General features: G+C 33.7%; 2 pseudogenes; both read left to right on the top strand.

Annotated features, from left to right (window-relative positions):
• Nucleotides 1-37691: 37691 nt before the first annotated feature.
• On the top strand, nucleotides 37692-53383 carry LOC149548182 (reticulon-like protein B8; annotated as a pseudogene).
• Nucleotides 53384-64139: 10756 nt separating this feature from the next.
• Nucleotides 64140-131457, top strand: LOC149548181 (universal stress protein PHOS32 pseudogene; annotated as a pseudogene).
• The last annotated feature ends 12722 nt before the right edge of the window (nucleotides 131458-144179 follow it).

Here is a 144179-nt window from a genome sequence, read left to right as displayed (position 1 = left end):
GTAGAACTTAGTAGCAACTAAAATGCTTGGTTAACATAGTCAACTATACAATATGCTCGGTATAAACTTACAATCTAAATAAGTGTATGTTACTAATAAAAAACATGACTGGAATGTCAACAATCTCCCCCTTTGGCATTAGTGACAAAAACACTTATCAGTCAAAATTGAATTCAAGAATGTTCAAAAACATCTTTATCATTCACCTTATGTCTCCAACTTAGTAGAGTATACTATTTTAAGATTTTTCAAAATTGGTTTTGTAAAAGATATATTTCTGTACATGGTAATGCTCCCCCATACATAATTTATAGTATACTATACATACAATATACATTTTCTTTCATTTTTCTCCCCCTTTCTCCTTTTTACATCTTATCCAATCTTCTCCCCCTTTTTATATCTTCTTATAGTTTCTCCCCATTTTTGACATTAATGCCAAAGATTTATGCTATATGTATTTATACAATAATGCCAAAATGTAACAAGAAGTTTGAATGTACCTTCAAAATAAGTGCCAAAGTAATTCTCCAATAAGACCTTGCATGTGTGCAATTCCACCTACACTTCTACTAAAAATTCAATCATGTGGTCTATGATGGAGAAGTTATTGTCATGGATGAGCATTTTTTAATGTGCAATATGCTTTTGTAGTGTATCCATGTTAGGGAGAATCATTCCAAATATCTATCAAAGTAGATTTGATTCTTGTTTCTTCTCTAAGAAATTTTTCTTGCATATCTATAAGAAATCTAATCTTATTGAAGTGAGTAGAGCTAGAACTTGGGTCAAGCTACAATTTTTGTGCAGTTGCCTTATGATCTTCATCAATTTTTTATAGTTGATCTCTTATCTCTTTTGTAAAAATTGATGTATCACATATTTTACCAAAAAGTAAAGATACATTAATGCAAGAAGTATCTAGGGAGCCTAAAATAGTAGATAATTCTACTTGATGAATGGTAATTTGTTGAGCAATAAGTTCTAAAACTTTATTCCCAACTTTATGCAATAATTTGTCCTATCCATCTAGATCTTCATTATATTTTTGGACTGCCTTTGCCAACTGATACAAAATTGGTTGAGAAGTATCAACCTCTATGCCTAGAGCCTTTGCTAAAATATTCTTAACATCCTCAATGATCTTAAACTCCTTATTTCTTTCCTCTCTTAGCCTTTGTTGCTTGACTTTCTTTTGAAGTAGTTCAAAAAAAAAATTGCATCTAATTATGATTTAGATTTGAGATGTCTTATTTAGGAACAAAAATCTCCTCATCAAGATCCATATTCTCTTCCTTTTCTTTGCCTTTACCCAAAAATTTTGTGCTCGGTTGAGGCTTGGTATCAACTGACCTTGCACTTATTGCTTGCGTACAACGAATGGAAACAATTGTGAAAATGGTAGGACTTGCTGCAAAAATGGATACTACACTCATTGAAATAATAGTAGTAGGAATACCTGATGTACCTAAAACTAATTTAGAGGGAAGAGTTTGCAGCTTAGTAGATGAAGTGCTTGGCACTACTATTAGTGAAGTACTAAGTTGGACTAGTGCAGAGATTGATTGAGTGCTTGTGCTTGCAATGCTAGCTACAATCAATCATATTGAAGCTATCATCGGGCTTGATGTTATCAATGTTTTTCTTGGAGAATGAGGAAGTGAGGCTATGACCACTATAGCAATATTAACTAGGTTGGTCTCCTCAACATCTTGTGTATCTTCCCTGGTAGCTTCCTGCCCCAGTTCCTCTTCATCATCTACATTATCAAAATGAGTCACCTCTTCATCATATTTCTTCTCATGATCATAATCATCATCCTTATCACTTACACTAATAGAAAAATTATTTGGTTTGTGAAGAAGATAGATATTCTTCCATGTGTTTATAGCATTCTTCACAACATGCTCAATTTCTTTCAATAGTATATGACAAGTATTGAATCTTAAAGTTAACTTTTCTTCCTTTTTCAAGTATTTAAATTTGGCATAAGTTTTCGTAAGATTTTCTCATATATATCTTTTGTAGTTTTCATTGCATGCTCCCATCTTGGTTTAATCTTTTCCATCAAAGCATTAAGAATCTGCTGAGTCAGTTGATCAGGTGAGTATTTCCACTTACCCATATTGGATGTCAATATATCTTCTATTTGCTTTTGCTCATTATTAGTTGTGGTCTCATATTTTAGTGCTTTGAAGTTTTTAATGCCAAAACTTGATTCCAACTCTTTCATTCTTTCCTCAAATGTGGGTGGAGACCTCTTGAAAATTATGTCTCCCCCTTCTTTATCTACTTTCTTTCTAGAAGATCTCCTGGTGAACACAATAGTGGATGATTTGGTAGGTTTGGTAATGATTACCTTACCCTTCTTCTTTAGTGGCTCTTATTCCTCTGACTTTTCTTCATCCTCTACTTCTTCATCCTCACCTTTTCCTTTGAGTTAACAGAAGAGTTGAACTAGTTTTTAGTTTGGCAATTCTCTTCTTGCCCTTGTTAAGTGCCTAAGGAAGTTTTATTTCTAGTTATATCTTGGCCTTTTCCTCATCATAGGTGCCAAAGTAAGAAACCTTGGGATCAAATGGCTCATTTATTAATGCCTCAATTATTTCCTTAGTTTCATAAATATTCACCTCATATCCTAGAGGTTTTAACCATGCAATTCTTGGCCTAACTACCTGAATATACACCTCGTCACTATCTACCATGGAACAAACATCATCTTTATAATCCTCAACTAATTTCCTTAGAATTCAAAATTTGTTATTTATTTTCTCCTTAAATGCATTAAAATAGTTGTCCATGATACTTTTATAATTTTCTCCCGTTTCAACAGTATATTTATTAATCTGATAAAGGACTGGTACATCTTTTCTCCAAACAACAATACCTTTTGATGGGAGGAATTTTTTAACATAGAAAAAAAACCATGTCAAGAGTGAACTAAACTTACAATGATTGTTTTTGTAAGTCCTAATACTCTCCATGTTTTTGTTGGACTGGTTCAACAGTAACTCAGCAAGATCAAGAGAAAGGTTATTCTTGACTGCTTTATAAGCCAAGTCCATAGCTTCACATGACACATTGTTGAACCTGCTAGAGTTTTATATCTTGTGGGAAATGATATGAATATTAAACTTCAATTCCATGTGAGTCACACTACTTATTTTTATTTCCTTTTCATCCCACTTGGCTAGGGTTTTCTTTTCTAGTTCAACCTAACCTAGGGTTTTAGTCATTTTAGCTTTTGTTAACATGGGGAGATTGGTGATCCTATGGATCATCTTCTTTGTGATCAAAATTGGTTGTGCCAACCACAAATGACCATTATTAACATGATTGAGGATGTATCTATCCACTTAATTTGAAAATCTCATGGGATATGTGGAATATGTGTTATAGCTTCTAGAGGTTGGTGTTTCAATTTCAACATGCCATTAACACATAGTTTCTCTAGGGTTTCATCCATTTCCAAAGTACCAAAATCCTAAATTTCACATTTGAAATGAGAACATATCTCATTGATTAAGAATACCTTTAGTGGAATTTAAGATTGGGCTCTACTCAAATCTAAGATTTCTGCAATGGTAGGAGTAAGCTTGAAATTTAGTGCCTTCCATTCCACACCACAAACCAACATGTTTGAACCATTGTTCACCTTGCCATTGGTAGCTACTATCTTTTCTTGGTAGGGTTTGAGAGAACTCTAAAATTTTTGGTAACAATTCATTCAAATTTCTTGAATGCTCAAAAATCGCTCTATGCAAATAGCTCTCAAAAATTCACGGTGAAAAATGACTTCGATTTCACTCCTTTTATCAAAATTTGTCATAAATTCCTAGTACAAATGTTAGATCAAATGATAGACTATCATCCACTTCACTTGTATTGAATATTTGGTATAGTCTTCCATGGCTCAATAACCACATAAGACTTAGTTACTCTTGACCTTGCTTGATAGAGTCTATAACCTGACCTCTCTCGATAAGGAAGGTAACTCAGTAGTAACTGGTACTTCTTACTCAATTCTCCCTTTGAATCTTGAACATTGATATGGATATTTTGTCCTATCAACTAGAAATAATACTAGACGTCTTCTTTGATAGCCTAGTTCTAGTTCTCCTTTGAGAAATCAAGCAGAAATGATGGAGTCACCCAATTCTTGAGTGACTTAATCATCATTGCTCAAACTTGCATTCTCAATAGACTTTGGAATCCATTATTGTTTCATTTTATTTCTAATGTTATTAGCTTTTGCCTTTTCATCTTCAATTCTTCTAGTATTCATACAGTTCTTGGAAAGATGACCAAGTTCTATATAAATGAAACATCTTCTAGTAGTATCTCTTTTCCTCATGTGATGCTTTACACAATTCATTCCAATGTGTCCAAATTCTCTATAGTAATGACATCTACACCAAGTATTATTGTCTTAACCAAATATAGTATTTACAATCTACTCTACTAGATTCAATAACTCAGTTTTGCATTCTGATGACTTGTGCCTATGCTTCTTACATTTGTGACATTTGCCTTAAAATCTTGGTTTTTCTTTGCATTCATTAGCTCTATGACCATTATGATTACAATTGTAGCATTTTCCATTGAATTTTGCTTTCCCATTGCTCCAACACTTGTTTGATGTATGATCTATCTTACCATAGTGACTACAAGTAGGTTTCTGATTCCTTTGAGCTCCTTGCTTGGATGATTCACCTTCTTCTATATATCCAATTCTTGCTTCTCTTTTTTTTCTATAATGACTTTGCTCATTCAATTGATTCATGTTTTCTTGGGATTTCATCATCCTTTCATTGGTTTTCCTTTCAGTATTTAGATCACCCTATAGTCTTTCATTCTCTAATCTTAGATTTATGATTTCTTCATTTGCATTGGTGAGTTGATCAATGAAGTCTACTTGCTGAAGGGATAAGTGCCAAATTTCATTCTTCTTTCTTTCTATCTCTTCTCTTATCTTGTTTTTCTCTTCCATGAATTTACACAATCTTACTGATTGAATTTCTTTCTCTCTTCTTAGTTTTCTTACTTGTTCTTGAAGAGTTCTATTCTTTTCCAATAGTTCTTTGATTGCTTCATTAACTTCATATGAATTTATTGAATGGATGCCTTCAATTCTTTCTTCAGTGTAGAGAAGATCATTCATCTGGATTGCAAGAACTTTTCTTATTTTTAGGGATTGAGAGAGTTGCTCTTTTGCTTTCTTGAGTTGTCCAATAGCCATTTCCAAATCTAGCTTCTCATTGTCAATAGCCTTGTCAAGTCTGAATACCTCCATTGCCTTTGATCTTTTCTCAAGTTATTAAACTTTTCTTTGAGAACCACGAAGATCTAATACCAATTGTTGGAAATATTAAGATAGGCTAAGTTACTAAGAGCAAAGGGGTGAATTAGTAAGCAATAAAACTTTATCCTTAATTAGCAATTAACCCTTCATGTATATTCTGATCTATTTTATGCATGAGAAACTAAAAACATTAAAGCATACATAACACTTTTGACACACAAATTTTGTAACCCAAAAACCATCTAAATAGAAATTAAAATTGGGGTGGGGATGATACCCACAAGCTTTAGTACTGCAGTATAAAGTTGGCTTGTTAAGGCTTACAATGATCACTTCTAATGATTTTCCCTATTAGGAGCAATAATGACTGCTAGGTCCACCAAGCAAAAGGATTTACAAACATACAATGAAGTATGCCATTGGTAAAGAGATTTACATAAGACTGTTAGGTGTACCTTGTTAAAGGATTTGACTGATCCACTAGTTAGGATGAAGCAGTAGCTGATCTCTGATCTACAACTTGGTTTGCTAAGTGAGATTCCTCTAAGTGTACAAATCACCTTGCTGTGATAGATGAATCTTTATTGCTCCTTATATTGTTGTAGCATTTTTAATTCACTCTTCTACTCTTCTCTAATCTTTTTATTTTTATTTCTTCTCTTCTCTTCATTGGATGTGATAAAATACATTACATATACCAATCCAATTACACAATTACAAAGTCTTACATGGTACAAGTTTACACAAATATTACAAAGTTAGCCAAAGTGTATAAACTTGGGTTCTGAAGACTAACTTGGTGAGGTTTTGATACTTGACATCTGCTATCAATGCTCAACATCATCATGCACTCAGTAGACATAGAAGCTTGGTCCATACTGATCACTTCCAAGTAGTCTTGAACTCAGTTTGCATTGGTAACTTCGCAAATACTATGAAAATCACCATATAAAATGAATCACTTGATTCAAACTACATCGCTAGGCCAATGCTATCACTTCAAGCTTAGTACAAATTGAGTCACTTGGTTAACACTGAGTAGCTTGGTTGACACTAGACTCACATTACATCAACTGTGAACTTGGTAAGCATTGCTCAACTTGGTTTGCACTGGTAAACTTGGCATACACTGAGATGCTTGGTTTACGCTGTTGATTATTACCATAGTTGTAATTGCTTGGTGCAAACTAAAATCTATCCAAAAGACTCAGTAACAACTGTAGAACTCAGTAGCAACTAAAATGCTTGGTTAAAACTATTAACTGTACAATATGCTTGGTATGAACTTACAATCTAAATAAGTATATTTCACTAATAACAAACATGACTGGAATGTCAACATATATAGATATATTTGTGTATGTATATGTAGTTATATATTTATGTATATATCTATGCACATGTGTATATGTATACATATATACACAATGCAACTATACATATATACCATTTTGATTTACTATATGCCTTAATTTGACTAAAGATAAAACTTTAACAATGATCTCCTCTTGTAATGAAACTCCTAATAGGGTTGAGGCCTCTAACAAGGTTGAGTCCTCTAACATGGATAAATATTCTAAATTATATGTGATATACTCCTAACACAACACTCTTTACAAGGTATTTTTAAATAGTGCATAATTTCATGGGTACCATCGCCACTAGGGCTTTCCCTTGACTAGGTTTTCCCTAGTTAACAAATACAATATTATAAGTTTCTTTGTAATATTTTCTTTACTTCTCATATTTTTTATTTATGTAAGTGTATGGTTAATTTCTAAAATCTAAAGTTGTGCAAAAAATATTGGAATATTGATTGACCTCCCTCTCTACATTTCCTATGTCTAAGAATTGGTATCAGAACATAGTTAATCAAGAAAAGTTTAACAACTTTAGGGAGATTAAAATGGATTAAACATATTTGCAAAGGAAATATGAATATGAAATTGAGGAATTAGATTAGGATAATGATGATAAGTAAATATCAAAAATTAATCTCAAAGATGCACAATATTATATCAAGAAGCTTAAAGATAAGATGGATAGTTCAAGGGATAACATGAAGGAGGTGTTGAGTTGTCGTTATGCATGATGCTAAATGACAAGAATTATTGCAAACTCCTCTCTTTAAAAGCCAATTTTTTGAATCAACTCCAAGGTTCTAGGTTGATCCTCTGACCTACTAGAATCTATTCAGTTGAAGATAAATGTGATTGTTCATAAGGAGGAATTTGTTGGTTTGTTTTGATTTTGGATGAGACGAAGAATCTGCACATAGCTTCAAAATAACACACAAAAAGAACTATTTTTTTGTATTTTTTTAATGTTTTTTTATGAATGCAATCTAACAATGCAACTAGTATGAATTCTCATTCTAGTAGGAGGGTTAGCAAAGAAACTAAAAAAACTTTTAAGAAAATAGCATGAAATTGAAATTTCTAATGGACATAAGCTATGGAAAATGACACGTCTGTGAATTAAGCTTTCAAAGAAATCAGTAAGGAACAAATGAAAGGATTGGCACTTCCTTGATTCCACTGATGCAATCATCGATGAAAAAAATAAGTGATCATATGATGTTTCACCTTTCATCAAATCACAAGGCCATGAAAAGTGCGCTCATGCGATATGAAAAGTTATGCAGGCACAATTCAATGATTTCTTCTCAAGCTAGTTATGTTAGCAAAATTTGTCAAAACCATAACAAACACCAAAACAAATGAATTCCAAAACTAGGAACAAAGAAATAAAACTTTGGCTCAATCATAATCCCATGAACATACATTCACAAAAATATGACACATTTAGGCAAGAATGACTACACTCCAAATGCGAGCACCAAAAACATAATTTTATTGCAAAATAATGGTGGCCCCAATTACATGTTAGGATGGAGTATTTATAAGAAATTGTCTCATCAATTTGTGTTGAGAGTGAGAGATATCTTCATGAAATATTTTTTAAAAAAAATTAATAAAACAAACTAATTATATACAAACTAACAATCTAACTGGTGCTAAGAAGGACTCCATCCATTTTTATTCATTAATTGGATGCATGAGCATTCACATGTTAAAAAAAAAAGAATTTATGAGAGGAGAAGGAATGAGAAAGCTTTGAGTCAAAGTGGAAGTGCAAAAAATGGAAGTTGATCCTTCACTAGGCATTTATTAGAGTTAAATTGTCGTCAAAGTGTGTTTTCGATGCATGGAAAGCTCTATTTTTAGAACTGGCAATTAACTGTCAGTGCACCTCTGGAAAAGTAGACCTATGGACCTACACACCTACATATCTATGCACCTACATAGCTGTGGACCTACAAAGCTATGCACCTCAAAATGTTCCAAAATCTCAAAATTTTACCGAGTGACAAAATTGAAATTTTGGCATTTGGGTTTTGTTACCCTTCATCACAAGACTATGTCTGGATGTTTGCCCTTGAATTTCTCTATAATATTAGTAATTTTGGTCACATCTAGTAAATCTAAAGCCTAATTTTTTTCCTTGACCTTATGTCTGTAATTGTCTAACTCAATTCAAGTGTCAACAAAATCCCTGAGTTTGGTATCCAATTCTAGTAAGGCTTCTTCTATTCAGAAAGCTTGCTAGATATGTTCATCATTAGTAGCTTCCTCAAAAATCTTCTTCAAAATCTCTACTACTAGATCTATAGGTAACAACTTCTCTTATTACTTATCTTCAAAAATCTCTAAGCATGCATCACTGTAATGCTTCTCTGCCTCCAAAATTTGCTCTCGGGCTTGGTCCTTGAGCCTATGGATCTCCACATGTAATGTTTCCATTACCTTATTATTATTCACAATTTTCTCTATCCAATCATCAATCAAATATAATTCCTCTACTGTATATACATCTACCAAAATTCTATACCTTTGTCTCTTTATTGCTTGCAAAACTTGTAAGTCCTTACTCCGGGCCCTTACTTCATCCATAATATTGAAGTCCTACTTCAAAATCACCACCATTTTATTCACATTCTCTTGTGTAGCATGTAGTAACTTTAGGTTCCCCAAGATAATCAAAATACCCTTATCTTCAAAAATTTCCTGCCATTATTGACAGGCTTTAAAAAATGGATCTACATGCATAGTTGCCCCTTCTTTGAGTATGGTGTTCAATGTCTCCTCAGGGTGCTCAAGATCTAGAGGACCAACCACTTCAACTAAATATCCCCTTAGGATCTCATTTTTCCATCAAATTGTTTAGAGTTTGACCTCTTCCTACTCCATGTTCCTAAAAAAATCCTTAATCCCCATGGTTACCATCAATTAGGTTGTATCCCATGTGGGCCTCCCAAGCATGACCTCTTTGATTTGATAATCTTGAGGACCCAGGCTTTCTGCATCTATATCATCATGAGGGATTGCCACTTGAGCAAAAAAATCCTAATCTTATGTATTGTTGAAAAATTCCAATGGTCTTGTCCCATATAACAGAGACTCAGGTTTGTTCAAAGTCTCAGCCAACTCAAAAATGTCTTCCTCATCAACACAGAATTGTGGCTTTGTGCTCCTCATTATTTCTTTTTGGAGACATCTTGGGATGCACTCAACTAAAGACCTACCTCTTGAGAATAAAAGAGTATGTTTTGCTACCTCCTTTCCCTTATCACTCCTCAAAGTACTTTCCCTTTGTGAGGGCTCTTCTTTTGCAGCCTCTATTTCTGTAGAGCTTGTAGCTTGCACCTTAGTGTCTTGGGAAGGTGGTTGAGAATATTCTACCATTTGTCCCTCCTTCAACAGTTCATCCATCACCATTTTCTATGGTTCCTCCTCTTGTGAAGGTTCCTTCTAAACCTATTCTTCTTCTAAAATTTGAGGTAGAGGAGTGACCAAGCCTATATCTACTACAGTAACTTGTCGTGGAGATGGGGGAGTAAGATCAAGACCCAATGAATCTGGTGGTGTCTGCATCCAGTCTTCTTATTGGGGTTCACTTATAGGGGTATCCTTGATCTTCTCCCCAACCAATTCTTTTCCTACAAGCATAAAATCAAAATTTGACATTTTGAAAATGTCATTGCCCTCTTCACTTTGCTCATCCACCCATTGTTGTACTTCATCTCCCAAAGAAGAGACTTCCAAGGGTTCCTCTGGGGCGGACGATGCTATTATTATGGAACTTCTCCTCCTTTATCATTCCATGGCTCTAGCTAGCCAAGTTCTTCCTTGTAAAGGCACCTATTCCTCCTCATCTTCCTCTTCTTCCTCCTCTTCTCCCTCTAGAATGGTCTCTGGGATAGATGGGCAAGGCACCATTATTTTAGTCACCCTTTTCCTCTTCTTCATTTAGATCTTAATCCTTTTCTATTTCATGGAGGCAAAAGGGGATGTAAGTTCTACTTGTGGAGGAGGAATAGAAACCTACTAAATCTCTCCCTCTTCTGGTTGGCTAGGTACAAATGGAGGTAATTGAGGGTTAGGTTGGTCTTGAGAAGTCCTAGTATCCTATGACCCTTACACATCTATTTCCTACTCTTGAGAAGGTTCTTGTGCTTCACCTTCTTTTGTTTCAGCCCTTTGAGGAGAGGTCCTCTTTCTCTTTGCTTTTCCTTTCCTCTTTAGAGGGTGATAATATCCAACTAGGCAGTCAAGTTGGTATACTATTTCTTTCCTGATGGGAGACTGGGCTGCAAAGGTAGGAATTGTAACTTTCTTTACTCTACCTTTCTTTGGGTAGGCTTGCGCATGAAATATCAAATTGTTAGGTATTGGATCAAATTGAAAAGGTTTCTTGATCCAATCTTTTGTCATTTTGATTACATACCTCACTTGATGATTAATATCATCGCCCTCCTTCCTATCAACCTTGGCATTTATGATGGATCTCTCTCCAATTTTGTCTAAGTTGAACAGGGGGTCCAATAGCTCCCTAAAATCTTATTGTAGTATTTCCTCTAGAATGCTTAGTTTTCAAACCTTCTTTACCAAATACAAAGTCATCCTACAATAGTCCCTAATACAAACATCATAGTCATTTGTTACATTCATCTAGTGGTCTTCAATGGCCTCCTCATGGTGGAATTCCCTATCAGCCAAAGTCTCAACTTTCCCACTATTATCAAAATAGGGCCGAGTAGAGTTATATTCCTCAAAGGGATAATGTTCTCACTCCCACTCAAAAGATGGAATATCTTGCTTTTGCTTCACCTGATATGGTCCTATGAAATAGGGCCATATCCAACATGATCTTCATTGCTTCTTGACCCTGTCATATTCAAATTCAATCTTTTGTGTAATCTCCAACAAAACTAGTCTATCACTTTGATATCTAGGGAGCTTCTTAGGGTTGATAGAGAAACAAACTACCTATAGATATGTGAATATTTTAAATGAGATGTAGTAGGCCCTAAGAGATGTTATCTATGCAATTACATCATCAGATAACCTCTTCGCATAGTCTCCCTCTATGAATCAGATGATTGCAAAGATAAATGCATTATTCATGATCCTGTATTCTTTGCTCTATGCCAAGAGCTTCTTCCTCACTAGTTAAGGGTAGACAATGTATGGAAAAGAATTGGTATCTTGCATGTTGCCTCTTTTATATAGTCTAGGATAATTTGTGGCCCTAGCCGCTAGTAGATATACCATGTAGGAAGTCATATAGAACTTCTTTTTATCCTTGACTGCACCCAATTGTTCACACAAGTTCTCATTTAATTTGGTGGCCCAATCAAGTGGCATCTTTGCCATCTTGATTGTCTCAATGAAATTGACCATGAAAACATTGAGGTGGCCAACTCCTAGTAGACCCATGACCTTACTCAAAAGAATAATAGAGTACCATTATCCTCCTTCATGTATCTAGTCATCATGTCCACCTATCCTGTTATCCTCCCTAGAGGAGTCTTCTCAATGAGATACAAGGATTGGATGATACTTGACACTTCCTTTATGTGTTCCTTATACCACCTCTCAGCTACCTTATAAGAGAGTATGATGAATTGATTTGCACTTGGGAGATGAAAGACCCTTTCAATGTTGTCAGTTCAAAGGTCCAATATAACTTCTCCTGTCACACTCCTCACCACTCTTTCCTTAGGAACAAAGTGTTGTGCCAGTGTCATGATTAACTCCACTAATTGTACTGAGGTTGGGTGCAAAGTTGTGCTCACAAACCCTGATTGGATCAAAGCAGATACCACAACTAATCTCTCTATGGTTTTTTTATAGATTCTGAGGAACTCTCCCAAGTCAATGTGTCCCAAATGAGTATCTTTTATCTTTGCATAGTTGTCTTGTAATCTTGACTTGGCTGGGACCCCTTGGAATTTGAAAACCATGGGCTTAGGTGCCATATTCTATCTAGATGAGGATACCATAATATCTACATAAAAAAATGGAGATCTGATTAGTTCAAAAAACTCATAAATAGTTAGCACAGAATCAAGAAAACCTAAAAACTAAAAGTATAAAAAAAAAATCCGATCCTCCTTTTTAACAAAACTTTTAAAAGTAAAAAGGTGCAAATGTAATGCATAATTATTTTGAAGTGACAAGGATCTATATTTGGGGTGCATGGTTATGCACTAAAGTAGGTGTGCAAAAATGCACCCCTTATACTTTTACATTTGAGGGTTTTGAGTGAGTGCGAGATAACGTGCGATAGCATGGGACACATGACATGGAGTGCAGCACGGGGTGCACATGGTAGCATTGTACGTGCAACATGGAGCATGGTGTGGGGTGCACACAATAGCATGGTGTGCATGGCATGGAGTGCAGTGGGGTATGTGCATGACAGTGTGGTGTATGCAGCATGGAGCATGGTGTGGGGTGTGCACACTAGCATGGAGGTGTGCACGACATGGGGTGCATGAGGCATGTTGTGCATGGGCAAGCGTACAGTAACATGTTTGTGTGTTATATGTGTTTGCTTTTTTCAAAACTTGCAAAGCAAGGTGCACAATGATAGGTTCAAATGCAAAAGAATTGTGCACCTTGCGAGATGCAAATCTGTGTACATCTAGGAGGTGCACACGAGAGGGCAAGTTTTGAGAGCATTGGAGTGGTGAAGTTTGGTGAGGAAACAAGTAAGAAATGGTGAGGAGTTAGAGGAGGGTGGGGGTTTATATAACCCCACTCCCTTTGGTGGTGCACACCTTTCAATGATGCACTCTTGCACAATAGGAAAGCTATGCAAGTGTGCAATTTTTAATTATTATTATTATTTTTTGTTAGTTTTTTTTGATTTTTTACTTTTTCACTTTTTGAGTTTTGACGATGCAGAATTAAGGCCTTGGAATTGGCCCAAATCTGAAAGAAAAATAGGGGGTCCCCATTTCCTAATAGGAAATGGGGCATGCATTGTGGAACCACAACAAATAGCCTCAAAAAAAGGAAGAAATGACCAAGGCATTTCTTTATTAGCAAACATTCTTTCAACATGTGTTGAACACCAACTGAACTTCGAATGCCTTGAGCATATTTTGAATGACTTCGTAATCAAAACCTTAGAATAAAAAACATTCAAGCTTAGTGTGTGATTTTTGTATTCATTCCCTTTGACATCTCAAGATGCAGTCCATTTAAGTTTTCTAACAACTCAGAAACAATCTCCCACCCCTCCTAGTTCATCCATTCATAATCTTCACAAAGGTTGTTTATCGATTGCTTGCTTGACCAGATGAGAGAATTAGTTTGAGGGCTCTTAGTGAGCTATCACTTTCTTTTAATTTTTTGGAAAATTTTGAAGAATCATTCCATGTAGCTTGTAATTTCACTACTTGATGAAGCACTATTTTAGTACAAGATACTTCATTTTTAAATTGTATCCTTTTGCCATTTCAGATCTTTAGAATCCTTCAATCTTAACACCATCCTTTTTTTTTTTCCTGTATCCTAACTATAATTAGACTATGTAGCCAAGACTTTGGTGTCATTTCTTGGATTTGATCTTTTCTAAACATCCCTTGTGTTCCTCTTTTAGAACTTTTAGAAACTCTCACGCTAAACAATGATCATTGCAATCCTTCAAGAAGACCTCTCCTATTTGAACCAATTAGAGTTTGAATCATTCTTTTTTGTCTTCAACCTTAATTTGACAACACCTAAGATGAATGATTCTTAAGTTCACAAAGTGTTGAGAGCTCATTGATTTAGAACCCTAAATTTAAGACTAAAAGTCTCCCTATTTCCGCAAGCAATGTCCATTATTTAGTTGGTATAAGACACACAATCGCCCAAATATTTTGACAAAGAAATACCTTTTCCTGAAATCAGAACCAAAGAGTGGTAAGTGAAATGTCTCGAGATAAAATCTCAAGTGCACGTTACCCCCTAGGACTAACAAGACTTTGAAAGTAAACATGCAGCTGGAAATAAACACACAATTGAAAACAAACACACTTGCAAAAAATGAAACCTAACTAACTGCTGAAATAAAACCTAATTAAATGTAAAAATAAAACCTAACTATTTTATTTATTTTTTTATTTTATTTATTTATTTTTTGGGTCTTTTAGGCCTCAAAATATTGTTTTAGAAATTTCCCATTTACTGGTAAGGCAAGAAATTCCCCTTGTAAGGAACTGAGCTTAAAAGTGTTTTCTCCAAGGATTTCCTTGATCTGATAAGGACCAGTCCACAAGCGCTGAAACTTGGTATGGCTTCTTGGTTTTTCTTTCACCTTATTCGAAAGTAGAAGAAGGTAAAAAATCCTAAAGGATTTTATCGTGGCTCTCTTGTCGAACCACCTTTTCATGACGGCTTGACATTTAGCCATGTGCTCCAATGTAGCTATCCATTTTTCATCCATCTCTAAAAGATTCATCAATTTGATTTGTAATTTATTAGCATCTTCAGCGTATCCACTCATGACCTTCAAAACATGAATTTTAAGGTTGAGCAGAAATACTATTTCTTGTCCATAGACAAGAAAATATGGAGAAGTCCCCAAAGCATTTTTGACCCACACTTGATCTATCCATAGGGCATATTTTAGTTGCGTATGCTAGTCTCTAGGGTTCTCCTTTAACAATCACCTTATTACTATGATTAAGTTCTTGTTCATAGATTCTGCTACCCCATTTCCTTCTGGGTAGTAATTTGAAGAGAACTTAATAATAACTTTATTCTCAAATGCCCATTGAGTCAAAAGTATTGATGAGAAAGTAGATCCATTATCACATACAAGGGTGAATGGCATTCCAAATTTGGTAACAATGTGTTCCTCCAAAAAATCCGTCACCACCTTGGTGGTTCAATTTTTGTAAGTTTCTACTTCTGTCCATCTCATACAATAATCAGTGGCTATAAGAATGTAGGTGTGTTTGGTTGATGATAGTGGGTTAACTAGACCAATGAAATCCAACCCCCACTTTGCAAAAGGGCGTACCTCATATATAAATTGTAACAACATTGCTGGGTGTCTTTCTCTATTAGCACTTGTTTGATAGACATGGCAAGAGTGCACGTGCTCAAAAGTGTCCTTGAATAATATGGGCCAAAAGTAACCCAACCTTAAAATCATATGAGTTTTTGATTTTGCCAAACCATGCCCTGTACCATACTTGTTATGAAATAATTCTAGGACTTCTTTCACTTCCTCACATCCTAAATACTTTAAATAGATCCCTTCGTGGTTCCTTTTGTATAATTTGTTGTTTTGGAGCATATAAGACTTGCACTTCATTTTAAGTACTCTACATTGTGAAATATTCATCCAAACAGGGCATCAATTCTATAGGAGATAGTACACAATGTCTTGATACCATACATCTATTACCACACCTTGGCCAATGTCAACTCGAGATACTACCATTTTCTTTTGATCTTGATCATCTATTTCTTTCTCAAACTTAATTTTTTTTTCATCACCAATTTGGTTACCAGCTATCATCCTTGACAATCCTTGACCTCTGACTAATTTCATAGGTTGGACCTCTAGGTCAAACTCTTGAAGTATTTCCATTCATTTTCTTGGCCTTTCACCAAGTTCATTTTGCATTAACAATATTTTTACCATTGGGTCAGTTACAATAGCATACACCTTACTCCTTAAAATGTAATGTCAAAATTTCTTTACCATTTTAACCAAAGAAAAATTCTACTTGTTGAGGTTAGAATAATTCAACTCAACATTTCTCAGTGGAAAAATCATAAAAGAAATAGGTCTTTCATCTTCTTTCTCCTTCTTCTGGGTCAAGACCCCTATGCATTAATGCTCCAAAGAAAAGGAATATATCTTAAAAGGAAGGTTGTAATCAAGACTTACCAATATTAGGGCCATGGAAATGGCCACCTTAATATCCTTGAATGATTTCTTTACCTTCATAACCCATTCCATTTTAGCTCCCTTCTTGAGAAAATTATTGAGAGGATGCACAATCTCTGCAAATCCACTTATGAATTTTCAAACAAAATTTATCTTTCCAAAGAAGGATTTGAGTTCCTTCAAATTGTTTGGGGGTGATAACTTTAAAATGGCTTCAACTCTATCAGTATCAATGGAAATACTAGCTTTGGAAATGGCATGATCTAGGAGCTTTCCTTATATATTTCTTGGGATTGAGAGATATGCCATATTTATGACACCTATTAAACACCTATCTTAGATCAGCAATGTGAGTAGTTTGATCCTTTGAAAAGATAGATCCCTTAAACACTTCATCCATGGCTCATAGAAATGTAGCCCCCGCATTAATCAATCCAAATGGCATTCTCTTGTAGGAAAAGGTTCGCCATTTGGTCATAAAGGTAGTCTTTAATCTATCTTTTCTTCTACCATTACCTAATTATAGCTTGAATATCCATCCAAGAAAGATATCATTTTTGAATTGTTCACAATTTGTAAGACTTCATCCAGCGAGGGCAATGGGTAATTGTCCTCCTAAGAGGCCAAGTTCAAATTTTGAAAATCTACACAAAGTTGAATCTCTTTAGTCTTCTTTCATATAGGAACTAAATTAGCCACCCATGTAGAGTGATGCACATGGAAGATAATCTTAGCATCTAGAAATTTCTTGACTTCCTTCATTATCAAAGGCTCGAGAATGGGATTGACAAGTCTTTGCCTTTGTCAAAAAGGTTTGGTGTCAGGTTTGAGTGGAATATCATGCATAATGATCTAGGGATCATATGTCTTCAGAGCCTAATAACTCCAAGAAATGACATCTTTATATTCTGTGAGCAATTTAAGCATGTTTTCGCTTTCCTGTAAACTACATGCCTTCCCAATCCTTACCATCTTAGGATCATCTTTCATTCCTAAATTATATGAATCACATTTGTTGGTCCCCATTTCTTCAAGATTTTTTTTGTTAAGTGCTAATTCATCATGATCAAAGATACATTCTAATTCAACCATTCCCTTTGGAATAGTATTGGTTTTTAGGTTCAAGATTCCATCTTCATCTTGAGTTGTGGTATCCTCAGATTTTTCATCTAGGATGTCATCTATTTCTTGTCCCTTAAAGTGACTACTACACATAATCAAAACTAGTATATGTTGATCATCCTAAAAAAGTTCATGATATTGTCAAGAGTAGATGGAGTAGCAACCAATTTAATTGAAAATCATTTCAACTTTTTTCCTTCAACTGGCTGCAACAGGCTTGCTGAAATAACAAGGGCATCAGCTACCATGTTCTTCCTTCTTGGAATGGACTTTATGTTCAAAGCTTCAAAATCATCCAACATATCCCATACGCTTTTCCTATATGCAAGCAATCTCTTATTGTTGCAAGAATATAATGATTTCACTTGCCGGATAACCAATTGAGAATCCCCTTTGACAATGAGAGTTGTAACTCCTTTCTCAAGTGCAAAGAGAAGTCCTCAAATCAATGCTTCATATTCTACAACATTGTTAGTGCATCTAAATTGCAATCGATATGCTGTGTAGAAAGATTTACCCTTTGGACCAACTAGCTCAATACCTGTACTAGCTCTTGATTTTCACTTGGAACTATTGAAGCAAAGCATCCAAATTGAGTATCACTTGGGTTTTCTAACCTTGTGCTTATTTGTTCTCAATTTCTCTTTTATCTAAGCTTTAAAGGATTTTTTCTTAGGAACCCATTATAATTTTTTGGGAGGATTCTCTATTGTGAATACCTGATAGAGGAGGTGTGTGTTTTTCTTGTTTGTCTTGAATTTCCCCTATCAGTTGTTTAATTTCTTCCACTTTAGGAAAATGACGAACAACCACTAAAGTCCATCCTTGGCCTTTTATGTACCATCTTCTTCTTTGTACTTTGATCATTCCAGGTGGAGGAGAAGACAAACCTTTTCCATCTGAAGATGTATCACTATATGATGCATTTAGATCTTCAGTTTCCCTTTCAATCTCTTCAACAACATTAGATATATTTGTAGCACTTTGGTTTTCTATAGGTCCATTTTTTGGGTCATCCACTTTTTTTACTCTGACCATTTGTGTCAACACCTTAGCAACTACTTCTTGACATGATGAACATTCAAACTCTGAATGGATAACTTTATGCAATCGACAAAATCCTAGAAGGAGGAGAATATTGGGATTAGCTTCTTCTCCTAGAAATTGTAGATTACCCATCATATGGTTTATGAATTGTGTTACCACCTCATCTTTCAGGGCTGAAATTATGGAGTCCATATCTTGATCATCTAGTTTTTTGGTTGACATTTTATAAAAAACCATGACCTCGTAGGAGCCTAAATCTATCTATAAGAAGGCTACCTCATTAAGGGGCATTGTAATTTGTGATCATATTTTTAAATTTTGGTTCTACATCTATTTTGATTTGATTGTTTAGACCTTTCCATGGTAACCAAAGCTGAGTGAAATCTGTGGAAAACCATCCCCTTAGACACATCGTCCATTCTCTACTGAGGAGTAATCCATACATCTCTTGGATATCAACCACATGTATATCAATGACATCTTGAATTTGATGGTTGAATATCAACTATATCCATACATCTTTCAATACACCTATGACTTTCACCTCTGTTTTGTCCAATTGTATCACTATCCGGTTGGTAGGTTGAGGGGTAACCCCTAACTTCTATGTTATGGATAATGACATGATATTGCATGAAGCTCCTAAATTAATATGACAATTGTGAAGATTCTTCCCATATATTTTGATACTGAGCAAAAATGGAGGCACCTCTATCTTGTCCTTAAACATAATGGGTAATGCCTTTGCAACATTAACTTGTTGTGACACTATCTTTTGAGGGCTAGGATTCACATTGTGGGAAGTCTTTGTATGGTTTAGGGTCTTCATGGGTGCCTCTCATTGTTGTGGATAGTTCTACAACATGTCAAACATGGACATATTGGCCTTTTTTCTTTTCAAGTCCTCCATTGTGCTATATCTTTCGGTAGACTAGGCAAGATTTTTCAATATTGTCAGTACATTCACTTGGTTCTAATTTTGTTATCCTCCAGATAGTGGTTTAACTAGTGCTGGTTTGTTACTTGCCCTTGGATTGAGAGGAGTTGGTTGTAACACTGGAGGAATCCCATCTGTCAGAGGTTCCTTCCTATGTCTTAGGTTGTATGTATTTCAATTGTCACTACGAAAGGCAAACATCTCTTCATGTTGAAGGTTAGGTTCTTAGCTGAATGTAAATGAGAACTTTTCATCAACTAACTATTCTACCTATGGCTTTTGTGTAGGGTTGTAGGATTCTAACAAAATAGTGTTAAATTGCACAGGAGGAGTATTATCATTTACTTGTGAGCCTTGATTCATTTCTTGATTTCCACTACAGTACGAACCATCATTGTTAGGTACATTGTAAACATCATCATACTGATTGATATCAACATACTAAACATTATTATTGTTATTATCTGTAGGAAAACTTCCATTATTTGGACAAGTGTTCCACTATTAGTTTTTTCTATGGAAGCTCTTATTTTAATCAGGAGGATTGAATTTGTTCCCTCCATTATTGTTTCCTATATTGTTGTTGTTCTCATTAAAGTTTTTGTTGTAATTTTGGCCATAATTATTGTGGTAAGGACTACCATTGTTTCTTTAGAAGTTGTTACTCTATCCTTGTGACAAACTAAGATGAGTCAATTCATTGTTCATTTGTGACATAGTCCTTTTCATCTAATCAAATTCTAAAATGAAGCTATTGCCTATTTCTACAGGAACTGTTGCCTTCATTTTGAAGAAAGTAGTCTTGGGAGGCTCATACCCTAGATATGTTAGCATGGGGTTTTGTGGAGTGGGTGCCTACTATAGTGGAATTGGGTTCATAGGTAGGAATTGACTAGGCATAGGGGATGATTTGATTGGGTATGCTAGCATTGCTGTGATAGCTTGGGTTGGAAGCATCAATCCTCCTTTGTTAGGATTGGATTGCTTACTAAAAGTTATTGCTTTTACAAAGACATTTTCTAATGTATCAATGTCTACTACATGAAGCCTTCTTAGAAAGATAGCAGTAAGAGGGTCCATAGCATTTAGATAAATTTGAATAGACACTTCAATTAGTATAGTATATGGTGTTTCCAACCTATGATATGCCATGTGAAAGTGATGATTGAAGCATGAGATTGTCTCAACTGGATCCCTTTTAATTGATATGAATCGTTGATGTATCATCGTTGGGTTGAAAAAAGTTTTAAACTATTCTAGGAACAATTTCTCAAAGGTGTCCCAATCTCTGATACATCTATGTGGCAAATTGATGTACCAATTGTAGGCAACTTCCCCCAAAGAGTAGGGGAATAAAAAAAAGGACCACATCCTCATTGGCAATCTATTTTCAGTTGTAAATTCTAAATACTTTAATGTGGTCTTCATTAGTTCATGTTTCTCCATAAATGAACCTTGGGAAAAACTTTTGGGGATTCTTAGGGAGGTCATGGAGTGCACCTCTCAAGTTTATTGGTGAGTCTACAAAATTTGCAGAAAAGGCCATCGGAGGATTTGGAAAAGCTAAGGGTTGTTGTTGAGGTGGGACTATTGGAGTATGTGGTGGTCCACCAGGTGGTTGGAGTGGAGGTGGAGTTGAAGAAGATGATGAAAGTTTGAATGAGAGTGATTGAATTTAGGGAACTCCTTTATCACTGTGTGGTTTGCAAAAGTGGGTAAGCTCAAGAAACTCGTGTGCCCTTGGTGAAGATTTTAATGCTCATTGAAATGGGGATTTTGGATCAAAACCCTCTAGTTTGCACCAAATCTAGAAAAAGTGCACCTCTTCTAAAGTAAACTTTCTAACAAATCAAGTGCACCATAGAGTTTTTTGCACTTGCACACCTGAGGATCTATGGAAGTGCACAACTGAATTTCTCAAAAACTCAAAAAATTTCTTGAACTTGTAGAAAGTGCAAAATTTTCATGAAAAGTGTAGAATTTTAAAACTTTGGCAAATTTTCCTTCTTTTTCCGAGAATTGAAAGTGCAGCCCTCCTTCTAGTGCCACTTCTGTTGAGTTGTCATTATGCATGATGCTAAATGGCAAGAATTCTTGCAAACTCCTCTCTTGAAAAGCTAATTTTGTGAATCAACTCCAAGGTTCTGGGTTGATCTTGTGACCTACTAGAATCTATTTAGTTGAAGATAAATGTGATTTTTCACAAGGAGGCCTTTGCTGGTTTATTTTGATTTTGGATGAGATGAAGAATCTGCACACTACTTCAAAATAACACACAAAAAGAACTATGTTTTGGTATTTTTTATATTTTTTTTATGAATTCAATCTAACAATGCAACTAGTGTGAATTCCTATTCTAACAGGAGGGCTAGAAAAGCAAATAAAAAAAATTTAAATCAAATAGCATGAAATTGAAATTCCTAATGGACATAAGCTATGGAAAATGACATGTCTATGAATTAAGCTTTCAAAGAAATTGTCAAGTAACCAATGAAAGAAGGAACACTGTTTCCTCGATTCCACTGATGCAATCATCAGTGAAAAAAATTAGTGATCGTATGATGTTCCACCCTTCATCAAATCACAAGGCCACAAAAAGTGTGCTCATGTGAGATGAAAAGTTATGCAGGCACAATTCGATGATTTCTTCTCAAGCTAGTTACGTTAGCAAAATTTGTCAAAACCATAACAAACACTAGAACTAATGAATTGCACAACCAGAAAGAAAACAAAATACCTTTGGCTCAATCATTATCCCATGAATATACATCCACAAAAATATGACACATTTAGGCAAGAATGACTACACTCCAAATGTGAGAATCGAAAGCATAATTTTATTGCAAAATAATGGTGGCTCTGACTACATGTTATAATGGAGTATTTATAAGAAATCATCTCCTCAATTTGTGTTGAGAGTGAGAGATATCTTCATGCAATAAAAATGCTTTTAATTAATAAAAAAAACTAATTATATACAAACTAACAATCTAATTGGTGCTAAGAAGGACTCTATCCAGTTTTATTCATTAATTGGGTGCATGAGCCTTTACATGTTAAAAACAAAGAATTTATGAGAGGAGAAAGAATGAGAAAGATTTGAGTCAAAGTGGAAGTGTCTGGCAGTGCCAAAAATGGATGTTGATCCTTCACTGGGCATCTCTCAGAGTTAAACTACCATCAGAATGCATTTCCCATGCATGGAAAGCTCTATTTTTAGAATTGGTAGTTAACTATCAATGCACCTTTGGAAAAGTGGACCTGAAAGCTTACGTACTTGCACACATGTTCACCTACAAAGCTGCGTAGCTCAAAATGGTCGAAAATCTCAAAATTTTATTGAGTGACAAAATTGAAATTCTGGCATCTGGGTTTTGTTCCCCTTCATCCCAAGACTATGTCTGGATGTTTGCCCTTGAATTTCTCTATAATCTCAGTAATTTTGGTTGCATATAATAATTCTAAAGCCTCATATTTTTCCTTGACCTTCTATCTATAATTTTCTACCTCAATTTGAGTGTCAACAAAATCCCTGAGTTTGGTATCCAATTCTAGTAAGGCTTCTTCTATTCTACAAGCCTGTTGGATATCTTCATCATTAGTAGCATCCTCAAAAATCCTCTTGAAACTCTCTACTACTACCTTTATAAGCAACAACTTCTCTTGTTCCTTATCTTCAAAAATCTCTAAGCATGCATCATTGTAATGCTTCTCTACCTCCAAAATTTGCTCTTGAGCTTGGTCCTTAAGCCTATGGATGTTTGCATGTAATGTTTCCATTACCTTATTACTATTTGTAATTTTCTCTATCCAATCATCTATCAAATATAATTCCTCCACTATGTATACATCTACCAAAATTCTATAACATTTCCACTTTATTGCTTGCAAAACTTGTAAGTCCTTACTCTAGGCCCTTACTTCATCCATAATACTGAAGTCCTACTTCAAAATCACCACCATTTTATTCACATTCTCTTGTGTAGTGTGTGGTAACTTTAGGTTCCCCTAGATAATCAAAATACCCTTATTTTCAAAACTTTCCCACCACTATTGAAAAGCTTTAAAAAATGGATCTACATGCACAGTTCCCCCTTTTCTGAGTATGGTGTTCAATGTCTCCTCAGGGTGCTCAAGATCTAGAGGACCAACCACTTTGGCTAAATATCCTCTTAGGATCTCATTTTTTTGTTGAAGTGTTTGGAGTTTGACCTCTTCCTGCTCCATATTCTTGAAAACTTCCTTAATCCCCATGGTTACCATCAATCGGGCTATATCCCATGTGGGCCTCCCAAGCATGACCTCTTTGATTTGATAATCTTGAGGACCAAGGATTTCTACATCTATATCATTAGGAGGGATGACCACTTGAGCAAACAAATTCTAATCCTGTGTATTATTGAAAAATGCCAATGGTGTTGCCTCAATTAATGGAGACTCAGGTTTGTTCAAAATCTTAGCCAACTCAAAAATGTCTTCCTCATCAACATGGAATTGTGGCTTTTTGCTCCTCATTATTTATTTCTAGAGCCATCTTGGGATGCACTTAGCTAAAGACCAACCTCTCAAGGATGAAGGAGTGTATTGTGCTACCTCCTTTCCCTTATCGCTCCTCCTTAGAGTACTTTCCTTTTGTGAGGATTGTTCTTTTGTGGACTCTTTTTCTGTAGACCCTATAACTTGCACCTCAGTGTCTTGGGAAGGTGGTTGAGAATATTCTACCATTTTTCCTTCCTTTGATACTTCATTAGTCACCATTTCTTGTGGTTCCTCCTCTTGTGAAGGTTCCTTCTAAACTTGTTCTTCTTCTAAACTTTGAGGCAGAGGAGTAATCAAGCCTTTATCTACCACCATAACTTGTGGTGGAGATGGGGGAGTAAGATTAGGATCCTATGAATCTGGCGACATCTGCATCCAGTCCTCCTATTGGGGTTCACTTGTAGGGGTATCCTTGATCTTGTCCCCAACCAATTCTATTCCTATGGGCATAAAATAAAAATCTAACATTTTGAAAATTTTATTTCCCTCTTCACTCTACTCATCCACCCATTGTTATACTTCATCTCTCGAAGAAGAGACTTCCTAGGGTTCCTCTAGGGTGGATGGTAGTGTTATTGTGAAAATTCTCCTCCTTTTTTGTTCTGCGGCTCTAGCTAGTTAGGTTCTTCCTATTAAAGGCGCCTATTCCTCCTCATCTTCCTCTTCTTCCTTCTCTTCTCCCTCTAGAATGGTCTTGGGGATAGATGGGCAAGGCACCATTCTTTTAGTCACTCTTTGAATCTTCTTCATTCAAATCTTAATCCTTTTCTATTTCATGGAGGCAGAAGGGGATATCGGTTCTACTTGTGGAGGAGGAATAGAAACCTGCTGAATCTCTCCCTCTTCTAACTAGCTAGGCACAAATAGAGGCAATTGAGGGTCGAGATGGTCTTGAGAAGTCCTAGTATCTTGTGACCCTTTCACATTAGTTTCCTACTCCTAAGGAGGCATTTGTGCTTCACCTTCTTTTGTTCCAGGAGAGGTCCTCTTTCTCTTCCCTTTTCCTTTCCTCCTTAGAGGGTGATAGTATCAACCTAGATGGTCAATTTGGTATACTATTTTTGGCCTGATGGGAGATTGGGCCACAAAGGTAGGAATTAAAACTTTCTTTCCTCTACCTTTCTCTAGGTAGGCTTGCACATGAAATATCACAGTGTCAGGTATTGGATCAAGTAAAAAAGGTTTCTTGATCCAATCCTTTATCATTTTGATTACATGCCTCACTCGATGATTAATATCATCACCCTCCTCCTTTTCAATATCGACATTCATGATGGGTCTCTCACCAATTTTGTTTGAGTTGAATAGGGGTCCAACAGCTCCCTGGAATCTTGCTGCAGTATTTCCTCCAAAATGCTTAGTTTTAGTGCCTTCTCCACCAAATACAAAGTCATCCTACTATAGTCCCTAATATGGACATCATAGTCATTTGTTGCATTCATCTAGTGGTCTTCAATGGTATCCTCATGGTGGAATTCCCTACCAGCCAGACTCTTAACTTTCCCAATATTATCAAAATAGGGTCAGGGAAAGGTGTTTCCTCAAGGGGATAATGTTCCCACTCCCACTCGAAAGATGAAATATCTTTCTTTTGCTTCACCTAATATGGTCCTATGACTAGGGGCCATGTCCAACATGGTCTCTATTGCTTCTTGACCCTATCATTCATAGATTCAATTTGTTGTATAATCTCCAACAAAACTAGTCTATCACTTGGATATCTAGGGAGCTTCATAGGATTGACAAAGACACTAGCTACTTATAGATATGTGAATGTTTTAAACTAGATGTAGTAGGACTTAAGAGATGTTATCTATGCAATTGCATCATTAGATAACCTCTTCGCATAGTCTCGCTCTATGAATTAGATGATTGTGGAGATAAATGCATGATTCACAATCCCATATTCTTTGCTCTATGTTGAGAGCTTCTTCCTCACCAGCTGAGGGTAGATTATGTATGGCCAAGCATTGGGATCCTACATGTTGCCTCTTTTGTACAGTCTAGGATAATTTTTGGCCCTAGCCGCTAGTAGATATACCATGTAGGAAGTCATATAGAACTTTTTCTTATCCTTGACTACCCCAAATTGTTCACATAAGTTCTCATGTAATGTGGTGGCCTGATCAAGTGGCATCTTTGACGTCTTGATTGTCTTAATGAAATTGACCATGAAAACATTGAAGTTGCTAGTTGCTGGTAGATCCATGACCATACTCAGAAGAATAATAGAGTAGCCAATATCCTCCTTCATGTATCCCCTAGTCATGTCCACCTTTCTTGTTATCCTCCCTAGAGGAGTCTTCTCAATGAGATAGGAGGATTGGATGATACCTGTCACTTCCTTTATGTGTCCCCTATACCACCTCTCAACTACCTCATAAGAGAGTCTGATGGATTGGTCTACCCTTGGGAGATGAAAGACCCTTTTAATGTTGTTGGGTTGGAGGTCCAATACAACTTCTCTTGTCACACTCTTCACCACTCTTTCCTTAACAACAAAGTGTTGTGCTAGTGTCATGATTAACTCCACTAATTGTACTAAGGTTGGGTGTGAAGCTATGCTCATCAATCTTGATCAAATCAAAGAAAATAACAAAGATTATGTCTCTATGGGTTTGTTATAAATTCAGAGGAACTCTTCCAAGTTGATGTGTCCCAAATCAGTGTCTTTTATCTCTGTGTAGTTATCTTGGAAACTTGACTTGGATGGGACCACTTGGAATTTGAAAACCATGGGCTTAAGTGCTGTCTTCTCACCAGATGAGGATGCCATAATATTTGCATGAAAAAATGAAGATGTTATTAGTTAAAAAAAATCAAGAATGGTTAGTATAGAATCAAGAAAACCTAAAAACTAAAAGTATGAAAAAAAGTCTAATCCTCCTTTTTAACAAAACTTTTAAAAGTAAAAAGGTGCACACACAATGTATAATTGTTTTGAAGTGGTGGGGGTCTATATTTGGGGTGCATAGTTGTGCACCAAAGTAGGTGTGCAATAGTGCACCCCTTATACTTTTGCATTTGAGGGTTTTGAGTGAGTACAGGGTAGCACGTGGTAGTGTAGGGCATGCAACATGGAGTGTGACATAGGGTATGCATTGCATGGAGGTGTGCATAACATGGAGCATGGTGCAGGGTGCAGAGGGTAGCATGGTTCCCATGGCATGGAGCAAGGCACAGGGTGTGCACAATAGTGTAGTGCGCATGACATGGGGTGTGCATGGTAGTGTGGTGAGGCAGCATGGAGTACGGCATGGGGTACATGTGGCATGGAGGTGTGTGCGGCATGGAGCGCGGCATGGGGTGTGCATGACAGTGTGGAGGTACACACGATGCAGGGTGCATGAGCAGGCACACAATAGTGTGTTAGTGTGTTATATGTGTTTTTTGTTTTCAAAACTTGCAAAGTGAGGAGCACAATAGCAGTTTCAAAGGTGGAAGAATCATGGACCTTGCAAGATGCGAAGGTGTGGATGTCTGGGAGGTGTACACGAGAGGGCAAGTTTGGAGAGCACTGGAATCACAAAATTTTGCGAGGAAACAAGTAAGAAATGGTGAGGAGTTAGAGGAGGGTGGGGGTTTATATAGACCCACTTCCTTTGGTGGTGCATACCTTTTGGTGATGCACTCTTGTGCAACAAGAAAGCTGTGTAGGTGCATAATTTTTAATTTTAATTTTTTAAAGATTTTTTTTATTTTTTAACTCTTTTTGATTTTTTACTTTTTCACATTTTACGATTCAATGACGCAGACTTACGGCCTCATAATTGGCCTGAATTTGAATGAAAAGTAGGGGGTCCCCATTTCCTAATAGAAAATGGGGCATGCATTGTGGAACCACAATAGGAGGTAGTTGAACATATTAAGGATTCATATTTGATTAAAAATTTGAAGAAGGAAAATAAAGCACTTAAGAAGGAACTTGAAGTTACATCACTAAAGTTGATCAAGATACCAGATGAGAGAAAATTGAAGAAATAAAATCTTGAAGTGGATCTAAAAGGTAAAATTATTGATTGTAATGAGTCAAACACTCAATTTACAAAGGTGAAATTAGAACTTTATGATTCAAAGATCAAGAATAAGGAACTTGAGAAGTATAATAGGATTCTGAAAGGTAAACTTGATCAAACTAAGTTGCATCTTGATAAGCTATATTCAAGTACTAAAAAATTTGATGAGTAACTCATGTTACAGAAGACAAAAGGAGATATGAAAAGTATTAGTTATGTCAAATGAGAATGTTCTAGGGACTCTAAGGTATTAATTGACCAAGAAATTAAACAAGGACTTAATGAATTAACAAATCAGTTTGAGAAACCTAAAGAGAAGATGAAATATTTCAAAGAAAGATGTTATGCTTGCAACAAATATGAGCACATAAAGAAGGATTGTGAAGGTAACATGAATAGAAAACATTTTACTAGATATTATTTTAAAAAATTCTCTATAGACATAAATAACATGAATGAAAAAGGTCTAATTAGAGATATATTATGGGAAAAAATGAAAGACATAACATAATAATAAGAAGACCTTTGGCAATGATCAATTTTATCAACAATGGTGCTATGAATGTAACAATTTTGGACACATAGCTAGAAATTGTATACTACAAGAAAATCAATGTGGACCAAGGTATACATATTTAGTTATCACTTGGAATATTTGCTACAATTTGGGGCATAGAGATAGATTTTGTAGATTTAATAGAGTTGTGAATATAATGAGAGAACATAATGCTAGAAGGAACAATTATGGTGGAAGAAGAAGTAGTAAAATGTACATAGGAAATAGTATGAGATAATTGAAAAGAAATTTGTGAGAGAAGGAAATTTTATGAACAAAAATGTTTGGAAGGAAAGTGAAAAGGTATGCATAACAAATAAAGTAGATACACTGCCTAGTATTGAACCCCCCACTTCAACCTAAAAGCTACTATAGCCATGGGTGCACTTTATGATAAAAGTATTAGACCCCTCAATTGATGAGTTAAAATAAGAGAAGTTAATATGAGGTATGCAAGGAATCATAGATCTTATATCATAGTTTACATTTGTTAATTCAAATATCTATAAGGTCACTACAAGTTTTTGTTAGAAAGTAAAGTTTTCTATTATAACTTAGAGTGGGGGCACGGGGGTTGAATCAGTTATGCACTTTAAGAAACTTTTTACCTAACTATTGATATTATTTATAAATATTAAACTTTTATATATTAGTAAAATAAAAACTAAAACCATGTACAACATAAAGAAACTCATAACACCATATTTTTTAAAATAGGGAAACCTTGGCCAAGGGAAAAGCTTGGTGGAGGTGGTACCCACAAAATGATCCACAAATAAAAAGTATCTTGTAAAATATATTGACCCTATTAGGAGTCTATTACATCCATATACTGTGTCTATCCTTGGTAGAGGACCAAGCCTTGTTAGAAGCCTCAGCCCTAGTAGGAGTTGTGATTGCAATACAAAATAAGAGTTAAGCCTATTACCAAACATGCATATACAACTTTAGAAGTTAAATCAATAGATATAAAATCTTTACCTTGTTGATATCTTCAATATCTAATTTTTCCTTGTAGTACATGCAAAGTGCACACATAGAAATCATATCATTACAATACAAGTGCCAGCTTTGCTAAACAAAAAGAGCTCTCTTATTAGCATGAATATTGATGATATTCCTATGGGGAATTATGTTAGCATTACTGTAGACATGATTCAATTTTTATATGTTGCATTAATGACAATTTTTTTTCATCGATGTTAACATATACCTTATTCTTTGAAGATTTCCATATTTGTAGAGGTAGATGTGTTTGGCACAGCCAATTGTCAATGAGTTGGGTTATGTGTGGTTAGGATTATGCTAAAAAATGCTTATAGATTCTATGGTTGATTGCACATAAAGATATATGTGATGATTACTAGAGGTATATTTCAGAGAGATTTCTAGAAAGTGTGTATTGGTAAATTGGTTATATCTTTTAGAAGAGATGGGGTTTTGTTAAGTGAGCTTAGAGGTGGTCAAAGACATGTTCAAGTGCTATATTTCAAATGGAAAAAATATATGTTCATTCTATGAGCTTTCACAAAGACTATTCAATATGTTGTTTCTTGTGAGCCAACTATTGATAAAGTCACTGTGAAAAGAGTTTGATTGTAATGTAAAGTATATTGTAATATCTTATGATTTTCCTATATTATCATTTTAAATTGGGAAATTATTAAAGCTATCTTGATACTTGTTTGAGGACTTGGTATAAAGGAAAGATTTTTTCCTTGTGGTAAATCATCATATGTGGTCATATGTATTGTGATATGAACTTTGGATGTGAATAATATTTTATCAGGGTAGAGATTGATGTTAAGAATGTACTATTATCTTCAAAGTAACTATATTGTCAAAGGAGTTTTAGTTTAGTTAGTTTAGATCTTGGATATGCTTATCTTGAAGATTGTCTATTGAAAACTATCTTGAGGCTATTTGGATAGTGGGTTTAGTTTTACAAAGATCAAAAGTCTCCTAATAGGGACACTATATACTAACTGTACTTATTTGACTCATAATGCGGTCTATCATTTTACAAGTAAATTTTATATTAGTACATCATCTTATGGGCATCATTCACATCAAGATTTTACCTCTAATCAAGGGTTTCCCTAGTTAACATATCTAGTGTTATTGTGCATGGTTATCTTTCTATGGTTCTTGCAAATATTGTTTACATGTTTGGGAATTAATAAAAATATTAAGAATTATTTTAATTATATAAATGATTCACCTACCCATCCCCCCCCCCCCCCCCTCTCTTATTTATCTTGGTGAACTTTAATTTTTAACAATTGGTATTGGAACATTAGGTCTTCAAAGGAAAATTTTAACAACTTAGGTAGATCCATGGCTTATTTTAGGAAGTGTAGTCTCAAGTTCGATAAAATTAATTATGATAGCTAGAAGGAGAAGATGAAGACTCATCTATTATTCATGGGTCCATAATTACGATTGGTTAAGAGAAAGAATGTGGTGGATGAGAACAAGCTTGAATCTTGTGAAAAAACTAAAAATGATTTATTCATGCATAATATGCTTTCTAGATAAGCCTTGTTAACATATCTTCCTGAAAATAAATATGGAGAGGTAAATTATTTTTTTCTTACACATGAAATTTAGATTAATTTGTATAATATATTTGAAGGTAATGTAAATGATAAGAAAGATAGGTCTTAGAGTTGGATATGCATGATTCAAAATTCTAAAATACCGGAAGATGAGACTGTAAGAGGATATTTTGGTTAGGTATCTAAGATTTTTATATGAATCAAAATTTGTGGTAGAACTAATGTAGAAGATAAATTTGTGTGGGATATTTTGAAGACTTTGACTCTTGCATACCATCAAAGATAACATATGATTAAACAAGTTATTCATTATACACCTAACTTTACAAAAGAAACCTTACTTGCAAGATTGTAGTCATCAAAATTATGGATGAAATAGAATGCATAATTTCCTAGAGTGGAAATAAATTTTAGTGTAAAAAGAGAAACTTATATTGACAAGAAGTGCTTGTACAAGTGGAGATTATGCTAGTAGAAACTAAGAAAAACAAGAAGAAGATAAGAAAATTGATGAAGGACTTGTCCTTCTTATGAGAAGAGAACCTAAATGTAAAAATATTCTTGTTTGTTTCACAAGTAAAATGTAATCACTTAAAAATGATCATCTAGACTATTAGCCCCCTTTTCAACATTTTGGTTAAATTATTTAATCATTTACCTAGGTCAAATTTCTAAAAGTCAATTTGTTTGATTTTAATCTATAGTTTGACTATAATATCCTATGTCCATATTTGATTTAAAAAACATCTCCTTTTTTAATTAAATAAAAAGACATCATTCTTCTAACCCATTCTAACATGCACACATAAAGTCTTTTTCCCATTTACAATTTTTTTAAAAAAAAGACTTTGTCTTAATGAAAAGTAAACTCCCACCCTTTATCAACCACTTATTGATCTTGATATCAACCATCCGTACACCTTTAAAGGGAGAGCTCTCTCCTTCTCTAAGGATCCCAATTTTGAGCTATTGTTATGCTGCAAGTTTATCTTTAGGTTTTCTTGGAGAATTTGTAGAGAACTTCTATCTTCTTGTCTCATTATTCTCCTATTCGTACTAGCTTAGTTCATTTACATTAAAGATTAGTTTCCTTTTTTGCAATAGTATAGATTACATAATTTAATTAACATGGTTGTAACACTCTCATTTTCTTAGTTTAGTTGCATTAGTGCATCTTATCTTAGCATAGTTTCATTCTTGATTTGCATATTTGAGAGTTCTTTGACACTAGCACTCTTTCTCTTGTCAAACAAAACTCCCATTTCATGGTTTAATAGAAAGGGTTGAATCTCTAAGGATCATTTGAGAGCTATTTTCATTCTTATGCACACACCTTTGCACTCTGTAACTAGGGAGCTCTAAGCTACTATTGTCACAAAGGTTTACACCCTTGTCCAAAGTTTTTACCTAAGGACAACCTTGTGAAACATGGAAACAACCTCCAAGCTATGGGACATGAACTATGAGGTTGAGTTTCCAGAGAAGGTTGGATTCCTTTACTATTAGGGTGCACCTAACTACTCTTGGAGAGGAAAAGGGAGAAGGAATGCATGAAAGCAAATCTACCTACTCTAACCTAAGGTGATGATGCACCAAAATAGAGTGTTCAAACCAATCTCTACCCATACATGCACTATTGAACCATCATGACACCAAAAGATATACACATTCAGACTTGCTTTAATCTAACAATCACATGTAGATCAAAAAACCCAAATAAATGACACAAGGAAAGAGAGGATTCACTTGTATACCATTCATAGGCCAAAAGAGATACAATCATGCAAGATTGCAGATCTCTATGATACACCAATGAGAGGAAAACAGTTCTTGCACTTTACATTAATGGATAAAGGAGATAAGAAAGTCATACAATTCAGAGGCCAAGGGGATTTATAGTAAAATTACAGAGAAATATCAAAAAAGTTAGAGACAAGTCGACCAACACAAAATCTACAAAAATTGCCTTTATAGCTCAAGCATCACTAAGATATTTTCTAACTAAAGTTACTCCACAACCACTGCCATTAAGTCTTAGAGAGAATAATAATGTAGATCTAGGGAAAATCCAACCTTAGCATAGACCTAAGTATAATGAAATCTGATATTTTGTCAAAGCAAGTCCTCGAGAAGATAGGAAATGATGCCATTAAACCATTCTGACCAAAAAGATGGATAAACTAGGGTGGTGGAGTGTTTTTCTGCTATTTACTGGGTTCAACATTCATTTGAGAGGTTGGAATTGATCATGAGGATCAAATCATGCAACAAACCTTGATCCCCTCTATTTCTAGCTCGTGAATCAGCAAAGTCAGCAAGTCAACCGAACTCTACCACCAGGATGAGCCACATGGGCCAGTAGTCTTTCAATTTTCTACCACCCCACAAAGTCTCCACATAGTTGACCACATCTAACTAACTAATCGAGCCACCTTTTCAAAACTATAATTGTGATGTCTTCGAACTGCTAGCCTTAACTACCAATGCTAATTACAACATTATCTCCCCAATCTCACAAGGACACATGTCCCTGAATCACTATCTCGCTATACATAAAAAGTGAGCACCTTGCCATAGCGAGATAGTGACCATCGTAGATTCTCATTGATCATGTGGAAGACATTGATACATTACTTAAGAGAAATATTGTGGGTCCCTTGTTGCTATGTCACTATTTGTAACCCTCGTGCAACTCACCATAGTGAGATAGCGACAATCGTAGATCTGAGATTGATCTGACAATTATAAATTTTTATATGTTTTATGGAAGGGGCCGACTCTAGGTACTATTATCATTAACTTGGCTTAACATGTTGGCACACATATATTATTTAATTTCCAATGACATCATTTTTTCTTGACCCTACCATGTTTGTCATTTCTAGGCATGTTGCTACCTCGCTACCAGCAAAAGTTACAAATTTTTTGGTAGCGATTTAGTGAACTTCGGTAGGTCATCAAAAATTAGTGCCGAACTTCATCTTTAGTACTGCAACAAAATTTTGATTGTCACTACATCACTATGGGAAATAACCTCACAACTTTTCATAGCGAGTACACAACATCCATAGATCTTAACAAGATCCAACGGCGGAGAAAGTTGCAAGCTAGTGGAAATAAAATAGGAGAGAAAAGAAATACAATAAAGTTTTAATCATTTTATTTTTTGTATTTCCTAGGCATTAAAATAATATTAAAGATGGGAAGTGGCCATTGGGTGGGTCAAGTATTTGAATTAAAATTTTGGTGTGGGGCAAAAATAGGTAATAACTACCATTCAATCTTTCCAATCTATAGAATACCTTGAATACAATGGTTTAGAGAAATGCAAAATTATAGTGTACATTTTTGGTACCCACCGTGGGACAAAACACTTCTATTTTTTTGCATTTATTCATGCATTTTTACTTATTTTTTATGCAATTTTTTCTCTCTAGTCATAATTTGTTGGAATTATGTTGTATTTTTTATTAGTGAAAACACTTCTTCAATTTTGTATGGTTACCAAGCTCATCACTTAGTCTACAATTTATACCAAGCATTCAATGGTTGCCAACTAAGCTCATCAGTTAAACAGTTCACACTAAGCATTCTTGAAGCTACCAAGTGAATATAGATAGTGTGTAGTCCAGTAGTGTTCATCGAGTAGATAGTGATCACCAAGCTTCTTAGTGTCTACCAAGTCATTAGTTTGTGTAATGAGAAGCCAATATTTACTGAGTGATGGATGAGCAGCATTTATTGAGTGATAGCAAGGTAAATGAAGGATTCGGTATCTACCGAGTAACACTATATCTACCAAGTCTCCAATGGTCACTAAGTTCGAAGCTCTGGAGTGTGATTAGTATGGACCGAGCCTCTACTTCTACTAAGTGCATGATGATGCCAAGTAATGTAGTGGATGCCATGTATTAGAAGTTCATCAAGTCAACTTATAGAACCTGAGTTTTTACTGTTTGGCTGACTCAGTAATATTTAGTTTACTTATGTTTTACCAACCTTGCAATTGTAAATATTGGAATGGTATATATGTAATGTATTTTATCATTTGCAATGTATGAATGTATGCATGATTATATCAAGGAATGGATATGTAATGTTTTGAGAAGAATGAATGTGAATCAGTAGTAGAGCAGAGTATTCAACAAGGTTTACGAGGAGCAAAAAAGATATATCAATCATAAGAGGTGATCTATACTTCAAGGATCTAATCAAAAATCAAGTTGTAAGTTAGATCCACTATTTCATCCTAATAGGTGAATTAGTTTTCTAAATCCTTTAACAAGGTAGACTTAATAATCTTTCTTCAAATCTCTTAATAGAGTGCATACTTCATTGTATGTTTGTAAAACCTCTAACAAGGTGGATCTAGCAATCCAATTGCTCTTAATAGGGAAGATCATCAGAAGTGGTCAATGTAAGCCCTAACAGACCAACTTTGTACTATAGTAGTAAAGTTTTGTGGGTATCATCCGCACCCCAATTTTACTTTCTATTTGGAAGGTTTTTGAGTCACCAAAATTTTGTGTTCATGTGTTTCTTTTTCATGCATATAGTAGATTAGATGAATTAATGATGAATGGAGTAAGTACTAAATTAATTTAAAGTTTTTGAGGTTACTAATTCACCCCTCCCCTCTCAGTAACCATGCTAGTCTTGATTATTTCCAAAAATTACTATCAGAACTTTGTGGTTCTTAGGATAAAGTTTGAAAGCTTGAGAAAAGATCAAGGATAATGGAGATATTCAGATTGGACAAAGCTATTGATAATGAGAAGCTAGATCTGGAAATGGCCATGACCCAACTCAAGGAAGCAAAAGAGCATCTTTCCCAATCCTTGAAAAGAAGGAAGAAACTTGCAAAACAAATGAATGACCATCAGTATGTTGAAGAAAAGATTAAAGACCTTTTTCCTTCAAGCAATTTAGATGAAGCAAATGAGGCAATCAAAGAACTCCTAGAAAATAATGGCTCTCTGCAAGAAGAGGTAAGAAAATTGAAAAGAGAATAGGAAATTTAGTCAATAAAAATGTGTGAACTCTTGGAACAAAGGAATAAAGCAAGTGAAGACTTGGAGGAAAGGAACAATGCAAATCAAAGTCAATCCCTCTAGCAAGAAAGTCTTATCAATCAGCTCTCCAATGCAAATGAAGAAATCATGAGTATGAGATCTGAAAATGAAAGTTTAAGAAATGATCTAATTACTGAAAGACAAATCAATGAAAGATTAAAAGCTAATCTAATTTCTAAAAAGAAACTCAATGAAAGGATAATGAAATCTCAAGCAGACATGGATCAATTGAATCAACAAAGTGAGCAAAATCTCTTAGGCAAAAGAGTAAAGTAGGACTTGGATAGAAAGAAGAAGGTGAATCTTCCAAGCAAGGTGCCCAAAGGAATCAAAGACCTACTTGCAATCACTGTGGTAAGTTAGGTCATACATCAAACAAATGTTGGAGCAATGGAAAGGAAAAATTCAATGGAAAATGCTACAATTGCAGTCAACATGGTCATAGAGCTAATGAATGCAAGGAGAAACCAAAATTTGAAGGCAAATGTCACAAATGCAAGAAACAAGGTCATAAGGCATCTAAATGTAGATCCAAATCATTCAATCCAACCGAACAACTTGTCAAGGCAATATTTTGTTGGGACTACAATACTTGGTGTAGATGTCACTATTGTGGAGAATATGAACACATTGGCATAAACTATGCTAGGCATCACTTGAGAAAGAAGGATACAACAGTAAGATGTAATACATGCACTAAACTTGGTCATATAGTGAAGAACTGCATGAATATAGGAAGAGTTGAAGATGAGAAGAAAGCTAAAGTTGATAACATCAAGAAGAAGATGAGACAATAGTGGATTCCTAAATCTATTGAGCAAGCTAGTTCAAATGATGGCCATGTTTCTCAAGAATTGGGTGACTCCACCATTTCCAATTAGATTCTTAAAGGAGAAAGTAGAACTGTATCATCAAGTCATATCTCAAGCAATTCCAAATGAAAGTAAGCAAAAGATCCAAATTAGTATTTCAGATACAAAGTGATTACAAGAAATCTGGTCATACCAAACAAGGTTGGTCATAGAATCAACCAAGCTAGGTCGGGAGTATTAAAGTTTTGTTCAAATGTTGAGTCACAAGCTTCTACTGAGCATAGTGAGTGGATGAAAGTCTGTCACACACTATGCCATTATGGTACCAAGCATTAATGGAGAATTTTCATCAAAAAAGGTAGAATTTGACTTCATTTTTCATCGCGACTTCATAATACATAGAGCAGAGCGATTTCCAGGTGCATCCAAGCAATTTCGAGCGAATTTGTAGTGAAGATTTGTTCAAAAATTTCTCTCATTTACTAAGAAACCATGGCATCTAGAAGTAGCAGCAGCAGCAAGGCAAAAGGAGGATCTAAGATGTTGGTAAAAGGTGTGGAATGGAAAGTGCTAAACTTCAAGATAGTACCAGCAATTGTGGAGTCACTGGACACTAATGGAGCTGAATCAAAAATTCCTCCAAAGGTACTTCTAATTAATGATATTCACACTCATTTTAAGTGTTCTATTGAAGAGATTGGAACCCTAGAGATGGATAGTTCCCTAGGAGAAATGTGTGTTGATGGTTCATTGAAACCTAAGCATAAGCATCTAGAAACCAAAGGATTAACCCATATCCCACATATGCCAAGGAAATTTTAGATTAAGTGGATTAGGTACATTCTCAGCTGTGTACATAATGGACAATTATGGTTAGAACAACTAGTGTTGATCATGAAGAAAATGATACATAAGATCATGGGTCTTCCCATGCTAAGAAAAGCCAAAACTACCAAAACCCTAGGTCAAGAAGAACTTCAAAAGAAAACCCTAGCCAAGTGGGATGGTAGAGGTCTGAAGATTAGCATTGTTTCTAACTTTGAATTAAGATTTTGTATTCATGTCATTGCACACAAGATTTATAGCTCTAGTTATTTGAACAGTGTGCTAAGTGAGGTAGTTGATCTGGCATATAAGGTTGTGAAAAAGAACTTGGATTTTGATCTATTAGAGTTATTATTGAAGTAGCTGAATAAAAAGATGGATAGCATCAGAGCATCAAAGAACAACCCCTACAAATTTGGTTCTTTGTTAACATGTCTCTTCTTTTATGTTCAAATTTTTTTCCCATCAAAAGGTTCAGTTGCATGGAGGAAAGATATTCCTATTTTGTATCAGATGAATGAATTTATAACAGAAATGGGTGAAAATTTTGATAGCATTATGGATAATTACTTTGAAGCTTTCAAGGAGAAGATGAAAAAAAAGTTTAGGATTCCTCCCAAGCTAGTTCAAGACTATAAACATGATGTATGTTTTATGGTTAACTGTGATTAAGTGTATATTCAGTAGTCAAGCCTAGAATTACATGGGTGAAACCTCTTCCATATGAGGTTAACATTGATGAAACTAGAGATATTATTGAAGAACTAGTGAATGAGCTAGTAGATCTTAAGCAACCAGTTCTTGGAACCTATGAAGAGGCCAAAGCTAGAATTGAGCTTGAAATCAAGCTACCCTAGGAAATAAGCAAAGGCAAGAGGAAGGTAGACAAGTTGAAAACTGCAAGTACCCCTCTTATGCTTACTGAGGAAAAATGAGAGGATGAAGAAGAAGAAGAGCAAGAATCTGAGAAGGAGGTAGATCCAATGAAAAAGAAGGGCAAGGTAATAATTACTAAGCCACCTAAGGCCTCCCCTACTATATTCACAAGGAGATATAAAAGGAAAGGAGATAGTGAAGTTGTGCTTGTTAAGCCTCCTCACACATTTCAAGAAAGACTCAATCAATTGAGAGTAGGTGTTGGAATCAATAACTTCAAACCACTCAAGTATTAATCTAGAACTCTAGCTAAACAAAAGGAAGTTGAAGATCTGATCATGGATAAACTAGGAAGATGGAAATTCTCTCCTAATTAGTTTGCTTCACAAATCCCTATAGTATTATTAGACAAAGTCAAGGTTAGGTGGAAATAATCTAAACAAATAGCTTAAGACATATTTGAGAAATCCTTGAGAAAACTACTACCAAATATTTCAAATGCAAAGGTTAAGGCAGCAATGAAAAAGAATGAAGAGAAAATGATGATGAGATTTCATACTTGTCTAATTTTAATCAAGGAAATTGAGCATGTGCTCAAGGATGACATATCTATGTGGGAAAAAAATTATCATTTTCACAAGCCCAATGAAGATCCAGTAGAGATCAAGGATGATGAAAATGACAATGAAGAAGAGGATAACACACCAAGTGTCACTTTTGATTTTGAAGATTATCAGGCACTGAAGGATGATGATGAAGAGAAAGAGAAAGAAGCTAAATAGGAAGACAAGGAAGGATATGAAGAAAGTGATCCAGTGAGAATAGCAACACAAGTTATAGCCCCCTTCCTCATTCTCCACCTAAGATTGCTACATCATCAGGGTTATAGATAGCTTTCAACAAATGTGATAGCATCTACAATAGAGACATCATGTGCTCAATCATTATTTTCTACCTCACAGCTCTAGGTATTTGCAATGGAAGTGTCTGCCACTTTATCTACTGAGCTACAACCCTCTCCATCAACTCCTGAGTCATCTACAATAGTAGAAGCATCCAGTTCCACAATTTTTTCAACTTCCTTAGCAGCATGTACAATAATTTTACCATCATGTTCTATAGTTTTTTCTACTATAGCTTTGATAGCACCAACTTTTGTTTCAGTTAGTTCTTGTATTGTAAGTACTCTAGTTTGTGCTCCACCTATTGTTACTTCAATTTTGGGTAGCAAATCAGTTTTGGATTCAGTTAGGAATTCTTTCAGTTTTCCTTCAGTTGGACCTATTGAATTTTTCACTGCAAGTCCAGCTATTTCTACAATTGTTTCTATTTCTAAGTCCAAGATAGTAAGGTTAGAAGTAGAACCAAGGACACCTCTAAAACTTCTACTTACTGGTAAGGAAATTGATGATGACATTGATTTGGACAAAGAAATTGTAATTCCAAAGTTGGATCTGGACATTGCTATAGTTGATGAAATGAGACTAGTTAGTCAGCCTTTGGAATAGAAGGCAAGGCAAAAACAACTAAGAGCTGAAAGAGATAGAGAATTCAGGATAATTGAAAATGCTAAGAACATAATAATAGAGACTATAGGTGTTGATGTGGATTCATCTCAACACATTTTGTTACAATTTGAAGAAGTAGTTAATAAGTTCAATGAGGATACATTTGGCCAAGAAAAGCTAATTGAGAAGACAGAGAAAAAGTTTGATAATAAGGTGCTTGAGCACATTGCTCAACACATTTCCATTAACCAAGTAGAACTATCCTTAATTTTGAGTAACTTTGAACATTCTTTCAGCAATGTAACATCACTTTTTGCTAAGCTTTGTGATGTTACCAAGTTTACCAAGGAGATCAAAGAGAAACTAAATAAGATTGATGCAGATATAAAGGCAAGTGCTCAAAGGTTCTAGCTTGACCCTAGTTCAAGCTCAGCATATCACATCAAGGTGAGATTTTAGTCAGATATGTAGGTAGAATTGCTAAGAGAGGAAGCTGGGATTAGGTCCACATTGATAGATATCCAAAATATGACCCTTCCAGTTATGGACACAATGCAAAAACATATTACATATTCAAAGTCATTGGTCCAGGATAGAAATTTTTCTATAGTAGATCATATGATTGAAATTTTTGCAGAAGTTCAAGTGGCACTCTCCACCTACAAATTTTTTCAAGACAACTAGGATAATACATTGGCTCTTATTCTCAAGGTACACTCCAAATTTCTCTCACATTTTGGTGTCTCTATTTGAATATATTGCATAAATCTTTGGCATTATTGTCAAAAAGGAGGAGTAAGAGATGATAAGAGACTTGTGGAGACAATAAGGGAGAAAATAGATTGATATATGTATAGAATAAAAAGGAAGAGAAAGGCTATGCAGATATTATGTCATATGTATGGGGGAGATACGTGAGATATGTATATACAACAACTTTACAAAGATAAATTTTGAAAAAATCAAAATTAGTATGTCAAGTCTTGGCTCATAAGTTTTTTCTTCACTAATACCAAAGGGGGAGATTTTTGGCATTATGTTGTATTTTTCATTAGTGACAACACTTATTCAATTCTATCTGGTTACCGACCTCATCACTCAGTCTACAGTTTATACCAAGCATTCAGTGGTTGCCAAGTAAGTTTATCAGTTAAGCAGTTCACATTGAGCATTCTTGAAGCTACTGAGTGAATATAGATAGTGTGTAGTCCAGTAATGTTCATTGAGTAGATAGTGATCACCGAGCTTTTTAGTGTCTACTAAGTCACTAGTTTGTGTGATGAGAAGCTAGTACTTACCGAGTGATGGATGAGTAGTGCTTACCGAGTGACAACAAGGTAAATGAAGGATTCAGTATCTATCGAGTTTGAAGCTATAGTGTGTGGTTAGTTTGGACTGAGCCTCTACTTCTACCGAGTGCATCACAATGCCAAGTAATGTAGTGGATGCTATGTATCAGAAGTTCACTGAGTTAGATTACAGAACCTGAGTTTTTACTATTTAGCTGACTCAGTAATATTTTGTTTACTTGTGTTTTATTCGACCTTATAATTATACATATTGGAATGGTATATATATAATGTATTGTATCATTTGCAATATATGAATGTATGCATGAGTATATCAAGGAATGGATATGTAACATTTTGAGAAGAATGAATGCAAATTAGTAGTAGAGCAGAGTATTCAACAAGGTCTACAAGGAGCAAAAAAGACATATCAATCACAAGAGGTGATATGTACTTCAAAGATCTAATCAACAATCAAGTTGTAAGTCAGATCTACTATTTCATCCTGATAGGTGAATCAATTTTCTAACTCCTTTAATAGGGTAGACATAACAGTCTTTCTTCAAATCTCTTAATAGAGTGCATACTTCATTTTATGTTTGTAAAACCTCTAACGAGGTGGATCTAGCAGTCAAAATTGCTTTTAATAGGGTAGATCATCAGAAGTGGTCAATGTAAGCCCTAATAGGCCAACTTTATACTAAAGTAGTGAAGTTTTGTGGGTATCATCCCTACCCCAATTTTACTTTCTATTTGAAAGATTTTTGGGTCACCAAAATTCTATGTTCATGTGTTCCTTTTTCATGCATAAAGTAGATTAGATGAATTAATGATGAATGGATTAAGTGCTGAATTAATTTAAAGTTTTTGAGGTTACTGATTCACCCCTCCCCTCTTAGTAACCTAGCTAGTCTTGATTATTTTCAATAGTAATTATTGTACAATACTTAATCAGTATCATACAATATCTCTTACTATTGTAGTGTGATACTTTACTAGTTAAAGTATCACACGACTATTCAGGAAATTGTCACACTATTTTTGTGAGTTCTATTGCACAAGAATATTAAGAAATATTGTATAGAGGAAAAATATTGCCTCTGTATACTGCAAAGTATCATACAATACTCTATTAGAAAAAAAGTGTTACATGATAGCCAGTGCCACATGGACATCTCCCAAGGTCTATGACTCTCTCAAATTCTCTGAAGAAGATGACAAGTCCCTTAGTCATCCCCACAACCTAACTCTCCACATCAAAGTCCAAATATTTTGTACTCAAGTTTGCCAAGTCCTTATAGACAATTGTGTTGGGTTAAATATTATCTCCTTTAATGTCATCCAACAACTTGGAATGTCCAAAGTTTCTATTGATCCTAGATGAAAAATCACCAGATTAAGGCATATGAAAAGGTTGAATGGTCTTCCAAAGGCCTAATTATGTTGCCTATCCATGTGGGCCATGTTGTGGTTTCATAATGCATGTCCCATTTCTCTTAGAAATGGAGGCCCCCTAGCATTTTTTTTCTTTCCTAGACCCCTAATCTAAGGGTAAAGTCATTTTTAAGTCTCCACCTAGAATCTAGGTCTTGCCCTACCCTTTTCCTGAAGAGCCTATGTGCCAAAAATTGAGAATTTTAGAGAGACTATGATTTGAGTGTAGAAGGAGTGCACTAGAACACCTAGCATACCCCTCAAGGTGCGCAAGTGTGCTAGATGCCTTATTATGGAGCACTTTCCTTTGGAAGTATGCACCTCTGTAGGTGTGCACCCATAAAGGGTGTGCTCCATCCTAGAACTTTAAAAGCCCAAGACCCCTCCCTCTTTTGCAATCATTTTCTTCCTTGATCAACAGAAGAGTGCACCTCTACACCTATAGAGGTGCACATATTATTGCCTATAAACACACACACACCAAGTTAAAAAACACTAAAGATGAACACCTTGCACACCTATCAAAGGTGTGCAAGCTATGCACCTTTAATCACAAACTTTAAAAAAAACTAAATAACTAACAACTAATTATAAGGTGTAGATATTTGGACCTTACAAAACTTCAAGCTAAGGTATTATAACAATGGTGTGCAGGTGTGTACCTTTCCAAGGTGTGAAACTACACACCATTTTTTTTTAGAAGCTAAGATTGGCAAGGAATAAGGGTGCACACATTTGCAATCTGCAAGGTGTGCATGTGTGCACCCTATTTTTATATACTTAGAGCACCTTTGCAAGGAATAAGGGTGCTCACATGTGCACCCCATAAGGTGCATAGGTGTGCACCCTTTAAGTTCTAAAATCTTTCTAAGTATAAAAAGTGCACCTAGTGCACCTTCAAGGTGCATAAGGTACACTAAAGAATTTCATATTAGAGGCTAAAAATAAGGTTTTTTTTGGGTATTTTGATAGTTTTTGCATTCTGGATTAGGTTTTTTAGTGGTTAGAGTTTGTTTAGGGTTTAAATTCCCATCTTCAAGACTAATTTTTTTATGTTTTAAGTAGATAAAATAGCTTCCTTCTCATCCTCCCTCGCAATGAAGATTGCTCCAAAACTAGTTTTCTTCAAGTTTTGGGGAATACAAACAAAATGACACTTCTAGGATGCACATTTAGATATTCAAAAAATTGAGTTAGGTCATATTGATTGGAATGCATTCATGGTACTTTGTAACAAGAAAAATGAGAGATCCCCAATGATTTCTACACGTATTAGATCTGGGTTGGTTAATGTGGCCTCAAATACTATTCAATGTAGTCTTTGGAACTTGTTATGGCCTTGGTAGAGAATTATGTATCAAAAGAGAGAGTGCTGAAATGCATAATAGGAGAGATTGTCCTAGATCTAAGACCAAATAATATTGAGAAAGTATTCCATCTTCCAAGGGTAGATCAATACATTAGGTTGACTTATCATCAAGCAAAAAGGTGGTACATGGACAATAAAGAAGAAGCTGCAAAGATTATCAATCACCATATTTGATTGATAGGATATTTGTGGGAAAAAAAGCTAGAAAAGTTAACATGACTAGAGGTTATATGAAGGATGATGTTGAATATTCCATTGTGCTTTTGAGTAGGATTATGGTTCTACTAACAACAGGGCACTTGAACATTTGGATGGTACATTTCCTCGAGACCATCAGAATGGCTAAAATGCTAATTGATTGGGCCACAATTCTTAGTGAGAATCTAGATGAAAAGCTAGTGGTGGTTAAAACTAACCCTAGATTCTATATGAATTCATATTTGATATATCTGTTAGCAGTAAGGACTACAAACTACCTAGGATTATTCAAAAGGGGAAGCATGTAAGATGCTAATGCATAACCTTACATGGTATACCCCCAACTAGTAAAGAAGACATTGTTAGATCATAGTAAAGAATACAAGATAGTGAATGATGCTTTCATTTTTGCAATCATCCAATTCATTAAAGGTGATTATGCAAAAAGAATTTTAGTAGAGGCAACAATGAGAATTTCAAAAAAGGCACCTATTACATCCAAGTCAAGACATTCACCTACTTAAGGGTAGCGAGTACAACTATAAATCCTAAGAATCTGCCTAGGTATTTATGTGATAACTCATTTTTCTAGAGATTGCATGACAACTCTCATCTACATATGATAGAGTAACGAAACATCATAAGAAGACTTGGGTAAGGCCCATCACCATAAGTCTATTTGGTGTCAAGAAGAAGTAGGATATCATGAATTTTGTTTAGAATGGGATCAATATCCCTTGGAGGATTATAATTCCACTCATCCATGTTTTTGACAATATTAGCAAAGTTCAATACTTGGTAGGAAAATAATTTAAGCATGAAGATGTCATAGGGGATCATTGGATGAATGTAGTAGATTACTACTATATCTTGATAAGGAATCATTATAGGATGACTCTTTATTTGGTAGAAAGTGCTTAAAAATAAAGGTCCCATTAAAGTTTGTTCAATGAGACACTATAGAGGTCTTAGATCCCCTATATAATCAAGATAAGATATACAATTGACCGATCACAAATGTAGAAATTGATAGAGAAGAAAATATGAATATCAATCACAAGGTGAGGCATATCATATAGTTGACCAAAGAATGGATTAAGAAGCCATTAAAGTTGGATCCAGTTCCTAAAATAGTAATCTTACATGCCACAGCCCACCCAATAAAGGGAAGAGGGGCAAAAGTTATAGTACCAACATTCACAGCCCAATCTCCAATTAGGCCAGAAATGATGTATCAATATGATAGGGAAGTTGGATACTTCAAAGCATAGAAAGGTAAGAATAAAAGGAAAAGAGTTTCTCCTTAGCAAGCTAAGCCTAAAGTAGAAAGGACTCAAGCCCAAGAGGCAATTCAAGTACCTAAGATTCAAGCTCAAGATAATCCACAAGTGCCACCACTAGAATAGGGACAAAGACCTACAGAGGAAGCAGAAAAAGTGTCCCACATGTTCAAGAAGAAGAAGCCTCCCCATCAGCTCCTAAGAGAAAAAAGACTAAAACTTTAATCAAAAGGACTAGGAGATAGAAAGTGCAAAGAAAGGTTATTCCTATTCCTTTAGTCCCAAAAACCATTCTTGAAGAAGCTGAAAAGGATGAAGAAGATGAAGAGGATAACCTCCCCTTGAGTCAAAGGACTCATCTAGCCAAGGCTGCCAAGGTAGAACAAAGAAGGATTTCCATGGTATCATTGCCATCTATTCCTGCACAACCTATTGAAGTTATAATCTCAGAGGATGAGCAATAATAGTGGGTTGATGAATAAGAAGACCAAGGGACTGATATCTTTAAAATGTTAAATTTTGACTTCATGCTTGTATGTACTAAAATCATAGGTGACAATATGAGGGATACACTAATGAATCAGCCTTTGGGAGAAGGTTGGAGTCAATTTCCACCTTTTCCATAAGGACCTCTAGGTGGCCCATCCTCACCAAGTCAAGATTTATCTTTCTTAGATAAAGGTTCAACCACTCCTCTCCCACCTAGTAATGAAGAGAAAGCACAAACTATGCAGGAAGAAGAGCCACAACAAAGACCCACTAATGAAGTATTAGAAGAGGGGAAAATATATGAAGAACCTCAAAAAACTTCTCAAGATATAAAGGTGCAGACTGTGGACTCAACAAACACAATGATGCCTAATGTTGATCTCTCACAAAAAGAGAAGACTCTAGAGAGGAATGATAAGGGAAAGGGTCTAGTACTAGAAACCCCTCTTCATCTAAATATATGTCTTCAATGGGAACTAATCCAAGATGGTTGAAGAAAGAGGTGATGGTTAGGCATAAAAGGAAACTATATTGTAGTGTGGATGAGGGAATGAAATAATTGTTTGAAGCCCTCAGAAAACCTACACTACCTATAAGTGATGCACAAACATTGGCCTTTATTATGAAGAATCAAAATTAGGACTTGTTTTCTCATATTGTTATCACTCCTCTACATGGAAATACTAATGATTTGACCCTCAATGATTATTAGATTAAAGAGGTGTTATTGGGAAAGCCCATTGTAGACATTACTAAGTTGATCGTTACTATAGGAATTAAAGAAGTATTTAACCACCAAGAAAAAGATGAGTCTGAATTGTTGAGGCTCCAAAAATAGAATGAGCTTCTAAGAGGCTATTTGCATGAAGTGGTTGGTCCTTTGGATCTTGATAATCCTGAGGTGACTCTAGGTGTGACACTTGATAGGAATGAGAAGACAGTTGTACAACTGGATCCATTTTTGAAGGCATGTAAGCCATGGCAAGAAAGTTTTGGGGAAAAAGGTGTGTAGATAATACAAGGAAACCTTAAATTATTGCACCACATGCAAAATAATATAGATAGGCTGGTTTCTATATTGAACCATGATTTTGGATTGATGGATGAGGCACACACTTGGGGTAAAGACCTTCAAGCATTATAGTCAATAAAGGGCCAGAGGTATTGTATGGTCATGGATGTATATATAGGGGATGAATTAGATAAGATAGATGTCTGGATCAAGAAGATTTCTATTGGTAATAAAGTAATGGATAAGTTACATCGGGATATTCATAACCTCAAGGATCAAACCCAAGAGTAGATTTTGGAAGTTGAGAAGTATTACAACGATGCTTGCCTTGATATTTTTGAAGATGAGCCAAGGGATAAAATCTTGTCTATGCAAATAGTTTTCAAATAGTTTTAGAAGACTTTTGAAGAAGCTTCAAATGATGAAGACAATAGACAAGCATTCAAGATAGAGGAGGCATTGCTAGAATTGGATGTAAAGTTGGAAGACTTTGTAGAGACTCACATAGAAGTGGGCAACCCCACCAAAAAATAGTAAAGGATAAGTATGATTCTTTGGATTTTATGGATGCAACCCAAGTGATAGAGATCATAGAGAAATTCAAGAACAAACATCTAGACATAGCTTTGGTATAAAGGGGAAGAAAACCCAGAAGTTGGAATTTTAGTTTTGACACTTGGAAAATTTTGGATTTTTGGACTTGTCACTAAGGTGTACCTCTCCAAAGGTGTGCTTCTCCAAAGGTATGCCAATTTTTTTTGAAGAAGTCAGAGGTGCACTAACAGTTAACTACCAGTTCCAAATTTAGAGCTTTTCATGCACCAAAAATGCATTCTAATGACAATTTAAATCCTACAAACATCCAAAGAAGGTTGAGCTTCTATTTTTGGCATCTCCAAAGACTCCAACATCTTCTTACAACTTCTTTCTGCTTATCTACTACTTCTTTCTTTTTTTTAAGACACATAAAGGCTCATGCACCCATTGAATGATATAAACAAGGGTGGAGTCCTACTTAGCACCTCATAGAGAGTTAGTTGTATATATTTAGTTTCTTTTAATTAGTTTTTATGCATATATTTGCATGAAGGAATCTCTCACTCTCAACACAAATTAAGGATATGATTGCCTATAAATTGAGGAATTAAATTTGTATTCTAGGCCATTATTTTGATGCAATAATACATGCTATTGGTGCTCTCATTTTGAGTGTAGTGATTCTTGTCAGAGTGTGTTACATTGTGTGTATGTATATTCATGGAGTGTAATGGAGCCAATGGTTTTTTATTTTTATTTTGATTGAATGATCTTTTAATTTTGGTGTTTACCACGTGTTTACAAATTTTTCTGACATACTTAGTTAGAGAAGAGATCACCTACTATTCATACATAGCTTTTTGTCTTGCATGAGCACACTTTCCATGGCCTTACAATCTAATGAAAAGTGAAACATCTTATAGTTATTGAATTCCCATCAACAATTGCATTAGTGAAATTAAGGAAGTGTTGCTCCTATTTTCATTGGTTACCTACTGATCTTTTCAAAGGCTTAACTTGTAGACATGTTGTTTCTATGGCTTATGTCCATTAGGAATTTACTTTTCAAGTCATTTTCTTAAACTTTTTGTTACCATTTCTTCATTATTTTCTTTTACAAGCACTTGGTTAAATTAAGAATTCATATAGTTTCACTGTTAAAATTGCATTAATTATAAATAGAAAAATACAAAAAAAAATATTTCTTTTGTGTGGTTACCTTTTTTTGAGATAGCATGTAGATTGACCATCTTATCTAAAATTGAAAATGATGAGCCTTGGCATGGGAGAATACACTCTAGATTCTATTGTTTCCTTGTTGGTTTCTCCAAGATCTTATGGGAAACCTTCTGAGAAACTAATGCCCTTGGCTTCTTTCATGATTGTCTTTGGGACCTTTTTTTAGTCCTCCATTCCCCTAGAAGCAGAAAGGGAAGATCAATCCATAAGGGACTAGATTTATAAGGAAGAAGAAGATGTTGAGGAGGTTACGCTCACTATTCCCATTTCTCTCAAATTTTATGGAAAAGGTTATAAATTCTTTAAAAGCATGGTTCTTATGCCTTTGAACATGTATATTCTTTTGGATTATGTGATTCCATGTTATCTTTCTTATTGGCTTCCATTTCTTATCCCATATACTATCTCTCTTATTGGATTCTACTACTTGTCTTATATGTTATCTTTCTTATTGGCTACCACTACTTATACTATATTCTATCCTATGTATTGGCTTCCACTACTTATCCCATATGTTATATCTCTTATTGGCTTTAACTTCTTTTCCTACATTCTATCTCCTCTCATGGCTTTCTTTGCTTGTCCAAAATGTACTTCATATGGCTATTTTACGCTTTACCTATCTTGGGTACTCTTGAGGAGTCAGTCCTTGTGGATCACTTTCACTTGCTTCATACTCCTTTCTTATCCATCTCTACTTATCCACCAGCTTGATGTTCCATCATGTCCTACACTCTGCTCAACAATGGAACAAAATGATGTGATCTTGCTTGAGAATGTGATTTTTGAATCACTCTAAAAAATCTCAAAAAAAAAGAAGTATAATGCTAAAAAATACTAGAAAAAAAGAAAAAATAATGAAAAAATGATCATCTTAGTGAAAACATAGCAATAGGTTCTTTGATGCATCACCAAAAATAATTTAAAAAACTCTAAAAATACAAATTTTTTGCAAAAGGTCTTGAAAAAATATGCCAAGTGGTGAAAACCTAGAAACAGGTGATACTTGAGACCCTCACACCTATGTCTATCAATCTCACTCCACGTTCATTCATTTTGTGATACCATTATGAACTTGGAATCAACTCTTGTCCTTGTCTAGGGGGGCATAAATTCTTATCTTATCATGGTCTTCTTGTGCATTAGGGTTTCTTTGAAAACTTGTCTAAAATAATGTTTCTCAACATTCCCCCCTTGACATCGAGTGTTTCTCAACACTTTTTGAACATCTTACCTATAGTTTAGGATGCTATGATATTTATCGCTATTAGATGTGAATCCTAAAGAAATGGCCATGTGAAATACATACATATAATTAAACATTAGACTTTCTAGGACATGTTGAACTTTATCTTCTTTGTGTGTTGTCTATGAGTTTGTTGAGTGCTCCCTCCCTAATAGTCTTTTGAGGATGTCATGGAGTAGAATACTGGGGGTATGGGGCATGTTTTACTTATTTTTCTTCTTTTGGGCATACTTTATGAGTCTAAAGTGTTAAGAGCCTTTGTACTTGTCCTACTTGACACTTTGGACCTACAATGTATCATCCTTGTCTGTTTTTGCAAGACCACACTTGAGGATTATCATGGTATATATGCCTTGATATAGATGTAATCTTGCTATACTAAACTTATGGAATCTAAATGCATTAATCATATTTAAATACATGTCTTTAATGCTTAGTTTGGATTCCCACATACCTATTCAATCTATATCATATTCACATCCTTGTAGTTATACTAGTGAGCATTGTATAATCTTTTGATGTTCGTAATAATGCTCAATGATGAAATTTGAGTTTATTTATGCTTTGTGTCCCTTGCAAGTAAACCATTTTTCATACTAGTTTGTATTGTAGTATCATTCTAGCTTAGTCTTGCATTTTTCATATGGAGAGATCTCTTCTTTCATCTTTAATGGACACGTCAACTAACTATGTTCATCTCTTCTCATTCTTCCTCTCAATCATGTATTTTGCCTCTTGTTGTTCATGTTCACTCTTTTTCTTCTTCCATACCTATCATCACAAGTGGTTAATCTCATCATCAAATGTAATCTATCCAAATATCACATTTTCAAAATATGATTCCACATCACAAACATGAGAGCTAACACTATTAGATTTTGTGTTAATATTTGACCTTAATTTTGACCTTATACAATTTTCCATTTGATTTTAACTTTTTTTTGTTAAGATCTCAAGTTGGTCAAAATTTTGACCAACATGGATTATAAAGAAACAAATAGAAAAGAGAAAAGTGCATGGGAGGAGGGATTTTCACTACGAGCTCATGGGCACAAGAGGAGATATAATGCAAAAGATAATGAGGTGAAAGAAAAGCCCATGATTTCACAAATAACTACAAGAGTGATTTCACTGAGAATTGGCACAATGATAATGTAAAAGCCAAGTTCTAATCTTTACTTGGTCTCTATATTACTATACTTCCCTTTTTCAAAGTGATAATTTATGATTTTCCAAGGTATCTTTGATGTCATGAAGTATGGGAAGCAAACTCATGTGATTGACCTGGGAATTTGAACAGGGTGTCAATGGTCGGTGTTGAGTCAATCCCTCTTTGTGACATCTTCTTCTTCTATCATTAAGAATCTCAAGATCACAACTATTTTGGTGTGAATTATAATAACCTAGAAGACAATGGAAGAAGACTTATAGAGTTTACTAAATCTTTGGAAGTCCCATTTTGGTACAACCCAATAAAGATCTCAATGTTTGAGGACATTAATGAAGGTTTATTCAATGTGAAAGCATGTGTGTTTGTGGTCATGAATGTTCCAATTGTTTTTAGAACTTTGTTATATGAACATGATGAACAAAGCTCATTTCTATGGCAATTCATTTGTTTAGGAGGAGCATTCTTAAACAAAGCTCAGAGAAATTATTTGAAAGGAGTGAAAAATATAAGTTTTCAGGTCATTTAATTAGCTCTTTGGATGTTTGAAACTCATTCATCATCTGCTCAATGGAGGCAAATGTAAGATTTTTTTTTTTTGAAGCCCTATTGTTAACATTTTGAGCAATGATGTATTTTTACAGGGGGAAGTTTTATTGTTTTGCAATTTAGAAACAAAGTGCTTGAGTTAATCTAGATTTTTGGAATTTCATTATTTTTCTGTAGATCGTAAAAATTTAGATACCTAAGAAGTTTAAAATAAAATTTTCTTTACAATAATGCAAATTAAGGGTTGTTGTATAGTTCTAAAAAATCTCTCATTTGAAATAGGGGCAGGGTTAGGGGCATTTGTTCTCCCAAACAATAAAATTAAAATTTTCATTAAGCTAATTTTCCTCAATGTTTTATTTTTTATACAACTATTGATGTCTTGTTGTGGAGAAACAAGAGAATTTCTTTGAGCATTCTTGCTAGTGCTACATTCATATGGCTTCTTTTAGAATGGCTAGAGTGCCACTTATTGACGCTGGTTTGCATCAACCTTGTATTTTGTATGACAATCTTATTCATATGGTCAAATGTTGCATTTTTTTATATAGGTTAGACTTATTTTCATATTGTATTATAGGTCAGGACAACTTTTCTATGTAGTGGCTCATAGTGCAGTCTATCTGTAATGGGTTTTGTGCTTTAAAAAATATTTAAGCTTCATATTTATTTCTTTTCAAGCCCGCTCCGAGCATTCCCAAAATTTATATTCTAGAGAATATCTTTATTGATGTTGTTGTTACTATCAAAAATGAAATTAATTGGTTCTTAAGCTTTTTACAAGATGTTGTAGTAGGGAAAGGCATTAAAAAACTCCTTGTGGTATTTTTCTTTTCTTATATAATGTTGTTTCCTACAATCTTATATCATATTCATCCATTAAAATTTGAGTCATGAGGATTCCAAAATACAATTTTTTAACTCTGTAGGTTGCAGGAGGTTTGTTTATTGCTACTATAATTAGCAGTTATTGCAACATTTTAACAATATTTTACATAGGTAAGTTATTAAGAGTTTTCCCTGAGTTTCTTTTTACATCATTGTGAATAGTTTATTTCATTTTCTTTGAGTTGGATTGGTAGTTGGTTTATCTGGAAAGAGAGAAAAAATATGATTTTGAAATATAGAAAGATTCCAATGTTGTTTTTCAGGCCCTTATCCATAAAATCAAGGAAAATATGATGATTTTGCATCCTTTTAATTATGGTTGTCCTGTCAAGTCCTTAGATTAGGATATCACTAAAAAATGGAACCTTGTGGAGTGTCATACTAATTACAAAAAAATCATGGTTAGAATAAGAAGAAATATAAAATACCCCCCTAGCCCCTTGTTATTGGTTGTTGATCATATGATTGACAATGATGTGGTGGTATCTCATATTTTTGGAGTATAGTCTAGTGATTTGGTTTTAGATATTGAGAAATAATTGTTACAATGTGACATTTATTATCAGTGCGTTGAGAAGGAAATGGATAAGAAGTATAACATTGTATTATAGGTATGTTTCCTTGCTATTGATTAGATCAAAGCATGTATGGAGGAAATTAATAGCTTCTACAAATATTGTCTATAGTGTCATGTCATGTAGTAGCCCATTTTCAAATACAATGTGAGTAGATCAATAATGATCTTAGTGATATCGATAAAACCTACAAAATTATCAAGGATTTGAATGTGTACAAGAAAAGAGTTAGTGAGCTACAGATCGAGTTTCTACCTCAACAACAACATAGGGAAGACTTGATCAAGATATTTTGGCTTATAATGGATATGACTAAAGTTAAGATGGAGAAAGTTTCCAATCTATTGGCTCAAGAAAAATTATTTTCTCAACACTATGGTATTAATACAAAAAAACAATAAAAACTTCTTGAATTTATCCAAGTAATTTATTTTGCAAGATCTTGTGCACTTGCTTGTACACAAAGTAGAGTCACATATCAAAAAAGGAATCAGCTAGGTATAACAAAAGAAAAGAGTTTCCTACCACACCACAATGGTGCATATAGATGTATGAGAATTAAACTATTTTTTTTTCACATATTGTAAGGAAATTAACCCTTCCCTAATGATGATAAGGCAATGCCTACTTATCTCCTCTCTATGGATTCACCAAAAGTCTTCCCCTTAACATAGAGTAATGGATGCATAAATATTTTTATACTAAGAAATATTATTCAAACACATTCCTCTACCATATATACACACACAAAAAACACACATAGATATTATATGTATAGTGTCCTTGAGATTGGTCAAGGATAGAAGAGTGGAAGAGTTTCCATGGGAAATGAGTAAAATTATATTAAAAAAAAACATGAGATTACCATCCCATACACCTCCAGATGTTCTTGATTCTGCCAAATCATGAAATATTTTAGCTACTTGACATATATAGTGTAAGAGAACATTGGAAAATGGGAAATCAACATCACCAAATAAGAAAATCTTGTGCTATCATAGATCTAACTTACATTGCTAAACCTTTTCAAAGGAACCCACATTGATACCAACTATAAGAGAGATAAAGGGGTGAAATAATATATGCAATTTTAAACTTAATTTAACTTTAATATTGTTATTATTCATAAACTATAATAAATAGACAATATGAAATCTTTCATAGGTACACAAGAGTGGTAAACTTATGTGAAAGCCCAAGATGGGGAAAATCATGGGACAATCAGCCTCACAATAATAATGAATCACTTATGATAAGTAGACAACAACCAACAAGAGACACCAATTTTAGATTGAATATATGACCATCAACCAATGGATTACATTTGCATCTTTTTCTCAACAACTAAGTGACAACTTGGTGACAAGGACATCAATCTTGTAATATCCCCTTATATTAATTCTTAGGAATTAGGGACAATTAACTCACAAAAATTGGTGAGAAACTTCCTTCCAAGAAGACTCTAAAAGTCCTTTACAAGACTTGTAATGATGGTAATTGAAACCAATTAATATAAGAATGAAAGATTATGATTTATAATTGATGCTATAAGATATATTACTTATCAATACAATAGAGTATAACATCTATCTCAGATATTTTGATGAGATTTATGCTAACTTGATCTCTACAATATATTAGAACTGCACTTCTATTATAACAACATGGATTTTTTAATGATAGTTGCATATTCATGGTGAGAATAAGTGGAACCAGGGGAGGTTTTCAAAATTTGAATTCAAAGAAGGGCGTGATTCTTTGGACTATTGGAATTAGAACCCTAGTTTGGAGCATGGGCCATAGAAGGGGGATAGTCAAGGGTCGTGTACAGGGGATCAATCAAAGAATGTTGATGGGGACCTAGATGCTCCCCCCAAGGAAGTGGTAAAGATTCCTTTGGTTCCCAAAGTGGGTTAGTCAGCCAAATGCTCTTCTCTTTTCAGGATCAAGCCCTTAGGTAAGTCATCTTTCTTGCCTGCTAAGATTCTCCCTAAGACAGAGAAAGGTTCTTGTGCCATTGCCATCCTAGATGAAATTATGGATCATAGTATTTGATCCATGGCTTCTACCTTGATTGGTAAATTTTTGGGGCCTAAACCAAATATAGATGATGTGAGGTCTTTTATTAAGAAAAAATGGGCTCTTAAAGGACAAGTTCCAATCACAACCATGGAAAAGGGTTTTTTGTCTTTTGAATTCATTTGCATGGAAGACCTTTCTACCATTCTTAGTGAAGGTCAATGGGTTATTGGTCATTTCACTTTGGTCCTCCAAATGTGGTCTTCTAAGCTGAACCTAAATCACTCATTTTTTGTTCAAGTAGACTGTCCAAATTGCCATTAGAATTCTAGAATGAAGATATTTTTGTGGGGCTAGCTAAGTCTTTTGGAAAAATTCTATCTATTGATCCGATCATTTCCTCTAAAAGATGTATCAACTATGCTTGCATCTGCATAGGGTTTAGAGAAGGCACAAACATGTAAGAAACTGTGGCTTTCCACTCCAAACTTGGAGTGCATGTTCAATAACTGATCTATGAAATAGTGCCTGTTACCTATTTCCTTTTTCTAAAGGCTGGTCATAAGAAAAATTAGTGCCCAAGGGCTATGAAGAAAAAAAGTCAAGCTCTTATTAACTCAGCCAAAGCAAAGAAGAAATCTAAGCCCACTAGCACCTCTGTCAAGGGAAAGAAGAAATTGATCTAGAGACACAAACCTACTAAGTAGCCTGAGAACTAGGATGGTAGGGAGGTTAAGAAAAATTTCCATTAGGCAGGATGGAGTTCAAGATGATAAAAGTGGTAATGGTCCATCCCACTTTGACTCCAAAAAATAGGACAAAGTCCATAGTAGTGATTTAGTGCCAAAGGAGTCTATAGTGGAGGGCCCAACTATTTTTTCCATAGCTATGGCAGAAGACAATGTGCTATTTGAGAAAGAGTAGAATGTAGGAAGGTAGGAGACCCCCTGGGAAAAGATTACAAGGTTCTCTGACTCAGATCCCCCAAATAACGGTGTTGTTGATTCCTCGAGGGTGGTGGTTCACAATCAAAGTGACGATTTCATTGGTGATAGGTCTAGTCAAGTAGGAAGTCTTGTTGCTCCTCTAATGAATCTCCTAGCATCCAAAGGTCTAGGGACAAAGATCATAGAGCTTATTAATAACTCTTCTCTAGATTAGATCTCACAATGGGAAGATTGGATTGACAACTTCTCTCAAAATAGTATAAATGGCTAGAGTTTGGTTTAAAAAAGAAGAATCGTGACCACCCTCCACAGTCACCAGTGACAACCAGAAGTAGGGTTAAGGCTGATGTCAGGGGTAAACTCAAGACTCTAGGAAGGAAAATATCAAATTAGTTATTACAAGAAGAGACCAGAAAGAACTTGGCAGATGGGAGCCAGAGAACCATCAAGGAATACTCTAGAAGTAAGAAATGAAGATCATATCTTGAAATATAAGGGGCCTAAATGGGTCTCACAAATAGTAGATAGTTATGAATATGATTAGAGATCAAAGACCAAATTTTTTATTGATTCAAGAAACCAAAATGAGAAAAGATGTGGTAGGCAAGCACTTGGTCTAACAAGAGAGTTAGGGGGGATTGCATCCAAGTCCATCTTGATAGAGCCCTTATTTCCCCTATTTGGTTACAAACCCACTCATGCAGGCTTTCCCTTCTCCCTAGAGTGGGATTGAACCACTCCCCCATATCTCTCTTTGTTTGTCCTCTTATGATCAAAAGGTCTTTCCCTTTTCGGTTCAAGAAAATGTGGATTTCCCACTCGGCTTTGGAAACCAAGATTTCTTCATGGTGGAACATTGAATTGGAAGGTACTACAATGTTTAGGGTGGCCCAAGAATTGAAGAATTTGAAAAGAAATATTAAAGTTTGGAACAAATCGGACTTTGGCCACATTTTCCAAGATAAGGATGAGAAGACCAAACAGCTCTGTATAGTCTAGGAAGAGATTTAGCAAGATGGATATAATGATCAAAATTTTTTGGAGGAAAGGTCTATTCTCTCTTACCTCCACAACATCATCTCCAAGGAAGAACATTTTTGGAAAAAAATATCAAGAGTTAATTGGCTTAAAAAAGGGGACCAAAACACCAGGTTCTTCCATTTATCTACTTTAAAACATTGGGCCAATAATAGGATTTCTAGCATCAAGAAAGGACATACTTTGTTATCTAAAGATAATGAGATAGCGGATGATGTAGTGTAGTTTTTCTCTTCTCTTCTCACTAAGGATCATTCTCTCTCAGTGCTTGATCAAGAGGAAATTTTGTCTACTATTCCTTCACTACTACAAGGCCATTACAACTCTATGTTGAAAGCTATCCCATCCCTAGAGAAAATTTTTCAAGCTCTCAATTCCCTTCTAGGTGATAAGGCCCCTGGCCCAGATGGATTTTTGACTTTATTTTTTTAGGTCTATTGGGAGGTGGTCAAAGGGGACATTATGAAGGCTGTGCAAGAATTCTTTGGGGCCAAAAACCTTTTGAAAGAACTCAATGCCACTTTTCTAGTTCTCATACCAAAAATTCTAGGGGTAGATTTGATGGATAAGTTTAGGACCATCATTCTTTGCAACTCTTTCAACAAAATCATATCCAAAGTCCTTACCACTAGGCTCCTCAAAGTTCTACACCTAATTATCTCCCCACAAAAAACTAGCTTTGTCTAAGGAGACAGATTCTAGACTCTATTATCATGGTGCATGAGGTGATTCACTCTCTTGAAGCTGGTAAGAAGGAAGGTTTTATGCTCAAGCTTCATTTTAAAGCTTATGACAGGGTGGATTTGAATTTCTTGATGGCTGTCCTCAAGGCTTTTGGTTTTGATTCGTAAGTTTTTAAACTCATCTTTCAACTTGTCTCTTCCCCTTCTTTGTCTATTTTGGTTAATGGTTCCCCCTCAAATTTCTTTTTCCCTTCAAGAGGGCTAAGACAGGGTGATCCCCTATCCCCTATTCTCTTCATCATTTTGGCTGATTGTTTGGGAAGGCTAATTATGAGAAAAAGATAGGACCTGAGTCTGCAAGGTATCAAGCCTTCATCTAGTCATCTTTCTTTCACCCACCAACAATTTGTGGATGATACTATTCTGGGGGGAGATGATACAATCTAGGAGGCCAGAGTGTTTAAAGGTTTGTTGAATACTTACACTAAGGGTTCTAGCCAAGCTATTAACTGGGATAAGAGCTCAACCTACTTCATCAATACTCTACTAGAGAGATAGAGGAAAATTGCTCATATCCTAGGAAGTGGTATTGGGACCCTTCTAGCAAGTTATCTTGGTATGCCTTTGGGGTCAAAACCCCCAGAATCTTTTTGGAACAACCTCATTGATAGATTCAACAAGAAATTAGCTGGCTAGAAAGGTGCTACCCTTAGCTAGGCAGGAAAATGCACTTTGGTGAAATCAATATTCCAAAATCTTCCCACTTATGCCTTAAGTCACTTTGGGATTCCAATTAAGCAAGCTAAAAGAATGGCAAAGATTTAGAGGAACTTTCTCTGGACAGGGATTGAAGAGCATAAGAGATATCATCTTGTTGCTTAGGACCATGTTTGCCTTCCAAATGTTATGGGGGCCTTGGTATTAGAAAAATTAGACATCTTAATAATGCCCTTTTAGCCAAATAGTTCTGGCATATTTTTTAGAGTACTGGAGAATGGAGGGAAATCATGATTGAGAAATACTTGCGAACATAGTCTCTCAGCTTTTTGCTTCATGAGACCAAGATTCCTCAAGGATCTTACATATGGAATGGGATCCTAAAGGCAAAATTATTGGCTAAGTCCATGGCTAAATGGAAAGTTGGTAAAGGTGAAAATATCTCATTTTGGTAGGATGACTAGATGAGCCATGGACTTCTTATTGATCACCATAATTATAGAAGATGGGTAGAGCCATGCATAAGAAGATATGGTCTGAATGTCAGTGATTATAGAATAGGTAATGGATGGGAAGACCTGTCTATGATATTCCTGAACCTTAAATCTTTGATGATTAACTTGAATGCTATTTTCATAAATAAAAAGAGGGATGAAGTCATTTAGGGAGATAACTCCAATGGGCAATACTCTATCACCTCTAGGTATTTTTCATTGTGGGAAAGAATGGAAAAACCCATCTGGGCTAAGGCATGGACTCCTAGCCTTACCCCAAAAATCAACATCTTATTTTGGCTTATGCTCCAAGAAAAAATCCTTACTTTGGATAATTTAGCTAAGAGAGGTTAGATTATCCCCAATAGGTGCAGTTTATGTAAGCACAACTTTGAGATGGTCAATCATTTATTTATTCATTGCTCCTATTCCTCCAATATTTGGAACCTCTTGACTAGGGACTTTGGGGTCAGCTAGTGTCCCTTAGCTAACATCCAAGAATTCTTTAGCCAATGGAAGAGTTCACACTTAGGTATGATTACCTAGTTAATTTTCTCCTAGTCCCTTCTGCTGGGGAATTTGGAAAAAGTGGAATAATCAAATTTTCAAAGATAGGGAATCCCCTGAGTTTGTTATTGTTTAGAAAATTGAAGGATTAATGAAGGAGAACTTCATCATCACAAAGGAAGGAAATATTGAAGAAGGTGGGAACAACAGAGAAAGGAAAAATGACACAAACAAGAAAAGACATGAGGCTAGGTGGCTTTTCCCCCTTGAAAATTGGTACAAAGCCAATTTTGATGGGGCTACCAAAGGGAACCTTGGCCCTTCTAGTAGTGGAGGCATCATCAAAAACAACTATGGTGGAGGAGTTTTGGCTTTTTCCTACCCTCTTGGACATCAGACAAATTATTTTGTAGGAGCCAGTGCTACTAGTCACATTATTAAACTGGCCTTGGCTTATAGGATTGAGAACCTCTGGCTAGAGGGGGATTCTTTAAATATCATAAATTGTCTAAACGGTAACTCTATGCCTTCTTGGACCACTGTGAATGTGATCAAGGAGTTAAATTCTAACCTAGGGAAGTTCAACAAGACCCATATTAGCCATGTGTATAGGGAGGCCAATTTAGTAGCCAACTAGTTCACAAATGAAGTAGTCACCAAAAACTTGGCGATGACATGACATGTCAGTGACAACTTTTCAATAGTAGTGAATGATTTAATTCTGCTAGACTGCATCCAGAGAAGTACTAAAATAATCCAAAATTAATAATGGGAAGATTTGCAAGATTGCATGTCAGAGTGGAAGTTAATGAAAATCATGTGAAACTCTTTTCAAAACATGATAGCATATATGTACAACACACTTTATGGGTTATCTTGAATACAACCATTAAAACTGATAAATTCAAAAACATTTTTGAGTTTTGCATTTTGAAGGAGGTCAAATTTTGTAAGGAAACTATGAGCAGGTGGGGGCTTATTGAACCTAAGGAAACCATGGTAGGGGAGAGAAGTAGAAGGAAGCCATTGGGGGAGGTGGAGAACTGGAAGAAGAAACTGAAGGTTTGGCATAAGTTGGAAAAGGGCAGAATCACTAGATTCCTGGAGAATCTCCATGGATTTGATGCAAGGATCACCAAAATTATGGTGGATTTCTAGAAAAATGGGAGAGTCAAAATTGATGGGGTCACCCACCATGTCAATGTAGATTTGATAGCCTAGGTTGCGGAGATCCCTCTGGAAGGGAGTAACTTCTTCAGAGACAAGAAAATATCAACAAACATTGTCAAAATTTTTGTGAAGGAAAAAGATGAGAGGAATAAATTTGTCAAGGTGAAGATTTATTATGAGATGGAGTCAATTAAAAAGCTATGGATGTATGTCCTAAGGATTATTATTGAATATATTTCTCTAGATCCCAGATTTGATAGGATTAGAATGCATCATTTTTTTTGCTTAATCACTTTAGGCATGGAATCAAAATCTCTTTTTCTTTTTATATTTTCACCTCCATGAGCAAGGGTATCAAGGGTTTTAAGAGGAAACCTACCGCTAACCCAACCCTTCATGAGGGATTACTCCTCTTGGTCTATGAGTATCTAAAGACTCAAACTAGGGGAAAATCCCTCAATGATACTAGTTGCACATTTGAGGAAACTAGGAGTTCAAATTCTGAGGATGTGCATAGCATAAAATTAGAAGAAGAGGACAATTCTTCCTCTAAAGGTAAATCTCCAAAGGAAGAAAGGAAAGTCACTCACTCTACCCACATTCCCTACAAAAAGAGCCCCAGAGGATTACCCCCCATTTCCCCCAAGTTTGAGCCTCAAGAGGAGGAGGAAGATAATGATGATGAAGAGGATACAGACTTGAAGGAAGAGAAGAAGGGGGAGGATGATGAGAAGAAGGAGGAGAAGGGGAGGGAAAGTGAAAAGGAGGAGGAGGATTTAGCTGAAATGTTAGGGAATCCCAAGAAAAGGAAAGTAGATGAGGCTTTGTTGCTGGATGAAACCAATAACTAGATTCCTAAGACTCTAGGCCCTAGCCACACTACCTCTTTGTCTGAGGGGATGATAGAAATTCTAGGGAAAGAGAGTGGGGAGGTGATAATGAAAAATAGTCAGAGGTCTTGGAGGAATTTTAATATGAATATCGTGGAATTGGGGATAGTCAGGGAGTCGACAAATCTCGAAGTGATGGAAGACAACGATGGAAAAGCCCACTTTGATGAACTCATTGACCCTGCACTAGTCGTTATCTCTAATAATGCAAGGGAAAATAGGCTTAATATTTTGAACAAAGCTAAGAACAACATGATAGAAAAATTTTGGTCTATCAAATAGTTGTTCCATGAAATTGAAGACCTTAAGGGGAAAAGAAGCCAGGAAGGAAGCCAATAAATTAGCAATGACCAGGGGCACAATGAAGAGAAGAGAAGCTAGGATGAAAGCCAACAACACTACCAAATATAGGAACATAATGCTAACTAGGAGGACATAATCACCAAGGTTGAACAAAGAGTCCAAAGGATGGAGTTCTCCCATCAGAACTTGGCTAATCAGGTGATCACTACATTAAATCCCCTAAATGAGAACATTAATAGTCTAGGTGAATCACTAATGAGTGCTGGATTTGGTGGGGAAAAGATAGAGAAGGCTAGCTTGGACATTAGGTAGGCTAAGGATGATTCAAAAGAAACTAGGGATTTGGTGGATGCTCAGAACTAGGATTAGGAGGATGTAGACAACCGAAAGACCAATGAAGCTACAAAGACCTTGCAAGTTCTTGATAGAGAGAACTAATAGTTAGTGCTTTCTTGTTGTCTCGTATTTTCCTAGTGTTGGTGGTTTTTCTTTTTCTAATGTTGCTGATTTTTTGTATCCTAGCCGTGGGCCTATTGTTTGGGTTTGACTTTTGATAAGTAGATACATTGTAGTTGGAATTTTCTTAATATTTCTATTTTAGATATTTTGTAAAAACTTTTGGGTTTCAGGATCCCTATAAAACCTATTTTACTTAATAAAAAACAATATGGATTATGTGAAGTCTCCTTCCAATTGCTGATATTTGTTTCTAATATAGCAATATAAGATATACAACAAGTTAAATGATATTTTTTAGGGTGAGTATGAAGGTTTCAAGAAAAGGATAAGTAGAACACTGGAAGAAAAACAAGTTCCACCTATTTTTACTTCTCATCATAATATTGATGGTTTTTTGTATAGAAGCTTGGATGTTAGAAACCATACAAGTAGAGTACATGTAATAGGGAGATTATGAAGTTAAAATATTTTTTTATAATGTTTTTGTAGCATAAACTTTAATCAAGATAGTAAAAGCTTCTCTAGAGAATGAATATCTTACACAATTAATTCTTTATACATATAGGTTATTCATGAAAACAAGATGGTTCATGACAAGAAAGTTGATGCTCTTTCCCACCTAATATATTTTGCTAGAGAGAAATTCCCCAAGGTCAGCAATAATTATAAGGATGGTGCCATGAATGTCATGATTAGTAGATTTTTTCATTTATCTTTCTAGAACTTATTTACAAAGTTTTTGGTATAAATTATGATTGAATTTTTTTTGAATAATTGTTTGGAAATTTTAATAGTAATCTCAACTATGAAGAATAACATGAAATATATAATACTGTACTATCAACTATGATAGATTTTGATGGTATTGAAAATACATACTATTTCTTAACATGATCTTTAGTGATCTGATGTGGTGTTGGGTTTTCAAGCAAGAGTCTCAGTGTTGATGATAAATGCTCCTTCCACACTAAATCTAGATAGTGATATGCATGTTAGTGATTTTTGAGCTATAAAACATGCTATGTATTTTTTTCTTAAATGTAAATTAGAGAAAGAATATAGTTTTGTTCAATTCCCTCAATTGTTCCATGGAAGTCTCAAGGATGATCCCTTTGGAAATTAGTTGAAAATACCCATAGAAGTAAGAAATAATTTACTATCTTTTATGAACTAATTATTCAAGAGCTCTATAGCATTTTGGCCAAGTTATTACATGATTATAGTTGTAACAATGAAGATGTTGGGTGTATGCAGACTATTGGAAAGGGATCAAATGCACACCAAGACCCTCTTTATGGAGAAGCCAATTGCTTTCATAGAAGAAAAGGCTTCTATGGGTTGCCACCTGAGATTGATCAACCCCACAGGAAAGGAAGTGAAAGGCAAAGACAAGGTAATAGAAAATATTTGGCATTAAATTGGTTTAGAGATTGAAGTTCAATATATGGCATGTTCTTTTACCAAATCCAAATACTTCACATGAAATAATGATATATATTACTAACTGACATTTACTATCTTAATGTTCATAATAGTATTTTATATTAATAGTAAATGTTTAATTTTTTTTAATATTTAGGTATAATCTTGATACCATTGCTGATTTTTTTTGTTATTGATTGTTTGTTGTGTACTAACAACATTGTAAAAATGTGGGAGTCCTTTTGAAAACTCCTCAGACCTAACTAAAAATAAATAAATTATAATTTCAATACTATTTAGAGCAAGATTTCTAGAGATTACTTTTATAGTTGTACATCACTTTTTTTTCAAGTGCATGACAAATATAGTGTCTAGTAGATGTTTGAGGCAATTATGATAAGTACTCCTCTTTTTTACTTTCTTTTATTTAATAAGATTTTATTGCACTCGATCTTGTTTTAATTTATTAGTTAAAAGAATCTTCATCTAATAATGCATTATTATCTTTTATTATTTAAAATATATTTATAGAAAATGAAATGTGAGAAATAGTCATGTTGACATGTGGTTGGAATAGTGATTCATAAAAGTCTTATAATATTTTTTTAATAAACCCTTTAAATATTCAATCAATAACATGTATGATGTTACCTAAGTAGAGATTCCAAAATTTGCATCATCTTGTTGCTAGTTGCAGCTATGAACCAAAATTGCTTAGGGAAAAGTGGTAGAAGATGCATAACCTTGTTTTTTTTCTTAAAAAAAATTCCTATTGAAAGATTTCCCATAATCTTATATTAATCTTATCAAATGTCCACTATCCATTTGAAATGTAATTTTTTGTTTTTGGATTTGATTTTGTGTGTTTTTTTAGCATCAAATTTTCAATTATTTCAATTGTATGAATCTTCCTAGAAATATTCTTCTATTAGGGAATGATTTATCTTTCATCCTTTCTAATGGGGAACTCTTCTTCCATTAACAATATATCTATAGTTCCGTACTATTTCTAAATATATATTTGTGGTCTACTGAATTCTTCGATTATGAACAATTACAAAATGATAATTTTTATAATTTAAATTTAAGTTGGAGAGGTTCTAGCTACTTCATAAGTATGTTGTGTGTGGCAATTACAATTGATTATCATTTTCCCCCTTGTGAACATTTATACAGTTCCTTTCTCAATAGTAGACATGCAATATTGTTTTCTGTGTTACTTGTGTAGATCTCTTGTAGGAATTTCTTGATATACTTGACATGATTTTTCATTTAAAAATATAAATAGCTTCTCTTCTTTTTATGTATCCATGCAAAAATATTTTTCTACTTTCAATATATAAAATATCAATAGTTTAAAATGTGAATTTGAGATGATAAGTTATTTTTTATGAGTATTTTGTTGATTTTGAAGTAATGTCATTTAGCATTTAATGATTTTTTGATAACTAACTAACCATCTTCCTTTTTCTATTCAATTATAGGGAGAAAAATTCTCAAAGAGAGATGGTAAACACTTGCACTTTACTATTATTTGATTACTTAATAGTTGGTGTATGTCTTAAGTCTCACATTAAAACATACTCCCTGTAAAGTACAATATGGTCTAAATCCAAAAACCTTCCCCTTTCCTTATTCTAGATTATGATGCTTGTAGGGATGTTGAATGAAAAGATGATATTCCTATGGCTTTAGGTTTGAGTGCCCTATTCTACAAAGTGCATGTACATGCGATAATTGTAGACACTTTACCTAGAGTTTCATTAAACTTTTCTAATATCTCTATTGGGTATATGAAGATACCCATGGAGCCCAATGCTTGTAAGTAGACCTTTCTTATTAATGATTCTTAATGTAGTACAAATATACTTAAACTCTTTAGATAACTACCTAATATAAACTAGATATCATATTATTCTTGAGAATATTGTAGGCATTCAATCGATTGGGAATTCAATGTCTAGTTAAAAGATAAAAGTATATGCATGGCTTTCTATAGGTGCATTGTATCCCTTAATAATTAATATAAATTGTAAATGTGGATCTATACCTAGAAATTTTTATTTTCTTTAGTTTCCTCCAATAGTATGATATCAATTTCTTTTAGATCAACAACTTTGTATAAAAGCTAGACAAGTCAATGTATACACCAATCATGTTATTTAGGAATCATGTCTGAAAAAGATAGTGATAGAAAAACTACTGACAAAAACAAGTGAAGAGGCATCATAGAGTATTAGGCTTTGGTCTACATCATAGTGAAGAACACATTAAATAAATTGGTTATGGTAGGATATGTTTCATAGATTTGTTCTTATGATTTAATTCTGATCATCGTTACATGCAAAAATAAATTGGTAACATGCGTCTATTGTAATGTCCTCTATAGAATAACTTAAATTCTTCCCTCAATCCAAAAGATCTAAAAGGATCCAAGGTTGCAAGAAACCAATAATTTCTAAAGGTTATATAAAATTAGATAACTGGTTATAGATATTTTCTAGTTCATCTTTGGTTTTATTCAAATTTTAACTCCTTTACTCTAGAATTTATTAATGAACACCTTATATGTTGATAGAGAAGGTAATAGATAATATTATCCACACCCAAGTCTGAATCCTTGGTTTTATTCAAACTTGAACTCCTTTACACTAGAATTTATTAATGAACACCTTATACATTGATAGAGGAAGGTAATAGATAATATTATCCACAACCAAGTCTAATATGATTTAAGGTAATCTATTTTGAGCACTTGTTCAATTTTGAGAGTTGACAAGAGTATGAAGTTGTTGTTTTGGATATATTTTGATGTGTATTAGATAGAAAATATCCAATTACTTTTTAAAGTTAAACCTCTATATTCTATGGTGGCGTATTGAATATTTTACTAATATAATATCACAATGCTAGTGGATGCTTATTTTGGTCATAGATGGGTCATGTACACTCTTCACTAAATGTGTGCTAGGATATGAAGCATTTCCTATTTTAATTCTTCAAATATGAAATTGATAATTCTCCTCCAGCCTACTATCTTATATATACATAGATATGATCTCTTTGTCTTTCCTCCTCAGTATGTTTTAATGAACTCTGGCTTGATAACATTAAGTGAACCAACAAACATGCGAGTAACTATGTTTCACACCATCACTTCCTTGTATAGGTCACATTTCACTGCCTTGTATAGGTCACATTATTTGAAGCACCAAAGGCATGAATATTGTAACCTTGATTTGACAAAACATTTGTGGGTTCATGTAAAGAAACTACAAAAATAATATAGCGATGAGTAATAAACGAGGCTTATCACTATAACATATAGCAATCATCGGCAAATGAAAAATAAATATAATTATTATAGTGATGAGTGATGGAGATGTTGTATCACTATAAGTCATGATGATGTCAAAAACCTCAATTGATATAAATGTTGTTTCTTCATTCAATGTTTCATACTGCTATAGTTACAACTATTAGGCTTCATGAGTCAAGATACACTATAGTGATCACACTATCTTCAAAAGAGATTTTTTGTACTATATCTCTATTGAATATAGAGAGCTCTTCTATTGTAGTACAAAGAAGACCTAATCTTGACATATATTGCTATTGTAGTATAGATAAGGCCTAATCTTGACATATAGGCCTAATATTGTAGTATGAGCAATAAGGAAAGTATATCGCTATGACATATAGTGATCCCTTTTATTGTTATGCAAAGAAATTGCAAAAACAATATAGTGATGAGTGATAAAGGAGGTTTATCACTATAACATATAGTAATCATCAGAAAATAGAAAAAATAAATTAATCACTACAATGATGAGTGACAGAGATGTTTTATCACTATAAGTCATGGCAATGAGTGTTTTTTGTGAAAAAAGGAGGAGATATCACTATAGAATATAGAAAACCTTCTATCTCTATACAAAGAAAGCCTAATCTTGACATAGCAATGAGCGATGAGGAAAGTATATCACTATGATATATAGTGATCCCTTTTATCACTATGTGAAGAAAATGAAAAAACAATATAGAAATGAGTGCTAAAGGAGACTTATCACTATAACATATAGCAATCATCAAAAAATAGAGCAAATATAATTATTACAGCAATGAGATATAGAGATGTTGTATTTCTATAAGTCATGGTGATGAGTGCTTTTGATGATATGAAAAGGAGGAGATATCACTATAGAATATAGTGAAATATTTTATCAAGAAGGTGGAGACATCGCTATAGAATATAGTGAAATCTTCTATCGAAAAGGAGGAGATATCACTATAGAATATAGTGAAATATTCTATCAAAAAGGAGGAGTTATCACTATAGAATATAGCGAACTCTTCTATCAAAAAGGAGGAGATATCAATATAAGTCACGGTGATGAGTATTCTTGGTGAGAAATAAAGGAGGCTTATTGCTATAACATATAGCGATCATCGATATTTTGGTCAAAATTTTGACCAAAACAAAAATTGGTCAAAGTTTTAATGCCAAAAATAGTGACAGAATGGTTTGTCAAAAATTTGACCATTTTTGTTGAAAAATGAGTCAAAAAGTACTACTATAGAACTTCTATGAGAGAGATCCATGAGCATATAAACATGAAAACTGAGCATACATAGTCATGAAAACTAAGCATACATGAGAAAAATATCACATGGAAACAAAAAAAAAGTCCTAAAACATCCATATAAAACCATCACATGAGCATAAGATGAGACAAGAATACAATAAAACTAATTGAATCCAGTATCTCATATATATATATATATATATATATATATATATATATATATATATATATATATATATATATATATATATATATATAAATGAATTAGAGTACATGTACATGTGAGATCCAAAATCTAAATAATTGTCTCAAAATACATATATACATCAAAAAGTGTCACAAGAACATCAACCTAGATCTAAGAGTGATTCTCACCCTCCTAGGATGGCAATGATCGTGGTAGAGGAGCATGTCTCTTATTTGACATTTGTACTAGATCCTTTGATCACCTTTCCTACTCTGAGTATTTAGGAAATCCCTACCCTAGATATACAACACCCATGTATGTGGTATAATAAAACACTACTTACGATGTGATACTCTGCCCCCTACCTCATTGTATCTCTCCCCTTGTAGAGCTTCTCAATACATGCACACTCATCAATGAGTTTTTGATCTTTCACAATGATGGTGACCTACATTGCCTATATCTCCACCTCTAGTGCTTGAATCTGAGTATATTTGTAATCCTCTCCATCTTCCATAGGTTACTCCTATTGAGGCTCTGCCTCTCCACCCTCTTATGCCTCCATGGCCACTCCACCTCCTTAGGGTCCTCCTCCTCCCTAGTTGCTCATGTCCATGCTTGCATCCATATCCTTGTAGTCCCTCAAGAGCTTCTCCCCACCTCCATCCATCTCACCCCTCTACATATGCCTCCTCCACCATCCCTAACAAAATTGCCCTATCTTGCTACCTTAGGTAGTGCATTTGGTCATGTAAATAAAGGAAACAGATGCATCTACATCTTATATAAATAGGTTGGATCTACCACTGCATCCATTAGATGTGGATGATAGTCCCAAGGCTCCTACTATAATTTTGTTGTATCTCTCAGCACTATCTGATAATCTAAAATTAGAAACCATCCCTGCTCCTCTCCCTTAAAACAAGCATATGTAGTGCTCTTGATCAATATCATCTATCTCTACCCAAATTACCTCTAGACCTGATTGGCTACAAAGTGCTCTACAATATCAGAGTGCCTCCCCATGAGTAGTCTATTGTAGCACATGTACTCTAGCTCCCATGCATTAGCCTATCTCACACACTTCTTATCTGGTCTTTAAAAAAAATATGTTAGCTCATCAAAGAGCCTCCTATAATATGTGACATCCCTAATGTGTGTCTAGTGGATAAACCTTATATGCCTATAGATGAACAGATGACTTCTCTCATGACTACACCTAGGGAAACACCACTTTTGTGTGTTCCCATGACCAAACCTGGGCCAAGACTACACCATAGGCCCATGTATGCCCCTCTTAGTATGCTATCTCACGAAACTTGTGGTACATATCAACAAGGATCATAGGTCCCCATGCCATCCTTTGGGGCCTTCTAATCAAGTTTGCTACTAATTGGCCCCAATCTAAAGGGAAGCCCTTCTGGCTCCTATTAGTGATAAGGACCTGGGTAACTAGTGAACACACAAGGCACACTAATAGATACTCATCCCCATACTCATCTATCAGTCTCTCCCAATTGAGATGGAAATCTAGGATGATGACATCCTCAAAAATTTGTTATACCACTAATCTCCCCTTTGTCAGGGTTTCATTATAGTACACCTATGACATGCAAATGATCTTATTAGTACACCTCATATGGAAATCAGGAATGAAACAAAAAAATATTTAGACATATCTATCATACTGATTGAATTACTCTGACATGGTATATGTAGGATGTGATATACATCCTCAAGGGTGATCATGGCCTCACTAATGGGAAAATGAAATTTCTTATGCTCACTATGATATTTCTCATCCAATATTGTTAGTGATCCATGGTTCACCCAGATATGGGATATTTTCAGCAACCACCCAAAACCCATACTCTCTACTATTTCCATCTCATCATCATCTAGGTGGTAAACATGTAACCCTACCACCTTGGGAGCTTTGATCAGTAATACCAAAAAAACTATCTGCATAACCACAAGAAGAAAAAAAAGAGCATCAATACCAATCATAATAGATCAAGAAAATCTCTAAACAACTAAACACAAATGGAAAACAACAATCACATGCTCAAATTCTGCCTCAAAACATGAAAAAATACTCAAAAGAAAGGTATGTGATACTTTTTGTTGATACAATATCATGCAATACTTCTTATAGAAGACATGTGACAAATTTGTGTCATATGATACTGCATATAGTATTGTGTGACTATTGGGTTCCTACCATATGATAGACTCTCCAATAGTCCTACAATACAATGTTGTCATCAAAAGTATCATGTGATACTTGTCATAATAAGCATGCAATACTTTTAAAATATCACATGATATTTTGTACAAAAAAGATTAGAATGCATACAAATGTGCTAAAAAGAGCAATAAATGACTCAAAATCTTAAAATTGTCTAAAACTTATTAGTTGTGGGCTCATACTTAGGTGGTCGGTTGTGCAACCAGTTCTACTCAAAACAACAATGGTGGATCAGAATGTCTGCCAAAGCTATCATTCTCTCTCAGATCACTCAAAATCTCTCAAATTTAAAAAAGAAAAAATGAATTTAAAATGACCCTTGGGCCCCTTATATAGGCCTTTGACTTAATTTTGACCCATTTTTCAAACTCCTCAAAGTTCTAGCAAAATTGTAACCCTAGCTAATTTTGACATCTTGGATCCTTTTTTAGTATCAAAATTGAAATTTGATTTCATCTTCCTAGTCAAAATTGCATTTAATTTCTTCTTTTGTGTAGTTAGATGACCTTTTGAGGTCTAATCTTTGAATCTTAATTGGGCCATCTCCATTTCATCATTTATTTATCATTTCTACACTTCTTACCTATTTCAATTTACCTCATTTCATTTCTATACTTGATTTATGTAACCTTAATACTTTATCCTTATTGGTTAACTCTAGTCAAATTGAGCATTCTATCACTTTCTTATGGTTTCTCTTTGGTTTTAATCACTTCTCTATCATCATGGACATTTTTCTATCTTGATTTGATCACATCTTTCTCATTTACACATCCCCTTTACCTCATTTCAATCCAAATCCCAAGGGAGCATGAATATTCTATCATCACTTGATTGCTATAGCTATCTATTTTCTCAAGAGCATATGTTGGATCCTTTCATTTTCTCTTGATCTTTCTACTTTTCTTGATGTTAGTACTCTTCTTGAGTCCTGATATCATCTCTCTCCTAGTATTCGATAACATCACTACTAGGTTGTATATTCAAGAATTGCTATCTAATTCTGCATTTTAGTTCATCAAAATCCTATATCTTTATCAATTTTTACCTACTTGGCTTCTTTAATCTTTAACATAATGTGTTCCCAGATCAATCACACATTAGTCAAAGAGGGGAAAATGTAATCACCTAAAAATGGTCTTTGAGACTATTAGCCCCCTTTTCACTATTTTGGCTAAATTATTTAATCATTTAACAAGGCCAGATTTCTAAAAATTAATTTATTTGATTTTAATCTATAGTTTGACTATAATATCCTAAGCCCATATTTTATTAAAAGAAAATGTCCCCTTTTAATTAAACAAAAGGCCCCATTCTTCTAACCCATTCTAATGTGCATACATAAAGTCTTGATCCCATTTACAAATTAAAAGAAAAGACTTTGTCTCACATGAAAGTTCAACTCTTTCTCATTGGTCAAAATGATCTTGCACATGGATCATGCTAAAAGTCAACTCACACCCTCAATCATCCACTTCTTGATCTTGATATCAACTATTTATACACATTTCAAGGGGAAATTGCTCTCCTCTAAGGACCCCAATTTTGAGCTATTATTATGCTATGGGTTTATCTACAGGTTTTCTTTGAGCATTTGTGGAGAACTTCTATCTTCTTATCTCATTCCTTGCATATTTATACTATCTTAGTTCATTTACATTAGCTTAGTTTTCTTTTTGAAATAGTATATAACACATATTTTAATTAACATCATTGTAACACTCTCGTTTGCTTATTTTAGTTTCATTTTCTCATCTCATCATAGCATAGTTTCATTCTTTCATTGCATATTTGAGAGTTCCTTGACACTAGTACTCTTGCTCTTATATAAATAATCTACCATTTCATATTTTACTAGAAAGGGTTGCATCTCTAAGGCTCAGTTGAGATCTATTTTTATGCTTATGCACACACCTTTGCAGTCCATGACTAGGGAGCTCTAAGCCATCATTCAAGCTTTCCAATATATGGAATACCTTGGATAGAAGGGTTTACAGAAGTGCACATTTCTAGTGTACATAAAAAACTTGGTTATTACTCTTTTAAATTCCCTAAAAGAGAAAAGAAGTTTAATCCTAGAAAGCCTTATGAATCAATAATTCCTAATAATTTCTTCTAGGTTAACAAGGATGGTGAAGTAGATTTTAAGATGGTAAATTTCCTAAATCATAGTGATGATGAGAATGTTGAGATAGGATTTTTTGCTATTAAAGAAAAAATCCCCAAAAAGGAAATAAAAGAATTAAAAGAAGAAAAATTATTAGTATCATAGATTCTAAAAATAAAGTTTGATTGGATTATAGATAGTGGTTGTTCCCATTATATGACTAGAGGTATGAACAAACTTTTTGATTTCAATAGTTTTGATGGTAGAGTAGTTCGAGTTGGAAATAATGAAGTATGTAACATAAAAGGTAAAAGGTTCTATTACTCTTGATGGAAAGACTAACACTAAAGATCTTTACTTTGTAGATGGTTTGAAACATAATTCTTTGAGTGTTGGATAACTTTTTGACAAGGGATATCAGTTGTAGTTTATAGAGAAGACTTGCATTATTAAGGATAAAGGTGGTAAATTTATTGGTACTGGTACAAGAACAAGAGGTAATGTAGTTTAGTTGAGCCCTACTAAAATGATATATTTAGTTGCTAAAGTAGATGATAGCTGGCTATGACATAAGAGATTTTTTCATATCAACTTTGATAACATTGAGAAGGTCAGTACTACATTTGCGGTAAGAGATTTTCCTAAGATTGTGAAACCTACTAATATGATGTGCAAAGAATGTATAATGGTATAATAGAAAAGAATTTCATTTCCAAGCAAGAATTTTACTAATTCAAAAAAATTGGAGATTATGCATATAGATACAAGTGGTCCTACAAAGACATGAAGAGATTTTTATGGTGAAAGATAGTTTATGCTTCTTATTGATGATTACACTAGAATGATGTGGGCCGTATTTCATAGAAACAAATGTGAATCTTTTGATAAATTCAAGATATTTAAGAATAGAATTGAGAATGAATCTAGTTTAAAATATACATTTTTGAGATTTGATAGAAGTGGAGAATTCATTTCAAATGGGTTTAACAATTTTGTTAGGATAATGGTATAAAGAGTGAACTTTCAGCCCCTAAGACTTCACAAAAGAATGTGATAGTAGAAAGAAGAAACATATTAGTGATAGAAAAAACTAGAGAAATGATGATCCTTGAAAATAATATATCACATATCTTTTGGAGGGAAGTAATGAATGCAATAGTATATATTATGAGTAGAGTGCAAATCAGAGAGGGCACTAGTAAGACACCTTATGAAATTTAGTTTGGACATACACCTTCTACGAAATACTTTAGAATCTTTGGGAGTAAGTTCTAATTTAAGAGAGATGAAAACATTGGAAACTTTTATTCTAGAAATGATTAAGGAATGTTTCTTAGATATTCATTAAACATTAGAGCATACAAATGCTTTAATCAGATATTGAAGACTATTGTTGAAAGTACCAATGTGAGCATTGATAAAAAGTTTAGAATCCTAAAAATCATAATTGATTATGATTCTAATATAGTAACTAATCAAAGAACTAGCAATTAGGATGTTGATAAAGAATTATTATATGAAACTAAAAATGACTTTCAAACTGAATTACAAAGAGAAAGAGAAGAACCAAGATCAAGACCTAGAGAAAAAATCATAATTGAGCGACACCAAATAGAAAGTTGGAAAAGAATCGCCTTGTTGAAAAAATCATTGAAGTGTGAACAAAGGATTTATGAAAAGAAACAAGGTTAGAAAATAATTGTATTTAATTTATCAATTTATTTCTAAGAATGATGACGAAGCTTGTAAAGATTGCTTCTGAATAAAATCTATAAAAGAAGAACTAGAGAAGATTAAAAAGAAAAAGACGTGGGAATTGGTTTCTAGACCTAAAGATAAGAATGTTATTGGAACTAAATGGATATTTAGAAACAAGATAAATGAACAATGTGAAGTTGTGAGAACTAAAGAAAGATTTTTTTGTAAAGAATATTTACACCAAGAAGGAATTGACTTTGAAGAATATTTCTCACCTATTTCTGTGTTAGAGGTAGTAAGAATGTTTTTGGAATATGTTTCTAATAAGAACTTTGAAGTTTATCAAATAGATATAAAGTCAAATTTAGTGAATGGAGATCTCGAAGAAGAGGTATATATTGAAAATTTTGAAGATATGGTTTGAAGATTAAAGAAGTAATTGTATGGACTCAAACAAGAACCTAGAGCATGTTAGAATATGTAGTCCACCAATATAACTAAGAGGGTTAGGGGGGAGGGGTGAATAACTTATCCAAATAATATCACAATTATCAGCCATAATAAAATTTAACCATATGATAAATATAATTGGAAACTACAACAAGATACTCATGCACAATAACACCAGCTATGTTAACTAGGAAAACCCTGGTGGGGATGATACCCACAATATGATGTACTAATATAAATATTCCTTTTTAGAGGATAGATCTTGTTAGGAGTCTATAAATTTTTTTAGTACATATCAGTCCCTACCAGGAGACTTTTAATCCATGTTAGGTGATTCCAACCCTATTAGGAGTTGTAGAAGGCAGATGGAACCACTATCCAAATAGCTTTAGGGGAAAGAGCAATGAACCCACTATCCAAATGATCTTTGTATTATTCCTTGTAGAATAATAGCATTGAATTGTCTTACTCCTTCCTCTTTCTATGTCCTTTCAACCAAACTTCTACTACTTTTGATCTTGTTACTAGATCACAAACCTTGAATCCAATAATCCCTTGGATTGCTTACTTTCATTAACCAAACATTCTACTCTTATTTACACTTCACACTTGATACTCTTAACACACAATTGATACTTCTTTCAAATAAGAAAAACATCTTTACTTTATACTATACCTTTCAAATAATTCCTTGAGTTTTCCTTGAGGCTTTCTCAATTAATTATAATAAGATAATTATTTATTTCATAATTACAATAGCACTATCAACTCACATTCTATACAAATTCTCAAACATGTGATATTGGTGCTTGTGCACACACTGACGCCACTATAAAACTATCTTCTATCACTATCTAATTGTGCATCTCCAAATTATATTTTTGTTAAAATTTATAATATAATCACCAAAAATTGCTTGACAACTACCCTATCTCTATATTTCTCTCTATGAATCACTTATAACATCCACATGAGTTTGACTCATGTTACATACATTTAACTTCGTCATTAGGACATAGTTTGGGAACATGTCCTTACCCACACATCACTATAACATTAAACCTCTTTCTATACAACCTTGATCTCTATCTATTACTCTATCATTCTTTATATATTTAATACTATGTTGACATCAATGACAAAAACATTCATGAATGCAACATGTCAATAATACCACATGCTCACCAATGCTCAGGATAATCCCCCAAAGGAATAACATCACCATTCATGCTAACAATCTCCTCCTTTGGCATTGATGGAAACATAAATGAAAAAAGTATAAGTTTCAAAAATAGCAGACAATACTCTATTGCTACTATTCTCATCTTTTCAAATCCTCGTCATCAATCAAATATGAAATCCTTTAGAAACTACTATGTTCTACATCTTCTAGATCAACATCATGAGTTTTTAACCAAATAAATTCTTATCTTCTCTCCCATTAAATGGTACTCTTATCTTCCCTTTGGCATTAATAACTCTTCATGCATCATATCTCCTCCATAGAGATATTCCTTCTCTTTTACGTGAATGTTTCTAAATCTCCCTAATAACTATCTCTCCCTAGTCATACTTAGGAGATGTTTTTCATGAAATCTTCTCCCCCATTGACATCAATGAAAGAGGCCTCATTATGTCCATTTACTACTCCAAGTCTTCAACTATCTCAAGTGTCCAAAGACACTATTCAATACCAAATACCAAATACAAAGAGTCCTCAAAGAATCTTCTCATCACAGATACTCCCTCATATAGGAAGCATCAACATTCAATCTAGTCAAATAATAATGATATCTACCATTGGACTAATGCAATCTCTACATCATCTTCTTAGAAGTAGGTAGGGGTATAACCTCAAGGATGCCTCTCAAATACTCAAATTTATCTTTAGGTAAGGGCTTCATAAAGATATGTTCAATCTGATCTTTAGTACTCACATATTTCAATCTGATACCCTTTTCTTCTACCTTCTCTCTTAAGACATGGTACTTAATAGATATATGCTTAGTCTTAGAATGTAATATAGGGTTCTTATACATACTTATTGTACTTCTCTTATCATAGTATATGATAAAAGGTTCTAAAAATTCTATCCTAATATCCTTCATCATTTGCTTCATCCACATAACTTGATTACAGTTATTTGTTGTTGCTGCATACTCTATCTCAGCTATACTTTGTGAAATACAATCTTGTTTCTTACTTAGCCAAGAAAAAAACCTTCCTCCAAGAAAGAATACTCCACCACTAGTGCTCTTTCTATCATCCATACTTCCTACCTAATCTTCATTAGTATAAGAACATAAAGTGAAATCACTTAATCTATCATACCATATTCCATAATCAGATGTTCCCTTCAAATATTTAAATATCCACTTTATTGCTACATAATGATACTCCTTAGGATCAGCTTGAAAAATAGCTACAATCCCAGCTATATTTTCTATATCTAGTTTATTGTGAGTTAGATATTGAAATCCTCCAATCATGAATCTACACTTATTCTTCTCAATTGTAGGTGTCTCATCTTTGCTAGATAACATGTGACTAGTTATCATTGGTGTACCAAAAAGCTTACAATTTTCCAAGAAAAATATTTTTAGCAAGTCCTTTAAATACTTTTCTTGTGAAATAAAATGTCATCATTGTTCTGTATAATTTGCTAACCTAGAAAAAACTTCATTCTCATTTCATACTCATTTCAAACTCATTCTTCATTTCTTCAAAAAACTTATCACTTACTTCATCATTGCCTCCAAATATCATGTCATCAAAAAATATTACTATTATTAACAAACCATTCTCAATTTCTCTTAAATACAAGTTATTATCTATTGTACCTTTAGCAAATCCAAGTTTTGTCCTACCTTTCATACCAAGTTCTAGCTACTTGCTTTAGACCATATAGATCTTTCTTTAATCTACACACCATATCTTTTTCTTTTTTTATAGGTAAACCTTTAGGATGCTCAATATATACCTCTTCTTCAAGTTCCCCATTTAGAAAGGCTAATTTAACATCTATTTGATACACTTTAAATTTCTTATTTTTTGCATAAGCTAGAAACATTCTCATTTCTTCCATTTTGGCTATAGGGGCATATCTTTCCTCATAATTTATTCCTTATTGCTATGAATATCCTTCACCCACAAGTCTAGCCTTGTTTCTTACAACTTCACCTTGTTCATTCATCTTATTTCTAAATACCCATTTGGTTCCAATAGCATTCTTGTCTTTAGGTCTTGGAACTAATTCTCATATTTCATTCTTCATGATCTAATCTAATTCTTCCTTCATTTCTTGAATCTAATGATCATCTTTGCATTCTTCATCTACACTCTTAGGTTAAACTTGAGAAATCAAACACATCTTTTCATTAACTATGTTCCTTTTCATCACTCCTTTTTCTTTTCTTCCAATTATCTACTCTAGAGGGTAATTCTTTTTTAGATTCTTGTTAGAGTTAGGAGTTTCTAACTCAAATCTTACTTCTTCTCTTGGTTAAGATCTTTCTCCTCTTTGCTCAATGGTTTTCACATCATTCTATAGATCATTGTTAGTCTCAAGGAAAACTTCTACATTATGTCTAACAATTCTAATACCATCTTCTTCTTCATCAAAATTATAATCCATCATCTTTTCTTTAACTCCAAACTTTTCATCAACTTTTACATTTGTGCATTCAACTATTGTCTTGGTTCTATTATTAAAATGTCTATAAGCTTTACTTTTCAATGAATAGCCAAGAAACATACCTTCATCACTTCTTGCGTAAAACTTACCAACATCATCATCTCTCTTTATATAACATTTACTTCCAAAGATTCTAAAATACTTTACTAAGGGTGAATGACCAAACTATATTTCATAAGGGGTCTTATCCATACCTATTCTGATTTGTACTCTATTCATAATGTACACTACTGTATTGGTTGCTTCTCTCCAAAATGTCTTGGATGTATCATTCTCAAATATCATTTCTCTTATTGCCTCTGATACTAATCTATTTCTTCTTTCTAAAATCTCATTCTGCTTAGGGGTCTTGGGTGAAGACAACTATCTCTTGACTCCATTCTCTTCATAAAACATGTTAAACTCTCTAGAGGTAAAATCTCCTTCTTTGTCTAATCTTAAACATTTTATCTTTACACTAGATTCATTCTCAATTCTATTCTTAAATATCTTAAACTTTGTAAAAGCTTCATATTTCTCTTTAAGAAATGCTACCCACATCATTCTAGTGAAATCATTAATAAAAATCATAAAGTACCTTTCTCCATAGAATCCTCTTATCTTGGTAGGGTCACTTAAATCTGTGTGAAAGATCTCCATCTTCTCTATAGTAGAGAACTTCTTGCTAGGAAAGGATACCTTCTACTTAGCCAAAATACATTCTTTGCAAATAATATTAGTAGGCTTTATTATCTTAGCCAGATCTCTAACAATAAATGTGCTACTAAACTTCACAATGTTATGAAAGTTTATATGAAAAAACCTTCTATGCCATAACTAACTATTATCCACTTTTGCAATCAAAATGTCATCTCAATGGGATTCAAATAAAATACATTACCTCTGGACCTTGTTCATGTTCCAATCAACTTACCATCTTTTTCTTTGATAATCCAAGTCTTTTCTATGAATTGCAACTAAAAAGCCTTTATCCACTAACTGTCCAACACTCAATAATTTATGCTTCAATCCATCAACAAAATATACATCATCAGTGTTAGTCTTTCCATTAAGAGTAATGTATACTATCCCTGTAATGTGACAAGATGCATTGTTACCAACTCTAACATTACCTCCATCATAATTTCTAAATTTAATAAAATTATTCATATCACTAGTCATTTGATGTGAGTATCCACTATCTATTATCCAATCATATTTCTTTTCAACTTGGGGAACTAGAGCTTATTCTTCTCTAATTTCTTTGTCAAGATCATCTTCTTTAATGGCTAGGAATCCGAGCTCATCATGTTGATAATTGGTTATATGTAGTAATGTAATTGGTGTCATTAATACCAACACATGATGTACATATTGTAGAAAACCTCAAAAATAAAGATACTTAGCTTTTGGTACTCAAAAAATTGTCTAAGTATAAAATTGGTTTACAATATTTTGATGTAAAACTTGTTTATATGATGTTATATGAGAGAGAGAGGTTAGATAGAATTAGTATACATATTTATGATGATGTGTATGACCTTAAACATTAGTATGAACAATACAAAAATGAGATATTCATGATTTACCAATAAACAGAACATTAGAGTTAAAGGTAAGGAAATTATTTTGTTTACAAAATAATTACTTGACCAATTAGGGCTGACGTCCTAGATTTTTACTCTAAGTTGAAAAAGTATATTGTGGTCCTAGCCAACCTAGCAAAAATTTGTGAAAAGACATGGTATTTATACAAAGGATATCTTGTGAGATTAACTATGTATTTTGTAATATGAAAAGTGATATGCAAACTTTTTGTGAAGCGATATCTATGAAGTTTTTGAGAACCTAATTTTGTGATCCAAGATCAAGTTGAGGTCAAAGATCAGCCAAGAAAGAAGGTACAACATCTATATACTTGAGGAAAAATTACATGTTTGGGCAATGAGCTCTTCTTCTAATTGGAAGTGCATGTTTGGGCAGTGAGCTCTTCTTGCATTCATTGTACTACAACTCCTAACAGGGTTGGAATCTCCTAACAAGGATTCAAAGTCTCCTAACAAGGACTCCTAACAGGTTCCATCCTCTAACAATGAATATTTATATTAGTACATCATCTAGTGGGTATCATCCCCACTGAGGTTTTCCCTTAGCTAGGGTTTCTCTAGTTAACAAAATATGGCATTATGAGTTCTCTGTATGCATGGTTATTATTACTATTCAACATTAAGTTTTTTAGTTTCTTGTGCATGGCTCAAAGTAATAAATAATATCCACTTGGCAAAATTTTTTTGTAGAATATCAATTCATCACCCCCCCTCTTAGAATTCCCTATTTCAAATAATTAGTATCAAAGCACAATTACTCAAAAGAGGCTTAATAGCTTAAGTAAGATTCCTATGGATGTGGAATAGTTGATGAAGAACATTGAAAAGGCACTTGAACAAATTGATATCCTTACTAAAGAAAGAGATAAGATGAAAGATAGATATGAAGATTCCAAAGTATACATTGGACAATTGAAGGACAAGATTGAACATCTCAAATCCAAGCCTGAATCTACTAAATTTGAAACTAACGATGATGAATATTCAAAACTAAAAATAAAGTACAAGATCTTGAAGTATGAATTGAAGATTACCAATGTAAAGTTGAGTTTGAAGAATGATCCTAGGAAAGTTGAATTTGATTTGAAAACTAAAAATTTAGATCTTAGAGCGAAACTAGTGAAGAAGACATTTGAATTTGAAACATTGAAAGAAGATCATGAAGAGTGTCATAAGTACAACACTATTGTGAAAGGTAAACTAACTCAGTGCAAGCTACAACTTGAAAATTTTGATGAATCAAAGTTAATAAAAAGAAAAACATATGAGAAGATTGGTCTTGGTTATCTATTTAACATATTTGCAAAGAAACTTGAAAGTAGATCAGATCCAAAAGAGAAAGATAAATCTAATGATAAGATTGAATCCAATCAATCTTCTGATAAATCCAAAGAAGTTGGACAAGAGAAGGAAACTGAGAAATTGAATGAACCTAAGAAAGTGGAATCTCTTAAGGAAACCAGGTATGAATTTAGAGGTAATTATTTTTCATGTAATGAAATAGGTCATATGAAAAGAGATTGTACAGATAAGTCATTTAATCATGTTATGAAATTTTACTATCATAATTGTCATGGTATTGGTCATAATGCAATTGATTATAGGAAACCTAAATATAATAGTAATAGAAGAAATAGCAGAATGTCTAGAAACACTAACCTTGTAGGTAGAAGAAGATGTAATGAAAGGACATCAAGAGAAAGAAGACCTTATGAAGAAAGAAAGAAGATCACGTGTTATAAGTGTAACAACTTTAAACATAGCCCAAAATTGTCAAGCACCTATTGATCAATAGAATCCTAGAAGAAGAACCCCAATATGTCAATTATGCAACAAATTCAGACAAACAACAAAGTATTATAGAATGGATAGAAGGAAGAATGGAAATAACTTCATAAATGATAGAAGGAATCATGAAAGAAACTTCAAAAACAAAAGAAACAATGGAAGAAACTTTAGAAATGACAAAAGGAATCATGAATGTAACTCCAGAACTAAGAAAGACAATGAAGATCAAATAAAATGTAGTTAGTGAAATTTGAGAAGAACTTAAAGAGGCATTTGTAAAGGGATTAGATATTTTAGAGAAAAAGTTAGATGATGCTAAGATAGAAAAATTGAAGTTAGCAATCAAGTTTGATTCAACCATGTTGAATTAAACTTTTTTATAGCACCAAATTTGAAAACTTCATTTAGAGATCAAATTATGAGTAGCAAGATTGAGAGAAGATGTATCTTAATGAGTTTGAATAGTAGTTAAGATTGCTTGCAATTTGGAGCTTATTGAAACAAGTTATGAAGGAAATAAAAGTTACTAGTATAACAAAAAAAGCTTATTATATGACAAAAGATGAAATCTATGTTTCTACAAGAAATTTTGTGGAGCAAAATTTTGTGGAGCGTTGTCATGATGAAAGGAAGCTATGGTGAACCTCGAATAGCATTTGAAGACTAGACAAATGATCTTAAGAAAATATTTGATTTTAGAGTGAAATGAAAACCTTTTTTGAGTTAGCAAAGTACACAATTAATGCAAGTTCTATTTGAATAAATAGAGTACAAACTTGATTAATTTCGCATTATGATCATCTTAGAAGCTTACAACACCCAGAAGCAAATTGGAAAAGTTATTTTGATCAAAACCCTACTTCAAAAAAAGGTTTTTTTTTATCATTTTTTGCATAGAAATTCTTCAATAAAATTATATTTAGTGTAATCATGGATATGTCTATAGTTCAGAATATTGAGAGACTCAAATTAAAGGTCATTCCTATGAAAATTATAGAGGAAAACCCTAATTTAGCTTTATCAATTACTTTGAACAATGTAGTTTATTTGGAAGACATAGGAAGCTACTTGTGTATTAAGTTTGAAGCTATTGAAAGTGAGTTTATGAACAAAGATATGGAATTTTTTTTCAATGATGATATGACTATTAAGCCTAGATATGAGCATATGAAGGATTTAGACTTAGATATCACTTTTATCATGAACTTGATACTAAAGAGTGAACTCAAATTATATTTAGCAAAATTCATAATGAAAAGATCTGGATACAAGAAGATGTAGTTGACATCTCTACCGACCTTATTCATGGGGTCACTGGTCTTAGCAAAAAAGGTAGTGTACCTATTGGTGAGAAACTAGTTAAGAAAATGGTTGAAAGTTATACTAAGGTAGTTTACAATGGTAAGAGAATGGTGATCAACACCATTAGATAACATGATGTGAGATTCTCATTACATATTCTATTTTTGCAAGTTCTAAGAGTGATGGGTTATCGGTAGGTTTTATCTATGCAGCTTATAAGATTTTCATTGAGAAGGAGAAAGTAAATTTAAGTGAGATTCTGAGAGTACAACTCCTTGATAATTTGGAGAAGATTAAGAGAAATAAGAATGATGTATTTAGATTCTAGTCTCTAATTAATCATATTTTCTTTCATTTACTTAAGAGATTTCCATTTCTAATAATTAATGATTTTATGAGTAGTGAAAGATGTACTATGGAAAAGATGATAGATGTGTATAGAAGGAATCTTGTAGAGAAAATCTTGGATAGTGGAAATTTGATTCTGAGGACATTTTAGAATGAGATGAAACAAAGAATTAGAATTGCCTCTACAATTGTTGACAGATTTAAGAATGATATATATTTTATGGTGGATACAAACCTAACTTATATAGAAGTAGTAGAACCTTGAGAAACATTTCTTGAGCCCTTAGGTTATGAGTTAAGTGACAATGTAGCTATTGGTTATAGTGATTTAATGTTGAAATTTAAAATAGATCAATCATCTTATAGATTTGGAACATATGAGGAAATAACTCAATCAAATTACCAAGCATCATTAGAGAAACCATCTCATAAGAAGATTGCAACTACAATGAAGAAATAACTATTTGAGGTTGGTATGGTAGATGAAGAATCATAGGAAATTAGACAAACAACTTTTGAACTGAAACAAACTAGTGAACAAGATGTAATGTATGTGACACCTATGTTAGTTGACCAAGCATCCAATGTATCCATTGTAAAAAATCCTATACAACAAAGCATCCCATATGTTGTTGCATTAGTTGAGTAGCCAAGTGGATCTAAAACGCAATAAAAAAGAGTTAAGTAGCAAGCTACTAGACTAGAGAAAAGAAATAAGAAATTGTTGACAATTGAAGACTCCAGTGATGAAGTAGAGGAACAAGAAGACAAACAAGTAGAGAAAGTTATTATTTCCAAGCAGCCAATAGGTAAAACAATGCAACCCTGGTAACCAAAGATAGAGAAGATTACCACAACCATTGTCAATGAAGGGAAATTTGTGTAGATGAATAAGTTATGGGATTTTTATAGTGATATTGAGAAAGAATAGATTGATATCTCTACTATGAGATATATAATTCTCAATAACTTGAAAATTAAAGACATTAAAGTTTTTTTAAGTCAAAAATTCTATGACAAATTTATAGCAAAGAAGGTAGTAGTTCAGGAAGACAATATGGAACTTTGGAAATCAATGATAAGAACCATGTGCAAGACTAAACATGAAGAAGAAATAAATAAATTGATGCATAAAATAGAACCCTATCTAAAGAACAAAATGAGGCCAATTCTATTTATGGGAGGTGATAAGAATACAATAAGAAGTGAAATTGTTGTAGCTATCAATAAAATGACAATTGAGGTAGAGGCAGCTCCTACCACTACAGAGGAAACAAGTGTTATATCTAACATTGATGATAATCCTTTTGTAATTTTAGATAAGCCTAAGCCCCATTCTAAAGATATTTAGGATCAATTGAGATTGATTGAAGAAGAGAAAAGATAGCTAGAAGAAGAAATGAAGAAGATTGAAGAAGTGAAGTTGAAATTGCTTGAAGAGGAGAAGAAGTAGAGAGAAGAAGAAAAGAGGAGAGAAGAAGAAAATGAAAAGAAAGAGAGGAGAAGGAAGAAGAAGAGATAAAATCAAAGAAGGTAGCAGAGAAGAAACAAGAGGAGGATGGTATGAAAGTATCTAGCTCATCCACTCCTATATCTCTTGATAACCTTATAGGTGATGATGACGATCAATCTAACTTGATCTCATCCTTGAAAAAATTGATTGAGAAGAATAGAAAAGTAAAAATTATATAGGGAGCATTAATAGAGGTGACTAATATATTGTACAACATCCTAACAACCAAACATATAGAAGCAAACCCTGAATAAAGAGCTCAAGAAATTGTAAAATCATTTGATAATGAGTTTACAAATTTGTTGAATGTTGTTGAGTCTAAGGCTCAAATTTTACATGATGCTAATCTTTTTAGCACCATTTGTCAAAATATTTAGAATGATTTGCTAAGTCTTGATACTTGATCAAGGAACTCCAAATATGTCAACAAGTTGGAAAGGTATTGTACATCAAATGTACTTTATCTCATAAGTTGATCAAAGATTTGGATAGTAAGACTCAAGGGAAGTTGAGTGAGCTGGAAGATCTAACTAGTTAGATATAGCAACCCTCTTGTAGAGTTAATGAGCTTGAAGGACAAGTTGTCGATGTTCATAAAGACATCAAGAAACTACAACTTGAAAAAGAGAAAATTTTAAGAAGACTATTAGAATTTAGAGAATCTATTTCTCTAAAGATACCAACCATTGAGAGACTTGTGTAAGAATGTGTCAAAGCAAAGGACACTTATGCAAATTTCACCTACTCTGACCTTAATGTAGTTGAGATTGCATCATATGCCTTATGTGCAATGCTCACTACTACTAAAGAAGCAAAGGACACATGGGAGAAAGGTATGAATATTTTGAAGGCAAATTTTGATGATTGTATGGAGATAATAGCAGTTTGAGGCAACAAGATAGAAATTTTGATAGTTTTTTACTATTCAACCTTTGTCATTAATGTCAAAGGGGGAGAAGTGTAGAGAAAATTGTGTGGTAAGTTATGTATGCAATAATCATATTGAAAGGGGGAACATTTATTATATGAAGTAAATGTATTGTAATAGATGATAAGTATTGTAAGTTTTGATAAAAATTTGTCACTTGGCCAATTTTCCTTACTTTATTTCCATCAATGCCAAAGTGGGAGATTGTTGACAATCAGCTATATGTAGTGATGCAATTATTTTCATTAATGGAAACACATGATTTACATGTTGTAGAAAACCTTAGAAATAAAGATACTTAGCTTTTGGTACTCATAAAATTGTCTATGTATGAAATTCATTTACAACAATGCATTGTTTTGATGTATAACTTGTTTATATGATGTTATTTGAGAGAGAGTGGTTAGATGGAATCAATATACATACTAATGATGATGTGTATAATCCCAGACATTAGTATGAATAATATAGAAAAGAGATATTCATGATTTACGAGTGAACCAAACAATGGAATTAAAGGTAAATAAATTATTTTGTTTACAAAATAATTACTTGACCAATTAGGGCTGACATCCTAGATGCTTACTCTACGTTGGAAAAGTATATTGTGGTCCTAGCTGACTTAGCAATTTTTTTTGAAAAAGGCATGATATTTATACAAAGGATATCCTACAAGATTAAGTGTGCATTTTGTAATATGAAAAGTGATTTGCAAACTTTTTGTGAAGCAATATATGAAAAGTTTTTGAGATCTTGATTTCATGATCTGAGATCAAGCTAAGGTCAAAGATCAGCCAAGAAAGAAGGGACAACAGCTATATAGTTGAGGACTAATTATTTTTTTTGGTAGTGAGCTCTTCTTGTAATTGGAAGTGCATGTTTGGGTAGTGAGCTATTCTTGCATCCATTGTACTATAACTCCTAATAGGGATTCAAAGTCTCCTAATAGGGAATACTATGAACTAAATGATTTTATAGACTCCTAATAGGGTCCATTCTCTAACAAGGAACATTTATATTAGTACATCATCTAGTGGGTATCATCCCCACCATGGTTTCCATACTTAACAAAATATGGTGTTATGAGTTCTTTGTATGCATGGTTATTATTACTATCATTACTTATTTACTTTCTTATTCATGGTTTAAAGTAATAAATAATATCTAGTTGGCAACAAAATTTTATAGAATACTGATTCAACCCCGCTGCCCCCCCTATCAATATTCCCTATTTCTAACACATCATCTTTTTCACTCCAAAACTTTTCATCAGATTCCTCACCTTCATTTGATACAAACAATTTCCAAGTATTATAGGCTTAAACTTTCCCTTATACTTTTTCTCTCTTTTAGGACATTTAGATGCATAGTGGCCAAATTCATTACAATTCCAATATTTAAAGATATTCTTGCCATCTGGTTCTCTTCTTACAAGAAGGTATACCTTTTCCAATCTTCTTATCTTCATCAGATCTGGTTCTACTATTGCTAGCAAAATCTCCATGTGTGCTTGCACTTCTAGACAAACTTGGCTAAACACTTAAGGCATTAAAAGCTATTTCAACTCTTGTCAATTCTCTAGACTATCTCAAATCTACTTTTGTTTCTTCTAATCTTCCAAGAAAAATTTTCCTAGTGAACTTCTCAAAACATGGTATCAATAGTTTGATCATCTGTGCTACTTGCTTGAATGGTGATGCTAAAGTTTTTAATGTCTTCCACACAACCTCATATTCTTCCTTGGTTCTATTATATGACTTACTTCTTGCAACAATCTTAGATATCCTACCAACATAGCTTCTTACTAATTCATCTTCTATAATATTAACATCTTGAAACAAACATATCCAATTCTATAATTATATTCTTTTTTAATATGTATGTCCTTCAAAAATAGATTCTAAAGCTTTACAAATCTCATGAGATGTTAGTAGTGACTTTACTTGGTGATATTCATTCCCTGGAAGAGTTGATAGTAAGGCTTCTCTACCTCTCATATTGCACATAAATAGATCTCTTCCTACTTCACTGCATTATTCAAGCATTTCTTCTTCTATAATTATCTTTCTACATTTTGTTAATAGCTAATAACTTGGACCCATACACATCAGATGAGTCTTCATCTTATCCTTCTAGCTGCTATCGTTGACTCCATCAAATTTATGACTATCCTTTTTTAAATGACTCACTGATGATCTCCCAAAGTTGTTAAGATTTTCCTTCAAGGACCTAATGCTATGATACCTATCACTAGAGTATATAGTCCACCAATATAACTAAGAGGGGGTGGGGGTGAATCAATTATACAACTATTATCACAACTATCAACCTTAATAAAATTTAACCATATGAATAATATAATCACAAACCACAACAAGATACTCATGCACAATAATGCTAGATATGTTAACTAGGGAAACCCTTGATGAGAGGGAAAATCATGGTGGGGATGATACCCACAAGATGATGTACTAATATAAATATTCTTTGTTAGAGGATAGACCTTGTTAGGACTCTATAACAAAATTCAGTACATATCAATCCCTATTAGGATACTTTGAATCTTTTTTAGGAGATTCCAACCCTATTGGGAGTTGTAGAAGGCAAATGGAACCATTGTCCAAACAAATTTAGGGGGAAGACCAATGAACCCACTATTCAAATAATTTGTATATAATTCCTTGAAGAATAATAGAGTTGAACTATACTAATCCTTCCTCTTTCTTTGTCTTATCAACCAAATTTCTACTCCTTTTGATCTTATTACTAGATTAAAAACCTTGCATCCAATAATTCCTTGGATCACTTACCCACATTCACAAAACACTCTTCTCTTATTCACACTTCACACTTGATACTCTTAACACACACTTGATACTTCTTTCAAATAAGAAAAGCATCTTTCATTTATAGTGTATCTTCAAAATAATTCCTTGAGTTATCCTTGATGATTTCTAAATTAATTATAATAAGATAATTAATTATTTCATACTTAAAATAACACTTTTGGCTTATAGTCTATACAAATTCTCACACATATGACATTAGGACTTGTACACTCACTAATGTCACTATCAGATTATCTCTGTCACTCTCTAACTGTGCATCTCCAGATTATGTCTTTGTTGGAATATATAATGAAATCACCAAAAATTTCTTAATGTTACTATATCTCTATACTACTCTCTATGAATCACTTATGACTTCCTGATACAAGACCAGCCTAGGTGTAAGAGTAATCTTGCATCACTCAAAAATATATTATTTTAAGTCTTTTCTATTTTAATAAGAACTAGTAGATAGGGTGGTTATTATTTATGGGAACTTTCTATTTTTATTAAGTTTTTCATATGAGCTTGGAATTTTCTCATTTTCCTCAAGAAGGTCTATTTTAGAGTTATAAGCCTAGTATAAAAATACCATTGCTCCAGCTTAAGTATTGGAGAAGTTATTACAAATTTTCACTTGAAAATTTTGTAGAAAGATCTTTAGGCTCACCATTGGAGGCCTTAAAGTTCCCATATGAGGTCTAAAAACTCAATAGAAGGGTGCTTGTATAGTTTTGAGTTTGTAGATCACGAGTTGACATTTTTGAAAAGTTGTTATAATAGCCAATTGAAGCAACGATTCGAGAGCTATGACCTTCCAAAGTTGGGCTACTTGTAATATTTAAAATAATTTTCAAAGATGTATTTGGCCAAAACTATATGTATTGTTAGGGTCTTTTGGCCTTAGGTATTAAGTTTCATTATTTAGAACTTTTTCGAGCAGCATAAAATTGCCTATTTAAGAAAGGCAGAAACATTGTCTAGGACAACTCTAGGTGATAGTTCGTAGCTTGTCTTGCAGATTATTGTAATAAAGGAACACATGTGGGTTAGCATATTGTACTTATAAATTCTATAATACCACATTTTTGACGCAAATAAGAATTCCATATTTTTTTCTCACATTTGTTGTTATTTCTATTTTTATTATGAGTTTATGGTATTAAGGGAGCACCCTTCACCAAGTGGTATTAGAACTAGAGTTCTTGTGTGTGTGGATAGATTCCCAACTGTGAGGTAGTTCATGCTAGGAATGTGATTTGGGTTGAGTGTGTAGACAAATTGCCGATTGTGAGGAAGTTTGTACTAGGGTTTTAGTGAAAGTGCAAAAATGCCTCCATGAAGAGAGAATGTTAGAAGATTTGTAGGTGTTATACTTGAGAATTTATGATCCCTCCAAAGAAAAATGCAAGAATTGGAAGAACAAATGCATATAGGAATAAATCTTCCTATAAGAGATGAAAGTTAGGATGAGGATGAAGTAGACAAAAATGCCAAAATGGAAGTAGTTCTAAATCCAGAGGAAGAAAGGCTTTTTAGGGCCATCTCCAAGATTGGAAAACAACCTAAGTTTGAGGTTCCCATATTTTTTGGAAATCCTAACCCAGAGGAGTTGATTGATTGGATCAATGAATTAGAGGAGTACTTTGAGTATGAAGATATTGATGATCCTAATAGGGTCAAGTTTACGAAGGAGAAACTAAAGGGACATACAAAGATCTGGTGAAAAGAGGTTTAGTTGGAGTGAAATAGAAAGGGAAAGGATAAAATCACCAGATGGGATCAGATGATAGCTAAACTAAAGTGAAAATTCATTCCTATGGATTATGAGCTTGATCTATTGAATAAAATGCAAGGGTTGAAGAAAGTGAAAAAATTTGTTCAATTGTATACCAAAGAGTTCTACTAAGTTCTCATCAGAACTAGCCATATAGAAGCTGATAAGGAGAAAGTTTCTCATTATCTTAATTGGTTAAGGCCAAGCATTCAAGACAAGTTGATTCTAGTTTGAATGAATAGAATTAAGGAGGCATACTAGTTTTCCCTAAGAGTTGAGGAGAAATTGAACAATAATTTTGACAACAAGAATCATGGAAGAGGTCACATTGGAAGATCTAGTGGATGGTCTTATGGTGGCCATAATGATGACCAAAAGAACAAGGATGAGGCTAGAAGTAGTAGTCACAACTAGAGGGAAAACAATTCCAATAATTTTCATAATCATAATAATAAAGATTGAAGAGGAAGAGGTAGATGACAAGGATCTGGAAAAGGAGGTTTTTGTGGGAAATATTTTCACTGCAGAGAAGAAGGGCATATAGCATTTGAATAGACCTAGTTCCAAGGAAGGAAAGATCAAAGAATAGAAGGCCAAGATAGAGTTGCACATGTTGGTGAATATGCTAGATCATCACATTTTGAAGATGCTTAAAGAGGAGAAGTTCTAGTTAACAGAAGAGTCTTACTGAGTGGTGAGAATGAACCTAATCAAAGAAGGAGCTTATTTTGCACAAGGTGCAGATGTAAAGATAAGTATTGCGATGTGATCATTGATGGTGGAAGTATTGACAATCTGATGTTAGAAATGATGGTCACCAAGTTGAAGCTAAAGAGGTAGAAACACCCACATCCATACCATATTGCTTGGGTGCAAGATGATCACAAGGTCATGGTCAATGAGTGATGCTCAATGAAGTTCAAGATTGGAAGCTATGAAGATGAGGTACTTTGTGATGTCATAGCTATGGACATATGTCATATGTTGTTGGCTAGGTCATGGCAGTTTGACATGCATGTTGTACATGATGGGTGAGCAAATACCTACACTCTGATGAAGGATGGAGTGAAACATAAAATGAAGCCATTCAAGGAGAAAGAAGAAAAGGTATATAGGGCTTTTAGAATATGTTTTGTTGATGGAAAAGAGTTTCTCAAAGGTATGAAGCATGAGCATATGTTTTTTTCTATAGTTTCAAAAATAGTAAAGAAGAAGTAGAGGAGGTATCTACAAAAGTTGCAGATATGTTGGGAGAGTTTTCTAATATTGTATCAGATAATGTACTTGATGGATTACCCCAAATGAGGAAGATTAGTCACTAGATGGATTTGGTTCCAAGAGCTAGTTTTCCAAACAAGGTAGTGCATAGAATGACACCAAAAGAAAGTGAAGAGTTGAGTAGACAAGTTCATGAGTTATTGCAGAAGGGGTTGATTTGAGAGAGTTTGAGTCCATGTGTTGTACTAGTGGTATTAGCACCAAAGAAGAATGGAGAATGGAGGATGTGCACATATTCTCGCACTATCAACAAGATCACAATTAAGTATAGATTTCCATTGCCAAGGATGGTTGATATTATAAATTGTTTAAGTGGAGCTAAGTATTTCACAAAGATACATCTGAATAGTGGTATCATCAAATTTGTATAAAAAAAGGTGATGAGTGGAAGACTGCTTTCAAGACCAAAGAAGAATTGTACGAGTGGTTAGTCATGCCTTTTGGGCTAACCAATGCACTGAGCACTTTTATGTGGCTCATGAATGAGGTACTGAAGGAGTTTCTAGGTAAGTTTTTCATTATTTACTTAGATGATATGTTAATCTTTAATAAGACATTAGAGGAGCATTTGATTTATATTCACGAGGTGTTTGATAAGTTGAGGGAAGAAAAGTTGTTGACAAACTTGAAGAAGTGTAGTTTTGTAAATGAGTTGGTGTACATGAGATTTGTAGTCTTAGCAAAAGGTCTGAAAATGGACCCAAAGAAAGTGAAGGTTATCCTTGAATGGTCTACTCCAAGGAGTGTGACAGAGGTAAGATCTTTTCATAGATTGGCTAGTTATTATAGAAAGTTCATAAGAGGTTTTAACAATATTTGTGGCTAAAACAATGGGAGAGGATAGGAAAGAGTTCGAGTAGATTGTGATGCTAGTGCTACTACAATAGGAGCTATTATGAGCCAAGAAGGTAGACCTATTTCTTATTTTAGTGAGAATTTGAATGATGCAAAAAGAAAATATTTTGTTGATGATCAAGAATGTTATGCTATAGTTCAAGCATTAAAGAAGTGGAGACACTATCATCTTCCTAAGGAGTTTGTTTTCTATAATGATCATCAAGCTTTGCAATATTTGAATAGTCAAGAGAAAATGAACCAAAGGCATTTGAAGTGGGTTAAGTTTTTGTTGAGTTATACATTTGTTTTGAAACACAAGAGTGGAAGTCTAATAGAGTTGTAGATGCTCTTATTAGAAGATAACTTTTATTGATAGAAATGTAGATAGAGGTGGTTGGGTTCAAGGAACTTATTACTTTGTATCTAGTTGATCCTAATTTTGGTGAAGTGTGGAAGACATGTATAGTAATTGTTACACTTAACAAGACAAATTGATTGGATTTCATGATCCAAGACAATATTTTGTTCAAAGGAAGCTAGTTGTGCATTCTAAGAAGTTCAATGAGAGAGAATCTCATCAAGAAGAAGCATAGTGAAGGATTGGTTGGACATTTTGAAAAATAAAAAACCATAGATTTGGTTGCTGAGAATTATTATTGGCCATAGTTGTAGCAAGATGTGAAGTTTGTAGAAAGTTGCAGATTTTGTTTGATGGTGAAAAGAGAGAAGTGAAATACAGGTTCATATCAACCATTACCTATATGAAAGAAGCCATGGGAAGATGTTAGCATGGATTTAATTCTTGGATTACCAAGGACACAATGTGGGCATAATTTTATTTTTGTGGTGTTTGATAGGTTTTCAGAGATTACACATTTTATTCCTTGCAAGAACACTAATAATGTTGTTCATGTGGCAGAGTTGTTTTTCAGACAAGTGGTGAGACTATATGGTCTACTAAAGAGTATAGTTTCAGATTGAGATACCAAATTTGTTAGATATTTATGGCATACATTGTGGAAGAAGCTGAAAAAAAATTTGAAATTCAATTCATCACATCATCCATAGACTGATGGATAGACATAAGTTGTGAATCACAATTTGAGAAACTTGCTGAGATGCTTGGTTGTAGATAAACCAAAAGGATGGAATATGATTTTACCATAGAAAAAATTTTAATATAATAATTCTATCAATAGGAGTAGTGGTAAATCATCATTCTAGATTGTATATGAGAATGCTTCTAAATTAAGGCAGTTGGACAAAGAATAGATAAGTAGTGTTGAAGCAGAAGATTTTGCTAAATATTTGAAGAACATTCATGAGGGAGTGAGGAAGCTCATTATAAAGATGAATACATAGTATAAGGATAAGAAAGATGTGAAAATGAGGTATAATGAATTTCAAATTGGAGATGAAGTCATGGTTCATTTGAGAAAGGTGCATTTTCGAGCAGGTACATATAATAAGTTAAAGATGAAGAAGTTTGGACCATGCAAGATAGTGAAAGGCATAAGTCTAGAAATGCATATGAAGTGGAGTTTCATGTTGAATTGAATATTCCACTAGTATTTAACATTTCAAATTTAATAAAGTATTATGAAGGAGGTGATGGAGATGTAGTTACAGAAGTGCAGTGCAGTATTCCAACATCTAGTTTAGCTACAAAGGAGATTGAGGAGATATTGGACAATCATGTTGGAAAAAGTACTAGAAATAAAACTTATGAGGAATATTTGGTCAAATGGAAGGGAGGCCAATTAAGGATTCATCATGGCTAGAAAATAAAGAGGTTAACCATCTTGGTTTTCCTTTAAACACGTAAGATGTGATGAGGTCACTTCACAAATTACCCTAGGTGTCTGATGTAGGAGCATCCTGGGTGTGAGAGCAATCTTGCATCACCAAAAAATAATCTATTCTCAATATTTTCTATTTTAATAAGAACTAGTAGACAGGGTAGTTACTATTTATGGGAACTTTCTATTTTTAGTAATTTTTTCATATGAGTTGGAAATGTTCTCATTTTCTACAGGAAGGTTCATTTTAGAGTTATAAGCCTACCATAAAAGTATCATTGCTCTAGCTTAAGTATCAAAGAAGTTATTACAGATTTTTGGTGGAAAAATTTGCAATAAAATGTTCAAGCTCACCGTTGGAGGCCTTAGAGAACTTGGATGAGGTATGAAAACTTGACATAAAGGTACTTGCCTGATTCCAAGCCTGTAGATTAGGAGTTGGTGTTTTTAAAAAGTGGTTATAATAGTCAATCAGAGAAATAGTTTAAGAGTTATGGCCTTCCAAAGTTGGGCTACTTGAAATATCTAAAGTAATTTTCAAAGATGTATTTAGCTGACTCTATATGTATTGTTAGGGTCTACTAGACCTAGGTATTGAGTTTCATTATCTAGAACCTTCTTGAGTGGCATAAAATTGCCTATTCAAGAAAGGCTCTAACATTGTCTAGGACATCTCTAGGTGATAGTTCGTAGCTTGTCTTGCAAATTATTGTAATGAAGGCACCAATGTGGGTTAGCATATTGTACTTGTGAATTTTGTAATACCACATTTGCAGTGCAAATAAGAAGTCCATATTTTGTTCTCACATTTTTTTGTTGTTTCTTTGTTTCTATTACGAGTTTATGGTATTAAGGGGAGCACCCTTCATCATTTCCACATGATTTTGACTCATGTTATGTGCATTTAACCTCATCATTAGGACATGCTTTGGAATATGTCCTTACCCATGCATCACCGAATATTCAAATTCTTTCTATACAACCTTTATCTCTAACTGTTACTCTATCATTCTTCACAAACTTATTGTTATGTTAACATCTATGAAAAATACAGTCATGAATACAACATTTCAATACTATCACATCCTCACCAATGCTTAGGATAGTCCCCCAAATTAATACCATTAGCATTCATTCTAACACAACCTAGTATGCAAGATTTGATAAACACTTGACAAATTTGGGATTTTTGAAAGGTAACATTGATACTTATTTGTATCTAAGAAAGACTAAAGATGGTTTATTAATTTTTGTATTTTTTGTGGATGACATTATTTTTTGAGGTAATGATGAAGTTAGAAATAATTTTTTAGAAGAAATGAGGAAATAATTTGAGATGATTATGATTGGAGAGATGAAATGTTTCTTGGGATTGGAGATTGTGTTGAACAAAGATGGCATTTTCATATCACAAGTTAAGTATCTTAGAGATTTGTTGAAAATATTTGGTTTAGAAAATTGTAAACCTATTGAAATACTTATGGTAACTTTATGTAAGTTATCTTAAAAAGGTGAATCGACTAGTGCATAATAGAAAAAGTATAGATATATGATTGGTGAATTAAAATATTTGATACATACTAGACCTAATATAGCTAATGCAGTTGGAATTGTGGTGACATTTCATGCAGATCCTAAAAAAAAATACTTTGTAGAATTTAAAAGGATTTTTAGATAGTTGAAAGGAATACTTAATTATGGGTTATGGTATGATAGATCACATGATTTTAAATTCTGTGCATACACTAATGCTGATTGGGCAAGAAGTTTAGATGATAGAAAATGCACCAGTGGTGGAGTACTCTACTTAGGAGGAAGATTGGTTCCTTGGCTAAGAAAGAAACTATATACATGTGTTAAAATGAGAGTACACACACTTCAACATAATCATTCTATGTCAGATTCACCCAAAAGTGAACATGAGATTATTCATTTTGAAAGATCTAAGCAAGATGATTGTTGCCTTCTATCCAGTCAGTGTTTTAAGAAATGCTCTCAGAATCAAGAGCTCAGTAACTATAGACTGAACTAGAATGAAGGATGTAACTAAGATTCATTCATGATTAAGCTATATTTTGATATTTTTCTATAGAAATGAATAAGACTTAAACTACATGAAATGTAGATTTAAGCTATCAAAGTAAAGAACAATTAATCCAATATGAATGCAATATTAAGATAAAGTGAAAGTATTAAAAAAAATAAAACAAAGTTCTTGAATGCAAAAATAATTAATATTCAAATTTTTTGGTGTAAATAATTATTTATTATTTACACTTACTTAAGTTTACTTAGGTTAATACATATTTTTTATTATTTATTTATTATCCACCTAGGAGTATGCATACTCTTGTGAGTTTTCATGTTGACAACACAGGAGTTCACACCTCTTTTATGCACATGGTGTCTACAACCTTCTCATTCTTATCCACTCATCTAGAATGATGCACAAGGCATGTGCTTAGTTTTCATGAAGCTTATCTTATCTCCTAGTTCTTTCTAGAGACATTCTAGGTGCTTCCTAAGAGTCCTTTATATACATGCACTCCTAGTGTGTACATTCATCACATCATATACTAAATAGAGCAATGTATTAGGACATACTTTGATTAATTGATCATATCCATTTTTGGTCTATAGTTGTGTTTGTTTTTGAGTTCTTAGTTCTTGGGTGAATTTTTCCCTTAGGCAAATTCTTACATGGTATCAGAGTGCTTGAAGATTTTCTCATCACATAGCCATTCAAGACCATTGTTGTTTTAGCACCTTAGCCAAAATCTGGAGTACTATAGAAATTGGGAGTATCTAGAGCTAGATCTGACCTTGCCATTGCATTTGGAACACTAATTCAGTCAAAATCAGCTATAAAGTTGCCTACCCTAGGCCAAAGTCGATTATGAGGAAATTTTCTTTTACAAACCAGCACCTGAAGAACCGATTTGCAGAATTGGTATGATCATTTTAGATTTTCTTTTTTTTTCATCTGCATCTCTACAATTTTTTCATCCACTGAAGTACGTGAATTTATCATTGCGGCAAAAGAAGAAGTATCTGTCATAAAAGAAGATGAATATCATCAATAATGTCTCCCACATCTTCAATGTGAGACTACATGAATAGGCCTGCAAGGATGAGAAGGAAGTCTTCGCATGAAGATAATGTAAGAAGACATAAATGGTCTTGCTATATTGAATCTGAAGCATCTATGGCTGAAACTGGAGCAGTAGGAGCAACATGAGCATCTAGAGGTTTGATCTAATTTGGAGTTGAAGAAACCATACCTAGAGTGATTAGATGTAGAATGTCCTTTGGAGATGGAGGAACACATGCATCTCTGTATGCTTCACAAATAGACATTCAAATATCATAAGGAAAATGTGTCATTCTAAGAGGAGAAAAAGATTCCTTACTCATACTACTATATAGAAAGAGATGAAGGTTGACAAGATGTGTCCAATTAAATTGTGGCGGCAATGAATATAGATAAGCAAGTAATACTAGATGGTCTCTTAGATGATCAAGTATCAAAGCACTCCATTTGTGATAGTTCCTTGTTGTCAACTGTGGTCTAATACCAGACTGACAAATCTAACAAGACTCCATGAGATCAATCAATGTAACCTCCAAAGAATCAAAGAAATCAAAGAACCCCTCCTAATGTATGATTTAGGCACTTGATAGCCACTTGCCAATTTAGGGCCTATTTTTGAAAGTAGTATTTTTGTCTACAGAACCTATAATATGATTATAGATTTGGAAAGTAGACAAAAAAATATGCACTTTCAAAAAAAAATGGAACCTAATTTGGGGTCCAGATGAGCCCGTACTAAGCATTTTAAGTGGAAAAAATTGGGATTTGCGAGTTGCAAAAAAATTCAAGAACAAAGATGTCAAACTTCCTACACCAGTGTCTTGATTACTCCATCCATCCATGTATTCCCTTTCATCTCTTCTTTTGGGGGAGGGTTTTTCCCATGAGGTTTTCCCTCTTTCCCCACTTTATGGGAGATTTGCATTTTCATTTTGTACATGGGTACCTAAAATGAGCTAGTAGTTGGGACCCATTATGCATTTCATCCTAGTAGTTGTAAGCTTAAGGGCATTCCCCTAAGTTGCACTTAAGTGGGGGTGTTGGTGTAAATAAGTATTTAATATTTACACTTACTTAAATTTACTTAAGTTAATGCATTATTTTTATTATTTATTTATTAGCCACCTAGAAGTATGCATACTCTTGTGAGTTGTCATGTTGACAACAAAGGAGTTCATACCTCTTTTATGCACATGGTGTTTACAACCTTCTCATTCTTATCCACTCATCTAGAATGATGGATAAGGCATGTGCTTATTTGTCATGATGCTTATCTTATCTCCTGGTTCTTTCTAGAGACATTCAAGGTGCTTCCTAAGAGGCCTTTATATATAGGCACTCCTAGTGTGTTTGAACATCACATATTGAACAAAGCAATGTATTAGGACATACTCTAATTAATTGATCATATCCATTTTTGGTCTACAGTTGTGCTTGTGTTTGAGTTCTTAGTTCCTAGGTGAATTTTGTCCTTAGGAAAATTAATACATGGTATCAGAGCTATACCAAATTCTTACAAAATTAACTCATTTTTTTTTACTCACAAATTGGATCTTTTTAAAATGAGAGAGGGAAGTTCTCAATTTATAGGAAAATCTAGAATGGATTAATGGATTAGATTAAAGTAGATGAATGATGGAGATTAATTGAGAGTTCAATTTGAATTGGAAGTTTCCATTTGGGAGGGAGTTAACTAATTTTCTTCCCTCTTCTTTTCAAGTTAACTGAAAGCTTCCATTTTTTAACACAAAAAGAAAATTTGAAGATATTAATTAAATATTGTCTTATAATTTGAATATTTAAATTCAAATAATGAATATTTGGAAACATTTAATTTAAATAATTAATCATCCTTTTTCACGTGATTAATTCAATTTCACATAGGTCTAACCCTGGTTCTACAAGTAAATTCCATGGTCAATTCCCTACACATTAAATTTGAGCATTAGTAGTCTAAGGAAAAATCATATACATATGAAATTAACATTACATAATTTAAATTCAACATTGACATTCATATTTAAAAATAAAATAACCTTGTCATTTATAAAAAATGTTTATAATCAAATGTTCATATATAATATTTGTAGAATTCGAACACTATAGACTATTTATCAAAATCCATTTAAACTTTAAAAGTAAAATACATATGACATTTTAAATCTATATATAGTTCAATTATTCTTACTAACATATGAATATGAATATATAATCATCAAGGCATATAAAGTATGTTATGATCATCATCATCATAAGTGATATCAACATAATATAAATCATTAAAAAATATTGAATAATAAGAAATCATTTCCTAGTCAGTCTAAAGTGTATCAAAATATTGCATCATAAGATATAAAAAACATGAATGTATCATGAGTGCTATGGTGGGTGAGGGTGGGACTTCACATCATCCCCCTCAAGGCATGAACTTCCTCTTGGAGTTCATAAAAAAGGTATCGGTACTGTGATCTGATCTGATCTACATCCTCCAATGAAATTGTGACCTCATCATAACAATTCTATTGGACTCTAAAATGGTCCATCTCTATGCCTCAAAGTACAAGGGTCCATTAAGAAAAAATGAAAATGGGCTCCAAGGTTAATTTTCATCTAACTCCACCTATAGGGAATTATAATAGACAATGTGAGACGTATCATATATATACCTCCACAATACAAATGAGTGCTATGGTGGGTGAGGGTGGGACTTCACATCATCCCCCTCAAGGCATGAACTTCCTCTTGGAGTTCATAAAAAAAGTATCGATACTGTGATCTGATCTGATCTACATCCTCCAATGAAATTGTGACCTCATCATAACAATTCTATTGGACTCTACAATGGTCCATCTCTATGCCTCAAAGTACAAGGGTCCATTAAGAAAAAATGAAAATGGGCTCCAAGGTTAATTTTCATCTAACTCCACCTATAGGGAATTACAATAGATAATGTGAGACGTATCATATATATACCTTCACAATACAAAAACATGAAACACATTGTGGATGCATGAAAGGATAGGTGGTTGGGATGGATGATATGCAAATGTGTCTATCCTCTCCAAAATCTCAAAGGGTCTAACAAAATGAGGTGCCAACTTAACACCCTTTCCAAAATGGGTCTAGCTATTGTATGGATGAACTCTTAAATTTTTTTGTCTCCATTCATATGCCCTCTTTCAACCCTCTTTACATCTACATAATTATGCCTATCTTGAGCCTCTCCAAGGAATTTTCTAATAAAGACTACCTGCTACTCCATATCTCTAACTAATTGATGTCCAATAGAGACCCTATCCTCAATATTTTCCTAAATCAATAGTATCATTTATTGTTCTACCGTATAAAGTTTGATAGGGTGGCATACCTATAGATGAATGATGCATGTTATTATAGGAAATCTTGACTAGATGTAGGTACTCCTCCCACTTAACTTGATGGTCTAGTACATACATACATACATAACATATCCTTCAACACTTGATTAACCCTCTTTGTTTATCCATCTTTCTTAGGGTGGTATTTTGTACTAAAGAAAACCCTAGTGCCCAATTTTTTTGAAGCTCTCTCTAAAAGGGGGATATAAACAATGAGCCCCTATTTGAGATGATTTTATGAGGAATTCCATAGAGTCTAACAATGTCTCACAAGAAAACCTATGCAAATATTTGTGCTATAAATGTGGTACAAATGGGTGAGAAGTGGGTGTCTTTGGACAATGTATTAATTAATAGCAAGATAGCATCATGGAGGTGAGATGACATAGGGAGATTGACAATGAAGTCCATAGAAATAGTATCTCACTTCCCTCAAGTATCTCATGTGGGTGTAGGAGTTCACCTAGATGACTGTGCTTTACCTTCACTCTTTAGCACTCTAGGCATCTAGCAATGATAGTAGAAATCTATAATCTCATTCCTAGCCAATGGCACAATAGTCTCAAATCAATATGTAACTTCTTAACCCTGGGATACACTTTATAAGGTGCTATGTGAGCCTTTAGTACAATAAACTCATGCAAATCATTGGTAGAAGGTTCATAGATGTGTGTCCTATGATGTAATATTCCATTAGACTCTAGTGAATAATCTAAAAACCTCCCCTCTAGGGATCTATGGGAGTGAAGTAACTAACAAACCTATGCGTAAAACCCATCCTTTAGAAATTGGCACATTATATGTTGTCTTAGATCTATACCAATGATCATGGATGAAAGCTCATATTATCTCCCACTCAAAGCATCTATGAATATAATCTCTTATCCCTTGATGTAATGAACATCAAAATCATCCTCACATATGAACTCCATCCATCTCCTTTTCCTAGCATTAAGGTTTAGTTTTGTAAATATATATTGCAAACTTGCATGATCTGAATGAAGCTCAAATTGGTCACCTAAAAGGAAGTATTTTTATCTCACTAAGGCATGAACCACTACTGTGCATTGAAGATCATAAATAGGGGAATTAATCTCATGAGTCTTTATCTTCCTAGACTCAAAATTTATATCTCAACCATCCTACATAAGGACTATACCTATTCCATCTAATGAAGCATATGTGCATAACACAAAATATTTTGAAGGATCTGGCAATGCTAAATTGGTGTGCTGGTGAGTGCTCTCTTGAGCTTCTAAAATGCTCTCTCACACACTTCTTTGTCCACTCATACTTCTTTTCCTTTCTCTAAAGGGACATGATGAAATGTTCTACCCTAGAGAATCCCACAAAAAAATATATATAATATCCAACTAAATACATAAAATACTTGACCTTTGTGACATTTGTGGGTGTTGGCCAATCTATGATGGCTCTAATATTTTATGGTATTATTGAGATTCTATCACTTGATATAACATGGCCAAGATAATGTACCTTAGTTCTAATGAAGGAACACTTTGACAAGCTACCATATAACCAATTCTCTCTTAGCCATTGTAAACCCTATCTCAAGTACTCCTTATGCTCCTTCTCATCATGAAAATATGTCAATATGTCATCAAGGAAAACTAACACAAAATTATCCAAGAACATGCAAAATACTCCATTCATGAGACTTGTGAATGTAGCTAGAAAATTCCTGAGGCCAAATGTTAGCCTAGTGAACATGTAGTGACCATACCTTGTACAAAATGTAGTCATGTGGATATCACTCTCAAAAATTCTCAACTAATGATACCCAAAATTTGAATATATCTTTGAGAATACTTAGGCATCCTATAACTAATCAAATAAATCATCAATCCTAGGAAGTGGATACTGGTTCTTGATAGTTAATTTATCTAGCTACCAATAATCAATGCACAACCTAAGTGATCTTTCATTATTCTTCACAAAGATCATTGGTGTTCCCTAAGGTAACATAGGAGGATTAATATTCCCTTTTTATAAGAGCTCCTCTAACTGAATTTTGAGATAAATGATCTCATGTGTAGTCATCATGTATAAAGCTCTAGATCTTGGCTTAGCTCTTGGCACAAGGTCTATGTAAAAGTTGATTTCCCTAAGTAGAGGCATAGAGGTAGCTCTAAAAGAAATACATGTTCCTACTCCTATAAGATAGGATACTCCTTGAGAAAAGGCTCTCTATTTGAATCCTCCTCTCTATCACCAATAATGATGGAAAATACTTTACATCCCTTTCGTATACATCTCCTAAGATGTATAGTGGAAGTCATATAGAGAGATAGGGTTCTTTGCACTCCTAATATCAGCATAGGTGTACCATAATCATTCACATACTCTACCCTCTTTAATCGACAATCCATCTTAGCGCTATAGGAATATACTCAACCCATGCCAAGAACTACATCATAAGAACATAGAGGGGTAATGCAAAGATTAGACATCATGATCATGTCTCTAATTTGAATCTGACAACTACAAGCAAGGGAACTAATAGACACTCTAGATCCTAAGACTAACTTAACCTCCCAATTAACATCCTATCTAACTGCCACTAGCCCAAAATGCTCCACCAAAAATGGAGATATAAATGAGTATGTAGATCCTACATAAATAAAAATAGTAACACCACTACCTTGTGATGTAGGGAGGAAAAAGGAACAACTAGGGCCTAGGGCACACCCAGCTATCTAGTTCAATCATCAAGAGTCAACATAGTGGAAAGTAGAATACAAATACAACACCAAGGAGAGAGAACAAAATATTTTATTGATTCATCAAGTGAAAAGTATACATTCCCAACTATAAGGACTTCTAGGTTATGACCAAATAATTACATTTAGATCCATAATCTAGCTACGAATTTGCACCTTCCTTCTTACTTTCTACTTCTTACTTTGTACCCGACACTCCTTATTCACACCTAAGACACTCTATTTATACTTTCCAAAATGGCTTACAAAACCTTCTAGAACATAGAGAAGCCATAAGTCAGCCCTCAATAATTATACCAAAATTAAATGTGAGCAAATTTGGCCCAAACTAGAACCAGACACAGTTTACTCAGCAAAATGGAAGCTTTTCCAAAACTAGCACTCAACATCCATATGAACTTGACATCCAAAGAAAGCACTCAACAACAACTCTGAACTCAACATCCAAAGGAATCACTCAGTAGAAACTTTGAACTCAGCATCTAAAGAATTCACTTGGAAACTAAAGGAATCACTTGGCACCCAAAGGATCACTCAACAACCAAAGACTTGACATCAACTTAAGAACTCGATAGCAACTGGTAGAATGAAAAAAAGTGCAAGATTACAAGGAAACCCAAGATGCTCCTACATCAAACAACTAGGGTTAGAGAAAATGATTCTCTTGAATCATTGAGATGTCACAACCTAAGCTGAATCCAACTCAAATTGAGAAATCCATGAAGCATCTTCCATAGGTCTATTCTTCCACTTCACCAAATATTCATAGTAATATTTTCTTCTTGTACTCTTGCCAACTCTTTGATCCAATATTTGTTCAACTTCTTCAATCTTCTTTTTGGGATAATCCTTTGATATAGTAATTTCATCATTTGATTCATGGTACTTATACAAATTAGCAACATTAAATATAGGAGATATGTCCATGTCATCGGGTAACTCTATTTCATAAGCATTACCACTGTCAAAATTTCTCAAGATCTTACAAGGTCCAAACTTCTTCATTTTCAACTTACTATATGTTCGAAGAGGAAATCTTCCTTTCTTCAAATGAACCATCACCTCATCACCAACTTGAAAGTCATGATGTTTCCTAGATTGATCAACATTCTCCTTATACTTCTAATTACTTTGTTCTAGCCTCAACTTCACTTCCTTATGCAAAGACTTCATAAAATTAGGAAATTCTTCTCCTAAAACACTTCTCTTGTCTTCACCAACAATATCTCTCAAATCTTATACTCCTCTAGGATTCATTCTAGTAACAATCTCAAAAGGTGTCTTCCCTGTACTCCTATTCATAGAATTATTATTTGCAAATTTAGCTTGTGCTAATACCATTTCCCAATTACTTGGCTTATTCCCAACTAAACATCTTAGCAAATAACCCAAACTTCTATTTACAACCTTTGTCTATCCATCTATTTTTGGATGGAATGTAGAACTAAACTACAACTCAATACCCATTTTCTTCCACAAAGTCTTCCAAAAATAACCAACAAACTTATTGTCTCTGTCAGAAATAATACTTCTTAGTAATCCATGCAATCTCACAAAATCTTTGAAGAGAAGTTCAGCAATATGCTTGGCATTTGATGTCTTCTTGCATGGTATGAAATGAGCCATCTTAGAAAATGTGTCCACTACAACAAATATGGAATCATATCCCTTCACTATCTTAGGTAATCCAAGAACAAAATCTATACTAATGTCACTCCAAGGTTTCTCGAGAATAGTAATAGGTGTATACAAATTGATATTTTGACTCACTCCTTTTGAAACTTGACAAAATCCACAACTCTTGACAAATTTTTGAACATCCTTATACATTTTTGGTCAATAATACTTCTCTTTTAGCAAACTCAATGTCTTATTATTCTAAAATGTCTAGCCAATCCACCACTATGCTTTCTCTTAATCAAATTCAATCTCATAGAACTTCTATGAATACACAACTGAATACCTTTGAACAACATACCTTCTTGAATGAAATACTCTTCATACTTACTTATGTGATCTATCAAATTTGCTGCTCAACACTCTATCCACACCTTAGAAAAATCAAGGTCAGCATCATAGAACTCTTTCATTTCATCAAAACCAAGAACTTCAACCTTCATTTCAATCAACAAATAATTCCTTCTACGAATGCATTAGCAACTCTATTAGTAACTCCACTCTTATGTTTGATCACAAGTGTAAAATTTTGCAAGTACTTAACCCACTTCATATGTCTTTGATTCAATTTATGTTGACTTCCCAAGTATTGTAAAGCTTTATGATCACTATACAACACAAGCTCCTTAGGAATCAAATAATGTCTCCATTTCTTCAATGCTTGAACAATGGCATAAAATTATTGATCATACATAGAATAATTTCTTTTAGCATCATTCAACTTTTCACTAAAGACAGCAACAAGCTTACCTTCTTGACTTAATACAACTCTGATTGCATTACCACTTGCATCACATTCAACTTGAAATACTTTGTTGAAATTAGGCAAAGCCAATATAGGTAATTCAACAACCTTTTGTTTGAAAGTCTCAAAACTCTTATTATCTCCATGTGTCCACTTGAATTCCTTTTTATCTCCTTTCATTGTCTCAGTCATAGCATTACAAATAGAATTGAAATTCCTTATAAATTTCCTGTAAAAATTAGCCAAAACATGAAATGATCTTACCTCACCTACATTCTCAAGTGTAGGCCATTCCAAAATTTCTTTAACCTTCTCAAAATCCATCTTAGTTCCATTAACTAAAATAAAAAATCCCAAATATACAATCTCCTCTACATAAAAGAACACTTTTTAAGATTAATCAACAACTTTTCCTCTTTCAACCTGTGTAATACTTGTCTAATATGCTCAAGATGTTCTTCCTTAGTCTTACTAAATATCAAAATTTCATCTAAATAAACAATCAAAAACTTACCCAAAAATATTTTTAGAACTTCATTCATCAACCTCATGAAAGTACTAGGTGTATTAGTCAAACCAAAAGGTATAACCAACCATTCATACAAAACATCTTTTATCTTCAAAGCAGTCTTCCATTCATCACCTTCTCTGATTCTTATTTGATGATAGCTACTCTTCAAATCAATCTTGGTAAAATACTTTGCTCTACTCAAACAATCCATTATGTCATCCATCGTTAGCATAGGAAACCTATATTTCATTGTGATTTTGTTAATAGCTCAGGAATTAGTAAAAATTCTCCATTCTCCATTCTTTTCAGGTGCTAATACAATAGGTATAGCACATGGACTCAAACTTTCTTAGATCAAACCTTTCTACAACAACTCATGCACTTTTCTGTTAAGTTCCTCATCCTATGTAGGTGTCAATCTATATGGTGCTTTATTTGAAAAATTGGCTCCAGGAATTAGATCCATACAAAGACTTATGCTTCTTACTAGAGCTAAACCATTAGGTATATCTTTTGCAACAATCTCTTCATACTTATTTAGAAATTTAGCAATTTCTTCTGGTACTCAACTACCACTATTTACTATTACTCAGTCATTACTAGCTTCTACTACTCAGTCATTATTACCAACACTTGGTCTTCTAGGAATTATAGTAAAAAAAACTTGATTCTTCTTTACTTCCTTTTCAAATTTCTTTCCATTAACCATACAAACTTTTATTGTAGTACAATTGACCTCATCTGGATTTTCAATCAAAGGCAGCAATATTTGCTTCTTCCCATTTACCCAAAGAGTATATTGATTCAATCTTCCATCATGTACAATGTATCTATAATATTGCCAAGGTCTACCCAACAAAATATGACAACAATCCATGCACATAATATCACACAAAACTTCATCGAAGTAATGTCCAATTTTGAACTTCACAAGGCATTGCTCACTTACCAATATCTTATGCTCTTCTTTGATCCATGAAACATGATAAGGTTTGGGATGTTTCAGCCTCCACAATTGCAACTTTGTAACCAACTCTTCTGATGCCAAATTTGCTGAACTTCCACTGTCAATGATCACCTTGCAACATTTTTGAACCATCTTGCATCTTCTTTTGAAAAGACTTCTTGTTAAGACAGGTTCCTCATCACTTCCCTTATAACATAAGATTCTTCTCTAAATCTTTCTGAGAGTTGAACTATCATCAACACATATTTCTAGTGCATGGAATGCTCTTAGAATAGCAATTGGCAATTAACTATCAGCGCAATACTGCTTCTTCAAAATTATCGGCACACCTCTGAAAATAGTGCACCTACATGTTAAAACTAAATTTCTAGCATATGTGTTTTCTTCCCCTTTGTACCAACGTGATGTGTAGATGCTTATTCTTGAGTTTATCTATCATCTCCCTTATTTGGGAAACCTAAAGAAAATCCAAAGTCCCATACTTTTCTTCACTATTTGGAAGTAATTACTAACTTCTATATGGGTTGCCACAAAATCCCCAAGTTTAGTGTACAGTTCCAACAATACCTCCTTGATCTTAAATGCTTTCCTAATATCTTAATTTGATGAAGAATCCTCAAAATTTTCTTAGAATTTCTGAACTATTGATTGCACTAAATTGAGCTTGGTTCTTTACTCATCTTCAAAAATTTCAAGGTAGGTAGCATTGTAATACCTTTCTGCTTTCAAAATTTGTTGTTGAGTTTGATCCCTCAACCTTTGACTATCCTCATGTAATTACTACATAACTATTTCCTAGAGTAGATATCTTCTCTATCCAATCATCAAGCTTGTCCATATCTTTTGTAGTATATACTTCCATAAGTGTATGATACCTTTGACCTTTTATTGATGTCAAATCCTAAAGGTCTTTTGCCTAGGTATGTACCTCATCCATCAACCCAAAATCCTAGTTCACTATGGACACTAATTTATTTGCACTTGAGTGAATATGGTGTAACAAGCCTAAGTTTCCCTATATTATTTGAACACCTTTCTCCTCAAGATTGTCATGTCATTACTGACATGCTCCCAAAAATGAATCTAACTGTACACTCCTCTTTTCCTTTATCTCTAATGCTGCAACAAGAGCAATCTTTGGATTGTCTAGATCTATTAGACCCACAATTCTATGTAGATAGTCTCTCAAAAATTTAGCTTTTTTCCATAGTAGTAGCAACTCAGACTCATCTTTGTCCATGTGTCTAAGCACCTCTTTTATGCCCATAGTGATCTTTACCTTCATAGTATCTACCGTGGACCTTCCTAACATGACCTCCTTGATCTAGTAATCTTGGGGAGTTAGTTCCTTGGTGTCAGTGTGTGGAGGAGGGATAGTTATGTGTGCAAGAAAGTCCTAATCCTTATTCTTCATAATGAAGGCCAGTGGTCATAAATCACTTGTAGGTGGTTCAAGCTTCTTGATGGCTTTTACAATCTCTACCATTCCCTCCTTAGCACTTAAATCTAGCTATCTATTTTGTCAAACCATGACATCCCTCTACATCTAGGCCAGTGTAGTGCCCTTTGGAGACATATGCTTGACTAAAGAGGGGGTTTTCACTGCAAGTCCCTTTCTCTTATCAGTCCTTTGTGGAGTCTTTTCTCATTGAGAAAGATCACTAATTTGAGTTTATGTATCTTCTTAGGATAAGGTCCTAGCCTCGATACCATGAGGATCTTGTTGAGGTTCCTTATTTATTTTCCCCTCCTTTGATACTTCTTTGGATTGCAATTGTTGGGGCTCTTCTTACTCGACTACTTATTCTTCTAATTCTATAATGGGAGGAAATAGCATTGTTGAGCCTTTGTCTAAAAATGACAAATCTTGAGCTGGTGTTGGTGGTAGGCCCATAGGTCCTTGAGGTAGAGGTGGTAATTGGTTCCATTCCTCTCTTAGGGATTAACTTGTGGGAGTATTATGTATCTTTTCACCCACCAGCTCGGTGCCCATTGGCATGAAGTCAAAATCAAAGAGGTTGAAGACATCTGTTTCTTGCCCCTACATATCATCAATTCATTTTTTATGTTCATCCTCTAATGTAGACACCTAAATAGGCCCCTTTTAAGAAGATGGAGGGGTCAAGGTCACGCTTCTTCTTCTTTCCTCTTCCTTCACCCTAGCTAAGCAAGTCCTTTGACTCAAGGGAACATATTCAATCTATTGATCCTCTTCTTCTTTAGCTTCAGCTTTAGGAATTGTCTCGGGCACCTATGGGGGTGGAGTGATTTTATTCTTCAATCTTATCCTTCATGTCCCCACCATAGTGGGATAAATCCTAGCCCTTTTAGGATTTGAGGGGAACATTTCTTCCTCTATACCTATTGGTGGCACCCTCTATTATTCCTCTTCTTTTTGTTCACCCTACACCTATTCTTCCTATGGAGGCAGTTGTGGTTCTAGGTTGGTTTCTTATTCAGGCTCTTGTGCTTCAAGCTCAGCTTGTTCTTTTGTAGAAACCTTCTTCCTTTTATTCTTTCCATTATCTACCCTAAAGTACTCAACCTCCCTCTCATGTTGATATATAGTTTCTAGCCTTACTCGGGATTGAGTAGGGAAGGTTAGTACTATAACTTTTGCACCTTTACCATTCACCAGCTATGTTGTGGCTTGAAGAGTAATAGTTTTAGGAACTAGATCAAGGTTGAAAGGTTTCTTGATCTTGTCCTTTGTTAACTAAATTATGTGCCTGGCTTGGTTATTAATGTTTGTGTTTTCATCTCTTCCTATCTCTGCATTCATAATAGGCATGTCATAAATCTTGTCCCTATTGTATAGAAGATCCAATATGTCTTTTGTGTCTTTCTTGATAGTTAATAGGATCTTCATCTTAAGGGCCTTTTCTTCTAGATATACAGTCATCCTACAATAATCCCTTATTCAGATATCATAGTCATCTATTGCATTCGTCTAGTCATCCTCCAATGCATCTTCATCTACAAACTGCTTCCCTACCAGATGTTGCACCATCCCAATATTGTCAAAGTATGGGTGAGGAGAGTTGTACTCTTCTAAGGAATATTGATCCCATTTTGAATTGAAGGTCATGATGTCTTGCTTCTATTTGAACTTGTGATGGTGATTGGCCATACCCATGTCTTTTTGTGTTGTTTCCTCACTCTTTCATATGTAGATGTGAGTTGCCTAGAAATTTCTAGTAGAATGAGCCTACATGTTTGATACCTCAAGAGTTTCTTTGGGTTAACTTGTGTGCCTACAACCCTGAGGTATGCAAATTTTTTAAACTAAATGTAGTAGGCACCAATCTTTGTGATTTGAGTTTCTACTTATACTAACATTCTTTTATCATAATCACCCTCTATGAATTAGATTATTACAAATATAAAACCATCATTGAATATCTTGACTCCACATGCTACTCTGAGAGATACTTCTTCACCAGTTGTGGATACACCACATAGGAACAAGCATTACCATCTTGCATGCTCCCTTTTTTGTAAAGTCTTGGGTAGTCTATGGTCCTTGCCACTAGTAAGTACACTATTTATGATGTCATATAGAATCTTGGATCGACTTTCATGGCCATGAGCTACTCATGCAGATTATTCCTAAGGATAGTGGCCCAGTCTATTGGCATTTTTATTGTCCTAATGGTATCAATAAAATGGACCATCCATGTGTGAAGATTTCTAGCACTAGGGAGTCCCATTACTCTACTCAAAAGTGAAATTGCATAGCAATTATCATCCTTAATGTATCCTCATGTCCTATCTACTTTTCTAACTTCATGACCTATTGGTGTTCTATCTATTAGGAAGGATGATTGAATCATCTCTTTTGCTTCCTTTTCATTCTCCTGATACCATCTAGGTCATAGGTTATCTTTAGATATTGATCAACTCTTTAAAGATGGAATACTTTCTAAATATTCCTAGGTCATAGGTCTAGGACTATCTCCCCTATGGAACTCTTGACAACCTTTTCCTTAGGCATATAATATTTTTCCAATGTCATAATTAGATATAATAATTGTACTGAAGTTGGATGTGATGATATGTTGACTAAGCCTAATTGCATAAGCATTGACACCATTACAGATCATTATTTTGGCTTATTAAAAATGGTGAGGAAGGCATTCTAGTCAATGTGAAAAATCTCAATGTCTCTGATTTTGGCACGTCCATCTTGAAATCAAGATTTTCTTGGTGCACCTTGATATTTGAAAACTTGTTTGGGAGATATATTTTCAGCCATTGAAGATAATGATGATGTCATTTTATCTACACAAGAGAGGAAACATTAGTCTAAAAAGATTTAAAAAAACCTAGAACAAACCATAACTAATCAAAACCTAGCCAAAATTCACCCAAACTAGTTAGAAATAGTAAATCCCCCCCATAAGTCCTGATATGAAAAAAAGCACACCAGGTACACCCTCATAGGTGTGCTAGGTGCACTAAATGGTATCTCATTGACCATTTAAGTCTAGTTGCACATGTGCACACCTAGGTGAGGTGTACACATGTGCATGTGCACAACTACACACATATGTTGTGGCAATGCAAGGGGAGAATTAATAGTTCCTTATACTTTTAAGTGCACAAGTGGTATGCACATGCACATCTTGATGGGGTGCAGATGTGAACATGCTTATGTGTTTAACAAAGCATGAGAAATGTGTGCATGTGCACACCTTGGGTAGGTGTGCACATGCACACCTTGGGTAGGTGTGCACATGCACACCTTTCCTTAGTTTTAATTTTTCTTAGTTTGGTTAGGTAGAAGGTGTGTACATGCACACCTTAGACTTCTAGTTATTTTTTAGTCTTATGTTTTATTAAGTCCTTTCTTTCTAGGTGATCAAAGGTGTGCACCTGAGCACCTTGAGAAGTGTGCATGTCTACATCTCCAAAGGGAGATGAGTATGTACTTGCACACTAAGCACACCTATGCACCCTCATGAGGTGCACATGTGCCCTAGTGCACATCTTTTCACTAAAACACTTGAAATCTCCAATTTTCCTCTCTATTTATGACACCCTAGATTTCCCATGTGAAAGACTGAGGCTTGGCCTACACTTGTGAAGAGTTCCAAAATGACCCAGGCCCTAGACTAGTGGTCTAGGATACAAAAATTTACTAGGGGGTCCCCATTTCTAGGAGAAATATGGCATACATTGTGAAACCACAATAGGAACAAATAGCAAATATCTTTCCAAAACCATTGGCTAATGATACTTGTTAGTATATTAGAGACATGTGTGGGGTAATTAGACAAATTTCTTTAGAGCAATTAATGCAAATTCTAATATACTCCAAGCATTATCTTACACTTGAAGTGGATTATTGGTGATGCTCCTTTGGGGAGTAGTCACTTTGGGTAGAGTTATTGAGAAGTATTGAGCAATGAATTGTATAATGGTGTCTATTGATACTTGGAATTTTTATAGATTTCTTTGGAGATGATTGAATAATGAGTGAAATTTAGATTCTTAGATTAGCATAATAGAACCTTTTTTTTTTTTTTTCAATGGGGGTGAGTAACACATGAAAAACCTTATATATGAATGGGGGAGAGTGATAGTTTATGAGGGAGAGTAACATCTATGGGGGAGAGTATTCAAAAGAGAAATTTATGTCTATGGGGGGAGTATTCATATTGATGTTTTGTACTAATGGATTTTCATCATATACTTTCATCAATGCCATAGGGGGAGATTATTAGCATGAAAGCTTAGTATTTTCCTTAAGGGGAGATTGTTGGAATGTTTGGGGAGATGATTGATTACTTATGAGTGGAATTCATGACTTATTTTTTCATTGATGTTAACTTATATGTATTTTGGTTGTGATAGTCATAGTTGTAAAGGAAATTTTGTTCAACAAGGTCCAAGTATAGAGAATTAAGTTATGCAGGATTACATATGTATTCATAGATATGTCTAGATGCTATATCCATGTTCATGTAAAGCTATGTGAGGGGTTTCATGGGAAGGAAATAATTACTCATAAATTAATTTATTTTTTGAGTAAGATGGAATTTAATTGAGTAGACTTTGGTATTGATTGAAGGCATGTTTGTAATGATGCATTCAATGTAGTAGATTCTAGAGTTCACTTGGTGAAGGGCATTGAAGGATAATATGTGATTTATTCATTATTAGCTGACTTTTTGGCTATATTCTTTTGGGATTTGTAAATATAATGTAATGTATACTATAATACCTTAATGAGGCCCTATATTATTAATTGTATATTGGGGAATACTAAGGGCTAACTCAATTAGTGATTAGGAAAATGTATAAAGGAAAGGTTGTTTCCTTGGTAAGTGGCATTGTGGTTGTAATTGATGTATTGATGCTAAGGATGTAAACTAATGAGAGAAGAGCATATGATGATGATGAGATTAGTTTGGGAACTTCAAAAGAACTATTTTGGAAAAGGATTTTTTGTATTGATTAGTTCACACTTGGATATTTTATCCTAGAGATCTATTTGTGTAATAGTTTTGAAGCAATCCGGATAGTGCATTCAACTTAATTATTATCATCTCCTAATAGGGTTGGAACAACTCCTAACAATGTTGGAATATTCTATCAATGATTTAAATTCTCCTAGAAGGCACTCACATGTACTTATTGAATGTAATTAAATCTTGATAGTGTCATTTCCTTTTACAAGGAATCTTTATATTAGTACATCATCTTGTGGAAATCATTCCCACTAGGGTTTCTCCTCTAATCAAGGGTTTTTCATAGTTGGAAAATCTTTTTTTTTTGCATGTTTCTTGTCTTATGGTTATTGCATACATTGGTTATTGGAATTAGATTTGATAAGATTAATTTAAGTTTTAATTGGCACACAATTGATTCACCCCCGCCACACCCCCCCTCCCCCCACCCCCCTCACCCAAGAGTTGTGTGGGTGGACTTTGGTTTCTAATAGTACCAACATCAATCTCTTCTCTATTCTAATTATCCAAACCTTCAATCTCACATCATATCATCACATAAATGATACATGGATGATCACAATCTATGAGAACTCCCTTATACACTTAGAAATAATAAGTTAGGTCATCCTATTAGAGATTTCCTAATGAATAATTAATTACATAGAACCTCACTAAGGCTTACATACCTTCTTAAGAATCATTTTAATTATTAAATTAAGGTTCCCATAAGTTACACTAAAATTAACATATTATACAATAACAATCAATACATTTCTTCATACCATTGAAGTGCTACTAAAACATGTCACATGTTTCATTTTAGTGACATTTCTAGAATAATTTTTTAGCCTTATGTTATCATGAACATCTTTTCAACCATGATCCAAGATCATTGATTTTGATTCCATTTTGCATATAAAATATATCCAATATTTTGTCAACTATCTCAGACACTATTTCCTATATAATGGTCTATTATCAATATTTAAAAAATAGTCTATAACTCATCTAATACTCAAAATAAACTCAAGTGAACATAGATATGATATCTATACCCATCAAAGAACATAATCTAAAGCTCAAATAGATTTTTTTTTCTATGCCAACTTTTCTGTACCAATAATGTCTTGTGATGATCACATAAGCATATGGTGTCATCAATGACACAACCTATCATCAATAGAATACATAACCGACATAACCAAGTGCTAGCAAAACATGTATTCCTAACATCGTGATCATTGAGTACTTGAGGCATGAAACATTTATCATGCATGTTATCCTTGAATGCTTTTTTATTGTGTGATTGTGGTTACTTTTCTATCCCCATGAGCACGATAGGGTGGACCTATAGATTCCACATGGTTAAGAGGTGTTTCTACCTATACCATTGTTAGGGATCAAAGTACAGAGAAAGTATTCCTCTACCTTCATGATTAGAGCTTGATGCTCAGTTGGTTCTTTGATCTTCTCTGGATGTGTGATTTACTTGATGTATATGTAGTTACTTGATGCACTTGTTATATATTTGATGTTATATTATTGTAATCATGGATTAGAATTGTTTTGACATGATAATGTGTGAGATGATATTTCTTGTTGTAGTTTTATGTGTTGGTGATATTGAGTGTCTATCTTCCTGACACACATGTTTCTAGTACTTCTCGGTGTGGAGGTTTTACTTATGTTTTGGTTTTGACTAGCATCTTAACTTTGAGTAGGGTAATTTATCTTATCTCTTTAGTGCACCAAATCATATGATGAAACACTAGATAGTGTTCCATCATGCCCAATTGTGAGTTTTATAGTACACAATTCAAAGTTGTATCGTACAATATTGGAGTTCATCGAACACCATTCAAAGTTGTATGATATTAAAAAAATAGTTGAATAATGTGTTTTTGACTAGTTTATTGCATACCTTGTGAGGTTACATCATATGATATTATGAGAGAATTATCTTACCTAAAACAATGAGTAAATTCTACCTAACTTTTTTGGAGGTTGTGACTTGGTGTTTTAAAAACCCATTTGGGAGTTGCATCTCACCAAACTAGAATATATCATGTATCATTCATTTTGGGATTTTTTGAAATGTTGTCTCTTCCCTTTTATGTTTTAGATTGGTAAATGAACTTGTATGTGTAATCATGTAGTAATTTATATTTGGGTTTTAAAATGAATCTCACATCTAATGTTAATACGACTAATGGAATGGGCATTGTTGTTTTAATCACCTAAATGGAAAAGTACATGTTTGTAAGTAATACAATGCTTGAAGATATTTGGTTAGTTGGTTAACTCTTTTGTTGTGATATTTATGATTTTTTTATGTATGAATTTATCTTTTTTTAACAAAAAAATATGTTAGTTTTTATTTTTATCATTATTTCCAATGATTCCCAGGACAAGGCATTAAACATAAAATATAATCTATATAAACCTCTAATATATATCAACAACATACTCCAATCACAAGAAAAAATAGAATATAGTATGTCAAACTAATCATTAGAGTAGTGACACTTATTCATATTCATGACTATACATTTGAAACCTTCTCCAAAAATATGAATACAACTCAATACATTTTCATACACTTTATGTAATCATCTTGATTGATCTTTATATATCTATGACAACTTATATGTACACAACTCTCATTGCACCTCTTTGAAACATGTAGGAACACTAAAAATACACTCCTTTTAGTCTATAAATCAATTAAAACAAGCTTGACATCAATGACTACCAAATATACATATTTGTAAAAATGTAAGTGAAAAAAATATTCAATACTAAAACTAGTTTCTAGAAGTGGATAATAATAGCTTTCAGAATGTCTAGTATCTTTGGAACTTTTGTGAAAATCATGAACTATGTGCTTAGGCCATTAAATGGAAGAAAATTCATAATTCATTTCAATGTCAATTTGATTTTAATAGAAATGTGTAAGAATATTCAAGACACTATTTGTGATAAACTATCGAAGGTAACAAAATAAGTTCCTACACTAATTGAGATGAGGGCAATGTAAATTTTTTGAGAATTTACAACAATAATTAGAAATGAGTCAAAATAAGTATAATTTCATTAATGTCACTACACGATTATATACATGAGGGAAACAATTTTTGAGATAGAGATAAACATTCCAAAAGTCTTCCAATATATTGTTCAAAAATAAAGAAGATTACAATATTTTTATAGATAAATCATTCACAATAGTATGGCTAATAAAATAGTTAAAGGTAGCTAAAAACTATCAAAATATCTATAAAAAAATTACTCCAATAAAAAATCATAATAAAACATTCTCATAAAATAATATTTCCTTATATGACAAGGAAATCCATTGTAATGTTCAATCAAACCTATGCCCTATAGATGAATGACCTAGATTTAGATTCTCTAGCAGAGTTAAATCTCCTCTTGGAATCGGATTCATCATGGTTATTATTTCTCTATAATTTTTCCAAATATATTAAATGGATATTTAGGACCTTTGAACAACCTATGGATGCATTCCTCGTTATCTCTTTTGAAAGAAAAAGACCCACAACAAATTCAAATTTTAAGATGAAATTACTCCCAATAGCCATAATAAGAGAGTCCCTCAAATAAAGAAAAATAAATAACCCATAAATGTATTGAATGTTTCCACGTGGTCTATAATTCATCCACCATTTTTCCTTACCAAGGAATATGATTTTTTCTTTAAGGGAATCTAACTTACTAAATATTTGGCTTGATATATCCACCAAGTTTCTTTTATAGGTTCCTCACAAAGGTCTCTTCATGGACATTGATTAAAATAGAGAGTACACCAACATCATCCCACAAATATCAATCAATTAATTGATCCCACATCTTTGCATTTCACATTTCAAAAATGATGTGCAAACAAATATCTACCTCTATTATCCTTTGTTGACCATGCATTTGAAGATTTTTACAAGAAGAAAATAAAGTTTATTTTGCACAAGCTCCAACTCAAAATTGAATTAGTTCAAAGAACCCACCAACAACTCACAATTGAAACCTTAAATGATTAATATACGATAACACCTATAAGGAAGCTAAGGTATACAAATAACTTCTAAAACTAATCTCAAAACTTCCTAATATTTCCAAAAGTTACCAAAAATAAACATAAATAAATGAAAAAATATTATTCATACCAGAACACAATTTTTAATGTGGAGAAAGCCCTTTTGAGAGGACCCACAATCCAAAAGTCGCCTAATATAATTCTTAAAAATCAACAATATTATAATATAATTACAAATAAATATTTCATGTGAGCAACACCAACCAAAGATCTAAAAGTAACTCAACTACTAAAATCTCATATAATCTAATCTAATACATGACAATAATACAATGACCTAATTAAATAAGGTTACCTTCTAGGGTAAGTAAAACCAACATAATCTCTATCATAAGATTTATAACTAAACCGTGAATAGTTAGGGGCATGTGACTATAAAACCCCACAAAGGGGCACCCATTGTACATTATCAAACTCAAATGTATGGTGGAAATGTCAACATTATAGAAAGGATAAGGCCCACTTTCCAAGAATTTACAAGTCATGTTTGATATACTTAGATGGAAATATGATTTGTAAATCTTGAAAAGAGTGGGAATTTTATAGATAAGTTGTTTATCCTAAAAAATATGATTTTTAGTATATAAAGTGAGTGTGGAAAAATGAAAGATGAAGACCATACTTGAATCAGATAACTATTAAACCATAATGGAGGTAATATTTTTAATGGGTTAATAAAAAATTATAATAGAATCATTATAAATATTATTGCAATAATTACTCCATTTATTATTCAAATGGAATTTAAAAAAGTGGTAGGACAATTATGATAAATAATTGAATGGTATTGTTCAAAAGTTGAAATAATGTGGCCTTTTTACTACACTAGGAATTTATTTTTATTGGCAAATAATCAATTATTGATATTTATACCAATTCTCAAGCCAATTTATCCTAGTATACAAATATTTATGTATGTATTTCAACATGTGAGTAGAAGATCAATGATGATTTTTTTTTTAAAGTAGGAGACATCACTTGCTTGTGTAAATGACAAATGATATAATCAATATTGTAGAGTTGAAAATGGGTAGTTGATCTATATTCAAAAAAACTATTGGTGCTCTCAACAATCTTGTTATTGCAAGTAGAGAGTTCTATGATAACTACCTATTGTATGATGAGTACTAATTTAAGTATTTCTAGATTATATTCTTGTGATTGGGGCTAAATATTGGATATCGAACCTACAATATTGATAAAAATCTAACTACAAAAGATTTATTAATAATAATTAATATAAAATCCCTAATATTAAAAAGGAAGAAAGACAATATAATTCATAAACAATACTAAATAAAATTAATGAAATTAGATGTAAACACAAAATGATAAGTCCTTGTTATTATCCTCCTTGATGCAATAAAAGTTTCTCAAATTAAGCTCAATTCAGATAACATAAGGACTAAAAGCATAAATATGGTTTCAAAATATGTGAATTATATCTCATTATATAAAAAAATTGGACTTTAATCACAATTCCATAGCTAGGGGGACTAGCCAACTATGATAAAAGAGTTGAACTCAAATTTTTATGTATCAAGTGAATAGATTAATTTGTTAACCTATCTGATTGGAGAGTGAACTAAGTTGGTTAGAAAAATGAATAGATTGATTGGTCTATTAATAAAATAAATTGATCAAAGGACATAATAGATGAATTGGTGATTGAATAGATTGATTAAAATATTAAAATTATTGAATAGTCAAAAAAGGTGATTGAGGAGTTAGAAAATGTGTTTGATTAGTAAATGAAAAATTAATATTAGTCACAACTGGAAGAATAAATACAATTAAATAGTTTTATTTAATTGCACATGTGAATTTTAAATAAATAAATAAAACTAATTTATATATGAGAAGAATAATTAGGCAATTAAATATGTTGAAATTTATTTAATATTATGAAGAAATGATAAATTAAATGTAATTATAACATAAGTGTAATAATAAAGTGAATATTTAATTAAATAATATAATTATTTAATTGATTATAAAAGCATAGGTAATAGTTTAACAATGATAATTATCTTATTAATTTATAGAAGAATGATTGATGAGGGTTAACTAGACTTTAACAATTACAAAATTGATTAAAATTATTTAATTATGGAATTGAGGAGAAATAATAATTTAGATTTAGAATATAGTACAAAGACACAAATAAATTAAATAATAATGATTATTTAATCAGCTAAGTGGAATATAAATAAAATCATCACATAGCAACAACATGTCATTTTTAAATAAAATTATTGCTTAGGAGCAACATGTCAATATTTGTTTTAAGTTTTGGGGGGAGGGGGGGACAAGTATCTAAGTTTTGCAACTTCCCTACTCTTTGATGGTTTAAATTTGGCCATGGCTTCCATTGCCCATGAGCGTGCATTATTTTATAATTTGAGATCCCCTATTTGTTCAAATATTCTCTTGGTGTTGACCTATAACCTTTGGTCCCAAGGAGAAGTGGAAAAATTTTTCCTGACTCCCACATTATCCAGGAGTGGGATTGACTCTATGCAAGCACATGGTAATTTACTTCCACCAAATATTTTTGGAGATGACTTAGCATTCCTTAACACCTCCTCCAAGGTGTGTGAGTCCCAAAAGGAACACTCTAAAGAAGCTTCAGTTGTGGGCAAGTGAAATGATGTCCTAGTGAGGAGGTTGAACATGAAAATTTCTAGGATACAGATGGACTAGAGGTCATTCTTCTAGATGAGGTGGTGGACAATATTTCCTCATCTCTCCATTTATTCTTGGTTGGATGCTTTATTTCATTTAGACCATTAGTTGACATGGTTTGAAAGTGGTGTAGAAAAAAGTGGAAAATGAAAGGGAGTGTTTGTGCATTGGCTATGTTGTGTGGCCTCTTCTTTTTTAAATTTACTACTATTGAATATTTGGCATTTGTCCTCTCTTGTTCTTGGACTTATGGGAAGCACAATATAGCTATGGCTAACTGGCATCTTGGGTTTGATCAAAAAATGAAAATTTGTTTCCCCTCCTTGATTTGGTTAAGGTTGTCTAGCCTTCCCTTGAAATTCTTGGATGCATTTTTTTTAGGTAGATAGGAAACTCATATGGCCACTATGTATCAATGGATATTATTACTCTACATAAATATAGGCTTGTATAAGATATATTTTTTGTCAATTATGTTTTAGATTATGGTAAAAGTAGGTTTTGAAGGGACCCCGAAACCCTTTAACAACTAGAGAAAAGATAAAGCAATAAAAACACCAGGACAGAAGTGCTGAAACTAACCACAAAATTAGGTTTTACAGGGACCTGAAACCACAAACATAGTCCAAAAAAAGAGCACCCAAGTTTTACAGGGACCTGGAACCACTAAAATAGTTTAGACCAAAAACAAGTAAATAAGACCAAAAACTAGTACCAAGTACCACATCCAGAAAGTAGGACCAGAACAGGACAAAACCAAAGAACAAAAACCCAAGGTAACTATTGCAGCTCCGTAATTATCTTGACAACCTCTTTACCAATCACAACAGTATCCTGGATGGAATCAGTAGCTGAAGCAACAACATCTTTCATGGCTTTCTTCCTTAAGCTCTGCCTTGTTCTTTTGCTTGGACCCTCAGGAGATATAATTTCTTCATTGACTCTTTTGGCAAGGCTCGCAGTAGCAGCACAGATACTAGATGTGACCTATCCCATCCTTGTTCCACTTTTCTTGATAAGCATTCTGAGATTTTTCTCATAGTTTTTGAGTTTACTAGGGATATCTCCCATTTTCTCTTCCAAATGGATGATTTTGGCACGATCAATATCCTAGATGTGTTGCAGAGTTTCCACATTCTTCTTCAGCCCCATCAATTCATTACAAATCCAAGAATCAACATGGAGAATGGAGTCAGCTTTGAGCTTAGTAGAATGTAGGAAGGAAATCTTGGTTTCCCTCTTTGGAGAATTAGGGGTACCATCTACAAACTCATGAGGAGGGGAGCTAACCATATCTACATGTTCCTTCCTATCCCTATGTTCCTCCTCCCTAGTCTCAATAGGATTCTCATTCTAAACAAGGTCCTCCTTGTCATGACCTCCAGTCTCTATAGTAGGTAAGGTAGGTTTAACCATTTGATCCTCCTCTCTCACCTCAATAGGATTCACAATAAGAATATCTTTGTCTTTAACCCCTCCACCAGAAACAGTCTGAATGTCCTCCTTCTCATTATTGCTCTATTCTGAATTTCCTTCACTTATGTCTTTCTCGTTCTGTTTCTCAATTTTTCCTTTGGTCTTCGGATATCCTTACAAATTTGAGCTAAAATCCCCAACATCCATACCATCCTCTTCCTCACAGATATCATTCTCTGAGCTAACAATATTCTTAGACTCAAAGACCTCTTCCACAACTTGTTTCAGAGTATTAGAGGGTTTACGTTTGGGGTCCTTTTCTTTTCCTTTTACACTACTCTCCTTCTTAATGTTTTTTGAGTGAGAACCCTTATGTTTTTTAGTTTTTGTTAATTATGTTGTGAAAAAACCCCTCACTAATTTTGTCACTCTCAACATGAAATGGGGGAAGGAGTCCCAGACCATTATGTATGAGAATGTTGATTTGTTCTACCAGAGATGCTATAAGTATGGCCATGTGGTGACATATTGTAATGTCTCTCAACCCAAGGAAAAAGAGAAAGTGAGGTCCCAAAGTATTGTCAAGAAAAATATTCTAGATGGTGAGTCCTCATCCATCCCTCCTCTCCAAATGCCAGTTTAGGGTGTTGAAGCAATCTGTAATTCCTAGGAAAAAGAGAATAAGGAAAATAGTCCTAGGAGTTCAGGTAGAAATCCCAAGGAAGGTGATAATACAAAGGGTGAGTACACTTTCTTGGAGGGCTTTAATGATATGTTGAACACCCAAAAAAAATCCCACAACTTGTGCTACCGGATGTTGGCTATGTGCTCAAGGAGGTTGCAATCCTGACCATTGTGATTCCTATCCCCGTTGAGAATCCTTGTGATAAAATTACTAAAATTACTAAAAAGGATGATTTTGAAATTAGTTAAACTGAAGAAATTATTTTTTGACGGTAACTCCTACCCTTCCATCCCCAATCTTGGGATTGTGTATGTTGCATCTTTAATGATCATGATCGGGATACTAATGGAGGCAAATAAGGTGATGGGTTTCTCATCAAAGCATTATTTGGCCCCTTCCTCCCCTATTTGAATTGATACTAGAAAAGGAAGATTCCTATAAAATGGATGAGTAGTAGTAAGAAGGTCGATGTTTGTAATGATTTCAAGCTAGGAAGATCATTAAGAAGAAGTACAAGAACAAAAAAAATAGCTAGGGAAATTGCAAGTGGGAGGCAATTGACTCTAGAGGACTCTTATAAAGGTAAAAAAATAAAGTTTCTCTCTTAGAACATGAGAGGGTTGAAAAACCTTAAAAAAAAATATGTGCTTAAATAGATTATCTTTAATATGAAGGATGATTTGCAACTAATTCAATAAGTTAAAATGGCATCCTCTTGTTGCTCCAATTTGGCTGGTAAGATTTGGCATGTACTAAATTATTCTATAGTGAAGTTGATAGTGCTTTGGAAGGTGTGGCTACTCTTTGGGATCTTTTGGTTATCTAAAGGAGCATTATTCTTCTTTCTTAGAATCGTACTGCCACTTCCCTAACTACAAAAACATGTCTTGTTATCTTTTTAATATTTATGCCCCTAACATGAACACAAGGATAGTGGTGATTTGGAATGAGATCTTTGATTTTATAAAAAATAATACGTGGATTAACTTCATGTGTATGAGAGATTTCAACACCCCTCTATTTCCCTCTAAAAATTTGGGAGGAGTGATTGATGGATTTCACTAACATGTGTGACTTGGCTGAATTTGTAAATGACAATGATTTTCAAGATGGGGAGCTTCAAGGGGCCCCATTTACCAGGTCTAATAATAGAAATGGTTATAACCTTATTCAGGCCAAATTGGATAGATTATTGGTATCTATTGACTAGTAGCAACTATTCTTCTACTTTATCCACCCTTCCTAATATTGTGTTTGATCATTCAACTATTATCTTTAACTAGTCGGATGGTTTGTATTGTGGTTCCAAGAAATTTCATTATGAAATTATGTAGCATTCTCATCTTGATTTTAGTAATTGTATGCATGAGTGGTGGAGTATTGTTGTTGAAGGAATGATATTGAACAAGTTGTTTAAAGACTTGAGAATGTAAGGAAAGAAGATATTTCTTGGAGCAAGATTTCATTTGGAGAAATATTCAAAAAGAAAGTTCAAATTGAGGAGAAAATTAAGTAACTAAGTCAAGATATGATTAGTGGTGAAGACACTATTGAGACTCATAAGGAGGAAGAGTAGTAGAGGAGAAAATGGAAGGAGATTATTACTAGAGGGGAAGTATATAGGAAGAAAAAATCAAGAGTCCAATGACTTTTAGAGGGGGATGAGAACACTTCTTTCTTCCATAGATTGGTCTCAAAGCATAAGAAGAGGAATACTACCACTTCCTTGATGGATGACAATAATAACCAATTGAAGGATCAGGAAGAGATCAAGAGGTGGGATGCTCAATTTTTCTATAAGGTTTATGCTAGCCCAAATAGGTTAATTGAAACTAACATTGGGGATCGACATATTAAATTCTTTCCTAGAGTTCTTGGTGCTAAAGATAAAAATGGCATTGTTGGCCCTATCACAGAGGAGGAGGCTAGGAATGCAGTATTTTTCATAAAAGCCTATAAAGCTCCAAGTCTACATGGTTTTCCATAACTTTAAGGAACTTTTTAGTTTGAATTTGACAAGAGCTACTAGGGACTTCTTCAGAGAAAATAAACTTCTAATAAATATAAATAACACATAGATTGTGCTTGTTCCCAAAAATTTTTAACCTAAAATCCTCTCTTCTTTTAGGCCTATTAGTCTTTGCAACCCTTCTTACAAAGTTTTTTCTGAGGTTCTATATAACATTATTTATTTGTATTAGGATAATTTCATTAGGCCTCCACATAATGGATTTGTCTCAGGAAGGAAGATTCTTGATGCTTCTCTAAGTACTCATGAAGTTATTCACTCTATGGATAAGAGTAGAAACCCAAGTATGACTTTGAAATTTGACATTTCAAAGGCATATGATAAGGTTAATTGGTTCTATCTCTACAAGGTATTAAATGGGATTGGATTCAATAATAAAGTGTTTAGAATGATCAAGATGGTGGTGGAATTTGTGAGCTACTCAGTCCTTGTTAATAGTATACCTTGGGGATTCTATATGGAATGACAGTGATTGAGACAGGATGATCCCTTCTCCCCCTACCTTTTCATAATGGTGGCAGAATTGTTAAGGAGATATTTCACTTATCTTGCTAGATCCATTTTAATTAAAGTGATTAGAGAACCCACCTCCCTTCCTCATAAGATTATCCAACAATTTTTGGATGGCACCTTCATTTTTGGCTCCTCCTTGGTGATGGAATTTTGGAATTGGAGAAATTTGTTGGATGGTTATGCTTCCACTTCTATCTAATAGATTAATTATGATAACAAGAATAATTTCTTTTTTTAATACTGACCTCAATTTGGAATGAAGAATTATTCTTGTGATTGGGTGTCAATCTTCTAGTCTTCTAAACACTTACCTTGGTCTCCCCCTTATGGTGAAGGAAATCTCTACCCAATTCTAGAACACCATCCCTGATAGAAGGAAAAAAGAAATTAGTTGGGTGGAAAGGGAAAGTTCTAAGTAGTGTAGGTAAACTCCAAATTTTTTTTGTCTCTCTATAGGGAGTGCCTATTTAATTCCTCTACTTATTCCAAATCTCCTATGGCATGGTGAAAAACCTTGAGAAAATACAAAGAAATTTTCTTTGGATTGGTACTAAGGAAAAGAACATGATTATCTTAGTGAATTGGGACATGGTGTGAAATCCTAAGGACAAGGGAGAGCTAGGGATCAAAAGTATCACTAACATGAATAGAGATCTTATTGCTAAAATTGGTTGGTGTCTTGCTAATAATTTTTTGGTCATGAGATATTATGAAAGAAAATTATCTTAATAACACTCATTTTGTTTACTGTTTATGTGACAACGACCAGCCCTCAAACTTTTAAGTTTGGAGAAATTTGATCAAAAATAAAAACCTCCTAAGGAAGGTCTAATGTGGATGCTGGAAAAAGGAACTAGAGTCAAATTTTAGGAGGAAAAATAGCTTGGAGGGGAGCCATTAATGATGAGAAAAATTTCCTAGCTCATGATTAGCTTGAAATTACACTTTGGAGAGATGGTTAGTGGCTATTTTACCCCAGGAGGAAGTGGAGAAATATTTTGGATGGTTTTATGCTCTATCATTTGGAACCACTTGTTGTGGAATTACAAATTATCTTAGAGGATAATATAAGTATGAAATTCCCTAAGGAGGATACCTTTGTGTGGGGAAAACATGTTTATGGGAAATTTACAATTAAATCAACATATTCACTTCTATTCTAGAATAATATGATCCCCCAATGGTAGAAAAATGTTTAGATGGTCAATTGATCCTCAAAATAAACTTCTTTTGGTAGGCCATCCTGCATGGTGATATTCCAACTAACGAAAACTTAAGGAAAAGGGATTTCTAGATTTCTAATAGATGTTATCTTAGAAATGTTGAGGAAGAGGGAATTAACTACACATTTCTCTCTTGTCCATTTGCTAGGGAAGGGTGGATGTTGGTCCTTCAAAAAATTCTCTCATTGGTTTTTACAACTTACAGAAATTTATCCTAAATTGGGATTTCCCATTTATCCACCCCCTTATCAAATTACTCTAGAAAATGACACTGCAAGATATTTGTTGGGAATTTAGAAAGAGAGAAACAACTAGGTCTTCAAGCAGGAAGTTATGTTGGATGATGTGATTTACTCTATTTTTGCTATTCTATTAAAAGAGAATTTAGCTATCAATAAATGGAAAAATCCCCCCAAAACCCCTTCTATTATTGACCAAAAAATTTATTTAGCTTGGAACCTCTAGAACTCCTTTAAAGTTTTGATCATCTCTAAAACTTTAACTAGGCTGAATATAAAATGGTTACCCCCTCCCTAGTCCTTTTTGAAACTCAACTCTGATGGTGATGCAAGAGGACATTGTGTTGTGAGTGGAGGAGTGATAAAAAATGTTGTTGGTATTCCACCTATCTTATATGTGGGGAATTTTGGCCCCATGTCTAACAATGTGCAAGAGGCCTTAGCTTTGCATTGTCTCATGAAATGGGTTGTTAATATGGGTTGGAAACACCTTTTTTTAGGGGGGTTCTAGAATAATTGTAGAAATGGGTAGAGGAAATATGGATGCTCCTTTATTGCCTAGAAAGATACATCTTACAATAAACTTATAGATAGAGAAATTTTGTGGTAGATTCATTGGCTAGTTTGGGCTTGCAATTACATGGAATTAGATGTTGGCACAAGATGGCCTTTCTACCAAATCATACCCAATCCCTTATTGAAAGGGAACAACGTTATATACATAGGAAATTATGGTTCCCTGGTTTCCATGGAAGTCTCATTGGATTTTAAAGGTGGTGATAAATTTCAAATGGTGTGCCTTTGCTAATTAAACTTAAAATTTAATTGCCATTATGAAAAGATGGAGTCCTGCAACAAATGGTAATGTGGCTTTTTATTATTATTTATTGTTTTTTAGTCACTAAGTCTAAAAATATTATGGAGACAGTCTTCATCAATCATGTCAAAGAGAGATCATACTTCAACATTTATTTCCTTTCTCTCCTTCTCTTGGCACAGATTAATGCTTACATTTTTTTGAGAAAAATATAGATGATATTGAATGTAGTGACTATTGCTCAAACATGGCATTGAGTTGGAATTTGAGAAGGTATTTTATACCACCCCCAGTAATAATTATAAAGATTTGAAAGCCCTTTCTAGTACTAAACACAAAATTATTGGATTATCTATGATTTTCTATCTCTGCAATAAGGGTTTCTATGAAGAGGGATTTCTATCTTCTATCAACATGGAATGTTTGGAGGGTTCTACGAAAGAGTTGGAGATGGGAGGTGGCATGGTGCGGTTTGAGCCTTGGAAAATTGAGAATTACATGTGAAAAAACCCTTGCATCTAGATAGAAATTAATGAGTTTGGATTTCTCCCTTTCAAGGAGTTGATGGAGAGGCATGATGAAAAATTCTCTAGCCACTTCATCTATTCTTGGAATGATAGGAAGGTTACCATAAATGACATTAATTTCTAAGTCAATGAGGAGGTTATTGCCATAGTCACTAGTTTATTTATTGAAGGTGAGAAGTGGTAGAAAGTGACCAAGGTCTTGAGTGAAACCAGTCTAAATAGATTTTTTGAGAAAGATGAAGCCCTTGTTAGATGCAAAGGTGGGTTCAATTGGGATCTTCTTATAGAGACATAAGGAAAGGTATGTCTCTTGACAATGAAGTATCTCACCCTTGAAGGTAGGTTTGGTGTTTTTATTATTTAAACTCCCCCTTGTTAAACTCATACTAGGAAAGAGGATCCCCAATGGAGATATCCTAGCCCCCAACAATTAACCACACAACATAAACACAATACAAGATACAATATTTGATACCAAATTCAAATCTTTGTTATTAAAACAATTGATTACATGCAATGTGTTGAGTTGTAAGGCCTTCTCAATTACAACCAAATACAAAGCAAGTAATAGTTCTCCAAGATCTCTCAAGATCTAACCATAACCCTAGATAGTACATTTATGTAACACAACAAAACTCTGGTAGAAACCTCTAGTAAGATCAATACTTGTACTCGCAATCCACCAAGCAATCTCCTTATTTCTCAAGTTGTGGCTACTAGCTCTTCTCAACTACTACATGTTGAACTGAATAATTGTTTCAAGACTCCACAAGACCCTCTACTTATAACCAACTAAGCCACAACTTGTCCTAGAATTTTAAAAATTAAATAAACTCTTATATTAAATACATATTTAAGCCACAAGTTGGCCTACAATAGATATTAAATACCAAATGTCTTAGAACAATTACAATAGCCATTAAATATGCATAGGACAAATAAAAAAGTCCTACATAGCCCCACACAAAATCCCACATTTGCTCCATATCACAATCACATGCTATGCACATTAAATGCACCAAGTTGGTTGATCACCTTTGCAAGAATTCCATTCAACAAACCAAACTATCAAGTGTCAAAAAATACCACCAAGTGTGATTGAGATGCTACAAGAATTTTTGAGTTCCTCACATGCCAAGAAATAGAGTATACATTGAGAAAAAATATATGTTGATCTCCTTTAGTGCCCAATTTCCTCGTCCAACACTAGACCTAGTAACGATCAAGCACCACTCATTTGGTGACTGATTCCACAACCCCATTTTCAAAATCCCTCCAACATGAAAGATTGCTAACTATTTTATGATGCCCCTACATTAGACACCCTAGGTGAAAAAATATATTCTTAGTAGCTAGAAAAAAATCTTCTAAGATTCAACACATAAATACCAAACTAGTTCTTCACATACATATCATCCAAGTTTTCAACTTGAACACTCTTTCCCTTGTTCCACTTCTACCAATCCTTTCCAGCAACAAGTAATTATTTTCTCTTCTTCTTCACATCCATCCTTGGTGTTCCAAAGGTTTATTTTCCATGTTGATCTCTAACCACTAGTACATTTGACCCCATTTTTAGACCAAAATTTTTGACCATCTATTAAAATGGGGTCAAATTCGTCAGAATATGCAAGGAAATACATCTTTTTTTTAAATCCATGCCCGTGTTGGTCAAAATTTCAACCAACATGGGCTTCATGATGTTAAAATAAAAAAAGTTATATTTTGTGTGAAGATAAATGTGCACTTGTTGAGTGGGAAAAGGAAAAGGTCTTTGCAGTGTGAAGGCAGTAGGCATTGGCGTCAATTGGGGCACCATATCAACACATAGACTCCCTCCTATTATCTACAGCCCAGTGACAATGTGATTTTGGTTCATGTGTGCCCTACAATTGTCCTTTACAATGTTGATTGAGGTTCCATTGATCTCTCTATTGAGGGCAAACATACAAATGAGGAGTCGCAGTGAAAGCTCGAAGACGACTTTGACAATTTCACATCTACTAAGGCCACTAATCTGGCACAACCCCTTGTGGATGCCCATATTCCTTTTAAGATCCACATCATCAAGGATCAAAATATGAAGGAGTATCTCTATTTGGAGGTCAAGAGGATTGGCCTCAGTGTAGTTATAATAGGGAGTCAAGGATTTGGGGCTTCCAGGAGGAACTCAAAGGGTAGGCTTGGTAGCATCAGCAACTATTGTGTTCACCACTACGTCTATCCTATTGTAGTTATCGGGTATCCTGATGAGGAGAAGGAGTGTAATCTTTCTAAAGTGTAGCTTGTCAAGCTATTGAAGGATTTCAAGTTGGAGATGAGGTTGTGCCTAAGGAGGATGAGGTAGATGAAGTTCATTCATAGGTAGGTTTCTAGCTTTTTAGCTTTGAAATTTTGTGCTTTTGATTAAGTGTGTTGTTTTGTATTGTGATTTGTGTGGAGTTGACTTTGTGTGTAAGGTTTTGTATTAGATAAGTTAAAGAGTGGGCTTTTTATTTTGTTGTTTTTCCAATAATTATTTATAAATTCTGGTGCCTTTGGTACAAGTTAGGGTTTTAGTGTTGTTGTTTTAGGGCTCTTGGAGATGTTTTGGTTTAAGTTAGGGGTTTTGAGAGGTTGGTTTTGTGGTAGGGTTTATGGTGATTGTTTTTGGCATAGGGTTGTATGCTTTATAGGTTTGGATGAATGCCATGCTATCATGTACGTTGTAAATAGGATTGGTTAGATTTAGAATCAGTTTGGATCAGGTAAAGTACAATGGGTATAATTTTTTTTGGTCTGAATCATGAAAAACATGGTGTATGTTTCATGCAATGGATACAATTTTTTAAAAAACTTGCAAAGTTGATTTTTGGGGTAGGGTATAGTGAGATTATCTAATTTTTGTTTGGGTGTTTTGTCATGATTTTTCGTAATGAGTGGTGTAACTATTTTTTTTTATTTTAGTGTCATCATATGAGATCACTAGTACATTTCCTTAATTTATTTGGAAATATTACCAAAATCACAACCCCTTATTAATTGTAGTAATACATATGAAATTTTGTTGAGTGATCTCTAAAGCTAGATTATGTTTGTTGTATGCCTTAGGACAGCTAATTTTCTTGATGGGGTTAAACTTTTTTGTAATAGCCCCAATCAAATTCATGATCAATAGTGCCGTATCAATTTTAGTTGTCTTTGTAGTTTGCTTATTGACATAGGAATAAATACCTATCTCGACGAGGAAAGAGAAATGTGACTTGTGATCTCTAACTATCATCTTATGAACCTTAATCACTTACGTATGATGTCCAATGGGATCAACTTGTTGCTAGAACACTTGGGCATCTTGTATGGTGCTCTACAAAACCCAACCACTTTGACATAAGTGATTTTTGAATTGGATTTTACAATTGACCTAATTTTTAGTTGAAATATTGCCTCCATTCATTCTTGCTTGCATAGATAAAAGCATCAAATAATATCTCTTTTGGCTTTCTGATCAGTTTGTTTCATCTAATTTTTCATTACCCGATTTATCTTTTTTATTTACAATACGTCCATCTCATTATGCTTTATACAATTGTCTTATTTTTAATGAGGATTTTAAGGTTTCCACAGGTAAACACTTTTGATAGCAAGGTTTTCGTGAATACGATTATATCTATTTCTTCTATTATAAGAACAAGGTAGTGGTTGTATATATTTTTTGTCTCGTGACTTTTGCAAGATATAATGCAATGCATATTTAACAAGCTACATGGGCTCAAGTGAGCATGAGGACAAATGCTTAAAATGTTCACCTTTCATTGAAAAAATTTCATGACAATAACATTTACATGTTGCTTGATAACAAGATTCCTAGAAGAATAACGTGTATAATAGTTGCAATTTCATTGAAATCCATGAAACACAAGTTTTAAAGTTAAAAAGTGCCTAAAGTGGTGCATAGACAATTTTGAAAAGAAACTTTGCTACCACACACTAGTTATATAAGCCAGTGGTTTTAGTGATCTGAACTTTGCAAGCGTACTGCACTCAATGAATTGTTGTAAGTTGAGAAACACACAATGCATGCAGGTGGAGGGTACTTAGTCAACTTGATGATAAAGACTTATAAGGATTAAACACATCCTTAATAGGATTGAGATGTGCATGATAATCTTTTCCTTGGATTTTTTACTCAATTTTGAGGTTAGGATATGTGCTGAATATTTCACACAATGTTCCAATTTTATTTAATTACTAGCATTTTTTCCTTTTCTTATCTCCTATGAATGATAAAGTGTCGATTTTAGCAGAATGTATTCCTATTTGTAGAAACATATCCTTTATGTGTTGAATAATATTGCTAGTTTACTTTGACCAGTAGGATTATTCACTTTGCTTATTATTATAATAGTTTGAGGAACTCTTGGCCTTTATGTCCTGTAAAGAGTTCTAGTTTGCTATCGTTTTAAAACATAATTCATAAATCACAATAAGATGGAGACAATTTTGAAATTAGGACTTTCTATTTAGGGCTTTTCAGGCTTATCTGTTTGTTGGCTATCATGGTCCTATAAGTTGTTTGGTCTCATTGACATTATAAAAATATTGATCATTAGTCCATTCAATCATGAAACAAGACTTCATAATTTGAAGGTCAGGGTCACACTACTAGAATCTTCATTAGATAAAAGCATGAAGCAAATCGATGTAATAATTATGTCCAAGATTTATGCTTTTACATAATGATGGGTCTAGTAATAAGTTTGAAATGTGCTACTCCTAATGGAATTTTTGACAAAGAACGAAAAAAGACAACACAACACCCAATGAAGGAACTAGCCTCAAGCAAAGAAACTGACCAAAACAAATACCTTTTGAAAAGGAGCAAGAATGCTGAATTTGAAGACTGTAGCTAATGTGGCTTCAATGAATGTTGCTAAATTAGATGAGTTGATCAAGAAATATTCAACTGAGATCCCCACTAGTGAAAATGAATTGTATAGAGATCCAAAGCCAGAACTTGTCACTAAGTTACCAATGAATATTTTCCAAACAAGGTAGTTGTTTGATAAACCATCAACTAAGGTTCAAATAGGCATAGAAGAAACTCAGTTGGAGAATGGCCAGGTATTGCATGATGAGGTTAAGGATGGTGTGATTAATAAAAAATTTCTTTTTGAATCCCAATAATGTTCTAGTTTTGTGACTCGTGAATTTGAACATCTGGGGGACAGATTGATCAAATTAATGGATTAAAATATAGAGTTTGTAGCTGTGAAAAATTGTTTCCTTTCTAGCCTAAATAAAATTGGACTTGGAACCAATGTTACTAGTATTTATCAAAATTTACATACAGGTAGGTTGGGACAAGTTTGACTGTAGATTTTCAACAAACAGGCTGAGATAACAAGAAATTATTGTGGTATAGAAAATGTTGTGGGTGTCTTGTGCACATCAATATGAGACTACACGATGTGAAAATTAGCCTTTTGGTTTTCATTTGGAGGGGCTTCATTCTACAATGGTTGTATGTCATGAGTGTTATTTTTTGCCAGGGGATGTCTTTAAACTTTCTGTTCGAAGTTTTTATTTAGAATGCTTTTTTTGGTCTAATGAGAAATGTTTTGGTTATGTTTAGTATAATATCATGTTTATGTATAGGGTGTTTAAAAAAACTATTGTCTAGAATAGCAGAACAAGGTGGTGCATTCAATTATTTAGCCCTTTAACAATATGATTGAATGAATGACTCAAAGGCTGTCAACGTGCCCAAAGCAGCCTACGAGACCTCCTAGGTAATGAAAACACTCTAAAGTAGGTTAGTTGGAACATTAGACCCTTTGTAATTACTTCTTTAAGTGTGTTCATGGACATTTAATTTTGATCACTAAGTTTTCTATCATGTCTCACTATTTTTTCAAAAGTACCTGAATTGCGCCTTCTATAATCTCCCAAAACATGGAGCGAATGTCATTGTATGTTGGGAACCCCATGATAAATGCCACTCTGTCTCTACTACTCCTATGCTGCAAAATATTGTCTCCTTTCATTCTTCCCCAGGTACCTACCTGTTTCACTCCTCAAATGATGAGAACTTGTCCTAAGCTACATTATGGGCACTTTAGCTCTCCATTCAGTATTTGCTCCTTAATATATGCTTTCTATTTGTGATCTTTGAGGGTTTGAATTCTTTGATATAATTTTCTTTTTTGTGCCCATTTTTTTTTACCATACTAGACTTCTGAATTTTCCTTCACAAACTTCTTTATTCTATCATTGTTATTGGGATTTTTTTTGCACATCAACTTTTCATTTTTTGTTCTTTTGGCATTTTGCTTCATCCACGATCTCTTCCTCCTTTTATGTCTCTCCTCTGTGAAATGTAGGCCAACAATATTTTTCACAAATTCATTTTTCTTGACATCATAAACCTCTTTTGGGAGGTGATGATGGATAGGGGTACAAGAGGAGGGCTCAAGATATATGTAACTCTCCCTTATAGATATACAGCTACAGCCTGCCCAGATTTTAATATAACTAGATGGATTTGTGGGTTCAATTAGGTAATCAGATGTTGCATAATCTATTGGCCTACCTAGATTTGATTGTTTTGTTAAGGTCATTACCACCAATATGTAGAAGCGTTCAATCTTCAGGTTCTTGTATGATTGTTCATGAGGAATACCAATTGATGCTACTGTCTACAATCAATGAATTAAAGTTATAATTTGGACTATCAAAGCAGCACTGTCCCATACCCTTTTGGCTAGACTATCATACCACTAGAATGACCCCTTTGTTTTGTTTATGTTATACCTTATAGCAATGTTTGTTCTAAATTGCTGATGTCTGTAAGTGTTCAAGCCTATAATGAATTTTAATGATGTAGTTTGCGTTATTTGCAATGAGTGAAATTAGTTATGATTAAATTAGTAATATATTTAAAATTGAGAGATGTTCTACATGTTTTTTGACGTCTATGTGTAATTGATAGTGCAATTTGTGATCTATTTTGTTGTTATTGTTAATGTTGACTTCCAGTGGAAGTGTTTGATTTTAATTCATAAAAGTTCGTGAAATTCTACTTATGCTAGTAGATTCACATTGTAGAATGTGTCTAATAGTATCACTTTTTTGGTTTGTTTGCATGAACTTTACTAAATGAGATGAATTGCTGGTTTCTTCCTCTATATGTCTTCATTTGTAATGTTGTACTATGTATTGTGCAAGATTTTGAAGGAATATTCTTGCATGGATAATGATTCTTTCCTTAATTCTATATGTCTTCATTTGTAATTTTGTACTATGTGTTGTGCAAGAGTTTGAAGGAATATTTTTGGATGGATAATGATTCTTTCCTTAAGTATATAAGTGGGTGAAATCATTTCAAAGTTTGAGAAAAAAGGGATATTAACTGAAAGGTAAGAATCAAACCTTTTTGTGTAATCAAACTTAACAGTAGCATAATATATTATTTTGATGGATCCCTTAGGAAAACTAAGTAATTGTTGTCATGTAACAATTCTAATATGCATTGAACTTATTGTTAGGTCTAAAAATGGTCTCTGTGGAAAGATTATTTTTCGAGAAACACTACGAGGACCTATCTACAAAATCATTCTTTGGTGGTTTGGTAGAGTACATTATATCTAGCCCAGTGGTTGCTATGGTTTGGGAGGGTAAAAATGTGGTTGCAACTGGCCGAACAATCATAGGAGCAACAAATCTTCTAGCTTCTTTCCCTAGAACAATTAGAGGCGATTATGCAATTGAGATAGGAAGGTTAAAAATGTAACCCTGAATATAAGAGAACATAAATTTCTTGCTCATGTTACTTGAATTAAAATTGTAGCATAGAATTTTTTCTTTTTTTTAGCTTCATCAATTCTTAATGCACTTTTCTTGTTGTGTGCATAGTGCTTATGGTCTTATCCAGATTATGATGTGCCATTTGTATGCCATTGATTAAATTAAAATACCCAAACCATGTCTTCCAAGTTTTGACAATGCATCAAGTTTTCATACGATGTTGTTGTTTCTATTTTTATAATCTTTGTAAAAGGCCAACTCTTACTCCTCTTGACTTAGGTATATGCTGCTCTTTGGGTAAGTAGTTATGTTAAAAGAGGAATATCTATTTTGTGGAATTTACAAGGATTTTTACCCTACCATCATCTTCAACCATATTGAGGGGTTTTTTTTACCTCATTTTTTTGTTAGTGCTTGCCATTCATTTTGGTAAATGATTGTGCTCTGAGGGGTATGAATATGTGGTGAGATTTGCCTAGAGCTTTACTTGTTGCAATCATCTACACACACTTTGAAGATCTAAACCCACTCTTTTGGAAGTGACTGTGTGTTTTCCCTTGGGTAGGGGATTGTCAAAAGGGACACATCTATGATGTGAAGATTACCTAGGTCTTTAAGTTTTGAGTTTACACCTTGCATCATTTGCAACCACAGCTTGAGTTTGAAGCTAGGTCAATGCTAATAAAGTCAAGCATTCATAGCTTTACACATTTTAATGTCAACTTTAATCTCCTATTTATGTTTCTTCCACTGCAAATTTAAGAAGAGTTAATGGTTAGATTTTCCTTCACTAAAGTTTCAATAAAGCACTTATTGTGAAGATGAGCCATAACCCCAATTTTTGTAAATGTGTAATGGATGACAGCTAAATATCAACATCATAGCTTTGTAAATTTGTGGTGGACAACAACTAATTAAGATGATCCCAAACTGTGATACTAAGATTACTATACAATTGAACCTAGAAAATAGAATGCTATTGATATGGAATATGAAAGCCTGATAATGAGGATTGTCATTTTCAAAAATTATTTCTATTTTTAGTTTTTTCTTTGCCAAATTTTAGTTTGTAAGCTGAATATGCATTCATAAATGACAAAATGTTAAGGGAACACACATCAAGCATGTTTGATTTTTTCATACATTTATAGTGAGTTTTTCATCAACACATATAGATTAATGTATTTCTATAGATTGAATTGCATTGAATTAGTTTCTATAAGTTGAACTTACTCAAATCTCAAATGTAAGAATCACTTTCCCCAAAATTCTATTAAGTTTTAATAACCAAACTTATCAAACTCAATTTATAAAAGGGACCCAATCTTTATATGAAGATCTTTATGATTTTGTGTTTCAGGGATCACCTAATTGAGAAAAAGGACATTGTACTCTGGTACACAACGGGCTTCCATCATCTTCTTTGCCAAGAGGACTACCCAATCATGCCAATAGTCTCTTATGCTTTTGAACTAAAGCCAACAAACTTCTTTGAAAGAAATCCTATTATGAGGACTACATCCATGTCTGACAAGGACTTTCCAACATCTTCTATGTGAGCTCCATGAACATTTTCACCTTTTCATCATGCACTGAAAGAAGTATAGGAGCCAAATTTAAGGTCATGTCTATTAAATCCACAACTTTATCATATGATAAAAAATGACCATTTTTATATTGTGGATAAAAATGTTATACAAACGGTTGAAGGTACTTGTTTTAATGACAACGTCCATGACATAAGCACTTAAATGGACCTTCCAATATGTGTAATTTCAACCTCATGAACATTTTCACCTTTCCACCTACTCTGAAAGTTATAGAGTAGTCAAATTTTAATTCAAGTCTGTTAATGTATACTCAGTTAAATCCACAAATTCATCTTAGAGTGAAAAAAAAATAATTCAAATTCTCAATCAAGGTGGTATAGGCATTATAAAGAAATAAGGACATTGCTTCTAATTTTACAAATAAAGTTCTTAGAGACATAGTTTTCAATAAGGACATTGCATCTAATTTGACAAATAAAGGTCTTACAAACGTATTTTTCAGAAAAAATAAATACTTTATGTAATAAATCAATGTTAGATGGTTCAAAAATATTATATAATCTCCAATCTATAATTCAAACTTTTGTAAGAGATAAAGAAATTGTGATCAATTAATAAATTTTTCATTGTTGGTGTGAATTAAAACATACACAAACTCCATGTTGGACTACCAATGTAAACAAATCATGATCAATTAACAAATGTTTCATTGTTAATGTGAACTAGCTTACTCAATCTCCATGTTGGAACGAATGATCGATCCGATTGTCCCGAGCAAGCTTGCATTGCTCTACTCAAAGTCCCTCTTTGGCATAGTTGAGTGCATATCCCTCTCCTTCCTTGGCCTAGTGATCTCTTGAGGAATTATTTCATTACTTCAATTTTGTTTTCCCTTGACTCTAGTTTTTTTCTATTTACTAAATCTATTTATACTTATTACTAATATAAATGTTTTGTGTTTTGTTTGTCTGGATCTCTACTTTGGCAGTGATTTGCTTTAGCAGGAGCAGTTTTAGGTGGAGCTTTGTATGCTCTTGGTGGCTTTGATGGCTGAAAATACTTGAAGTAAGTTCACATTTCCAATTTTTAAGTTGCATGTATGTGCATCTAAATAAGGTGATTTTTTAATCAATTTACGTATCTTTGATGTGTCAGTGTTATTATATTTAGTCTAGCTTTTTACTTTAGCTATTAAATTGGAGGGAAAATATAATAAATTGTACATAATAAATGAAAGACTATTGGGCTTCACATATACACCCCATAGGAAGTACATATGTGTTTCATAGTGTAGGGAAAATGTGGGGTACTTGTCGAGGTGCACATCTTTAGTTATTTAGCTAATTAAAGTCATTTATCTCAACATATGGCTACTAAAGTTGTTCATCTGGACAAGATGATGAAGATGAGTGGTTAGTATGTTCTTCAAGTTCCTTTCTAAATTTTTTACTATGAATTTGTTCCAGTTGCAATACAGTAGTTTTACAAACATATTTCCATGGATACTACATGGATCCTCAAACTTGAGTTTATAGAAGTCTTAGAAAGTGCATCTTTTAAGCTAAACTTCTCTCATGGATCATATGTTACAACTATCAAATTATATATCAAATTTGTGTGATCTCCATTAGGCAATTTACGGCAGGTCTTGCCTGGATTAATCACAATTGCACACATTTGTTGGAACTGTTGGAAAAAAGATAATGGGAAAGGACTAACACCATGCTGTAGAAAAACTTCATATGTTGCATTGTCTATTATTTGTTTCTTTTTGTTCATAAGAAAAAATGGATCTTTCATGTAACTGTGCACCTCTAGCATAGTTATTTTATTATTGCTTTTTACTGCATAGTATTTCGTGGAGTTTGATATATTTATAAATATTGTATGTTGTCAACATATTTATTCAATGGCTATAAATAGTAACACTACCTATGATTATGAGATTCATGCTTTCCTTATAGGTTTTATGAGATTGTTGTTGTAGCTGCTCTATATGCAAATGTTGGATATTCTCAATCTAATATATTTATTTCTTTGGCTCACCTAGGATGCAGTTCAGTAGGCCTCTTTAATCATTGTATATTTCAGTGGAAATGATTCTTTGGATCCTCACCCGTCAGCATTAGGTCCTCATATACCACTTCCTAAATACATTAAGAACATTAAGAGAATGGCAACCTATCTCCAAGTACAATTTTAATCAGTATTCTATGTTTTGGCTTTCTTCAATTTCATTTGAAAGATACAGATATTTCAATTTTTATGATGACAATTTTCTAATTTGAGTTTGGGGTAAACAAATCAGGACCTCTCAAAGTCGACGTGCTTGATTTGTTTAAGTTGCCCACCTATTAATGAAGATTTGATTAGTAGTGCTTCAAGGTACTATTCTTCTTGTGTGTGTGTAATGGTTCACAATTTCATGATTTTGTAATCTACTTGTTTGGCCTAACTTTTTTGGATTCTACAGTAGTATTTTTGATCCAATAGTATGGAAAAATGAATTGTGTCATCAGCATTTTGAAGCCTATGTGCAAGTCTGCAAATACATGGGTGTCAAGGTTATAGATTCATTACTACACTTAGGAATGGGCTCATCTTCAATCTTCAGAAGATTGAATATGAGCCCATTCCAGACTGTAATAATGAGCCTCAAAGCTCCTTCAGCCTGAGCATATCATGTCCTTCGGATGATCTTTCTGAATTTGCTCTAACATTGTATCCTTTAGACTTTAGTTTATATCTTCCAATAACAAGACTACTTTGTGTCATTAAAATCATGAATAAGGAATGCAGGGGTAAGCTTTATGGGTTTTTGCTGAGAAAATGTTGATAATAAAGTAGTGGGGTTGCTTGGAATTTTATGCAAATTTATTTGGTGTAATTTAAGATTTGAAGAAAACTATTGAAATTTTTCTTGTCCTTCCTATTTTATACAAATTAAATATGAGATTCATTGTTACTTGAATCCTCTACAATTTTCAATATAATGGGGCTCCTATACAAGCAACATAATGATCTCTTTATGGGATATATTGGATTTTGCCCAAAAATAACAAGTCCCACAACACAAGTTATTTATAAATAGTATTCTATATATAAAATATGTAATTGCAATTCAATTTAGAGAAAATTGTATCAAGGATTTATGATCATTATACAAATGATATTGAAAACAGAACACCCTAAATTCACTTGTATCCATTTCACTGCATACTTCTAATAGCTAACCATATTAGGAATTTGGTGGAAAAGCTTGATAGGATGATAGGAGAGTTGAGACTATCCTCCTCAACTAAAATCAAGGGCACATAATGAGTGTCCAAGTCATATGGCCCCTTGGGCCATGAGAATGGCAGGACATCTATCATCTTGTAGTTGTCGTATATAATGAGAAAACCAGTACTGGTGCATCTTTCTATCAAACATTTTCAAATTGATCCCAAATATGATGTCTGGTGGAAATCAGATAAATAATTATTAATCTTATGTTCCTTGTTAAGAGGATCAGAGATATTCTTCCTCAACCAAGGCCAAGGGCATGGAATGAGCCTCTAAACAGAACCCGTAGTCCATCCATCTCGCGATTGGCATACTTGATGAGGGAAGACCATTACTGATGCATCTTCTTAACAAATTTATATGGAGATTAATAGAAGAATACTTGCATACAATTTACTTTCTATTATATTCTTTATTGTTGTTATTTTATTCACCAATTCCTTTCTAATTCAAACATGATAGTTTGATTTCCACGAGGTTTTGCAAATCCTCAAGACCACAAGATAGATTAAGCATCACTAAGTAATTGTGAAAGATCCCCACCCAAACTCGATCCAATTTTTCCATTTTGTTTGGTTTGATGTATGTTTTGGACTCCCAGGAATGGTGATGTTTATGAGTTCGGCAATTCTGATCTGACTTTGGTTGAGTTCACTTTGATGCTTGTTTATGATAACACATTGCAAATGATTAAAGGAAATGACTATTCAATGAATCAAAACATGTTTAGCTAAATGATATGGCAAAATATGAGTTTATTGTTTACTGCTAAGACTGAAAAGAGAGATTACAAACCTATTATCAGTCACAAATCAAACTGTAACAATTCAATCCATAGGTTTTAATGCCATATAATCAACATGTATCACATCTAGATGTTAGCTAGCTATTTTAGGCTTCTGTAGACCACTTTGGGACTATTAAATGACCACTTTAAGTTATGATATGAAGTATGATCTGCAACAGAAAGACTGATATTATCCTACATAGGTTTGATACACAATTTCCAGCCATCATATTCAGTGCCACGAATCTAATATGCACTTTCAGCCACTATATTCCTTCAGATATGGTAAGTTTGAATGACACTATAATTTGATTTTTAATTTGATTCCAATATTGAAAACTAAGAACTCAAATGACTAGTACATTGTGATCCTGTTACACCAAACATCTGGAACTAGATTACTTGAGCATATTATAGATTCACACTGAATGATATTTCTCATCAATGCTTTGGCAATATAAATTGTAGAACTAACTATAAAGAAGCATAGACTAAGTTTCATAGTCAATATTAAGACATTGTTATATCTCAAATCACATGTATAGGAACAAGAAATGTTACAGTTCTAGATCCACATTAGCTCTCCAAGTGGTAGGTAGCAAGCCTCTATTTCCCATTGTGACTAGTAATTCAACTACGCTTTTCAAACCTCTAATTTTGTCATCTAGCACCAACCTTAAGATCCTTCTAGGTGATCTATGTTGTTTAAATCTCTCTCAAATATTGCTTAATTATTTGTTGCTATTGTTAGTCCCAATTGTAGGGACAAATTTATCAATTCACCCCTTGTACCACAGTTATCCTAGTATAGCCATGAGAGTCAAACAGTGAAAGCTGAACTTCTTTTGAGATTATCATGCATGGCTCTAAATACATTCTTGTCACATTAAATGAATAGGCAACTATTGTTGCTAAGAACACATTTTCAGTCTACTAGTCTTTTGTTTGTTTATGATCCATAGTGTTAGTTTATAGTTAATAAATTATAATATTATCTTATCCACCACCTATGAGCATCATCTAATTGCAATGAGTGCTAAGTGTTCCATTCATTCTCATTAGAGATGAGTCCTTGTGAACCATTACTCATGAAACATGGGTCAATGAGTTTGACTTAAAATCTACAAAGTTGAATCTGTATAGCATTATCATAATTTGACTTGCTGTGGAAAATATCTCCTACTTATTAATAATATATTGTTGTGTTGGGTAGTTAATGGTTGGTTCTTATGGGAAAAATGGTTTTAGAAGCTAAAAAAGTGAAGGCCTTTTGAAAAATAATTGAATATTGTAACGGATATAGAAAATATAAAAACAATATAATATTTGTGAAATTTTATGTTACTTAAAAATGCAATTCTATATTTTTTTTTAATTTTTAAATCTTGTAGTTCACGTTTTCATCAATGTATCATCAATGGCCTTTAGCTATATAAGCTATAGTCTTATTCTAATAAATGTCCTTTTCCCTTGCAATCGAGCTATTGGGTACAAGTTTGGACCACATCTAAATGAAACTATTCCCCTGCTTATTAATTATTGTAAAAGTGCATCTGAAGCTGATGAGGAGCTAAGAGAATACAGCTTGTAGGTGTTAAAAGAGTTTGGATGTAGAGAAATTATGTATTTTCATCTCACGCTATTTGTTAACATTAGTGGTTCCATTTTAAAAGTTCATATCA

The sequence above is a fragment of the Cupressus sempervirens genome, chromosome 7 (genome assembly GCF_028749045.1).
Source record: "Cupressus sempervirens isolate cs-2001-9-10 chromosome 7, ASM2874904v1, whole genome shotgun sequence".
In the NCBI taxonomy this organism is placed as follows: domain Eukaryota; kingdom Viridiplantae; phylum Streptophyta; class Pinopsida; order Cupressales; family Cupressaceae; genus Cupressus; species Cupressus sempervirens.
Note: the sequence above shows the minus strand (reverse complement) of the source record. Positions and strands in the feature narration are given on the sequence as shown.